This window comes from Somniosus microcephalus, chromosome 3, assembly GCF_052327205.1.
Source record: "Somniosus microcephalus isolate GS21.2 chromosome 3, FLI_Smic_1.0, whole genome shotgun sequence".
In the NCBI taxonomy this organism is placed as follows: Eukaryota; Metazoa; Chordata; class Chondrichthyes; order Squaliformes; family Somniosidae; genus Somniosus; species Somniosus microcephalus.
In genome coordinates, this window is record NC_140989.1 from 113,398,341 (window position 1) to 113,542,519 (window position 144,179).

The following is a 144,179-nucleotide window of genomic DNA, read 5'->3' on the forward strand; positions in this document are numbered from 1 at the left end:
ATTGCCTCCAGCTCCCCTGTTTTATTACAGACATTGTGTGCATTGCTGTACAGACAGTTTAACTCATTTTAATAATAGTTTCTTTCACTTTATTTTTAACTATCTTTTTACACTCCTGTTCTATAATTCCAATTATTTCCTGGCCAGCAATGTCCTCCCTTACTTTATTCTTTCCTATGTTCTCCTTTTCTGTTTTACATAGAAACATAGAAGATAGGAGCAGGAGTAGGCCATTCGGCCCTTCGAGCCTGCTCCGCCATTCAATGAGATCTTGGCTGATCATCCAAATTCAGTACCCTGTCCCTGCCTTCTCCCCATATCCCTTGATCCCTTTAGCCTTAAGAAATATATCCAACTCTTTCTTGAATATATTTAATGAACTGGCCTCCACCGCCCTCTATGGCAGAGAATTCCACAGGTTCACCACTCTCTGGGTGAAGAAATTCCTCCTCATTTCAGTCCTAAATGGCTTACCCCTTATCCTTAGACTATGACCCCTGGTTCTGGACTCCCCGGCCATCAGAAACATCCTTCCTGCATCTAGTCTGTCCAGGCCTGACAGAATTTTATAGGTTTCGATGAGATCCCCTCTCAATCTTCTAAACTCCAGTGAGTATAAGCCCAATCGACCCAATTGCTCCTCATACGTCATTCCTGCCATCCCAGGTATCAGCCTGGTGAATCTTCGCTGCACTCCTTCCATGGCAAGAACATCCTTCCTCAGATAAGGCGACCAAAACTGCACACAATACTCAAGGTGCGGTCTTACCAAGGCCCTGTACAACTGTAGCAAGACATCCTTGTTCCTGTACTCGAACCCTTTTGCTACGAAGGCCAACATATCATTTGCCTTCTTAACCGCCTGCTGCACCTGCATGCTTACCTTCAGCGACTGGTGCACAAGAACACCCAGGTCTCTTTGCACTTCCCCTTCTCCCAACCTATTGCCATTCAAATAATAATCTGCCTTCCTGTTTTTGCCACCAAAGTGGATAACCTCACATTTATCCACATCATAGTGCATTTGCCATGTTTCTGCCCAATCACCCAACCTGTCCAAATCGTACTGGAGTTCCACGACATCCTCCTCACAGCATAGCCTCCCACCCAGCTTTGTGTCGTCTGCAAATTTGGAGATATTACATCCAATTCCCTCGTCCAGATCATTAATATATATTGTGAACAGCTGGGGTCCTAGGACCGATCCTTGCGGTACCCCACTAGTCACTGTCTGCCACTCGGAAAATGACCCGTTTATTCCAACTCTTTGCTTTCTGTCCGCCAACCAGTTCTCTATCCAAGTCAATACCTTGCCCCCAATCCCATGTGCCTTAATTTTGCACGCTAATCTCTTATGCGGGACCTTATCGAAAGCCTTCTGAAAGTCCAAATACACCACATCCACTGGTGTTCCCTTATCTATTTTACCAGTTACATCCTCAAAAAATTCCAGTAGATTAGTCAAGCATGATTTAGCTTTTGTAAATCCATGTTGACTTTGTCCGATCCTGTCACTGCTTTCCAAGTGCTCTGCTATTACATCTTTTATAATGGACTCTAGCATTTTCCCCACTACCGATGTCAGGCTTACCGGTCTATAATTCCCCGCTTTTTCTCTACCACCTTTTTTGAATAGTGGGGTAACATTAGCTACCCTCCAATCCATGGGTACTGTTCCAGAGTCTATCGAGTTCTGGAAGATGACCAGCAATGCATCTACTATTTCTAGGGCCACTTCCTTAAGTACCCTGGGATGTAGATTATCGAGCCCTGGGGATTTATTGGCCTTCAGTCCCATCAATTTTCCTAACGCCATTTCCCTACAAATACTGATTTCTTTCAGTTCCACCCTTTCATCAGACCCTATGTTCCCCGGCATCTCTGGGAGGTTACTTGTGTCCTCCTTTGTGAAGACAGAACCAAAATATGTATTTAGTTGGTCTTCCATTTCTTTGTTCCCCATTATAAATTCCCCTGATTCTGACTGCAAGGGACCTACGCTTGACTTCACCAATCTTTTTCTCTTCACATCTATAAAAGCTTTTACAGTCAGTTTTTATGTTCTCTGCAAGCTTACTCTCATATTCTATTTTCCCTTTCTTAATTAATCCCTCTGTCCTCCTTTGTTGAATCCTAAACTGCTCCCAATCCTCAGGATTATTGCTTTTTCTGGCCAATTTATATGTCCTCTCTTTGGATCTTATGCTATCCCTAATTTCCCTTGTTAGCCACGGTTGAGTCACCTTTTTTGTTTTATTTTTATGCCAAACTGGGATGAACAAATTCTATAGCTCATCCATTCGGTCTTTGAATGTTTGCCATTGCCTATCCACCGTCAACCCTTTGAGTGCCATTCCCCAATCAATCCTACCCAACTCGCTCCTCAGACCATCGTAGTTTCCTTTATTTAAATTGAGGACCCTAGTCTCTGATTCAACTACTTCATTCTCCATCTTAATGAAGAATTCGATCATAGTATGATCGCTCCGACCCAAGGGGCCTCGTACAACAAGATTGCTAATTAATCCTTTCTCGTTACATAATACCCAGTCTAAGATGACCTGATCTCTGGTTGGTTCCTCGACATATTGGTCCAAGAAACCGTCCCGTAAACACTCCAGGAATTCCTCCTCCACAGTATTGTTACTAATTGTTTATATTTAAACGAAGGGTCATCGACCTGAAACGTTAACGCTGTTTCTCTTTCCACAGATGCTGCCTGACCTGCTGAGTATTTCCAGCATTTTCTGTTTTTATTTCAGATTTCCAGCATCCGCAGTATTTTGCTTTTGTATTATTGTTTATATTTATGCTGGTTTCATTTGTTGTAGATCCCTCCCCCCATCTTACTAGTTTAAAGCCTTTGCCACCTCTCTATTTACCCTTTCCGCTAGGACACGGGTCCCATCCTGGTTTAGATGGAGCCCGTCCTTTCGGTCCAGCTCCTTCCTGTTCCAGTACTGGTGCCAGTGTCTCATGAAATGGAACCCCTGTTTCCCACACCAGCACTTTAGACACATGCTAATTCCCCTGATCTGACTGCTTCTATGCCAATTTGCATGTGGCTCGGGCAATAATCCAGAGATTATTACCCTCGAGGTCCTGCTTTTTAATTTAGCTCCTAACTCCTGATACTCCCTCGGCAGGACCTCCTCCCTCTCCCTCAGCAGGACCTCCTCCCTGTTCCTACCCATGTTGTTTATTCTGACATGTACCCTCCCTTTCCAAATTTGTGTTGACTAGGAAGAATGCCAGTCTTCACGATGAGTCTATCCCCTGCAGCTCACAAACTGGGCTGGATGATCATTCAACAGCTGTACCCTGGTGTATTATGGATTTGCCTTGCTCAGGTATTGGATTACTGAGTCATCCATAGATGGATGAATAACCAGGGGAAGCTCATCAGTCCTCTGTTCTAGTAAGCTATGTAGTTTTAGCTGGTTCACCTCCAGAGCTACCCCTACACATATTTTGGGGTCCCAATGTTAACCTACAGTATGTGGGAGTTTGTGGCAGTGACACTGTCCCGAGCAAACACACCTGCAGTAGATGCCTCCATTTCGAATCTCTCCGGCTCAGAGTCATTGAGTTGGATTGCGAGTTGGATCGAGAGTCCCACATGGTATGTTGCCTACCTGGTGCCAGTGTGAGAGACATCTCGAACTGGCTTGAAAGGATATTGGAGAGGGAGGGGGAGGATCCAGTTGTTGTGGTCCATGTTGGGACCAACAACACAGGGAAGAGTAGGCAAGAGGTCCTGTTTGGAGAGTACCAGGAACTACGAGCTAAATTTAAAAAACAGGACCTCAAAGATTATAATCACTGGATTATTACCGGAGCCACACGTAATTTGGCGTAGGGATAAGCAGGTTAGGGAGGTGAGCATGTGGCTGAGAAAATGGTGTGAGAAAGAGGCGTTTTATTTCATGGGACACTGGCACCAGTATTGGGACAGGAAGGAACTGTACCTTTGGGATGGACTCCACCTGAACTGGGCTGGGACTGGAAAGGATAAATAGGGCAGTCACAAGGACTTTAAACTAGTAAATGGGGGGGAGGACTCAAGTTTAAAATGTAGTATAAATGTAGTTCAAAAACAAACGAAAGGGAATAGAATAGAGTATCAGTCAGAAATTGTGCTTTAGGCACTACAGGTAAAGGGAAAACTAAAAGATGTAATGTGATTAAACCAGGAGAGAGAAATAAAAAAGTGTGAGTAAAACATTAGAGCTGAAGGACAGGTTAGGGTGTGTGGCCCAAATAAGCATTTTTTATACAAACGCACAAGAGTATAAGGAACAAATTGAATGAACTGCAGGCGCAATTCAACTAGGAGGGTATGGCATGGCAGCCATTACTGAGACATGAGCCTCGATTTTAATGGAGTAAAAACACCAGCCCCCCGGTTAGCGATGCCTCCCTTCCGGAGGAGATTAATAACTTCTACGCTCGCTTTGACAGGGACAACAGGGAGCCGGCTACCAAAGCCCTGCCACCCCCGGAAGACCAGGTGCTCACTCTGTCGACCTCCGACGTAAGGGGTGTTCTACGCGGAGTGAACACACGTAAGGCTGCTGGACCTGATAGCATCCCTGGACGGGTACTCAAGGAATGTGCTGATCAGCTGGCTGATGTCTTCACCGCCATCTTCAATCTGTCATTGGCCCAGGCAGTAGTCCCTACATGCTTCAAGACCGCTACCATTATTCCTGTGCCAAAGCAAACGGCTGTGACGTGTCTGAACGACTGTCGACCTGTCGCACTCACACCCATCATAATGAAGTGTTTCGAGAGACTGGTCCTGGCTCACATCAAAGCCAGTGTTCCCGCCTCTCTTGACCAACACCAGTTTGCCTATCGTGCAAACAGATCAACGGAGGATGCAATCACAACTGCTCTACACTCTGCATTGAATCACTTAGATGGTAAAGAGACCTACATCAGAATGCTGTTCATAGACTACAGCTCAGCATTCAACACTATCGTCCCCAACAAGCTGGCCACCAAACTCCACACTCTTGGCCTGAACACTTCCCTTTGCAACTGGACCCTGGACTTCCTAATAAACAGACCCCAGTCTGTCAAATTAGGTAACCACACCTCCCCCCACTGACCTTGAACACGGGGGCCCCACAAGGATGTGTGCTGAGCCCCCTCCTCTACTCCCTCTTCACCCACGACTGTGTGGCTGTTCATGGTTCCAACACCATCATCAAGTTTGCGGATGATACCACGGTGGTAGGTCAGGTCTCCAACAACGATGAGTCAGCCTACAGGGAGGAGGTCCAGCATCTCCTGAAGTGGTGCGCCGATAACAACCTGGCCCTTAACATCAAGAAAACCATGGAAATCATTGTGGACTTCAGGAAGTCTAAAGGCGGAAGTCACACCCCCATCCACATCCATGGGGCTGTGGTGGAAAGGGTGGACAGCTTTAAGTTCCTCGGAGTCCACATCACGGAAGACCTCTCCTGGTCCCTCAAATCCTCCTCTTTGGTGAAGAAGGCCCAGCAGCGCCTATATTTCCTAAGGAGGCTGAAGGGATGTAACCTGTCACCCCTGATCCTCTCTAACTTTTACCGCTGCACAATAGAGAGCATCCTGACGAACTGTATCACAGTATGGTATGGCAGCTGTAGCTCCTATGACCGGAAAGCCCTGCAGCGGGTGGGTCATTCTACAGAAACGGTGGCATTCCTGTCTCTCGCCTTTGCAGCAAGCAAAATACTTTAAATGAACTTAATGATCACATGTAATATATATTTTTGATAAATATACACTGTTTTAATAATAAAACATATTTGAGTCATGTAATGAGCAATGCTTGTTTTTTATAATTTATATAAAATACCAAGTGCAAGCAATTTGCTTGTCACTCAGATCATGTATGGAAGTTTAGAGACATATTCTGAGTTTAAAAATATATTTTTCTCCTACTTTAAATGTCATTAAGTAAACACAAATGTCACATTTATGGAATGGAAACCTAAAAAAACTAAAATACCAACTAAATATTATAATTAATATAACGGTAATAGCGGTAATCCCATGTTATGTCATTGGTGTTACTGCTTCACAAAACACACTATTTTGAAAAAATGCAATGACTTTTGGAAGTACTTCCTGGTTCAAGAGGTCATTGGAGGAAGTGCGACCAACAGAGGCACCTGGTGAGTCTGCTGTCTCTCTTCATTTGTTATAAATTTGATGATTTAGTTGATAATTTAATGCGAGGCTTTTAAGTATGTCATTGGTGTTAGTCATTTCATAGGAAGGGAAATGAGAAATTGATCATAGAAATTGATTAAATTAGATATTTGAATGATTTTAATATGATTGAAGACGTGGTCTGAGGTAAGGTGGCGTCCATTTTGTAAAAAAAAATTCTGCAAATTGTCATTGGTGTTACCGTCATTGGTGTTACTACTCCTCCTGGTAACACCAATGACAATCAGTAACACCAGTGACGTTTTTGTGTAAATGAGCTTTTATAAAAGCTTCAACAAAAGTTATCAGCAGACTGACCACAGGAAAGAAGAACACAATCACTCTCCAGAAGGTGAAGAAACAGAGGAGGTTACTCTGTGACTCCCTGCTCAACCTCCACAAGAGATTTGTTGCTGAGCATGGAGAACAGATTTCTTATGCCTTCTTCTGCAGGCAGAGACCCTTTTGGGTTGTGACACCAAATGATTGGGACAGAGAAACATGTCAGTGCAAGACTCATGAAAATCTTCAGTTTATGGCAGATACACTGTACAAACTTGAGCTCTCAGAGTGTAAAAACCTGGATGAAATGGCTGACAGCACCGTCTGCAACAACTCAAAGTCATGTGCCTATGGTGAATGCCAAGAATGTGAACGCACCACATATCCCCTCACCGAATCAACATCAAATACACTGGTAACTTTAACCCAGTGGTGTCTGGAGAAGATTGACCATTCCAAACCAGGTGAAGAGTCTGAGAAGAGAAGAACAATCACTGTCAAGAAAGATGTGCCAATAACAGAGGATGAGCTTGCTACCCATTTTCAAGATAGGCTCTAAGTTCCGCAGACACATCTTCAACATCCGTTGGCAGTACAATGCTTACAGAAATCTAAGAGAGAACCTGACCTCCAAGGACTGCCTTATACACATAGATTTTAGTGAAAACTACACTTGCAAGTATGCAAATGAAATCCAGTCTGTGCACTTTGGGGGGTCACATCAACAAGTGACCCTCCACACTGGTGTTCTCTATGTGCAGGACCAGCCCCCCATGCCCTTTAGTACGATCTCCCCAAGTAGAAGGCAAGACCCAGTGGCTATATCAAATCAAATCAAATCAACTTTTATTGTCATTGTTAGTGCACAAGTGCAGTACAACGAAATGTAGGCTTGCGGCTCCCGAGAGTGTACAATTTGGATTAGGACACTTAAACATTTCAACATACATTTGTACATATATATTAGCATAAATATGACCATAATAAAGTGCATCGGCAGATGTGCAGGCTTTAGTGTTTATTTGTGGAGTTCAGTAGGATGACAGCCCTGGGAAAGAAGCTGTTCCTAAATCTGGTTGTACGGGTGCGAATGCATCTGTAGCGTCTTCCAGATGGTAGGAGGGCGAACAGACTGTGGCTGGGGTGGGTAGGGTCTTTGATGATGGACCGTGCCCTCCGTAGGCAGCGTTTCTGATATATATGTTCTATGGTCGGTAGCCGGGTGCCGGTAATGCGTTGGGCAGTTTTGACTACCCGCTGCAGGGCTTTCCGGTCATGGGAGCTACAGCTGCCGTACCATACCGTGATACAGTTTGTCAGGATGCTCTCTATAGTGCAGCGGTAGAAGTTAGAGAGGATCGGGGGTGACAGATTACATCCCTTCAGCCTCCTCAAGAAATATAGGCGCTGCTGGGCCTTCTTCACCAGAGAGGAGGTGTTGAGGGACCAGGAGAGGTCTTCCGTGATGTGGACTCCGAGGAACTTAAAGCTGGCCACCCTTTCCACCTCCGCCCCATTGATGTGGATGGGGGTGTGACTTCCGCCTTTGGACTTCCTGAAGTCCACGATTATTTCCTTTGTTTTCTTGGTGTTAAGGGCCAGGTTGTTGTCGGCGCACCACTTCACGAGATGCTGGACCTCCTCCCTGTAGGCTGACTCATCTTGACCCCATCCTGGAGATGGTGAAAAATCGGTGCCCTGAAGTCCAGAACCTTCATTTCTTCAGCGATGGCCCTGCCACCCAATACAAGCAGAAGGGCAATTTCTACATGATTTGCTCAGAACCTCACCAGAAGAGCTTCCCCAAAACCACTTGGAACTTCTTCGAGGCAAGCCATGGGAAGGGTGCTCCGGATGGGGTGGGGGGTGCATTAAAGAGGTCAGCCAACATCTTGGTCCGTCAGGGAAGGGATATCCCAGATGCACTCTCTTTCTTCCAGGAGTTAAAGGACTCTGGAACGCAGGTGAAACTGTTCTATGTAAGCGAGGAAGATGTTGAGACTAAAGCACATAAAATGCTGGAGGTGCCTCTTGTGGCAATAAAGGGGACCATGAAAATGCATCAAGTTTTGAGCATCACACCTGGCATCCTCAAATACAGAGACATCAGTTGTTTCTGCCACGCAGCAGAGGGTGTGTGGGATTGCCCATGTTACAGTCTCCAAGAAATCATTGTAGGAGCTGTGCCGCCTACAGGATGTGACCACTCTGCTCCACAACAACCACACCGACCTGATGTCATTGAGACTCACCATAGCGGGCAGTGGTGTATTGTGAGGTATGATGACCAGCCATACCCTGGCATTATACTGGAGGTGGAAGAGCACAACATAAAAGTCAAGTGCATGCACAGGAATGGCGTGAACAGGTTTTTCTGGCCAAGCCCAAGAGATGACGTAAACTGGTATGGGGACGACCAGATAATGTGTTTCATGCCAGAGCCAGTTCCTGTGAACAAACGATCAGTTCAGGTTGACCAGAAGATCTGGACATATTTGAAGGGGCAGTTGGATGTGTGACCACAAGTCAAAAACCAGTTGCTGGAAGCCTAAAGTTGATGTAAAGACAGATTACTTTGTTTACTTGTGTTCTAATGAGTATGTTTTATATCTGGCTCAATCAGGATAGAACTAGGCTACATGTTTCATGAGTTTCTATGAAAATGGTGATGTTGACTACGATGTTGATGACAATGTTCAGACACAATCATTCTTGGTCTTGGTCTTAATGTGCTCTCTTTAATGTGCTCCTCTTTGGTCTTAAAGTGCTTTGGCTAAGTTTTGTTATGTTATTACTCAAATTATATGAATCTCTCAGTGCTGTAAATGAGTTAACTGAAAAAAATGGCACATTAGTTAGATGAAATGTAATAAATTCATTGAGTTGTTTGAAATAGTCTGGGGTCAAGTCATTGGTGTATTGTGTCACTGGTGTTACTACATGTTTTTTTCAGTGATATGATAGCAAAGGGGTCATTTTTGACTTTATAATAATTTTGTGTTTGTTGATTGTTGCTTTATTCATGAGTTAGCAGTTTACAGATAGTATCATTCAATTTTGATGACTGTCCTTCAGTTATTGTTGATATTATAGCAAAAACATGATGGTGCAAATGAAAAAATGTCACTCAATGTAACTTTACACATACCTGATTATAATAAATAAATAAATAATCAAAACTTTTCTTTAAATTATTATCAACCTACTCTGTCTTTCAGTATATGTGCAGATTGAATTGAGAAATAGCATTCTGATAAGTCTTTAATTTTGTTTAAGGTATAAGTAACACCAATGACAAAAAGATGGCACAAGCATTCTTTGAGTGAATGTATAAAAATAATTAAAATACATTAAGCTTTCATTTTTGTGGATTGATAAAGTTAAGAGGTTAATTAATATTGTACAATAAGTTTTGATTATGTAAAATGAAATACATTTCAAGACATCTTGCAATTCCAAATGCCACTGTTTCTGTAGAACGACCCGGGTAGTCAAAACTGCCCAATGCATTACTGGCACCCGGCTACCGACCATAGAGAACATCTACCAGAAATGCTGTTTACGGAGGTCACTGACCATCATCAAAGACCCTACCCACCCCAGCCACAGTCTGTTCGCCCCCCTGCCATCTGGGAGATGCTACAGATGCATTCGCACCCGAATGACCAGATTTAGGAACAGCTTCTTTCCCAGGGCTGTCATCCTTCTGAACTCCACAAATAAACTCTAAAGCCTGCACATCTGCCAATGCACTTTATTATGTTTATGTTAATGTATTACAAGCCAAATGAATGTTGAATGTTTAAATGTCTTAATCTAGATGTACACTCTCGGGAGCTGCAAGCCTACATTTCGTTGTACTGCACTTGTGCACTAACAATGACAATAAAGTTGATTATGATTATGGGATGGAGTCGGGTTGCCTGGTGGACGGGTTTCGGACCCGCTGCCAGTTTCAGCCGCTCCCGGTGTCCCATTTTGATTTAATTGGACCAATTAGTCCTGTCGTGCGCGCTGCCTGCTGCAATGAGTTGGAGCGGGTCTGTTGGTCTGCAGTGATGAAGTCTTTGCTGCACTTGTTTTTAAGGGCTCCATGTAGCCTCAGCCTCTCATTTCTCGTTGCTGCTGCTGCTGGAAAGGGCCAGGATTACCATGAATACTGCCACAGGCAAGAAGGCTACTCCTAGATTCAGTGACGACTTCCTGTAAGCTCTTGTGGAGGGAGTAAGAGGGCGCAGGGACATTCTTTTCCCTGCCGATGGCCACAGGAAGCCTCCTCAACAGACGAAGGCAGCCTGGCTGAAGATGGCTGAGGAGGTCAGCTCAAGGTTGCAGTGTGGACGCACCTGACTCCAGTGCCGCAAACGCTTCAATGATCTTGTCCGAACATCAAAAGTGAGTATCACATCACACTTACCTTCACTCTGCTTCCCTTCTCTTCTCATCACCAACACTCTGCTTTGTAAGGCTGCTCCTCCACATCCCACTTTACCCTTACTTCCCTTGCACCCTTACCTTTCTATCTCTCTGTACTGAATCACTTCACCATCCTGCTATGCAGTAATCATACTCGCTCTCACTGTTATGCAATGACAACAACTAACAACACACAGGAAGGCTCCTTCCTCTTGCCACCTCACTTCATCCTGGCCTCCCTCTAAGATTCTACCTTATGGATTCTTCACACTCACTCCATCACTCTCGCTAAAACTCCACTTGTGTCCCTCCTTGCAGGAAAAGATAAACCACAATAAGAGGGAGAGAGCCAAGACAGGAGGCGGCACACCATCACTTGCCACATTAACTCGCGCTGAGGAGGCTGCTCGCGACATCATGGGAAGTGGCGAGGAGTTGGAAGTGGGGGACAGAGATGCACGCACTAGAGGAAGCTGGTGACAGAATGCATTTTCATCCCTCGCATTTACAATTCATGATTGAGTGCAATGGCATATGTTGCTCATAGAGATTGACTTCTGATCATCTGCACAATAGGATGTGTCTGCTACCTTCAAATCTGATGTCTAACCCATGCCTTTACTGTCCCACAGGACCATCGAGAGCCCCACTCCCCACTGTCCAGGAGGAAGAGCCAGACGAATCCTCAGAGGAACCTGGAGCCTCTGAGAGAGCAGCGTCACCAGAATTCAGCGCACCCAACACCAGCGCAGATACGCACACCTTGGGGGGTCCTTTGCAACGTGGAGTAGTGTTGTCACCTGGTGTATCACAGCTCACAAGTGAGCATCAGCAGATGCTGGAGACCGCGACAGCAGTGGAGATTCCTCGTTGGAGGTCGCAGGACTCTCCTAGCTCAGCTCAGCTGCATGTAGACGCTGTGCCTCTGGGGACATCCAGAAAGAGAGCGATGCTGGAACTCCAGGAACAAGTGCAGGAGTCTCTGACAGGTTTTGCATCCATGGTAACTGCGAGTGTGAGAGAATGGAGGAGTCCATCTCCAACATGAGCACTGCCTTTGTGGAGGCAATGGTGCATGAACATGCCTCCATGGAGAGGGTGGCAACCTCCTTGGAGGACATGGTGACTCTTCTAAATAGATGGTCTGCTATGGAGTATAGATGGGCATCTATTGAGGAGAGACACCAGAGGTACATAGACGTCCCTGTTATGAGGACTGTCAGTACTGAGACAGGTCTTCATGGCCCCACTGAGGTGCAGCAGGTTGCTCTCCAGCCACTTGCTAGCAGTGAAGTGCAGGTGTCCCATGAGAGGGATGTTGGTGGCAGACAACAAGGAAGTGTGGGCTTCTCGCCAAGCGTTCACACGACTAGGCCACTGCGGAGTCCTTGGCCAGAGCCCCAGGTTCCTCACCCTACTGAGATGGCCGTCTCAGCCCCTGCAAAGCCGCAGGAAGAGCAAACTGTGGAGAAGCCCTCACAGGCTCCTAAACCCAGAGGACGCCCGCCAAAGGCATCTAAGCAGGCACAGCAGCAAAGTGAGGAAGGTGCCTCTACATCTGCTGAAGCCACAGGGGAAGCACCACGTAAGAGCATATGTAAGAGGAAGTTAAAACACAAATAGTCACATGGGTAGTCACTTGGGTGTTTTATAGTATCCAACACTGCCTTCAGTGTGCCAGTGCAGCCTTCGGTCATCTGAGGAAAAGAATGAAGACCAGGACCTCAAACCCAGCACCAAGCTCATGGTCTACGGAGCAGTAGTGATACCTGCCCTCCTGTATGCTTCAGAGACATGGACCATGTACAGCAGGCACCTCAAAGCACTGGAGAGGTACCACCAACGCTGTCTCCGCAAGATCCTGCAAATCCCTTGGCAGGATAGGTGCACCAACATCAGTGTTCTTGCTCAGGCCAACATCCCCAGCATCGAAGCTTTGACCACGCTCGATCAGCTCCGATGGACGGGCCACATCGTCCGCATGCCCAAAACAAGCGCTCTACTCGGAACTCTGACACGACAAGAGAGCCCCAGGTGGGCAGAGGAAACGCTTCAAGGACACCCTCAAAGCCTCCTTGAAAAAGTGCAACATCCCCACCGACACCTGGGAATCCCTGTCCCAAGACCGGACAAATTGGAGGAGAAGCATCTGGGAATGTGCCGAAGCAAGCGGAAGCCAAGCGCAAACAGCGGAAGGAGCGCACGTCAACCCAAGCACCCTACCCACCCACCCCTTCAACCACTGTCTGCCCCACCTGTGACAGAGACTGTAGGTCCTGCATTGGACTCATCAGTCACCTGAGAACTCATTTTTAATGTGGAATCAAGTCATCCTCGGTTCCCGAGGGACTGCCTAAGAAGAAGAAGAGTGTTGTTAAATATCGAATGTCATCCTTTTATAATGTAATTAAACAAAAGTGATGGCAAAGAGTTGAGGTTCTGGCCCATGTGTTCTGGGAAATGGAAGTTCAATAGTGAGGGCTCAGGGCTAATTCAATTTATAATGATGGTGGTGAGAGTGAGTGGAAACCACCGTTTATTGGACATATGATGCATGAGGTCCATCTGCCAGCCACCTATGTTTGAAGCATAAGCTTATACGAATCTGGCATGGATGAGTGCTTCCCTTGCCAGACTGCCAGCAATGTGGTCGCATGCGGCTGCATTGACTACATCCGGCCCTGCAACGCGTGGCTCCCCGTTCTCCTCATGCTCCTCCTCATCCTCCTCGTCCTCTTCCTTGTCCTCCTCTTCTGAGGAGGAGTGTGTGTGCTGAGCCACTTGTTCGTCTGACAGCACTAAGTTGCGCTTCTGTGCGATGTTGTGCATGGCACAGCAGACCACGATGATTCTGGACACCCTGGCTGGTGCATACTGCAGGGCTCCACCAGATTTGTCCAGGCATTGGAAGCGCATTTTGAGCAAGCCAATGGTTTGTTCGATGATGCTTCTGGTGGATAAGTGACTCAGATTGTAGCGCTCCTCAGCCTCGTTTGTTTGCCTCCTCATCAGTCTCATAAGCCACTTGTTCAGGGGATAGCTGTTGTCGCCAAGCAGCCATCCGGAAAGTTGGGTTGGCGGATGGAAGAGCTGAGGCACAGTAGACTGGCGCAGGATGAAGGAGTCATGGTAACTGCCAGTGTACTTAGCACAAACATGCATGATGATCTTCCTGTGGTTACACACCAGTTGGACATTTAGGGAGTGGAATCCCTTGTGGTTGACAAATGCAGCTGGCTTGTGATAGGGGGCCCTAATGGCTACATGTGTGTAGTCTGTGATGCCCTGCATCATTGGCAAGCCTGCCATATTGGCAAAGCCAACCGCACACGCAGTCACACTTGGGCCATCTGTGGAGAAGTGGATGTAATTGTGCGCCTTTGCAAAGAGGGCATCGGTGACCTGCGTGATGCAGCTGTGTGCGGCTGACTGGGAGATGCCGCTGATGTCTGCAGCTGATCCCTGGAAGGAGCCCGAAGCAAAGAAGTTAAGTGCGGTGGTGACTTTGACAGCTACTGGTAAGGGGTGTCTGACGTAAGAAAACTACTAGGCACTTGGTCTAAGCGTTAAACAAAGCTTTAATTAACTGTTTTACAACATGGAGATCTAGTGTCCTTCACTAGTTCCTGTAAAAGAATGTCCTGAGCAAGCTGGGCCCATGCCCGAGTATTTATACTCTCCATGGACAGCGCCACCAGAAGGCCGCCCAGTATTATTTCCTAAGTCATTTCCACATGAATGACAAGATTCATGTCAGTGTCCACACACTCCTCTGGGCTCCAGGTGTTGGTGCAGCATTGCGCAGATGTCAGCGACTACGTCTCTCGAAAGTCTCAGCCTTCTTTGGCACTGCTGCTCAGTCATGCTGAGGAAGCTGATCCTCTGCCTGTAAACCCTATATTGGGGGTATCTCCTGTGGTGAGGTGCAGCCCTGCACTGACTCCCTCTGCCCTGCATCGTATCAGGTGGGTGAGGAGGAGGTTGGCACTCCTGGTGCTGGTGCTGCTTTTGTGGCTGGTTGTGGTGCTGTCGCGGCTGCTCTTCCTCCGAATCTGACGACCAGAATGAGAGGATATAAATGATTCCCATATCGTTGCTATAGGTTTCAGTTGAATCAAGAAGCTTGCAAGCGCACAGTTAAAGTGGCCTGAGATTATTCCAATCGGGTCACACTGCAGCTGGCGGTCAGCTTGAACAGTCGCAAGGTCAGGAGAGTTGCAAAATTTTATCTCAAACCTCCAACAACAAAGTTGTGGCATTTGAAGGTCAGCCATGTTGCAGGAGCACTTTTAAGCAGCTGCAGCAATTGACAACAAATCATGTCCTCGAGAAACCCAACTAATTTCTGCTGGCGTGTTTCTCGGAAGACGGGAAACAGGAGCCAAAAGCAACAAAATCGGAATCGCATAATTAAATAGGATTAGCAAGGCAGTTAACAGGCTGTTAACAGGCTCTTAACTGCCTGTCCCATCGTTTGGTGTTGGGTCAGTTCGGGAGCGGCTGACCCAACACTTAAAAAATTAGCGTGGGGGCGGGTTTGCAGCCAACCGACAATTTTTTCGATTTTCGCTGCTGACCCGCCTCCAAACCCTCCCTCTGAGGTCCATTAAAATCGAGCTCATGGCTGCAAGACGGTCAGGACTGGGAACTAAATATACCAGGTTATAAGGTCTACAGGAAAGATAGGGAAAATGGTAGAGGGGGAGGAGTAGCTTTAGTGATTAAGGAGGAAATCACTTCAACGATAAGAGAGGATATAACGAGAGGTAAGCAGGCTGTGGAGACTTTGAGTAGAATTAAGAAATTGGAAAAAATTTAAGACTGTAGTGGGAGTTTTGCATAGGCCTCCTGGTAGCAGCTGTAAAGTGGTAGATTGTATAAATGCAGAAATTAGACAAGAATGTAGTAAAGGAAGAGTGGTTTTAATGGGGGATTTTAACTTTCATATAGATTTTAATAAGCAGACTAGCACATGTCAGAATGGTAATTAATTTCTTGAGTGTGTCCTGAATAGTTTTCTGCAACAATATTTCCTTGAACCAACAAGGGGGCAAGCCATATTAGATTCAGTAATGAACAATGAACCAGATTTAGTGCAAGGACATTTATCTAATACCAATCATAACATGATCAAGTTCAAAGTAGTGTTTGAGAGGGAGAAATGCGAAACAGCTACGAAGGGGGCGATTTTGCCAATGGGGGCACGTTGGAAGCGGGACTGCTGCTTGTCGGGTCATTGTCCCGCCTCCATTGATTTGTGGCCAACCCGCGCTTTTTTCCCTTGATTGACCTTGTTAAGCCTGCCCAGCGGGTTTAGCAGGCCAATTAAGGGAAAGCCGGTTACAGAGAACGTCAGCGTATGACATTTCATCTGTCAAAGATTTTTGACAAATGAATCGTCATCATTTGACAGTTGTGCGAAGCTGTCAAACACTGACATTCTCTGTAGTTTGATGAGTTCTTGAATTCAAGACTCATCAAACCTCTTTCTTTTGCAGAAATTAGATGGTTGTTGCATTGGAGAATGCAACAGTCATCTGTCATCTCTGCCGCAGAGGGGCAAGACTCTCCACATACCCAACTCTTGAAGCCTGCAGGAAGAAACAAAGGTAAGTAAACTTTTTCTAACACTTTCCACTTACCTCATATACTCACCTCTCCACACTTGCACCCCATCACTTAACTTCACAGCGCACTTTTACACCCTGCAGACCCACTACTCGCCTCGGTGACCCTGGCGGGGTTCGCAGCCTTCAGGAAGCCCGCACTTGTGTGGGTAAAATGGGGATAATCCTCTTATCTGCCTATTAACTACCTGTTAACAGGCAGTTAAGTGGCTGTAATCTCCTTCTCACCTCCAAGGAGACAGGACCCGGTGCGGGGTCGGCTACCTGCCTCCTGGCAAGATGGCACAGAGGCGTGTTGGGGGCGGGTTGGGCACCCGCCTCCAAATTCTGCCATTTTCCCGGCAGTCCCGCCTCCATACCCACCTCCCCAGGGCTGGCAAGATCGCGCCCGAAGAGTCTACATTTTGGTACGGCTGACTTCAATGCGATGAGATAGAGACTGTCCACGATAAACTGGGTGTGGTAAACCACTGTTAACCTGTACATGCCTGTGTGGTAAACCACTGTTAACCCTGTACAAGTCCAGGCATGTCTCAGCCCCTGGCTCCACCCCGAAGCCCGGGTATAAAGTCGACTCACCACCCTTCCCCCGGGAGCTCTTAGGATGGATTCACTAGCAGAGGCATGCTCTAGTTCTTAGTCAATAAAAGCCTACTTCATATAAGTCCATCTCGTAGTCTTTGGTATTGTTGATAGCGCATCAATTTTATTGACTAATTTTCAACATGGAGCAAATCTTGAAGCCGGAACGTTTAGACCTGGATCCTCAAGCAGCAGATGCAGCCAATAACTTTGAACACTGGCTGAGCTGTTTCGAAGCCTTCCTGGAGGCCTCCAGCACTACTGTCACTACAGATGATGCGAAACGGCTTGTCTTGAACTCACGGGTGAGCCACCGAGTCTACTCGATCATCCGAGACGCCACTACTTACGCGGCCGCCATCGCGACGCTAAAGGAACAATACGTGAGGCCTGTTAACGAGGTCTACGCCAGACACCTCCTGGCTACCCGAAAACAGCGCCCCGGGGAATCGGGCGCTGAATATTTACTGGCACTGAGAGTCCTCGGCCGGGACTGTAATTGCAAAGCGGTGACGGCCAAGGAATGCACGGAAGACCTGATCCGAGACGCCTACGTAGCCGGCATCAGGTCCAACTATACTCGGCAGAGGCTGCTGGAACAGAGGGGGCTCGACCTGCAGAAGACGGTGGCCCTCGCTAACTCGTTAGACGTGGCTCTCCAGAACATGGACGCCTACCCCCCTGACCGGATGGCCATGTGGATGCCACGGGAGCAGCCATCTTGGGACCCGGTAAGGCCACAAGCCGCCAGCAGCCCAACTACAGCTGCAATGACCAGAGGCCAGAAATGCTACTTCTGCGGCCAGGCCAAGCACCCCAGACAGCAATGCCCAGCAAAGGACGCGACCTGCTCCAAATGCGGCAAGAAAGGCCACTACGCGAGAGTGTGCAAGGCGAAATCGACCCCCAATTCCAGCAGCGCCGCGTGTGAACCGTACAGGCCGCCATTTTGGACCCCACCAACCACGTGTGAGCCGTGCGGGCCGCCATTTTGGACACCACCAGCCGAGGGGGAGCCGCCATCTTGGACACCATCTCGGGACCAGGCCCTCGGCGCGGGCGAATACTACAGCGACCCACCGACCTCGACGATGGCCTCCATCACCCTGGACCAATCTAGGCCCCATCAGCTAGCCAGGTCCATGATGAACGTAAAGGTAAATGGCCATGCCACAAATTGCCTTTTCGACTGCGGAAGCACGGAGAGCTTCATCCACCCCGACACGGTGCGACGCTACTCCCTATCAGTTATACGCACACGCCACCAGGTCTTTATGGCCTCAAAGTCCCATACGGCGGACGTCGGCGGCTACTGTGTAGCGACTCTGACAGTGAACGGCGTGGAGTACAGAGAGTTTAAATTCCTCGTCCTGCCACAGCTCTGCGCTCCCGTACTGCTAGGATTAGACTTCCAGTGCCATCTGGAGAGCGTCACGATGGCATATGGCAGGCCCCTGCCCCCACTTACAGTCTGCAGCCAGCAGAATTTAAACACGGCGCCGCGCAAAGTATGCAGCCTGTCCACCCTGAAGGTCAAACCCCCCCCGTTGTTCGCTAACCTCGCCAAAGACTGCAAGCCAATTGCTACTAAAAGCAGGCGGTACAGTGCCGGGGATAGGAGCTTTATTAAATCAGAAGTACAAAGACTCCTGAGGGAAGGCATTATCGAGGACAGCACCAGCCCATGGCGAGCCCAAGTGGTGGTAGTAAAGACCGGCGAAAAACAGCGCCTGGTTATTGATTACAGCCAGACGATCAATCGATACACGCAATTAGACGCATACCCACTTCCCCGCATATCTGACATGGTCAACCAGATAGCACAATACCGGGTATTCTCGACGATTGATCTGAAGTCGGCATACCACCAGCTCCCCATCAGGCCTGAGGACCGCCAGTACACGATCTTCGAGGCTGACGGTCACCTCTACCACTTCCTCCGAGTCCCCTTCGGCGTCACCAACGGGGTCTCGGTCTTCCAAAGGGAGATGGACCGGATGGTTGACCAGAACGCGCTGCAGGCCACCTTCCCCTATCTAGACAACGTCACCATCTGCGGCCATGACCGGCAGGACCATGACGCCAGCCTAGAAAAATTCCTCCGTACGGCCCAACGGCTGAATCTGACATACAACAGAGAAAAATGTATGTTCCGCACCGCGCGCCTCGCTATTCTTGGCTGCGTGGTGGAAAACGGAGTCATCGGCCCCGACCCCGACCGAATGCGCCCCCTCCTGGAACTACCCCCCTGCCTAAAAGCCCTGAAGAGATGCCTAGGGTTCTTCTCTTACTACGCCCAGTGGGTGCCCAACTATGTGGACAAAGCCCGGCCCCTCATCAAGTCAACCTCCTTCCCCCTGACGGCAGAGGCCCGTGCGGCCTTCACCCTCATAAAAGAGGACATTGCGAAGGCCACAATGCACGCAGTGGATGAGTCCATCCCTTTCCAAGTGGAGAGCGATGCATCCGACTTCGCCCTAGCCGCAACCCTTAACCAGGCGGGGAGACCCGTGGCCTTCTTTTCATGGACCCTCCAGGGCCCCGAAATTCGACACTCCTCAGTCGAGAAGGAGGCCCAGGCGATAGTGGAGGCTGTACGGCACTGGAGACATTACCTGGCCGGTAAACGTTTCACCCTGCTCACTGACCAACGGTCAGTAGCATTTATGTTTAACAACAGACAAAGGGGGAAAATCAAAAATGATAAGATATTGCAGTGGAGGATCGAGTTATCCACCTACAACTACGATATCTTATACCGGCCCGGGAAACTTAATGAGCCCCCAGACGCCCTATCCCGTGGGACATGTGCCAATGCACAAGTCGATAGGCTACGGACCCTCCACAATGATCTCTGCCACCCGGGGGTCACCAGGTTCTTCCACTTTATTAAAGCTCGCAACCTGCCTTACTCCATCGAGGAGGTCAGGACCATGACCAGGAACTGCCAGGTCTGCGCCGAATGCAAACCGCATTTTTATAGGCCAGACAGGGCACACCTGATTAAAGCCACCCGCCCCTTCGAACGTCTCAGCGTCGATTTCAAGGGGCCCCTTCCCTCCTCTGACCGCAACACGTACTTCCTCAATATTATTGACGAGTACTCCCGTTTCCCCTTCGCCATCCCCTGCCCGGACATGACCAGCGCCACAGTCATCAGGTGCCTCCACGACCTGTTCGCCATATTTGGCTTCCCCAATTACATCCACAGCGACGGGCTCGTCGTTCATGAGCGACGAGCTGCGCCAGTACCTGCTCGAGAAGGGCATAGCCATGAGCAGGACTACCAGCTACAACCCCCGGGGTAACGGACAGGTAGAGAGGGAGAACGCAACGGTGTGGAAGACCGCCATGCTCGCCCTAAAATCCAAGGGCCTCCCAATCTCCCGCTGGCAAGATGTCCTCCCCGATGCGCTCCACTCCATACGATCACTGCTCTGTACTGCCACAAACGCCACCCCTCACGAGAAGATGTTCGTCTTCCCCAGGAAATCCACCTCGGGGACATCACTACCACCATGGCTGACTTCTCCGGGACCCGTCCTGCTCAGGAAACACGTGAGGAGCCATAAGACGGACCCCCTGGTTGAAAAGGTTCACTTCCTCCACGCCAACCCACAGTACGCCTACGTGGCATATCCTGACGGGCGGGAGGACACAGTCTCAATTCGAGACCTCGCACCCTCAGGTACCACCCGAAACACCATCGATCACCATCCACTACCTCCACCCACCACCACTACCCACGACGCACCACCGGGGTGTCTACCACGAACTGACGACATGCCGATGCCATCCCTACCCCGAGAGGACGACACGCCAGTGCTCCGTCCCACGCGAGAAGCGGCCGTGGGCAAAGAACCGCCGCAACCGGCACCACGAAGATCATTACGGCAGACAAGACCCCCGGAGAGACTTTCGTATACGAACTTTTGAAACACTTCACCCCGCCGGACTCTTTTTTAAACAAGGGGTGAATGTGGTAAACCACTGTTAACCTGTACATGCCTGTGTGGTAAACCACTGTTAACCTGTACATGCCTGTGTGGTAAACCACTGTTAACCTGTACATGCCTGTGTGGTAAACCACTGTTAACCCTGTACAAGTCCAGGCATGTCTCAGCCCCTGGTTCCACCCCTAAGCCCGGGTATAAAGGTGACTCACCACCCTTCCCCCGGGAGCTCTTAGGATGGATTCACTAGCAGAGGCATGCTCTAGTTCTTAGTCAATAAAAGCCTACTTCATATAAGTCCATCTCGTAGTCTTTGGTATTGTTGATAGCGCATCACTGGGCAAATCTGTTAATGGGTAAAATGACAGAAGATCAGTGTGAGGTGTTGAAAAAAGAATTTAATGTGATACAGCACCAGCTTGTACCCCAAAGGGCCAAGAGCTCTACTTGCCAAAAAAAAGCCCTGGATGACTAAAGAGGTAAGAGACAACATAAAACTAAAAGAAAAAGCATACAAATTGCAAAAAATAGCATAGATCCTGGCGAATGGGAAAGATACAAAGAACAGCAAAGGGTGACAAAATAGATAATAAGAGCTACAAAAAGGGATTATGAAAAGAAACTTGCAAGGGATATCAAAATCAACAATTCTTTTTATAATTATATTAGGATAAAGAGGGTGGTCAGGAACAATGTTGGCCCCTTGAAAACTGATAATGATATTGTCAATGAAAATAAGGAAATGGTGGACATGTTGAATAATTACTTTACATCAGTATTTACAGTAGAGGAAGAGGTCAGCATGCTGGAAATCCCAAGGAAACTAATATTGAGCCAGGGACAGGGACTCACCAAAATTAACGTAAGCAAAATAACAGCAATGAAGAAAATAATGGCACTAAAGAGTGACAAATCCCCAAGGCCAGATGGTTTCCATCCCAGGGTTTAAAGGAAGTAGGTGAGAACTATAATCTTCCAAAGTTCTCTTGATTCAGGTACCGTTCCTTTAGCTTGGAAAATTGCACGTCATTCCGTTATTTAAGAATGGTGAGAGAGGGAAACCTGGGAATTATAGATCAGTTAGCCTAACTATTGTCTGGAAATTACTAGAGTCTATAATTAAAGATAGGGTGACTGAACACCTTGAAAATTTTCAGCTGATCAGAGAGAGCCAGCATGAATTTGTAAAGGGTAGGTCATGCCTGACGAACCTGATTGAATTTTTGAAGAGGTGACTAAAGTAGTGGACAGGGGAATGTCTATGGATGTTATTTATATGGACTTCCAGAAGACATTCGATAAAGACCCTCATAACAGACTGTTAACTAAAGTTGAAGCCCATGGAATTGAAGGCAAATTATTGACCTGGTTAGGCAATTGGCTGAGCGACAGGAGACAGAGAGTAGGGATAATGGGCAGGTGCTCTAATTGGCAGGATGTGGCTAGTGGTGCCCTGCAAGGATCTGTGTTGCGGCCTCAACTATTCACCATATTCATTAACAACTTAGATGATGGGATAGTAAGCCACATATCTAAATTTGCCAATGACACAAAGATAGGCGACATAGTAAGCAGTGTTGATGGAAGCATAAAATTACAAAGAGCTATGGATAGATTAAATGAATGAGCATAACTGTGGCAAATGGATTTCAATGTAGGCAAATGTGAGGTCATCCACTTTGGATCTAAAAAGGACAGAACAGGGTACTTTCTAAATGGTGAAAAATTAAAAACAGTGGAGGTCTAAAGCGACTGCGGGGGGGTGGGTTCCAGGTACATAGATCATTAAAATGTCATGAATAGGTACACACAATATTCAAAAAATCTAATGGAATGCTGCCCTTTATATCTAGAGGACTATAATACAAGGGGGAGAAGTCATGCTTTAGTTATGCAAAGTTCTGGTTAGACCACACATGGAGTACTGTGAGCAGTTCTAGGCACCACACCTTAGAAATGATATATTGGCTTTGGAGGGAGTGCAGTGTTGATTTACCAGAATAATACCTGGACACCAGGGTTAGATTACACAAACTAGGGTTGTATTCCCTGGAATTTAAAAGGTTAAGGGGTGATTTGATAAGGGGAACAGATAGGGTAGATAGAGAGAAACTACTTCCACTGGTTGATGAGTTTAGGACTAGGGGGCATAGTCTAAAATTAGAGCCAAACCTTTCAGAAGTGAAGGCCAAAATTTTCCTCCTCTCGGCAGGTCTGGTGCGGCCGGGGTCGGTGGCGGGTTGCGTCCCTGCTGCTACCTCTATCCCGCTCTGGAAAATTAATTTCCGTTGATGGGGCTTGTTCAGCCCACCCAGCGCGTTTCCCGACCCAATTGGAGGAAGTGTGTCTGGTGACATCATTCATTACACATCATCAGCTGGCTCCCTTTAAGGGAACATGGCCAACTTTCTTTTGACATTTGTGCTGTCAGTGTTCTACAGCATTGAAGTGCTGCAAACACTGATGATCACTGCACAGAGGTGCAGGGCTGCACCCAGGTTCTCCCATGATTCCCTCCATATGCTTACGGAGGGAGTCAGAGCACGCAGGGAGGTCCTCCTCCCTTCCAATGGGTGGTAGAGACCTCCCCAGGAGACCAACACAGCCTGGTTGCACATTGCAGAGGACGGCACAAGCAGGGATGTCATCAGGAGGACCTGGGTGCAGTGGCACATGCGTTTCAATAACCTCATTAGATCACGAAACATTAGCACAAAGCCACACTCGCCATCCTCCTGTGCCTCTCATTACATCCTCATCACTCTGCCTTCCCTACCCCACTCCTGCACATCCTTACTCACACCAACTTACCGTGGACCTCTACCCATCCCTCTCTATCTACATTATCACAACGCTATCTAACTAACCACCCCTCACACTCACCCTCATGCTAGTGCAATCATACCAACTAACAACACACAAACCATGGTGAGGCACTTGGATGTTTTATCCAATGTTCATGTAAAGTTACTGCTAATGTGCTGTCAAACATTGAAACCTTTATTTTCAACACTTTACGTTCTTGGACCGATTTGTGTGCACCTTTGGAAGTGGCTTAGTGAGTTGCAGTGAATGGTGAGACATAACGGTACCCCCCTGAACGGTGGTCTGTGTGAAAGGAATGGCTTGGACATTGCAGTGATGCTTTATAGTGTTAGTGTGGGGTGGTGCCATCCTGGCACATCATGTGGCAGCCAGGGTGTACAGTGTCAAGTGAAGCAATTCTGGCCATAGTGAAGCCATCCTGGCCTCCTGGGCAACAATGTGCTCGGCTGCTGATGCCCTGTGCAGCATCAATGATTGCGGAGAATGTTGGTGTTGCTGTTGGTGCTGCTGGTGTGCTCGGTTGCTGATGCCCTGTGCAGCATTAGGTGATTACGGAGAAGGTTGGTGTTGTTGTTGGTGCTGCTGGTGTGCCTGGTGCTGCTGGTGATGAGGCTGATCGTGGTCGGATTCTGAGGACCAAGGTGAGACAGTATAAAGGGCACCCATGTTGATGGAATAGATGGTAGGCGAAGTAGAGATGACAAGAAGCATTGTGTAAGAAGTCACACAACACCAGGTTATAGTCCAACAGCTTTATTTGAAATCACAAGCTTTCGGAGCGCTGCTCCTTCTTCAGGTGAAGTGGAGAAATGCATAAAGACACAGCTTATATAGTCAGAGAATCATGTCAGATGTTTACAGGTAACCTTTCCAACTGCCATTTATCACACCTCGGCAGAGAGATAATCACAGCAGTCAAAGGTGTGAATGGTGTCCAAGCAGGTCAGTCAGGGAAACATTACATCAAAGAACAATGAGGTGGGGTCACAAGGGGTCAAATATTGCAGATGCTGGGGTCTGTATGAAAAACAAAAAAACAGACAAAAAACATTTTTTTTGGCTGGAAATCACAGCAGGTCCGGCCGCATCTGTGTAGAGAGAACAAGCCAATGTCGACTCGAGTCTGGATGACCCTGCGTCAGGTGGGGTTACATGTAGCGTGACATGAACCCAAGATCTCGGTTGAGGCCGTCCTCATGGGTGCGGAACTTGGCTATCAGTTTCTGCTCGACGATTTTGCGTTGTCGTGTGTCTCGAAGGCCGCCTTGGAGAATGCTTACCCGAAGATCGGAGGCTGAATGTCCTTGACTGCTGAAGTGTTCCCCGACTGGGAGGGAACACTCCTGCCTGGTGATTGTTGCGCGGTGTCCGTTCATCCGGAGAAACTACACCATGTTCTTCGCAGCCTTCAACATGTCATCGATGACGACGAACACCTCGCTAAGGCCATCCCCACGCCTCCACTACTCGCTTTCAAACAGCCGCCTAACCTCAAACAGACCATCGTTCGCAGCAAATTACCCAGCTTTCAGGAGAACAGTGACCACGACACCACACAACCCTGCCACAGTAACCTCTGCAAGACATGCCAGATCATCAACACAGATACCATCATCACACGTGAGGACACCACCCACCAGGTACATGGTACATACTCATGTGACTCGGCCAACGTTGTCTACCTCATACGTTGCAGGAAAGGATGCCCCGGAGCATGGTACATCGGCGAGACCATGCAGACACTGCGACAACGGATGAACGGACACCGCACAACAATCACCAGGCAGGAGTGTTCCCTCCCAGTCGGGGAACACTTCAGCAGTCAAGGACATTCAGCCTCCGATCTTCGGGTAAGCATTCTCCAAGGCGGCCTTCAAGACACACGACAACGCAAAATCGTCGAGCAGAAACTGATAGCCAAGTTCCGCACCCATGAGGACGGCCTCAACCGAGATCTTGGGTTCATGTCACACTACATGTAACCCCACCTGACGCAGGGTCATCCAGACTCGAGTCGACATTGGCTTGTTCTCTCTACACAGATGCGGCCGGACCTGCTGTGATTTCCAGCCAAAAAAAATGTTTTTTGTCTTTTTTTGTTTTTCATACAGACCCCAGCATCTGCAATATTTGACCCCTTGTGACCACACCTCATTGTTCTTTGATGTAATGTTTCCCTGACTGACCTGTTTGGACACCATTCACACCTTTGACTGCTGTGATTATCTCTCTGCCGAGGTGTGATAAATGGCAGTTGGAAAGGTCACCTGTAAACATCTGACATGATTCTCTGACTATATAAGCTGTGTCTTTATGCATTTCTCCACTTCACCTGAAGAAGGAGCAGCGCTCCGAAAGCTTGTGATTTCAAATAAAGCTGTTGGACTATAACCTGGTGTTGTGTGACTTCTTACATTTGTCCGCCCCAGTCCAACTCCGGCATCTCCACGCCAAGAAGCATTGTGTCAATGGTGAGAGAGTTCTTCCAATGAGGTAAGAGTGGATGAAGAGTGGAAAGTGGAAAGCCTGCAGATTCTGTGCTGGAAATGGACTGAGAAACAGCTTGTGCCTGAGGAAAGTGATCATCTGTCAGGTAGGAGCTTTTACTGTACATTTGAAGCTGTCAAGTAATCAGCTGGAGCAATGGCCACAGAACTCCCACCTCAGGTTGACAGCCGTGGTCCCCGAACAATGTGGTTCCCGTGGTCATGCAGTTAAAGTCAAAAGGTAAGTTAAAAAATCCTGTTAATTATGTGTCAACTAGATGCTAATGAGTTTAATTGGGTCGCCTGCTGCTGCCTGTCGGGTCTGCTCAGCGCTGATAGACCCGACATTGGGAAAGGCGGGTTGACAGTGGGTTCCCGACCCGCTGTCAAAAGAACCCATTTTCCCACCCGACCCACCACCGATCCCGCCCGCTACACACAAAGGGTGGTAGAAGTATGAAACTCTCTTCTACAAACGGCAATTGATGCTCGATCAATTGTTAATTTTAAATCTGAGATTGATAGATTTTTGTTAACCAAAGGTATTCAGGGATATGGAGCAAAGGTGGATGTGTGGAGTTAGGTCGCAAATCAGCCATGATCACATTGAATGGCAGAACAGGCTCGGGGGCTAAATGTTCCTATGTACTCTATTCCCATCTCCTTTTGTCAGAAGTGTCATTTTGAAGCTAATTCAACTCCAAAGAGTGAAGTCCTTACAATATACATTATGATATGGAAACTTTATCAGGTTGAAGATGGTGAGACATCTGTCATTGTTTCAATTGCCTGATATATCAGCTAATATACAAAAAAGTCACAATTTTAAAATCAGTGTGCACCAATATGTTGCAGTTCATAATAACATATATACCTGTTTATTTTTACATCTATAGATTATTATAATGGAACGGAAGAAAATCAAAAACCATTATCTGAAAACTTGGTTTATTGTGGATCTGATTAGCATCATGCCTGTTGATTATGTATTTCTGTGTGCAAAAGTAAGTCATAAATACTTGTAAAAAAAATGCTTTGTCCTACAAATTTGAGGTATTCTAGATTTACTTGAGTTGTTTTTCACCTTGATCCTATAAGTAATTTTCTGGCCTCCACTTTGCACCTCACCCTGATGCAGGTTGGTACTTTTTGCTGAACTGCAAAACCAGAAAGGACAGAGGATGGGCTCATAGCTTGATATTTGCTTTCTGATGAAAATTCATTGCAACTCTTGGTAACCTTTTAACAATTGATGTCTCACCATAAGATCCAAGTAATTAGGGAAATATTTGACTTTATTTTAAAAATTGTACTCTTAGTCTGTGATTTACAATTTCAAAATCTGCAGACATTTCAAAAGCCCAACATTAGATGAATGGTAATCACGCCCTGAAGGACTAGCTGAAATCAGCAGTATGCCTTTTAGGGAAATCATGGGTACAGATCCATATCTGGCAGTATACTTGTACTCTGGGAGCATTTCTGAGGTGGTGCCATGGAAATGCTACTTCAGAAAGAGCAATTAATGTAAGAGTAGATGTGTACTCAGGAGTTTTGCCTGATTTTAGTTTTGAAGAATTTTTCCTCCAGAAATTTCCTCAGGAATCAGTGACCTGGGGAAGGAGCAAGCTGGATGGTATCTTCCTATTCCATGCTTTCTCCTGAATCATTTGATTGCATATTGGTCAAAACTGAGAACTTTCTAATGGTGATCAGAATAAAAGGTTTCCCTTCTATTTTGAATAACATTGTGCAAGTTACACCAATTTCACATTTGCAAATCACTGGATTAGAAATAGATTTCCACATTAAATTAAACAAAACATCGTATATTACAGTAAGAGTTTTGAATGAACATAAATGTTTCATGTAACTTTGTAGCCCGTTGCTCTGAGCCAGTAACTTTCAGTATTTCCATGTCAGAAGTGAAATTGCAGAATAAATGCCATCACTGCTCAGGGTATCCATGAGTTAACTTTAGGGAATAGTGTACTGGGAAGAATTTACTACCCTTTGATCCCCCATTGGACGTGGCACACAATAATCCTGCACTTCCTGAGATCCTGGACAACAAAACTCTGTTTTTCTGATCACTCTTTAGAAAACAGCATTTTGTCCTTTTGATGGATGAATGGTTGCTCTGCTCATGCACTGTGTAAGCATTCAATTTTTTTTATTCGTTCAAGGGATGTGGGCATCGCTGCCAAGGCCAGCATTTATTATCCATCCCTAATTGTCCTTGAGAAGGTGATGGTGAGCCGCCTTCTGGAACCGCTGCAGTCCATGTGGTGAAGGTACTCCCATAGTGCTGTTAGGTAGGGATGGTCCAGGATTTTGACCCAAGGATGATGAAGGAACGCCAATATATCTCCAAGTCAGGATATGTGTCACTTGGAGGGGAACTGGCAGGTGATGGTGTTCCCATGCGCCTGCTGCCTTTGTCCTTCTAGGCTGTATCCCGTGCACTCAGCCGTTTCTTGATATCACATTGAAATTTTGAATCCTTGGCTCTGTAGTAGTTGCTGCAGACCACCGGAGTGGATGAGGGCTGGGCCCAGGAACTCCTGCTCAAGGTCTGCAAAGCCATTCAGATCAGTCATGATTGCTAGTTTGTATCAGCAACTGCACTGATGGTGGAACAAAAGTGTAATTCGGAAGATTACAGGTCAGAAAGAAGAAATTTAAAAGCTGGAGGATTTGGAACAGTTACAAATCAAATTAATGACTTGCAGGCTTGTTGTGAAGAGTAGAACTGAAGATTTTTGGGAACAGTGAGATCCAGACAAACTGGTGTTGTGTTATAAGTAGTGGTTGCATAATGCTGCAGATTCCACTGCTATCATCATAATGAGAGGAAGTTGTCTTGCGACTTAAGTTCTTCTCAAGCTGCAGTCACGGCCCCACCTGCACTAGAGTGAAGTATTTTTGAAAAATAGTTCTCCGTTCATCGACTCATGCAGAGCGATTGAGCACTTTAGTCCTATGTGCAAGTTGGCATGTGGGGGAAGGGGGTTCATTTCTGGTTATACATGTAAAACAGTAGGAGTCTCCTGCCTTGCATAAAGCCTGCCTTGTTGTATTGAATTAAATCTACAATATATTAAACTTGTCATGTATGCTGTACACTCCTTAGTTAAGTATGAATATTCTGTCAAACCTCTGTCAGGCTACCTGTTGCACAGTCACATCGGCAGCTGCACACTTGTCACTAGATGGAGCGCATGAAGCTGCAGAGCCCCGTACATATACCTATATAATAATAATAACATCACTAATGCACTCAGTAGGAAATTTGCTTTGTCCTGACCTCCACGGAGGTCACTATTGGTATAAGTACAGGCAGCTTGCATTTTATTCTACACTTTCTGCATAATGTAATGAACTCCAGTCTTCACTATTGAAGGATGTTTTAATTCATTGTTTTAGAGGCTTATCAAATTGAGTTGAATCTTGTGTGCTTCCCATTTTATCGTTACACTTCTATGGTTTGATTAAGAGACCTACTACAACAAAAGAAAACCTACTGATAGAAACTTGAAAAATTGGTTCCAAAACAGAAAGAAGTATATGGGCAATCTCTACCAATTAATCTTCATGGCTAATTTAGCTTCCTAGATAAAGACAAGCCATCAAATAATAAAGTCAAGACCTCATGGAGTGTTGGCATTAATTAACTTTGAATCACAGGAAGGTAGGTCTGAGAAATTATTTTTCTCCACACTGGCAATTGGTATATTACTACAGCTCATGGGAATGTGGGAATGCTTTCAAAGTAGCTCAGCATTTGAATGCATTGAATGGCGTGAAGCTGCTGTATTTCTATGTATACGAACTCACCGCAGAAAGTTATGTCTTGTCCATTCCAGTCTAAGTACCCCTTTAACGATGTGGTAAGTGTTAATTACTGCCAAACAACCTCCCTGGCACTGAAAATTAACTATTACTTGTGTGGTGTCTCATTCTTCAGGTTTTAATTGTTGGAGAGTTTAAAAATATAACATTTAATTTTTTTTTTACATTTCCTTTTTTTCCCCTCTCTCTCTTAATCCAGTCTTTCTTTCCCTCTCTCTATTTCTCTTTCTGTACCTGATTTGACATTGAATTCACCCACTCTAATTTACACTACCTTTTCAGACCTTGCACTGTTGTCACAATCCTTCAATCTGATTGGTTAAGGTGACACACAGTTGCTTGTCCTGTTCACTCAGGTCCCAGATGTCCGGTTTCCCTCACTGCAATGCTATTAACTCGCACTTGCAGCAACATGCCATGCAAAATATTAAAAAACCTAAAGGTGCAAGGGCATGTCTAACTAATGACAGCTGCTACAGCAACTTATGGCCCAATATATTCTTTGTACATTACATATGTAACATTCCATGACATTGTCATAAGATTTATTAACATTTTCTAAAAACAAAGTTTGTGTTGTTTTGAGTATTAAAATGTCCCTGTCTTGAAAGTATGCAGGTGGTGTTGATGTCTCTCCTGTAGGATATGCTACTTCTCGATTAGTCCGCCTCATTAAACTAACTAGAATAATGAGCTTACTACGTTTATTGCGTTTCTCAAGCCTTATGCGATACGTGCAGTACTGGAAAGAGGTAAGTGTTATTTTATATTAAATGGTTCAAATAGCTTCTTCCATGTACCCATAGCAATGTCTAGCTAGTGTTTTTTTTCACATGTATGTGTTATTAGGCTACATGGAAATATATGTAATTTTTCAGTGAGGAAAAATAAATTTTCGCCACAGTTTTGTTACTAATTTCCCATTTTTGTGGCCCAGTTATTTCACCATAATCGGTTATGCATCAAGTCAGCAGTTGTGTTTACCGTGCAATTGATCACTAATGTGTGTCTGTGAGACTTGACAATGCTTGATTCAATCAGTGACTACATTAACATCATAAATGCTCATGATACTCTCCATAATATGACTGATATATTAGCAAGGCATTTGAAATAGAACTATACAAGTTTACAGCACAGAAGGAGGTCTGTGTCACTAGAGCAATTCAAAACGAATGCCATTGACCTAAGCTCTCCCTATACCCCTGTGTCTTACTATGCTGCAAATATTTATCCGATTTTCCCTTAAAGAAGCCAGTGCCACCAACTCGACTAATCACTGCAGCTCTGTAACTCAAATCAAACCATATTCCATCAACCCTCTGCATAGATTTCTCCTAACTTGTCTCCTCGCTCTGTCCATGATGATTGTAAATTGATGACCCCTTGTCATTATGTAAAAATCACTCCACAGTGAATTATTTTTGGATTGCACATAAATGTCGGTTGAGGGATAAATGTTGCCGGGGAACGGAGAATTCCTTGCTCTACTTTGAGTACAGCCATAGGATCTTTAAAGCTCAATGAAACCAAAACAGTCAGACATGGCCTTGGTGTAATAGCTCTCATTTGAAGGATGAAATTTGATAGTGCAAAGCTCCCTCAGTACAATGTTGGAGTGGGGCTTCAACTTCTGACCTGAAAGTGAGAGTACTACCAACTGAGTCAAGAATCTAGGAAGAAATAGCAGATAACAGGCAGCACCTGTGCAGTGCACATTTATTTTACAACAAAACAAGGCATGAGAGCTAGACACTTAATTAGGTTAATCAAGACCTAGTTTAGCATTTTTTTCCTTTCCTTTATAATGCTCACCCCTCCAAGAAATACAAGATCGTCATAATGCTCTTGGCAGTCAGTTCCTGATAGAGGTACTGGTCTATTGTTTTCCTCATTGCTCTCAGTACAGTCAAGTCTGTTTACACAGACCTCTGGATTCTTGTAGTAAGATTTATTTGGGCTAAGCCCATATCCACTACTATGATTTCTCAGCCAAGCAGCCATACAAGTTTTTTAAAATTCATTTATGGGATGTGGGTGTCGCTGGCAAGGCCAGCATTTATTGCCCATCCCTAATTGCCCTTGAGAAGGTGGTGGTGAGCCGCCTTCTTGAACCGCTGCAGTCCGTATGGTGAAGGTACTCCCAAGGTGCTATTAGGTAGGGAGTTCCAGGATTTTGACCTAGCGACGATGAAGGATCGACGATATACTTCTAAGTCAGGATGGTGTGTGACTTGGAGGGGAACTTGGAGGTGGTGGAGTTCCCATGCACCTGCTGCCCTTGTCCTTCTAGGTGGAAGAGGTCGCGGGTTTGGGAGGTGCTGCCGAAGAAGCCTTGGTGAGTTGCTGCAGTGCATCTTGTAGATGGTACACAATGCAGCCACGGTACGCCGGTGGTGGAGGGAGTGAATGTTTAAGGTGGTGGATGGGGTGCCAATCAAGCGGGCTGCTTTGTCCTGGATGGTGTCAAGCTTCTTGAGTGTTGTTGGAGCTGCACTCATCCAGGCAAGTGGAGAGTATTCCATCACACTCCATAATTGTGCCTTGTAGATGGTGGAAAGGCTTTGGGGAGTCAGGAGGTGAGACACTCGCCGCAGAATACCTAGCCTTTGATCTGCTCTTGTTGCCACAGTATTTATGTGGCTGGTCCAGTTAAGTTTCTGGTCAATGGTGACCCCCACGATGTTGATGGTGGGGGATTTGGCGATGGTAATGCCGTTGAATGTCAAGGGGCGGTGGTTAGACTCTCGCTTGTTGGAGATAGTCATTGCCTGGCACTTCTGTGGCGCAGATGTTACCTGCCACTTATCAGCCCAAGTCTGAACGTCGTCCAGGTCTTGTTGCAATCGGGCATTGGCTGCTTCATTATCTGTGGAGTTGTGAATGGCACCGAATACTGTGCAGTCATCAGTGAACATCCCCATTTCTGACCTTATATTGAAGGGAAGGTCATTGATGAAGCAGCTGAAGGTGGCTGGGCCTTGGACACTGCCCTGAGGAACTCCTGCAGCGATGTCCTGGAGCTGTGATGATTGACCTTCAACCACCACAACCATCTTCCTTTGTACTCGGTCTGTCACCAGCCAGTGGAGAGTTTTCCCCCCCCCCGATTCCCATTGACTTCAGTTTTACTAGGGCTCCTTGATGCTACACTTGGTCAAATGCAGCCTTGATGTCTAGGGCAGTCACTGTCACCTCACCTCTGGAATTCAGCTCCTTTTGTCCATGTTTGGACCAAGGCTGTAATGAGGTCGGGAGCCGAGTGGTCTTGGCGAAATCCAAACTGGGCATCAGTGAGCAGGTTATTGGTGAGTAAGTGCCGCTTGATAGCACTATCGATGACACCTTCCATCACTTTGCTGATGATTGAGAGTAGACTAATGGGACGGTAATTGGCCGGATTGGATTTGTCCTGCTTTTTGTGGACAGGACATACCTGGGCTGTTTTCCACATTGTCTGATAGATGCCAGTGTTGTAGCTGTACTGGAACAGCTTGGCTAGAGGTGTGGCTAGTTCTGGAGCACAAGTCTTCAGCACGACAGCCGGAATTTTGTCGGGGCCCATAGCCTTTGCTTTATCTAGTTCACTCAGCTGTTTCTTGATATCACGTGGAGTGAATCAAATTGGCTGAAGACTGGCTTCTGTGATGGTGACTACCTCGGGAGGAGGCTGATATGGATCATCCATTCGGCACTTCTTGCCACTTGGAGAGGCAAGGATTAATCAAGGATAGTCAGCATGGCTTTGTCAGGAGGCGATCATGTCTAACCAATTTGATTGAATTTTTCGAGGGGGTGACTAGGTGTGTGGATGAGGGTAGTGCAGTTGATGTAGTCTACATGGACTTCAGTAAGGCTTTTGACAAAGTCCCGCATGGGAGACTGGTCAAGAAGGTAAGAGCCCATGGGATCCAGGGCAATTTGGCATATTGGATCCAAAATTGGCTTAGTGGCATGAGGCAGAGGATGATGGTTGAAGGTTGTTTTTGTGACTGGGAAGCCTGTGTCCAGTGGTGTACCACAGGGATCGGTGCTGGGTCTTTTGCTGTTTGTAGTGTACATTAATGATTTAGATATGAATGTAGGAGGTATGATCAGTAAGTTCGCAGATGACACGAAAATTGGTGGAGTGGTAAATAGAGAGGAGGGAAGCCTCAGGCTACAGGACGATATAGACGGCTTGGTCAGATGGGCAGAACAGTGGCAAATGGAATTTAACCCTGAAAAGTGTGAGGTGATGCATTTTGGGAGGACTAACAAGCAAGGCAATACACAATGAATGGTAGGACCCTAGGAAGGACAGAGGATCAGAGGGACCTTGGTGTGCATGTACATAGATCCCTGAAGGCAGCAGGACAGGTAGATAAGGTGGTTAAGAAGGCATATGGGATACTTGCCTTCATCAGCCAAGGCATAGAATATAAGAGCATGGAGGTTATGATGGAGCTGTACAAAATGCTAGTTAGGCCACAGCTGGAATACTGTGTGCAGTTCTGGTCGCGACACTATAGGAAGGATGTGATTGCATTGGAGAGGGTGCAGAGGAGAGTTACCTGGGCTGGAGTGCTTCAGCTATGAAGAGAGACTGGACAGGCTGGGGTTGTTTTCCTTAGAGCAGAGAAGGCTGAGGGGGGACCTGATTGAGGTGTACAAAATTATGAGGGGCATAGATAGGGTAGATAGAAAGGAACTTTTCCCCTTAGTAGAGGGGCCAATAACCAGGGGGCATAGTTTCAAGGTAAGGGGCAGGAGGTTTAGAGGGGATTTGAGGAAAAACTTTTTCACCCAGAGGGTGGTTGAAATCTGGAACTCACTGCCTGAAAGGGTGGTAGAGGCAGGAACCCTCACAACATTCAAGAAGCATTTAGATGAGCACTTGAAACGCCATAGCATACAAGGCTACGGACCAAGTGCTGGAAAATGGGATTAGAATAGACAGGGCTTGATGGCCAGCGCAGACACGATGGGCCGAAGGGCCTCTTTCTGTGCTGTATAACTCTATGAGGTCGATTTTCTGCCAGCCGTCGGGCAGCTTTCCAGGTGGCCGGGGGCCGAAAATCGCCGAAAAAGCGGGTCGCGACCCCCCCGCCTGATTCCCCGCCCCGTCCAACTTTCGGACTGCCGTTTCTCCGTGACCCGCTTCAGTCCCGGCCGCCGCTGGCGGGACTCGTCGTCGGAACACTAATGACCAATTATTACCTTGTTGAAGTAGATTTTCCGGGGCCGTTGCAATTTTGGGGCTTTCCCCACCTGAAACACGCCTGCGGGGAACCCCGCTGATGAGACCTGGCGTGAAAACAGTTGGCTTGCTTGCTTGCAGCTGCAGGTCAATCGGAGAAGCTGCGATTTAAAGGGACAGCACTTGTATGTTGAAGGACCTTGTTGCAGGTTCGGGGCTACTTCTTCAAGGCTTAGGCACAGCTGTGGAAAGTTGGAGCCTCACACACTTCTCCAATGCGATCTCCTGGGAAGCCCCTCTCGCCACCCTCACTCAGCGCTTCCTCAGCGGAGGCATCTACGAGAAGCATGGGACGCCTTTTTTTCCTTCCCTTCTTGCCATTAGAGGATCTCCAGCAGCAGAGGCGGCAGCCGCAGAACCAGGAACAGCAGGATCAGCAACAGGAGCACCAGGCTGCTGCTCACTCACCTGAAGCTGCACAGGCCAGAAGGGGCCAGTGCTTGGAAGTGGCTTGAGAGCACCTTGCTGCGCTTTAGGGGGCCAGGGGGACCCGTTTCTGCACTGGCAGTCCTACTCAGAAGGACTTCCATGAAGATCTGGTTTCTCTGTTCAACAGATGGCCAACGCTCCTCAAGAGATGTCATTCTCTTATGAGCACTCACCATGTTTTCCGTACCCTGGCGAGTTATCTCCTCCATGGAGGTTGCCAACCTTTCCATGGTGATGCATTCATGCGCCAATGACTCCACAAAGGCTCTGCTCATGGTCGCTATGCACTCCTCCATTCGCTCCACACTCGCAGCGACCCTGGAGACAAAACCTGCCAGAGACTCCTGCATCTGTGCATGGAGATCCATCACCTCTTCTCTTGCGGATGGACCCAGAGGCAGAGGGTCGACATGCAGCGCAGCTGAGCTGAGCTGGCAGAGTCCTGCGCCCTCCGACGAGGACTCTCCGCTGCTGTCCCTGTCTCCAGAATCTGCTGAGGCTCACTTGTGAGCTGTGAAACACCAGGTGACAACACTACTCTATGTCCCGAAGGACCCCCCGAGGTGTGAGTGTCTGCGCTGGTGCTGGGTGCACTTACTTCTGCTGACGCTGCGCCCTCAGAGGTTGGAGCTTCCTCTGAGAAGTCTGGCTGCACAGCCTCTTCCTCCTCCACAGTGAGGACAGGGGCTCTGGATGGTACTGTGGGGGAGTACAGGAAGGAGTTAGAGATGTAATGCCAAGGTTCTTCTGGTGACTCAAAGCGAGTTGGCATCTGCTGACACCTGCATCCATGCAGCCTTGGTCTCAGTGGGAGGCCTCTTCCTCCCTGACCTAGGGAAGAGGACCTCCCTGTGGGCCCTAACCCCATCCAATAATGCCTGCAGTGAAGCCTCGTCGAATTTGGAGGCAGCTCGGGGTCTGGCACTGGCCACAGCTGCTGCAGGCTCCTCTGCCATCCTGTATGGATCGTTTGGAAGCCTTCAGAGGATGCAGTGCTTGCTATGGACCTTGAAAGCACCACGAATGATGACATCATACTGTGGGGATTTCTGACTCGAATTGGACAATTAGCAAGGCTTCCCACATGCTGGGAATTAATTGGCCACTTGAGGGAAAATTGCGTGGAGCTGGCTGACACTTTTTTATTTGTGTCAGAAACCCCACATTCGGGAAAACCCGACCATTTCCCACACAAGCCGAAAATCGGGGCCTATGACTCTATGGCTGAAGATCGTTGCAAATGTCTTTTGCACTCACGTGCTGGGCTCCACCATCATTGAGGATGGGGATATTCATGGAGCCTCCACCTCCCATTAGTTGTTTAATGGTCCACCACCATTCAAAACTGGATGTGGCAAGACTGCAGAGCTTTGATCTGATCCGTTGATTGTGGGATCGCTTAGCCCTGTCTATAACATGCTGCTTCCGCTTTTAAGCATGCAGGTAGTCCTGTGTTGCAGCTTTCCCAGGTTGGCACCTCATTTTTTTTAGGAACGCCTGGTGCTGCTCCTATACACTCCTTATTGAACCAGGGTTGGTCCCCTGACTTGATGGTAATGGTAGAGTGCGGGATATGCCAGGCCATGAGGTTACAGATTGTGGTGGAATACAATTCTGCTGCAGCTGATGGCTCATAGCGCCTCATGGATGCCCAGTTTTAAGCTGCTAGATCTGTTCTGAATCTATCCTATTTAGCACGGTGTTAGTGCCACACAACACGATGGAGGGTGTCCTCGGTGTGAAGACGGGACTTTATCTCCACAATGACTGTGCGGTGGTTACTGCTCCCGATACTGTCATGGACAGATGCATCTGCGACAGGTAGATTGGTGAGGACGAGGTCAAGTAGGTCTTTCCCACACTGGCAGCTATGTCCTTCAGGACTCAGCCAGCTCGGTTAATAGTGGTGCTACCAAGCCACTCTTGCTGATGGACATTGAAGACCCCCACCCAGAGTACATTCTGTACCCTTGCTACTCTCAGTACTTCTTCCAGTGGTGTTCAACGTGGAGGAGTACTGATTTAGCTGAGGGAGGGTGGTAGGTGGTAATCAGCAGGAGGTTTCCTTGCCCATGCTTGACCTGAAGCCATGAGACGTCATGGGGTCCAGAGTCAATGTTGAGGACTCCCAGGGCCACTCCTTCCTGACTGTGAGTCTGGCCTGCCGGTGGGATAGGACATACCCAGGGATGGTGATGGAGGAGTTTGGGGCATTGGCTGAAAGGTATGATTCTAAGTATGACAATTTTGGCACAAGTCCCCAGATGTTGGTGAGGAGGACTTTACAGGGTCAACTCGGCTGGGTGTGCCATTGACGTGTCGGTGCCGAGGTCGATGTCGGGTGGTCCGTCCAGTTTCATTCTTATTATTGTGTTTCAGAGCAGTTTGTTACAACTGAGTTGCTTGCTAGGCCATTTGAGAGGGCAGTTAAGAGTCAATCACGTTCTGTGGGTCTGGAGTCACATATAGGCCAGACCAGGTAAGGACGGCAGATTTCCTTCCCTAAAGGACATTGGTGAACCAGATGGGTTTTTACGACAATCCGATAGTTTCATGGTTACCATTACTGATGTTCACTTTTTTATTCCAGATTTATTTAATTGAATTTAAATTCCCCAGCTGCTGTGGTGAGATTTGAACTCACGTCTCTGGATCATTAGTCCAATCCTCTGAATTACTAGCACAGTGACACTACCACTATGCTACCGTACCCACTAAGTTACAGTCAAAGGCCTAGAATTTGATTTTCAACCAGCAGCAGCCACAACCGCTGTGACAAAAAAGAGAACCATGAAAAATTGGTGCTCTTGTGTCATCAGGATATGACTCGTGAGCTGGGGATGCTAGTTAGGTCTTGAGGTAGTGCACCGGTCATGAAGAGGAGGAAAATTGGTTGGTAGGATTGCTAGCACTGGGCCCACAGTAAGTCCAGAAGACGGAGCCGGTCAGGAGGAGGGTGAATGGTGGTCTACAGTTTCAACATGGAGTCAGGAGCAGCACAAAGGACGAGTACACCCTCAGATTTAGACATTGTGGGGGAGAAATTGGGGGCGCAATTATCGGCTGGGCGCAAAGTTTAGCGCCTGGCACTAATTATCGCCTCCGACTGCAAACTTGGCTTCTATTGCCCCTGGAGGTGATTGGAGTGCTAAATCAGGCGCTACACACCACCCTTAAGGTGCTAACGCTGAGGAAACATAGAAACATAGAAGATAGGAGCAGGAGTAGGCCATTCGGCCCCTCGAGCCTGCTCCGCCATTTAATGAGATCATGGCTGATCAGCCAAATTCAGTACCCTGTCCCTGCTTTCTCCCCATATCCCTTGATCCCTTTAGCCTTAAGAAATATATCTAACTCCTTCTTGAGTATATTTCATGAATTGGCCTCAACTGCCTTCTGCGGTAGAGAATTCCACAGGTTCACCACTCTCTGGGTGAAGAAATTCCTCCTAATCTCTGTCCTAAATGGCTTATCCCTTATCTTTAGACTGTGACCCCTGGTTCTGGACTCCCCCGCCATCGGGAACATCCTTCCTGCATCTAGTCTGTCTAGTTCTGTTAGAATTTTATAAGTTTCAATGAGATCCCCTCTCATTCTTCTAAACTTCAGCGAGTATAAGCCCAATCGACCCAATCTCTCCTCATACGTCATTCCTGCCATCCCAGGTATCAGTCTGGTGAATCTTCGCTGCACTCCCTCCATGGCAAGAACATCCTTCCTCAGATAAGGCGACTAAAACTGCACACAATACTCAAGGTGTGGTCTCACCAAGGCCCTGTACAACTGCAGCAAGACATCCTTGTTCCTGTACTCGAATGCTCTCGCTATGAAGGCCAACATACCATTTGCCTTCTTAACTGCCTGCTGCACCTGCATGCTTACCTTCAGCGACTGGTACGCAAGGACACCCAGGTCTCGTTGCACTTCCCCTTCTCCCAATCTATGGCCATTCAGATAATAATCTGCCTTCCTGTTTTTGCCACCAAAGTGGATAACTTCGCATTTATCCACATTGGGCAGATGCATGGCAAATGCAGTATAATCACCCAACCTGTCCAAATCATACTGGAGTTTCTCAGCATCCTCCTCACAGCACACACGCCCACCCAGCTTTGTGTCATCTGCAAACTTGCAGATATTACGTCTAGTTCCCTCGTCTAGATCATTAATATATATTGTGAATAGCTGGTGTCCTAGCCCCGATCCCTGCGGTCACTGCCTGCCACTCGGAAAAAGACCCGTTTATTCCAACTCTTTGCTTCCTGTCTGCCAACCAGTTCTCTATCCAAGTCAGTACCTTGCCCCAATCCCATGTGCTTTAACTTTACACGCTAATCTCTTATGCGGGACCTTATCGAAAGCCTTCTGAAAGTCCAAATACACCACATCCACTGGTTCTGCCTTATCTATTCTACCAGTTACATCCTCAAAAAATTCCAGCAGACTAGTCAAGCACGATTTATTTTTTGTTAATCCATGTTGACTTTGTCCGATCCTGTCACTGTTTTCCAAGTGCTCTGCTATTACATTTTTTATAATGGACTCTAGCATTTTCCCCACTACCGATGTCAGGATTATCGGTCTATAATTCCCCGTTTTCTCTCCACCACCTTTCCTGAATAGTGGGGTAACATTAGCTACCCTCCAATCCATGGGAACTGTTCCAGAGTCGATAGAATTTTAGAAGATGACCAGCAATGCATCTACTATTTCTCAAGCCACTTCCTTAAGTACCCTAGGATGATTTATCGGCCTTCAATCCCGTCAATTTCCCTAAAACCATTTCCCTACAAATACTGATTTCATTCAGTCCCTCCCTCTCATTAGACCCTATGTTCCCCGACATCTCTGGGAGATTATATCTATCCTCCTTTGTGAAGACAGAACCAAAGTATGTATTTAATTAGTCTGCCATTTCTTTGTTCCCCATTATAAATTCCCCTGATTCTGACTGCAAGGGACCTACGCTTGACTTCACCAATCTTTTTCTCTTCACATATCTATAGAAGCTTTTACAGTCAGTTTTTATGTTCCCTGCAAGCTTACTCTCATACTCTATTTTCCCCCTCTTAATTAATCCCTTTGTCCTCCTTTGCTGAATCCTAAACTGCTCCCAATCCTCAAGTTTACTGCTTTTTCTGGCCAATTTAAATGTCCTCTCCTTGGATCTTATGCTATCCCTAATTTCCCTTGTTAGCCACGGTTGAGTAACCTTTTTTGTTTTATTTTTATGCCAAACAGGGATGAACAAATTCTGTAGTTCATCCATGCGATCTTTAAATGTTTGCCATTGCCTATCCACCGTCAACCCTTTAAGTAACATTCCCCAGTCCATCCTACCCAACTCGCGCCTCATACCATCATAGTTTCCTTTATTTAAATTCAGGATCCTAGTCTCTGAGTCAAATACTTCACTCTCCATCTTAATGAAGAATTCTATCATATTATGATCGCTCCGCCCCAAGGGGCCTCGCACAACAAGATTGCTAATTAATCCTTTCTCATTACATAATACCCAGTCTAAGATGGCCTGATCTCCAGTTGATTCCTCGACATATTGGCCCAGGAAACCATTCCGTATACACTCCAGGAATTCCTCCTCCACAGTATTGTTACTAATTTGGTTAGCCCAATCTATATGTAGATTAAAGTCACCCATGATAACTGCTGTGCCCTTATTGCACGCATCTCTAATTTCCAATTTAATGCCATCCCCAACCTCAGCATTATTGTTTGGGGGTCTGTATACAACTCCCACTAACGTTTTCTGCCCCTTGGTATTTCTCAGCTCTACCCATACAGATTCCACATCATCAGAGCTAATATCCTTCCTTACAATTGTGTTAATCTCCTCTTTAAGCTGCAATGCTACCCCACCTCCTTTTCCTTTTTGCCTGTCTTTCCTGAATATTGAATACCCCTGAAGGTTGAGTTCCCAGCCTCGGTCACCCTGGAGCCATGTTTCCGTAATCCCAATCATATCATATCCGTTTACATCTATTTGCGCAGCTAATTCATCCACCTTATTACGAATGCTCCTTGCATTAAGACACAACGCCTTCAGGCTTGTTTTTTTAACACTCTTAGACCTTTTAGAATTATTATTTACTGTGGCAATATTTGATTTAAACCCTTGATTTCTCTGACTGCCACTTTTGCTTTTCTCCTTCCTGTCTTTTGCTTCGATCCTTGTTTCCCTTTCCTCTGTCTCCCTGCACAGGTTCCCAACCCCCTGCCATTTTAGTTTAAACCCTCCCCTACAGCACTAGCAAACACTCCCCCTAGGACATCGGTCCCAGTCCTGCCCAGATGCAAACTGTCCAGTTTGTACTGGTCCCACCTCCCCTAGAACCGGTTCCAATGTCCCAGGAATTTGAATCCCTCCCCCTTGCACCATTCCTCTAGCCACGTATTCAGCTGAAATATCCTTCTATTTCTACTCTGACTAACACGTGGCACAGGTAGCAATCCTGAGATTACTACCTTTGAGGTCCTATTTTTTAATTTACCTCCTAACTCCCTATATACAGCTTTTAGGACCTCATCCCGGTTTTTACCTGTATCGTTGGTACCTATATGCACCACGACAACTGGCTGTTCACCCTCCCCCTCCAGAATGCTCTGCAGCTGCTCCGAGACATCCTTGACCCTTGCACCAGGGAGGCAACATACCATCCTGGAGTCTCATTTGCAGCCGCAGAAACGCCTATCTATTCCCCTTACAATAGAATCCCCTATTACTATAGCTCTCCCACTCTTTTTCCTCCCATCCTGTGCAGCAGAACCACCCACGGTGCCAGAAAGTTGGCTGCTGCTGTCTTCCCCTGATAAGCCATCTCCCTCAACAATATCCAAAGCAGTATATCTGTTTGAGAGGGGGATGGCCACAGGCAACCCCGCACTACCTTCCTGCGCCTACTACTCTGCCTGGCAGTCACCCATTCCTTTCCTGCCTGTGCAGCCTTTACCTGCGGTGTGATCAACCAATTAAATGTGATATCCACAACGTCCTCAGCATCGCGAATGCTCCAGTATGTATCCATTCGCAGCTCCAGCGCCGCAATGCGGTCTGCCAGTAGCTGCAGCTGGACACACTTCCTGCACACATGGTCGTCAGGGACACAGGAAGTGTCCCTGATTTCCCACATAATGCAGGAGGAGCATGCCACAGGGCCGAGCATGCCACAGGGCCGAGCTGTGCTGTCATGACTTACCCTTCAATTAATTTAAATTAACTTAAATCAAATCAATACCACCAATTACACTACAATTAAATGATATACTCAAGGGCCCTTGGTTACTAGCACTCCTCGATACACAACAGAGACCTTAGAAACTATAACCACAAAAATTAAGACCTTCTAAACTTTATAAACTATTAGCCTTAACTGTCAAACTATAGAGTAGTATAAATACTCACCTGGCCGTACTCACCCAATCAGCTGCTTCCTGTTGCCCGCGTCACTTTTGGAATCGTGGCATGGCTCTGGAACACCGCCGCCGGTCTGCGAGATTGACCGGCCTTTGAGAAAAAGCCCGCGAAAGTGAGTTTAAAAACTCACTACTCTCCTGCTGCTTCTGACACCCTCTTTTTAAATCAGCCTCTCCCGCTCTCGGCTCTGTTTAAATCAGCCTCTCCCGCTCTCGGTGCTCTGTTTAAATTAGCCTCTCTCGCTCTCGGAGCTCTGTTTAAATCAGCCTCTCTCGCTCTCGTCTCTGTTTAAATCAGCCTCTCCTGCTCTCGGAGCTCTGTTTAAATCAGCCTCTCCCGCTCTCGGCTCTGTTTAAATCAGCCTCTCCCGCTCTTGGTGCTCTGTTCAAATCAGCCTCTCCCGCTCTCGGCTCTGTTTAAATCAGCCTCTCCCGCTCTCGGCTCTGTTTAATTAAGCCACTCCCGCTCTCGGCTCTGTTTAAATCAGCCGCTCCCACTCTTGACTTTCTTTAAATCAGCCTCTCCCGCTCTCGGCTCTGTTTAAATCAGCCTCTCCCGCTCTTGGCTCTGTTTAATTAAGCCACTCCCGCTTTCGGCTCTGTTTAAATCAGCCGCTCCCGCTCTTGACTTTCTTTAAATCAGCCTCTCCCGCCCTCGGCTCTGTTTAGATCAGCCTCTCCCGCTCTCTGCTCTGTTTAAATCAGCCTCTCCCACTCTCGTCTCTGTTTAAAAGAGCGAGGCGCTACCTCAGAGCGCTGGCGAAGCTCATGTGATGTCAGTCAGCAATGGAACACAGACACACTGCCGCTGGCCAGTTCTTAAAGGGGAGGGTCGATCTTGCTCTCCATCCACACCCTGCTCATTGCAGCCTTGAATCTCAGCCTGGAGAGACCTGTACATCAAATCTGCTGGAAAAAACAATGGATAGGCCTAGGGAAAGAGCTCAGAGTGCAACCCCCGTAGTCTCTTCTAAATCGATGCAAGGAAGGTCAAATCAAAATGCTGCTCAGTACCCAAAACTCCTGCACACAGCGTTGAATCTCTCCAGAAATCTCTCTCTCTCAGAATGTGTGGTGCAAAAATGTTGCCGACAAAAGAAGGCAGGAAGTGGTCGCCTTTAAATAGCGCTCCCCCAATCCCTTCCCGACTGCAAAACGCTCCTCTCAACCTGTCATTGTTAACAGCAGGCGGCAAGGCAGGGGACGCCACACAATATCCAGTCCGGGGCGCTACCGGGGCGTTGCACACTTGTAGTGTATGTACCTTGAAGAAGGAACTATATTCTGCAGCCCCTGTATACTGCAGTACCAGTAGTGACCACCCCTGTATATAAGTCTGTGTAGTAACTTTGTATAGTAGTTCCAGTTTTGTTTCCATTCAGTAAACACCTGTTATAACCAACTTCTGGAGTCCGTGTCTCAATTACACACGGACATTACATTGGCGACGAACAGATCCGAACTTACCTACAGTTCTGCACCACCTCACGGGGATCTAACCCTGAAGCGAAGTTATTAGAGGTCGAAGCCAGAAGGAAGAAAAAAAACAAACAGAAGAAACGGGCGTCGACCGTGGGCAACCGCCCTCTGATTCATCGAATTCGAAGATTTGCAGGAGAGGCTGTCGAGAGCTGGGCTTGGTTATCCAGTCTATGGTGTTCCAGCTAATCGGGCTGGTGGCAGGTAGTACACTGATCCTTCCTGGACTGCGGCGGGCTAGAGCTCGATCGGGTGGCTTTTCAACGGGGCCGAGCAGCGTTGTTGGGAAGAGGAGAGAGAGAGAGAGGGTGGAGCACACAGGGCGCGGCCAGTGCTATGAAGCCGGGCAGCGTACAGACTCGAGAAGAGGGAGGGAAGTGTCCCATAGGGTCGGCTCTGATGACGGGAACAGTAATTAAAATAAAAGAAAAAGAAATTAGAAGCGCAGAAAGCCGCGAGGAGCTGCAGTTTGCCATGGGGACCGCGGAGAGCAGCGTTGGCAGCAGCGCGGGGGGAAGCGCGCGAAGACCATAGGGTGTCGCCATCAAGGCATAAAGACGCCAGCAACAGCGCTGGCAGCAGCGGAAAAAGGCAGAACGCGTGGGAGGCGCCATCTTAATCCAACGGGGAAGAAGGCAAAGCGCGGGAGGCGCCATTTTGTTCAATCGGGGAAGAAGGCAAAATGCGGGAGGCGCCATCTTAGATCTCCAAGATGCCGAAGACTGGCAATATCACTGCCTTCGATAATGCAATAGAAGACTGGACCACGTATGTGGAAAGAGTCGAAGTATATTGCAAGGCAAATGAAGTAGCCGATGAGAAAAAGGCATCGGTACTACTAAACTTAATGGGCGCAAGAACGTACGGCCTATTGCGGAACCTGATCACTCCAGTCAAACCGATGGCGAAGAGTTTTAACAAAATTGTTGATGTCCTACAGGAACACCTAAATCCTACACCGCTGCTGACAGCAGAAAGATTTAAATTCCACAAGAGAAATCAGCATAAAGATGAGAGCAATGCTGATTACCTTACGGAACTACGCAAGCTATCAAAGCACTGCCAGTTCGGAGCAGGACTGGCAGATACCCTACGGGACAAATTTGTCTGTGGACTCCTGAGTGAAGGAACCCAGAAGAGGTTACTCTCAGAGAAAGAGCTGACGCTAGATAAGGCTTTCAGTGTGGCAGTTTCGTATGAAGCAGCAGCAAGGGGAGCTGCGGAAATACAGCAAAAGCCACAGGAATACGGCACCCATGAAATGACATGGGGATTTGAAAAATGTTATCGCTGCAGCAGAACAACCCATGACCAGAAGGACTGCTGGTCCAAGGACAAAACATGCAGGCAATGCAGAAAGATGGGACACATTGCATGAGTTTGCAGGTCCGGGAAGAAGACTAACGACAACAAAAAGACTACTAAGGAACAATACAGGAAAGTACAAAAGATGACGGACAGTAGTTCCGAAGACCAGAAGAGCGATAGTGAATGGACCACAGTTTGTGTCTGAAGAGTTCCGGAGGTTCTTAAAGAACAATGGTGTTAAGCACTACACATCCGCCCCATATCATCCAGCCACCAATGGATTGGCTGAGAGGTTCGTTCAAACATTCAAGAAGGCTATCAAGGCAATGTGTAATGAAGACATACCCCTACAACACAAGGTGGATAACTTCTTGTTTGCCTACCGGAATGCGACACATGCGGTTACCAACCAAACTCCAGCCATGATGTTCTTCAATCGAAGACTAAGATGCCGCTTGGATTTGGTTAAGCCAAACATCAGAAGAGATGTGGAGAACAGGCAGTTTCAGAATATGAATGAAAGGCCGACCAGGAGTTTCAAGATAGGTCAACCAGTTTTGGCCTGGGACTACCGCACAGAGAAATGGCAGCCAGGAACGATCTGCACACGGCAAGGACCTCTAATGTATACTGTGGACGTTGGAGAGAGCATTGTAAGACGCCATGCTGACCAGATTCTAGTCACTGGAAAACGTCAAATCTACACCACGATCCTATACACCTGGTGATGAAACCGAAGTACCAATTGCATCTACCTCAGAATCGGTGATATTGGAAACAGACAAACCAAACAACGACGTTGATCCCGAATCAACTTTGCCAGAAGAACCTGATACCCCAAAGAGGCGTTATCCAGACAGAATCAGGAAGCCTCCTCAAAGACTGAATTTATAATTGATTAACTTCAGCTAATGTATATAGCAACTGTAATTGTAAATATGTTATTTAATTATTAATCGAATGTTATGTACTGTTTAGCTAAAAGGGGAGGAATTGTAGTGTATGTACCTTGAAGAAGGAACAATATTCTGCAGCCCCTGTATACTGCAGTACCAGTAGTGACCACCCCTGTATATAAGCCTGTGCAGTAACTTTGTATAGTAGTTCCAGTTTTGTCTCCATTCAGTAAACACCTGTTATAACCAACTTCTGCAGCCCGTGTCTCAATTACACATGGACATTACAACACTCAACTGACATCACTATCTGTGGGTGCAGGAGATCGTGGTGGTAGTGTTTAGTGGCGCTGCAAAATGTCTGGTCAATTTTGCCAGGTGCTAGTTGCTTTGCGCCCCATTAGCGTCCTCTTATGGTGCTAACGGGAGGCGCAACGCAACTGAATTTTTCCCCCTGTGCCTTTTGGGTTACACAGATTTGGCAGTCGTCCCACCTCAGTGATCAGTGCTTCTGAGGTTGGTGCTGAGACACTGCAGAGGAACACAGGCTTTTGCTAAGGCATTCAGCAAGGACTGAAGGCTATCTACTAATATCAGTGGCCGTGCCCCTCCATATGTTATGATCATTCTGTGTAGGAGTGGAGTTGTCTATAGGTCTCTAGCTGTCTTCAGCTTTACAGGTAAACTTCAGTCCTATTGTACGACTTGTGTTTTTATGTGGGCTCTCATAATGCTGTATTCTTCGTAGTATGTTTTAATAAAATGTTAATTATAACCAGTTTCCTGTTCCTTTTGATTTAACTGATGTTTGCAGTGGTTTGAAACATAATTTATTGTCTTGGGTGCATGTAAATGATGTGTGATACAACAGTCCTGTCAAGTTGATCAATTATTTTGCATAATTTATTATTTAATTTAAAAAAATCATTGCATACACATTGCATTCACCTGGCGGTTTGCAGCACCGCTAGTCTTCAGGAGAAATGTGTTTCCTTTCTTTAGGGTGCATTTTGAAAATTTTTAAATGGTGCAATTGATCAGCCCTGCACTCTTAGAGTGCTTGGTGCTGATCGTCGAAGATCCTGGCTGCCGTTGGCGACGAGGCAGATGAACAGCAATGGCCCTTCCCCTTAAGGGAGGGAAGTAGCCCTTGGATCTGCAGAGGTCATTGTGCAGCGCTGCACCTCTACCGCCCCCCCCCCCCCCCCGCTTAGTTTAGTGCTCCAGAAGGGAAGTAGTAGCGCTTGATTTAGTGCTCCACTTCCTTCCTGGAGCGCTAACACTGAACTTACTGAAAGTGCCTGGTGCTAATTTTTCCAGCTTTCAAAATTTAGCGTCCCAAATGGGGCGATACCAAATTTCTCCCCCAAGATGTCCTGTTCTCTTGTTGGTTCAAGAACATATTGTTCTGGAAAACTGTCCCAAAGACACTCAAGAAATGTTTTGCCTTTGGGACTCGAGCTGTTCTTCCCTCAGTCTATGTCAAAATCAAAGTCTCCTAATACAACTACTCTGATCTCTGCGTTTAAGCATCTCACTACTTTATCACTGCTATCTGGAGGTCAGTAAACAACTCCCATGAAAGCCTTACATCCTTTTCTATTCCTCAGTTCTACCTATAGAATGTCTACTGCCTGCTCACCCTTACTGATATCCCCTCTTTCTAATGTTGTAATAGTGCCCCTTGCCAATATTACTGCTCATCCTCCTTTTCCAATTTATCTGTCCTTTCTAAAGACCTTATAAGATGGAATATTTATCTCGCAGTCATGGCCATGTTGTAGCCAGGTCTCAGTGATGGCCACTATGTCATACCCTTTTAAAGCTGAATTTGCACTTCTAATTCACTTTTTTTATTTCTTATGCTACATGCATTAGTGTATAGAACTCTTATTTGGGCAGCAGACTCTGTCCTGCCCTAATGCCCTGATGTTGTTTTTAACACACATTAATTTATCACACGCCTTGTTTTCTTATCAATTCTGTTGTATTTTTATCAGTTACTTTGATCACATGGACTTAGCTCTCATCCCTTTTTTTAATCTTTAGGCTATTTTTATTTTTATTTCTGCCTGAGCTCTCCGCCTCCCCCACCTCCAGCCCCCCACTTTATTGGTTTAAAGACCTTTCAGCTAGGACCTTGGTCCCAGCCCGGTGAGAGTGACTGCCCTTGACATCAAGGCAGCATTTGATCGAGTGTGGCATCAAGGAGCCCTAGCAAAACTGAAGTCAATGGGAATCAAGGGGAAAACTCTCCATTGGTTGGAATCATGCCGAGCACAAAGGAAGTTGGCTGCGGTTGTTGGAGGTCATTCATCTCAATCACATGACATCACTGCAGGAGTTCCTCAGGGAAGTGTCCTAGGCCCAACCATCTTCAGCTGTTTCATCAATGACCTTCCCTCCATCATAAGGTCAGAAGTGGGGATGTTCGCTGATGATTGCACACTGTTCAGCACCATTCGAGACTCGTCAGATACTGACACAGTCCGTGTCCATATGCAGCAAGACCTGGACAACATTCAGACTTGGGCTGACAAGGGGCAAGTAACATTCGCACCACACAAGTGCCAGGCAATGACCATCTCCAACAAGCGAGACTCTAACCACCTCCCCTTGACATTCAATGGCATTACCATCACTGAATCCCCCACTATCAACATCCTGGGGGTTACCATTGATCAGAAACTGAACTGGACCAGCCATATAAATACTGTGGCTACAAGAGCAGGCCAGAGGCTGGGAATTCTGCGGCGAGTGTCTCACCTCCTGACTCCCCAAAGCCTTTCCACCATCTACAAGGCACAAGTCAGGAGTGTGATGGAATACTCTCCACTTGCCTGGATGAGTGCAGCTCCAACAACACTCAAGAAGCTCGACACCATTCAGGATAAAGCAGCCCGCTTGATTGGCACTCCATCCACCACCTTCAACATTCACTCCCTCCACCACCGGCGCACTGTGACTGCAGTGTGTACCATCTACAAGATGCACTGCAGCAACTCGCCAAAGCTCCTTCAACAGCACCTTCCAAACCCGCGACCTCTACCACTTAGAAGGACAAGGGCAGCAGACGCATGGGAACATCACCACCTACAAGTTCCGCTCCAAGCCACACACCATCCTGATTTGGACCTGTATCGCCGTTCCTTCACTGTCGCTGGGCCAAAATCCTGGAACTCCCTTCCTAACAGCATTGTGGGTGTACCTACACCATATGGACTGCAGCGGTTCAAGAAGGCGGCTCACCACCATCTTCTCAAGGGCAATTTGGGATGGGCACTAAATGCAGGCCTAGCCAGCGACGCCCACATCCCATCAATGAATTAAAAAAAAAGATGAAGCCCGTCCCAGCAGCAATGTTCCCCCTAAGGTGCACGGTCAATTCTTTAGCCATGTGTTAACTTTCCTAATCTATTTGTCCCTATGTCAATTTGCGCGTGGCTTGGGTAATAATCCTGAGATTATTACCATCGAGGTCCTGCCTTTTAATTTAGCTCCTATCTCCTAGTACTCCCTCAGCAGGACTGCCTTCCTGCTCTTTCGTTATCCTGACATGGATCACAACTACTGGATTTCCAAATTCCTTTCCAGCCACATCAAGATATCCCTTACCATGGTACAGGTAGGCAACACACCTTTCCAGATTCTTGATCCTGGCTGCAAAGGATGCTATCTATCCCCCTAATTATTGAATCCCCTATAACTACTACGTTTCTATTCTGCTCTCCCCCCCCCCCCCCCCTTTGGACAGCCCTCTGCTCCACAGTGCCTAGGTAAGCATTGTAATTGTCCTCCCCACAGTCTTTCTCCTTATCCTCGCAGGTATCAAGTATGTTGTACCTGTTGGACAGGAATAGTGTCTTTGGGACCTCTTCCTCTATCTCCCTTTGGTTCCCTCTACCCTGCTGACTGATGATCACATCCTCACCTTCCTGTACTTGTTCTTTCCTCTTGTGTGTGACTGTACTCTGAAGTAAACTATCCTGAAATTCCTTCTCCCTTATGTGTCGAAGTGTCTCCAACTCGCACTCCAGCTTAACGACTCTGAGCTGGAGAGTCTCAGGTAGAGACATTGCCTGCAGATGTGGCAGTCCGGGATAATCTCGCTGTCCACAAACTCTCACATACTGCAATCCCGACACATTACCTGTGTTGCCACTTCTAGTTTTTATTTATTTATCTGTTAGTAGTAATTTAATTCTAGATATAAAAGAATAACTTGAAATCTAAATGGCATTTCCGGCAGGGTGGGTAAGAATGGAGGGAAAGCTTTGGTGCTTGGGGTAGCAATCCTCTATTGGAACACCATGCTGGTTGGGTGGTCTACATTTTTTAGTGTCAATCTTCCTTTTTCCTCTAGGCTCCTGGGCCAGTTATTTGTGGTTTCATTTCTATCAGCCTCATCTCCCACCTGATCAGCTATTCACATATGTGTCTCATAAATGCCTTTATTTTTTTGATTTTTCTCATTTTTCATTGCCTTCTATTGCCTTATGGTAATATCACTTTTACCATTTAACCGTCTCCTGTTTTCTACTTAAACACTTTGCACATTTTTCTACTTATTTTGTGTGTATGTGTGTTTTCCTCCCCCTTCCCTTTGTTCTGTTCATCTGTAGTTTATTCCAGTTTTAGGTGTGGACCCTTTATCAAAAAATTAGCTCCCCTGTTCTCTCCACAAGATGCGGCTTGCTCTGTTGAGTGTGTCTAAAATTTTCTGTGTTGTTTCAGATTTCCATCATGTGCTTTTTGTTTATATTGTTTAATAATATAATTGGTTAACCCTGTGTTGCAAGAAACAATAAGTGATGGTAATGTTAATTGTCACTGAAAAGGCACTTAAGGAGAACGTGAATTTTCCAGATTTTTATTTCATTTCTGCTCCCTTAACCTTACTTGGAATGTGTAACCTTCATTTAAAGTCCAATAATCATAAATTTTCAAAGGGAGTCAGATTGCCTCAGTTGATAGCACTTACCTGAGTTAGCACCACTCCAGAACTTAACCATATAATTTAGGCTGACAGTTCAGTGCAATATTAAAAAAGTGATGTATTATTGGAGCTACCATCCTTTTGATGAGATGTTAAACTGAGGCCTTGTCTACCAGTGAGATCCCATAGCATTATTTGAAAAAGAGCAGGTGTTATCCCGGCGTTCTGGCTAATGTTGCTTCCTCAATGAGCAAAAAAATAAGCTGGTCGGTCACCTCATTCTTGTTTGAGGCACCAGCATGGATTTGTGAAAGGTAGATTATGGCTGACTAATCCAGTTGAATATTTTGAGGAGGTGGATAGGGAAGTGTCTATGGATGTTGTCTATATGGACTTCCAGAAGGCATTTGATAAGGCTCCACACAAGAGATTATTAGAAAAAATAAATAGGAGGTAACCTTGTAAAATGGGTTGGTTATTGCTGGGAGATAGGAGACAAAGAGTAAGGATAAAGGGAATGCTGTGATTGTCAGGATGAGACAAGTCGTGTTCTGCAGGAACCTGTACTGGGGTCTCAGCTTTTCAGCATATATATATTGATGACTTTGGCGAATGAATAGAGAATTATGTATCCAAGTTTGCAGATGACACAGTTAAGGGTCACAGTAAATTATGTAGATGGGAGCAGGAATTTACAAGGGTATATTGATAGATTAAGTGTGTGGGGAAAGCTGGCAAATGGAGTTCAATGGGGGGAAAGTGTGAGGTCATCCAAGGAAGACAAATCAGAATATTTTCTTAATGGTAAGAGACTAGGGGGTAAAAATCTGGTCGGTTAGCACCTCCGGGGGGCGCTAACGGGGCGTTAGGAACTTAGCGCCCGAGCGCGACAATTTTAGTGCCGCTCGTGAAATTGACCAGTCATTTTGTGGCGGTGCTAAACACTACCGCTACGATCTCCTACGTCCGCAAATCATGATGTCAGTCAAGCGTGTAGCATCCCGGACTGGATATTGAGTCACGCCCCCTGCCTTAGCACCTGCCGCTAGGAACGACAGATAGAGCGGAATGTTTTCAAGTCGGGAAGGGGCTGGGGGAGCACTATTTAAAGGCGGACGCTTCCTGCCTTTTCTTGTCGGCAAAATTTTTAGTTTTAACGCTGTCCTACGGAATTTTGGCCCTTAGCACCACTTCTGAGGTTCCTAAGCGTCGAGCTCTTTCCCAGGGCCTATCCATTAGTGCTTCCAACACAACTGCTTTTGAGGTCTCTCCAGGCTGAGATTCAAGGCTGCAATGAGTAGAGTGTGACTGGCCAGCAAGATGGCCCCTCCCCTTTAAGAACTGGATGCGCCAGTCTGTCTGGCTTCCATGGTAATTGGCATCACCTGAGCTTTGGTAGCGTTCTGAGGTAACGCCTCGCTCCCTGATATTTGCGTCTTAAGAGAGGTGTGTAGCGCCTGATTTAGCGCTCAAATCACCTCCAGGGGGGCGATAGAGATGAATTTTGCAGTCAGAGGCGATAATTAGCGGCGGGTGCTAAACTTTGTGTCCAGCCGATATTAGCGCCCCAAAATGGGCGATGCCAAATTTTTCCCCCTAGGAGCTGTGGAGGAGCAAAGGGATTTAGCTGTCCATGCGCACAAATCATTAAAAGCTAGTGCATAGGTACATAAGTAATCAAAAGTGCTAATGGAATGTTGGCCTTCATCTCAAGGGGATTTGGATATAAAAGTAAGGAAAGAGATGCTTCAGTTATAGAGTACTGCATTCAGTTTTTGGGCACCGCATCTCAGGAAAGACATATTGGCCTTGCAAGGGGTACAGCGCAGAGTCACCAAAATTATACCAAGGCTTAAAGCGTTAAATTATGAGGGCACGTTGCATAAACTTGGCTTATAATCTTTTGAGTTTAGAAGGTTGAGGGGTCTAATCGAGGGATTCAGTAGGGTAGATACAGAGGAACTATTTCCTCTGGTGGGGGAATCCAGAACAAGGGGGCATAATCTTAAAATTGCAGCTAGGCCTTTTGGGAGTGAAATCAGGAAGCACTTTTTCACACAAAGGGTAGTGGAAATCTGGAACTCGCCCCCAAAATGCTATGGATGCTGGGTCATTTGAAATTTTCAAGACTGAGCTTGATAGACTTTTATTAGGTAAGGGTATCAAGTAATATGGAACAAAGGTGGGTAAATAGAGTTGAGTTACAGGTCACCAGAGATCTAATAGAGTGGCGGAACAGGCTTGATGGGCTGAATTGCCTGCTCCTGTTCTTATTTTACTATGTTCCATGTGTGCAAAATGGCTGTCGCTTTGGTACATAACTAATCTATCGGATATAAAATGCTTTGGGAAGTCCTGAGTGATGTGATAAAGCACTATATAAATGCAAGTTTATTCTTTCTAATCACTTTATTACTTCTTCCACAGATACACGAGTGGGATGTGGGTATGACAAAAGTCTTGCATTTAATATACTGGTTTGCGGTTGCTGTGCTGTTCTGTCACTGGAATGCCTGTTTACAGTTTCTAATTGTGATGATACAGGGATTTCCTGAAAATAGCTGGGTGTCTATTCAAGGTCTTGTGGTGAGATATGCATTGTTCTCTTATAATCCATCTTGATTTTTCACATCTTTGGTTGCCTTTTAGACTTTTTGATTTTATCTTTCACAGTGCAAAAACTTTTGTTAATCTAGTAGAAGTACAAAAGAGTGTTATTAGAAACCAATATCTACATCCAGTCATGTTTTAAAGTGAAAATCTTCCAAAAATATAGTGAACTTGATTGAAAATTAAGTGTTCACGTTTAAAAACAAGGGCCTAGAAATTCAGTATAGCCACTTTTGGGGCGGTAAAGTCGGGCGGCCGCTAAAGTTTGCGCCCGGCGCAAAGTGGAGGCCACTTCGCCGATATTCAGTAGCTTTGGCCAAGGAGTTTGCTCGAGCGCTAAAACTGGCGATGCACGGCTATCTTTAGGCGCTAAGCCGGCGGTGCAGAGTGATACCGCCGAGGCCGGGCGCAGCGCAGGTGTGGTCATTTCTTGATTGACAGCAGACACCCTGGCGCCGGCCAGCTCTTAAAGGGGGAAGGGTCGAGTTCGTCTGCTGCCACGCCCTGGATACTGCAGCCCTCCAGCTAGGCCTAAACACTGCTGCTGGAGAGAAATTGCGCCAGGAAGGATGCAGAGGGCCCGTGAGCGAGCGCAGCGCTTCTCTGCCCATGATTTAAAGGTGCTGGTTAGGGCTTTGGAGAGGAGACGCCATATCTTGTTCCCGGACAGTGGCAAGAAGCCTGCCACCAGGGTGTACAGGAAAGCCTGGAGGGATGTCGCCCAGAGGGTCACAGCCACCTGCGATGTCCCCAGGACTGGTGTCCAATGCCGGAAAAAGTTTAACGACCTCACTCGGATTGTCAGGGTGAGTACCCTTTCCAGTGTCCTCCTCATCCTTGCATGTGCACCTCACATTATGGGCAAAGGGACCTCAAAGCCCTAATGGCCAGCCCTCATCCAGCAGCTATGGCACTGGCATGAACATCAATTGCACTTTCTGCACTTTACACACTGGCCAAGCTATTCGACCATGGGAGGCAGTGCATACAGCAACAGGGCACCACACTGGCCAAGCTATTCGACCATGGGAGGCAGTGCATACAGCAACAGGGCACCACACTGGCCAAGCTATTCGACCATGGGAGGCAGTGCATACAACAACAGGGCACCACACTGGCCAAGCTATTCGACCATGGGAGGCAGTGCACACAACAACAGGGCACCACACTGTACTTAGAGGCCGTCCTTTCTCTTGCAGGCCAAGCTGGCCCAGAATCTGAGGAGCCGGACTGACACTGGGGGAGGCCGTCCCCAGTTCCAGCAGCTCAGTGACCTGGAGGAGCGCGTGGGTCGACTCATGGGTGGCCGGCTGATTGGCCCCGTTGCATGTGGAGATGCCGACCCTGTGCTGGGCCCCAATGGTAAGGACATCACCTTTTGGACCTCTCTCGTTCCCCTTGCACTTCAGATCTACATCCTTTGCCACTGTCCGACCAATGCGCTGAATGCCACCACTCATGCCTCCCTCGCTGACGCCCTGTCCTCACTCTAAAGCTACTCTTGTGCCTTCCTGCTTTCAGCTGGTGAGGAGGAGGTCCCTGAAGCTGCCAGTGACAGTCCCTCGGAAGAGGAGGACGAGGAGGAGCAAGAGGAAGGCGGCCCATCGGGGGAACCCTCATCCGCGCCAGGGGATGGCAATGGAGGGGACACGTCTTCCCTGGAGGAGAGCCAGGGGGAAGTGTCGGAGGGGGGTGTAGCTCCTGTGCCCAGTGACGTCCAGCAACGCAGGAAGGGTCGGCCAGCTCGGCGGCCTTCTCCCCAGAGGGGGGAAGTGTTGCAGGGGAGTGTAGTTGCTGGGCCCAGTGGCGTCCAGCCACGCGGGAAGGGTCGGGCAGCTCGGCGGCCTTCTCCCCAGAGGGAGAGTCCGGCCTCCAGTCCGGAGACGGTCCTCGCCCAGGAGGTGCGCCTCCTCGATCAAATGTCCGCGGACTCGGATCGCCGGCACACCGAGTTCATGGGGGTTGTGGCACGGTTGCCTGAGGCCATCGAGTCCCTGGCTCATAGTGTGTCCGATTTCGGGGCCTCACAGGCCAGGGGTTTCGACCAACTCGGGGCAGCACAGGCCAGGGGTTTCGAGCAATTCGGGGCAGCACAGGACGCGAGTCGGGCCGAATTCAGGGCAGCACAGGACGCGAGTCGGGACGACTTCAGGGCAGCACAGGCAGCGAGTGGCCAGTTGATCAGTGGTGCCGTGCAGTCACTGGCTGGTCTGATGCGGGCACAGACCAGGGCAGTACGGGCACTCACTGCTGCCACACTCGCTGTGTCAGCCAGGCATCGCCAGGGCACCCGCCGCGCTGCAGCAGCACAGCGGTCTGGCCTTCAGCAGATTGCTGCGCATGCTGCAGTGCCAGCCCGGCCAAGTGCCAGTGTCTCAGGCGAGCAGCGAGCACCTGGCATCAGCCAGCTTGCCCCCATTGCTGCAGCCGCCACTGCCACTCCCCCAGTGAAGCTGCCACGAGCTGCTGGAGAGACTGATGCTGCCCAGCCACAGCTGCAGCAGTCAGCAGCCGGCCCCTCGAGGGCCAGAGCTCGTCTAGGCCGACCCCCAAGGGCATCTGCCGTCACGCCATGTGCCCCTCAGGAGCCTTCCCCCAGCCTTGCAGCACCCACAGGGCCCAGGTTGAGGCGGAGCAGCAGGTCGGCCAGGGGCCGGAAAAGGCTGGACAAGGACTCGCCCTCTCGGCACACAAAGTAGAGGGTGTTGCCAAATGTTTTTTTATATGGGGGTGGTTGTGTTGTCTATGGGGGTGGTTGTTTTGGTAAGGCCGAGGATGAAGGCCATTTGGATGGAAAAGTTTTGTTATTCCTCCCCAGGTTGTGGGAGTGAGTCATGTGTTTGACTGTTTTTTGGGGGTGTTGTCTGTTTTTGGGTTTCATGTGGGAAGGGCCCTGAGTTTGTTCAATAAAGCTTTTTCTTTATTCAGCTTGTCCATGTTTGATGTTTGAAGTGGTTGTTGCATTAACCGGCTGAGGGCTTGCGGAGCGGCTGCATTCACGTCCCTTCATTGCCACAAGCCATTCCCTGACAGGGGGCCTAGAAGTGTCGTTCAATAAGCCGCCGACGGACGGCCCTTGGACCTTGTGGCTCCCTCCTGGGCTGGTACTCCTCCTCCTCCTCCTCCTCATGGTCCTCCTGCTCCTCCTCCTGAGGTGGTGGTCCAACGTGAGGTGGCAGTGCCTGAGTCCTGCGGATAGCCAGGTTGTGCAGCATGCAGCAAACGACGACGAACTGGGAGACTCTATCCGGCGAATACTGCAGAGATCCGCCGGAGCGATCCAGGCAGCGGAACCGTTGCTTGAGGACGCCAATCGTTTGCTCTATGATGTTCCTTGTGGCTTGATGGCTTTCGTTGTATGCCTCCTCAGCAGGGGTCCTGGGCCATGTACACAAAGGATAGCCTTTGTCCCCGATAAGCCATTCTCTTGGGGGAGGCTGTGCCTGGAACATGTCAGCCACAGTAGTCTGGCGCAGGATAAATGCATCGTGGCTGCTGCCTGGAAAGCGGGCATTGACAGCTAGGATGCGCTGCCTGTTGTCACACACCAGCTGTACATTGAGGGAATGGTAGCCCTTCCGGTTGCGGTAATCCTCGGCATTGTCGATAGGTGCCCGCAAAGCCACATGCGTGCAGTCAATGGCGCCCTGCACCATGGGGAAGTCCGCGATCCTCGCAAATCCGACTGCACGCTGCTCCTGCCTCTCCAGGGTCATGGGGAAGGAGATGAATTGGTGTCTCCTTGTGAAAAGGGCATCGGTGACCTGCCGGATGCAGCGATGCACGGCGAACTGGGATATGTTAGCTATGTCCCCAGCAGCGGCTTGGAAGGAGCCGCTTGCATAAAAGTTCAGAGCCACCGTGACCTTCACTTCCACCGACGGAGACGTCCTGCACATCAGCTGTGGACGCAGATCTCTGTGAAGCAGCTGGCAGATCTCTGCAACCACCTCCCTTCTGAAGCGCAGCCTCTTAACACACTGCGCGGCAGTCATGGTGAGATAGGACACCTGCTGGCGGTATCCCCTGAGTGGGTAAGGCCTACGTTGCCGACGCCTGATGCCCCCTCTGCGTCTAGGCATGGCTGCCCCTCTCACACAGCGTCTGCGAGCCCTTCGCACATAATGCTGGAACTGAGGGTTGGCACCCCATGCAGCCCCCATAATATACTGGCAAACAATGAAATCACAATGAGGCAAATTGCCAAGCTCTGGCCAGAAGCCAAAAATACCTCTCCTATGTTGGGCCAAATCAGTAAGGTCTCTTCCTTGGTCTCTGTCCAGAAATCCGTTGCACAAAAGTCATTGCAGCAAAATGGCTGGCCTTTATAGTTCAGTGTAAGTGCCCTTTAACTAGCGCTCCCCGAGGCCCGCAGGGCCTCTGCTGCGTTCCACTTCACAGTTCTTAGCACCGCCACGCCCACATTGGGCGGGCGCGACTGAAGTTCCGGTTTGGGGCGCACAAAGGGCGTTGCACGACGAAATGACGTCATAAGCTGCGCGCGCAGCTGAGCGTGCGCAAACACTTTGCGCCGGCGCTAAATGTCTACTGAAGTTGGGCGTAGGCGCAGATCGCGCTGCGCCCGGCTGCTAAGTGCCTAGTGCTCAAAGTCTACTCCTCTTAAGGCGCTAACGGCTGGCGCACGCAACTGAATTTCTAGGCCAAGGAGTCCTAGTTTATTTAGCATATATTATGTTCATAAGACCTCTCGCTTAAAGATGCTTCAGTTGAACCACATTCTGGATTGGCTTGTTTGCCTGAGGAATAGATATCTAGAGTCCCTTGGTCCCACACAACATTCTCTGGTATTGCGTACAAATTGGCCCAAACTTTAGGTTTTACCTCCAGTCATTCTTTGTTTGACTAATATCCAGGCAATAACATGGCTCCCATTGACATAACTCCAGGAATTTCCAAAGTAGTCATTACCTGTAGCAGTATCAATTTGAGCTGTAGTCCTGAACATAGTACTCCTCCTAAAAAAGTGCATGTGTTAGGCACCCTGCTTCCTGTAAAGACTCCATCCCTTTCTTCCGATTTTACTGTCTCTCTAATTATGTGGGTTGCACATTTCTGATGCAGCTAACCAGCCACTTAACTAACAAAAATTGCTAACTTTCTTGAATCTAGTGAATGAAAGAGGAAAACTGGAGCAGTAATTATAATTCTGCAAGTCTGAGTAAATACCTTTAACCCCTACTCTCTGTTTTCTGTTTTGTAGCCAGCTTACTATCTATTGTTTTACTTGTCCCCTGACTCCATATGCCCTGACCTTATCAATGGCCTTTTGAAAATCTAAGTATATTACAGCTACTACATTACTCTTATCTACTCTTTTTGTTGCTTCTTCAAATAATTAAATAAGGCTGGTCTAGCATGACCTTCCCTTTAAAAATCCATGGTGACTACGCTTTATTGTATTTTTGGTTTTTAGATGTTTTTTCTATTACATTGTTGAGTAAAGATTCCATTATTTTTCCTACCTCTGACATTAAGACACCTGGGCCTAGAAATTCAGTATAGCCACTCTTGGGGCGGTAAAGTCGGGCGGCCGCTGAAGTTTGCGCCCAGCGCAAAGTCGAGGCCACTTCGCCAATATTCAGTAGCATCGCCCTAAGAGGTTGCTGCAGCGCTAAAACTGGCGATGCACGACTATCTTTAGGCGCTAAGCCGGCGGTGCTGAGCTATACCGCCAAGGCCGGGCGCAGCGCAGGTGCGGTGATTTCTTCATTGACGGCAGACACGCTGGCGCCGGCCATCTCTTAAAGGGGGAAGGGTCGATTTGTTTGGCTGCCACGCCCTGGACACTGCAGCCATCCACCTAGGCCTGAGCACTGCTGCTGCAACTCTTTACCACCCAGGACGATGCAGAAGGCCCGGGAGAGAGCACTGCGCTTTAGCGAAGGTGACCTGAGGCTGCTGGTTAGCGCAGTGGAGCGAAGACGCCATGTTTTGTTCCCTGACAGTGGCAAGAAGCCGGTGCCCAGCGTCTACCGCAAAGCCTGGAGGGAGGTCTCCAACAGGGTGACATCCAACAGTGTGGTTGCCAGGAATCCTGTACAATGCAGGAAAAAGTTCAACGACTTCACTCGGATTGTCAGGGTGAGTACCCTTTCTAGTGTCCTCCTCATCCTTGCATGTGCACCTCACATTATGGACAAAGGGACCTGAAAGCCCTAATGGCCAGCCCTCATCCAGCAGCTATGGGACTGGCATGAACATCAATTGCACATTCTGCACTTTACACACTGTCCAAGCTATTCGACCATGGGAGGCAGTGCAGACAAGATCAGGGCTACACAATGGCCAAGCTATTCGACCATGGGAGGCAGTGCAGACAAGATCAGGGCTACACAATGGCCAAGCTATTCGACCATGGGAGGCAGTGCAGACAAGATCAGGGCTACACACCGTACTTAGAGGCCGTCCTTTCTCTTGCAGGCCAAGTTGGCTAACAACAGGCGTAGCCAGATTGCGACCGGTGGAGGCTGGCCTCAGCACCAGGAGCTCACCGACCTCGACCAGCGTGTGGAGCGCATTATGGGAGTCCGTGTGATTGGCCCCGTTGCCACTGGAGATGCCGACCCTGTTCTGGGCACCAATAGTAAGGACATCACCTTTTGGACCTCTCTCGTTCCACTTGCGCATCAGATCAACATCCTTTGCCACTGTCCGACCAATGCGGTGAATGGCACCACTCATGCCTCCCTCGCTGATGCCCTGTCCTCACTCTAAAGCTACTCTTGTGCCTTCCTGCTTTCAGATGGTGAATCGCCAGGTGAGGAGGCGGGCCCTCAAGCTGCCAGTGACAGCCCCTCGGAAGAGGAGGAGGAGGAGGAGGAAGAGGTAGCCGGCCCATCAGTGGCACCCTCAGCCGCGGCAGCCCATGGCGATGTAGGGGACACGTCTTCCCTGGAGGGGAGCCTGGGGGAAGGGTCGCAGGAGAGTGAAGTTCCTGGGCCCAGCGGCCTGCAGCAACGCGGGAGGGGTGGGGAAGCTCGGCGGCCTTCTCCCCAGAGGGTGAGTGCGGCCTCCAGTCCTGCGACGGTCAGCGCAGAGGAGGTGCGCCTCCTAGAGGAAATGGCCGTCGACTCGGAGCGCAGGCACACGGAGCTCATGGGGGTAGTGGCACGGATGCCTGACTCCATACAGTCACTGGCTCAGAGTGTGGAGGAATTCGGGGCAGCACAGGCCAGGAGTCTGCAGGAATTCGGGGCAGCACAGTCAGCGAGTACCCAAGTGCTCACCCGTGCCGTCCAGTCACTGGCTGGGAGTGTGGAGGAATTCGGGGCAGCACAGTCGGCGAGTACCCAAGTGCTCACTCGTGCCGTCCAGTCACTGCCTGGGAGTGTGGAGGAATTCGGGGCAGCACAGTCGGCGAGTACCCAAGTGCTCAGTCGTGCCGTCCAGTCACTGGCTGGTCTTATGCGGTCACAGACCAGGGCAACACAGGCACTAACTGGTGCCACACTGGCTGCATCAGCCAGGCATCGCCAGGGCACCCGCCACCCTGCAGCAGCCCAGCGGGCTGTCCTTCAGCAGTTTGCTGCGCATGCTGCAGTGCTGGCCCGGGCGACTGCCACTGTATCAGGCGACCAGCGAGCGCCTGCCATCAGCCAGCTTGCCCCCATTCCTGCAGCCGACACTGCCACTCCACCAGTGCAGCTGCCACCAGCTGCTGGACACACTGATGCCGCCCAGCCACAGCTGCAGCAGTCACCAGCCGGCCCCTCGAGGGCCAGAGCTCGTGCAGGCCGACCCCCAAGGGCATCTGCCGTCTCGCCATGTGCCCCTCAGGAGCCTTCCCTCAGCCTTGCTGCAGCCACTGGGCTCCAATTGAGGAGGAGCAGCAGGGCGGGCAGGGGCCGCACAAGTATGCGCAAGGCATCGCCCTCGCGGGACAAAAAGTAGGAGGTGTGGGCAAATGTGTTGTTTTTTGAAGGCCGAGGATGTTGTGTTTGTTTTTATGAAGCCCGAGGATGTTGTGTTTGTTTTTATGAAGGCCGAGGATGACGGTCATTTTTGTTTCACTGTTTTGTTAATCCTCTCCAGGTTGTGGGAGCGAGTTATGTGTCTGACTGTTTTTGTTTTTTTTTTTCTGTTTTTGTTTGTCATGTGGGAAGGGCACAGAGTTTGTGGAATAAACAATTTTCTTGAATCAGATTGTCCATGTTTGAACTTTGAAGTTTTTGTTGCCTTGACCGGCTGAGGGCTTGCGGAGCGGCTGCATTCATGTTCTTTCATTGGCACAAGCCATTCCCTGAGAGGGGGCCTAGAACCTACGTTCAATAAGCCGCCGACGGGCGGCCCTTGGACCTTGTGCCTCCCTCCTGTGCTGGTCCTCCTCCTCCTGCTCCTCCTGCTCCTCCTCCTGAGGTGGTGCTCCAATCTGTGGTGGCAATGCCTGAGTCCTGCGGATAGCCAGGTTGTGCAGCATGCAGCAAACGACCACGAAATGGGAGACTCGCTCCGGAGCATACTGCAGGGCTCCGCCGGAACGATCCAGGCAGCGGAACCGTTGCTTCAGGACGCCGATTGTTTGTTCGATGATGTTCCTGGTCGCTTGATGGCTCTCGTTGTATGCCTCTTCAGCAGGGGTCCTGGGCGCGCAGAGCGGGGTCATGAGCCAGGTACACAAAGGATAGCCTTTGTCCCCGATAAGCCATCCTCGTGGGTGAGGCTGTGCCTGGAACATGTCAGCCACAGTAGTCTGTCGCAGGATGAAGGCATCATGGCTGCTGCCTGGAAAGCGGGCATTGACAGCTAGGATGAGCTGCCTGTGGTCACACACCAGCTGCACATTCAGCGAATGGTAGCCCTTCCGGTTGCGGTATTCCTCGGCATTCTCCACAGGTGCCCACAAAGCCACATGCGTGCAGTCAATGGCGCCCTGCACCATGGGGAAGCGCGCTATTCTTCCAAATCCCATTGCACGCTGTTGCTGCTTGTCCAGGGTCATGGGGAAGGAGATGAACTGACGTCTCCTTCTGAAAAGGGCATTGGTCACCTGGCGGATGCAGCAATGCACGGCAAACTGGGAGATGTTAGCAATGTCCCCAGCAGCGGATTGGAAGGAGCCGGTGGCATAGAAGTTGAGAGCCACCGTCACCTTCACTGCCACCGACAGAGACATCCTGCACCTCAGCTGTGGCTGCAGATCTCTCCGAAGCAGCTGGCAGATCTCTGTGACCACCTCCCTTCGGAATCGCAGCCTCCTAACACACTGGTCATCAGACATGTTGAGATAGGAGAACTGCTGGCGGTAGACCCTGGGTGGGTAAGGCCTCCCTTGGCGACGCCTGTTGCCCCCTCTCCGTCTAGCCAGGGCTCGCACTCTCTCACGGCGTCTGTGAGCCCTTTGGATGTAATTGTGAAAGCCAGCATTGACACCCATTGCAGCCCCCATAATATGCTGGCAAACAATGAGATATGAATGAAGGCAAAGACAATTGCAAAGCTGTGGCCTGAAGCCAGAAGTACCTGTCCTAGTGTTGGGCCAAAGCAGTAAGCTCTCTACCTTGGTCTCTCTCCAAAGATCCGTTTCACAAGAATGAGTGCTGCAAAATGGCAGCCTTTTATAGTGCAGGTGAAGTGCCCTTTAATTTGCGCTCCCCGCGGCCCGCATCGGCTGAGCACCGTTCCACTCAACAGTCGCTAGGGACGCCAGGCGCACAATGGGCCGGCGCGACTGAAGTTCCGGTTGGGGGCGCACAAAGGGCATTGCACGAGGAAATGACGTCATGATCTGCGCGTGCAGCTGAGCGCGCGCAAAGACTTTGCGCCGGCGCTAAATGTCTACTGAAGTTGGGGCGAGGCACAGATCGCGCTGCGCCCGGGCGCTAAGCGCCTAGCGCTCGACATCTACTCCTCCTAAGGCGCTAACGGCTGGCGCAACCAACTGAATTTCTAGCCCCTGGTCTATAGTTCCCTGGACTTGTCATATCTCTCTGTTTACATATAAGAATAACATTGATTGTGAGCCAGTCCTCTGGCACTATTCCCTTTTCTAATGAATTTTTGAAAATGTATAATAGTGCCTTTGCTATCTCTTCCCTAGCTTCTTTTATTATGCGCAGTTTATTAATTATCTCTCTCCTTTCTATCTTAAATGTCTTGATAAGTTCTGAACAGTTTGTCTGGCCTGGAACCGCTTTAACGATCAAGAGCATACTGTGCCATAAAATGTGACCTAGCAATAGAACTGTGGCTTGCTAATTAAGCAAATTTGGACCAAGTCCCTGGCTCTTCATTTCATTGCTAAGCAAATGTGTACTTATCCAAATTGAGTTTCATTGATCCATCAGCTCAACCCCTAGCAGAACAAGGTGGAGAACAACTTCAGCATGGGAAAGATTGAGCCCCACCAAAAACCCTCCACTCAGTGAATCATTTCTATTTTCAAGAAATGGGGCAAAATGGAGATGGACTGTGACGTAAGAAAACTGCTAGGCACTTGGTCTAAGCGTTAAATAAAGCTTTAATCAACTGTTTTACAACATGGAGGTCTAGTTGTGTCCTTCACTAGTTCCTGTTAAGAATGTCCTGCGCAAGCTGGGCCCGTGCCCGAGTAGTTATACTCTCCCTGGACAGCGCCACCCGCAGGCCGCTCAGTTGATTCATGTCAGACTGTATGGCTATTTATAAAACAAGAGACAACTAGAGTTCTTCAGATTTCAGGAACACAAGGCACTTTCCCTGGACAGCCTATTGAACCCTTGCAGGGGAAGTTCCTGCACTTCTTGCTTCTTGATGTCATAGATCATTCATAAGATTCAGGAGTAGACAACTGTGTTATTTAGTGATCTTGTATTTATCCAGGATGGACCTACTTCTCAGATCGGTCTTGGTGCATACATCAGGATTCCATCAGGGAAGGTCTGTTGGATTCAGGTCAACGGTCTGATCTGGCACATTGATTCCCAGAGCTTCCATTTGACATCATAGTTTTTTGAAGGAGCTGGTTTAGAGGAGCCAGGGTTCCACTAATGTTACATTTTATTGAGTTTTATTCCTATCCTATAATTGAATAACAATTTAACACTAAATATATTTTTTTATTCCTACATAGAACGAATCTATAAGAGTGCAATATGCGTTTGCTATTTTCAGGGCTCTTTGTCACATGATGTGTCTTGATTATGGAGCTCTCCAATTGCCTGAAGGTAAAAGTCCGTATTTTTAAATCCTTATATATTAATGATCAAGAATAAAAACAGGTGAACCTTTTACAGTAATTTAAAAAAATCTTTTGGCTATGATAAACATGCACACATAACCTATCCAAAGAACAATTCTAACAAATAATGTCTAAAGGAGACTAAAAAAAGTGGGCTAGAAATTCATTATGGCCCAGGAATGGGCGGTAAAATTAGAAAAGTTGGAGAATTAGCACCAGACGCTAATGCTTTAGACTGCATGCAAAATTCATGCTCACTGCTCAAAGAAATAATTGGAGCGCTAATTCAAGTCTTTAAGCCCAAGCTCATTGGCATTACACTCAAAGGGTGGACCAATATCAGGTGCAGTCTAATCGCAAGTCATGATTGCCACAAATCATCCTTCTCGACCTGTCTGCAATCTTTGAGACGGTTGACCACACCATCCTCCAGCGCCTCTCCACCGTCGTCCAACTGAGTGGGACTGCACTCGCCTGGTTCCATTATTATCTATCTAATCGTAGTCAGAGAATCACCTGCAATGGCTTTTCTTCCCGCTCCCACACCGTTATCTCTGGTGTACCCCAAGGAACTATCCTTGGGCCCCTCCTATATCTCACCTACATGCACCTCCAAAACCCACGACCTCTACCACCTAGAAGGTCGAGGGCAGCAGGCACATGAAAACAGCACCACCTGCAAGTTCACCTCCAAGTCACACACCATTATGACTTGTAAATATATCACCGATCCTTCATTGTCACTGGGTCAAAATCCTGGAACTTCCTCCCTAACAGCACTATGGGAGTACCTTCAACACACGGACTGCAGTGGTTCAAGAAGGCAGCTCACCACCACCTTCTCAAGGTTCAATTAGGGATGGGCAATAAATGCTGGCCTTGCCGGCGACGCCCATATTCCATGAATGAATTAAAAAAAAAAAATTATCAGCCAGCCACATGACATACAACACTCAATCATGTTGTTTTGATGTCAACAGCCACTGAAATATAATTACGTGCATAATGATAATGTCAAGCACTCTAAAATCCATTTTCCACAATTTTTCCCACAAAAGCAAGGAAGTTATGCTAAGCCTTTATAGATCATTGGCTTAGACCTTAGCTGGAGCATTGTGTCCAGTTTTGGGCACCACACTTTAGGAAGGATGTCTAGGCCTTGAAGAGGGTGCAGAGAAGATTTACTAGAATGGTAACAGATATGAGGGACTTCTGTTACATAGAGAGACTGGAGAAGCTGGGATTGTTCTCCTTCGAAATGTTAAGAGATTTAATAGAAGGTTTCAAAATTATGACGGGTTTTAATAGGGTAGATGGTGAAAAAGCATTTCCACTAGCAGGAGGATCTGTAACCATAGGCCACAGATTAAAAACAATTGGCAAAAAAGCCAGGGGGAAGATGTGTGTGTCAATTATCTAACAATCAAATACTGACTATTCTCCTTTGTGAGTTTGAGGTGTTTCCAGAATGACATGGCAGGTGATGAAGGTTCAGAATCAAATCAACCCAATGATAGACTTGGTAATCTGATACCTGAACTAGACATTTCCACAATACTCCGCACCGTTGCTAATTGACTAGCCAGCCTGGCTTACTAATGGAACCTAGAGAGGTAGATTTGTGGGCTGGAATTCTTCTCACTTGGCTTCAGATAATTCTGTAAGCCAATGCCCTAATGGACACAAGAATCCTAGCTGGACAAGCAGTGAGAAGCATTTCATTGCTGTGTTGTGGTAAGGAATGTGATTTTAGCTGGTTAAACTCTAGCAGTACTTCTGCACACATTTAAAGAACCCGTGGGGGAAAAATTTGGTTGTTTGCGCCACCCATTAGCGCCTAAAGAGGCCGACAAGTGGGGCGCTAACCAACTAGCGCCCGGGCGCAGCGAACCCTGCGCCTCTCCCTATATTGAGTGGACATTTAGCGCCCGCTCACCGGCGCACACAGATCATGGTGTCATTTCAGTGTGCAACGCCTTTGGGGCGCCCTGGACCGGAAATTCAGTGGCGCCCACCTCCGTTCCGCCTGGCGCTAATAAGGACAGCTTACCTGGAACGTTTCCCAGTCGCTGTCGGGCTGGGGGGGGGCGTTCTTTAAAGGGGACTGTTGTGGCATAAAAGCAGCAGCCATTTTTGGACCACAACTTCTTAGAGAGATACAGAGAGTTGCTCAGCTGCACACAGAGAGCCCTTTCTACACTGAGCCAGCGCTGGCAGAAGAACTTCAGCCTTCTGACCATCACCTTGCTGCTGGTGAGCACCTCAAACGGGATAACTTTCTGTGCGCACTTAATATGGGGGCTGCATTGGATGGGAACGTCCTGCTGCTGAATCATCTTGACAGGGCACAGAGATGCAGGGATAGAGGGGCAGGCATGGCCAGACGGAGGAGGGCCAACAGACGTCGCCACACGAGACCTTACGCTGCCAGAGTTTTCCGACAGCAATTTTCATATATGAACATGTCGGAGGAGCAGTGTTTCCGAAGGTTGCGCTTTAGTAGGGAGGTGGTGACTGAGCTGTGCCACCTGCTTCAGCCAGATCTGCAGCCTCAGCTAAGGTGCAGGACATCTCTGTCGGTGGCTGTGAAGATCACTGTTGCCCTTAACTTCTATGCAAGCGGCTCCTTTCAGGCCGCAACTGGGGACATAGCCAACAACTCGCAGTTCGCGGTGCATTGCTGCATCCGTCAAGTGACTGATACCCTCTTTAGAAGGAGGCGGCAGTACACCTCCTTCCCAATGACCCCGGACAAGCAGCGGGAGCACGCAGAGGGCTTCGCAAGAATAGCGGACCTCCCCATGGTGCAGGGCGCCATTGACTGCACGCATGTGGCTTTGCGGGCGCCTGTAGAGAATGCGGAGGAGTTCCGCAACCGCAAGGGGTTCCATTCCTTGAATGTACAGCTGGTCTGTGACCACCGACAGCTGATCCTCGCTGTGAATGCCCAGTTTCCAGGCAGCAGCCACGACGCCTTCATCCTGCGTCAGACTTCTGTGGCAGACGTTTTCGAGGCCCTGGCTCACCCAGGAGGCTGGCTTCTCGGGGACAAGGGCTATCCTCTGTGCCCGTGGCTGATGACCCCTCTCCATTCGCCCAGCATCCCTGCTGAAGAACGCTACAATGCGAGCCATCAAGCGACCAGGAACATTATTGAGCACACAATCGGCGTGCTTAAGCAACAGTTCCGCTGTCTGGACAATTCCGGAGGAGCCCTTCAGTACTCACCTGAGCGAGTCTCCCACTTCGTGGTTGTGTGTTGCATGCTGCATAACCTCGCAATCCTGAGGACGCAGCCAATGCCACCAGACATTGAAGCACCAGCAGAGGAGGAGGAGGAGGAGGAGGACCAAGACGGGAGGGAGGCACAAACTGGAAGGGCCGTCCGTCAGAGGCTTATCAGAAGTCACTTCTAGGCCCCTCTCAGGGAATGCTTGCTGCCATTCCAAGAACAGGAATGGAACCGTTCTGATACCCCAAAGCCTGTGAAGGGCAAAATGTATGTAAAGAGCAGACATGGCCATTGTAAATAAAGAAAGTTGTTTATTTTACAAAATGTGCTTCCTTCCCGCATGACAAAGCAATGGCAACAAAAAGCAAAACAAACAGACTGCCACATAAGTGCCTTGCACACCTGGGAGACTGTCCAAAACATAACTAACATTCAGACCAGCATCCTCGGCCTTGAATTCTACAAATAACAGGTATCAGCAGCACCTTTTACTTTTTTCCCCTCGATGGTGATCTGCTTTGTTTGCGAGATTGGCCCCTTCCCTCCCTGCAGCTCCTCCGTAATGGGACCCCAGTGGCTGCAGCAAGGCTGGGGGAGGCCTGCTGACTATCCGAAAGCGCAGATGCCCCTGAGGGACGGCCTGGACGAGCTCTGGGCCTGGAGGGCCAGGCTGCTGACTGCTCCAACTCTGCATGGGTGGAAGCAGTCTGTCCTACAGGTGGTGGCAGCTGCAGTGGAGACGTGCCAGTGGTGGCATCAGGAATGCTGTGATCCTGAGAGCAGACAGCAGCTCCCTGGTTGGCCGACACACTGGCACTCTGACGGGGCAGCATCGCAGCATGCGCAGCAATCGGCTGGTCCACAGATTGCTGGCCTGCTGTGGTGCTGCAAGGGCCCCGGGTAATCCTGCCCGATCCAGTGAGGGTGGCAGCAGTCAGTGCTCGCGTGGCCTCAATCTGCGTCTGCATGAGACCAGCGAGTGACTGCGTGGCAGCACTCAGCTCTTGCGTGGCATGTGCCAGTGCTTCGGTGAAGCCCTGGACAATCCTTTCCAGTGCTGTCCCGAAGTCCTGCGCACTCCTTGCCAGTGCTGTCCCGAAGTCCTGCGCACTCCTTGCCTGTGCTGCGCCAAAGTCTTGGACACTCCTTGCAAGTGTCTCGATGGATTTAGGCATCCTTGCCACTGCAGCCATGAGCTCAGTGTGCCTCAGCCCAGCCTGGGTGCTCATTTCTGCGAGGGCACGCACCTCTTCTGCGCTCTGTGCAGCAGCACTCGCGGCCCGACTCGCCCTCCGGGGAGATGGCCCCCGAGCTTCCCTACCCCCCTCGCGTTGCTGCAGGCTGCTGGTTCCTGGAGCTGGATCCTCCTCAGAGCATTCCCCCCCCACTCCCCTCCAGGGAAGTAGTATCCCCAGTCTGCAGATGGGCTGGCTCGCCTGATGATGGTACGGATGGTCCGGCTTCCTCCTGCTCGCTGCCTCCGGAGTCAGTGGCAGTGGCAGCTTGAGGGCCCGGCTCCCGAGCTGGTGATGCAGCATCTGAAAGCAGGGAGGTTGAAGAGTGGCTTTAGCGAAAGGACAGGGTGGCAGCAAGGGATGCATGAGTGCTGCAATGCTCTGACTTGGGTCCAGAGTGAAAAAGCATGCTGGTGGGGGGAACAAGTGGAAGGAGAGAGTTCAAAAAGGTGATGACCTTACCATCGCTGTGCACAATGGGGTCGGCAGCTCTAGAGGCGACGGGACCCCTCATTCGGCTTGCAACGATCTGGTGGACTCGCTCCTCCAGGTCTGTAAGGGTCTGCAGGTGAGGCGGACCTCCTCCAGTACGAAGCTGCTGCCTGCGGTTCCTCGCCAGCTTGGCCTGCCAGAGAAAGGACGGGGTGTGATGAAACATGCTGCCCTGAGCTGACATCACATGCCTCCCATGGTAGAATAGCCCTTACATTATGCACTGAGCTGAATGTGCGTGTGTGTTTCCAGAAAGGGCCATGAGTGCTGGATGACAGCTGGCCATTGGGGCTTTGCGCACCCTCTGGCCATAAAGTGAGGTGCAAATGGAGGGATGAAGATAAATCTGAAAAAGGCACTCACCCTAACGACCCGAGTGAGGTCATTGAACTTCTTCCTGCATTGCACAGGAATCCTGGGCACCATGCTGCTGGAGGTCACTCTTTGGGAAACCTCCCTCCAAGCTCTGCGGTATTCGGTCTGATTAGGCCTCCTGCCATTCTCCGGGTACAGCACAGATCGCCGGCGCTCCACCGCGCCAACCAGAACATCCAATGCCCCCTCGCTGAAGCGCTGTGCTCTCTCCCTGACCCTCTCCATGTCCTTGAAGTTTTGGCCGCCGCAGGTAGGTCACCGTCGATTTTGAGGCCTACAAGGCGCAGAGTGTGGCTGCAGATGAGAATCGATCCGCCCCTTTAACAGCGTGTCTAGGTCAAATCGATTATTGACAGCACCTGCACTGCGCCCGCCCGCGGAGAAATTGCGTTGTGCCGCCGGGTTAGCGCCTTAAGACTACCGTGCAGCGCCTGATTTAGCACCGCGATCACCTTCAGGGGCGCTGCAACCCAATATCGCTCGAGGTGGTGAGAACCTGCGCCTGGCGCTAAACTTTGCGCACCGCCAATACTAACACCCCAAACGGGGCGATACCGAATTTTTCCCCCCTAAGCTTTTGCTTCACTAACCAGCACCTGAGCTGTCCGGCCTTGGTTAGTGGCGTATGCTCCTAAAACGAGAAAGCATGTTCTGCACATCAGACAAACTGTACCGGTGTAGAATTGTTAGTAGAATTGTTTGGTGCTGAGTGTCCATGCGATTCACATTCTTGACCGATCAAAGAACTTTGGGTTCAATGTGCAATAGTGTATGTACCAATGTGTGTTATTAATTGGCCTGGCATGATTAGTGTGTAATTACATTTGAGTTTTCTTTAAATTTTCTGTATTTAGGAGTTACTGAAATCTGGATTCTGAACATCAGCATGCTAACTGGGTCTATCATGTATGCTTTACTGTTAGCTCAGGTCACAGCAATGGTTGCCACTTCTGATTCAAGCAGACGTGTTTACAGAGAAAAGGTACTATTTTTGATTCAAAATCATATTAAAGCATTTTTACATAAATTTAAATTCAAGTTAAGGATACTTAATAGATAGCTGGTACTCTTCTATATATATTATTATGTATGTATATCTATTATATATATATATAATGTGTGTGTATATATATATATTATGTGTATATATATATATAGATATATGCAGTTGTTCTTTTCTTATAAAATTACAAAATACTGAAGCTGACTTTTTTTCAATTCCAAATTAATACACAATGAATGGAAAGACCCTAGGCAAGACGGAGGGTCAGAGGGATCTGGGTGTGCAAGTACACAGATCCCTGAAGGCGGCGGAACAGGTGGATAAGGTGGTAAAAAAGGCATATGGGATACTTGCCTTCATTAGCCGAGGCATTGAATATAAGAGCAAGGAGGTTATGATGGAGCTGTATAGAACACTGGTTAGGCCACAGCTGGAATACTGTGTGCAGTTCTGGTCGCCACACTACAGGAAGGATGTGATCGTGTTAGAGAGGGTGCAGAGGAGGTTCACCAGGATGTTACCAGGGCTGGAGCGCTTCAGCTATGAAGAGAGACTGGGCAGATTGGGTTTGTTTTCCTTGGAGCAGAGGAGGCTGAGGGGGGACATGATTGAGGTGTACAAAATTATGAGGGGCATAGATAGGATGGATGCTGAGGAGCTTTTTCCCTTAGTAGAGGGGTCAATAACTAGGGGGCATAGATTCAAGGTAAAGGGCCGGAGGTTTAGAGGGGATTTGAGAAAGAACTTTTTCACCCAGAGGGTGGTTGGAGTCTGGAACTCACTGCCTGAAAGGGTAGTGGAGGCAGAAACCCTCACAACATTTAAGAAGCATTTGGATGTGCACTTGAAATGCCATAGCATACAAGGCTACGGGCCAAATGCTGGAATATGGGATTAGATTAGACAGGGCTTGATGGCCGGCGCGGACACGATGGGCCGAAGGGCCTCTAGCCGTGCTGTATTACTCTATGACTCTATGACTCTAATTAAGTCCTCCCCAAAATTGCTGGAGCTTCTTGGATTTGAATAAGTGTCAGCTAAATATTAAAGGAGATGCCAGTCATGAACAAAGCTGCATAAATCACACAGTTGTTCATGGTTGAATTATATGGCTTGGGTCCTCACTCAAGCTGTCTCCTCACAGACCTAACTGATTAGTAGTCCTTGCAACATTGTATTGAATTGTGCTGGATGCATTGTGGCTAAATTGTAGGAACTCACAGCCAAGCTAAAACCTCATCCTTGAGGCTTACAGTTTCTATGGAAGGACTTCCACAGTTTTGTGGACCATTAGAGGGTGACAGCATCTAATACCTAGGTTGTTAATGGACTACATTTGAGCTATCCCCATGTTTCATTAAGAGGATTTGCAAATTCAGAGGTGTGTGTGCTCCATTGAGTTGAATTGAGAGCATGAGAGCAATGTTGTTGCAGGAGGAGGATTTTCTGGTAAACTTGAATCCCAACTGGAGTCTTTGTGGGACCTGATGTTTCTCAGCAGCGAGTTCCTAATCACCCTGGGGCAATCTCTTTACCAAAAAATACTTCTTAACTCTGCAAAGACATTATTGCATTCTCTTGTTATGTTGGAAAGCAACTGAAGAACAAGTTCTCGGCCTTTTGGCTGTGGCTATAGTGGTAATTAATCGAGCAAGACTCAACTGATATGTGACATATAAAAAATATGAATGAAGACAGGTCACCTTCATTTTTGAAATGTTAGCCTCTTTCACATACCACTCACTGAAATACAAGCCTTACTGTTCCTTTGTTGAAAGTTGCATATTAATACTACTGTTATTCGAAATTGCTTTCATCCTGATGGTTGTTTCAATTCTCTTGGGGAAGAATGACTGCAACCAAGAGTGGTGTGCCATTGTTCAACATGACCAATGGTCACATGACTGATGGCATGACCTAACTTTCAAAACAGTTTAAAGGGATGTTGATTGTGCATTGGTCCCTATTGTTAACCTTGATTTAATTCTTGTGACGGGGAAGAATCTTTCCATTCAAAGATTAAAGACTACCCTACTTGATAGGTAATTATTTTTTATCCCATTTGGAATCTAATTTGCATTTCAACTGGTTTTGGATTTCTCAGGATTAACCAAAGAACAATTTCACACGTTCAACATTGTCGTGCTCTCGATTCCTTTCTGTAACATTTTGTTCTTACTGTGTATATGTGGTCATTACTGAGCTAATGTCTACTTTGTTTATTATTTAATACTGGAAGTCATTGATGATTTTTTTTTAAATTGCTAATTCAGAAATATAAATAGTTTGTAATCTTTTATATTTAGAAAGTGAGAGAATAGAAATGCTCATGTAGTTCTTGTTACTGTTTCAGCCTGGCATTCTGAGTTAAGCATCATCGTGAAAGTTTAAAGCTTGGTGGCTTTTTCATTTCTGTACCACTAATGTTGGGGTGCACCCCATTGAACAAATTTTTATTATTCAATAGTATCTAATTTGCATAATTTATTCATATGTGGGTGCTTAGCCTGTTAAACACCAAAAGTATCCTAAACAACGGCTTAGAAATTTGTGGCCGCCACCAGAGTTGCCGGAGTCACCGGCAACTCGGTTTAACGGCCGCTGAAAATGGATGCAGCGATACCTGAGAAAAATTTGCACTGGGGGCTAAAGATTTTTAGCCCAGCGTTAACTTACTGTGTAACGCCTCCTGGTGGTGTTAGTGCAGGCCTGGAAGTCGAAGTTCCCATCCTGAAATGGCGTTCCAACTTCTCACAGCCTCTGGGAGCGAGGCTCTAGAGTTTGCAAGGCATTGTGGGCAATTAAAAGGGCTATGAATTAAAGGGGCAATTAGTTCAGAACTAATAAAAATTAAAAGTGAAAAAATGCAACCCTTACTGCCTTTTCAAAAAAAATTAGCATTAAAAAGGAGTCCCAAATGGGAGTTTTTAGCACTTAAAGCTGAATTCCCTACTGAGCCTCAAAAAATGGGGAAAATGCTTCAGCACTAACACAAATGGCTCAGCAAGGCAGGGAAGGGGTGCGCACCCAGGGTCTTGCATGCAGCACTCCAGCTTTTTGCAGGGGTCAACACTGCAAGAGAGGTCCTCTACCCACAGGGGCCAGAGACCCTCCAGAAAGAATGATGTGGGACCACAACACCGAGGCCGTCACTGCCAGCAGTGTCGCCCCTACCACCGTGTTATTAAAACTATTGATATACAGTAATTATGAATAGTTTTCAAACCATTATTGTACTGTCAGAAATCTTATTGGCATCTTGAATTCAGAATAAGAATGCTTACAAATCTTTCTACTGATGAAGACATTTGTTTCAGAATTTGGTTTCAGCAGAGCTGGACAATTAAATTGGGCCAGTCAAAAGGTATCTTGGGCTTTCAATGCATCTCATTTTAGGAAAAAGTAATTGAGAGCACCAGCTCATCTACATAAAGAAGACTGCAGGGCCCTTTTTGGAAGATAATGAAGAAAAATGAGAACAGAAATGAAAAGTAAATTTACAAAATCTGTTCCAGTAGTTAGTGTTTTTATTGATGTTTATAGAAGTAGTATATGCAGAATTCTCACTCCGTAGTATTACAAAGTATTTAAAGCATGGAAACAGGCCATTTGGCCCAATAGGTCCATGCCAGTGTTTATGCTCCACACGATCCCCCTCCCACATTTCTTCATCTAACCCTATTAACATATCCATCTATTCCTTTCTCCCTCATGTGTTTATCTAGTTTCTACTTAAATGCATCTATGCTAGTCGCCTCAACTAATCCTTGTGGTAGCAACTTCCACATTTGAACCACTCTCTGGGTAAAGAAGTTCCGACTGAATTCCCTATTGGATTTTTTAGTGACTATCTTGTATTTACGGCCCCTAGTTCTGGTCTCGCCTGCAAGTGGAAACATCTTCTCTAAGTCTACCCTATCAAACCCTTTCATAATCTTAAAGACCTCTATCAGGTCACCCCCTCAGCCTTCTCTTTTCTAGAGAAAAGAGCCCCAGCCTGTTCAATCTTTCCTGATAGGTATAACCTCTCAGTTCTGGAATAATTCTAGTAAATTTTTTTGCACCTTCTCCAGTGCCTTTATACCCTTTTTCTAATATGGAGACGGGGCTAGAAATTCGTTATTGCAAAGGAATGGACGGTGTTTAGAATAAAAATGGTTATGTAGCGCCATTTGAAAATCGTCTAGACCGTACTCAAAATTCGTCCTCACTCATTAAAATGATTGCAGCCATGATTCTCGTCTAAAAACCCAAGCTCATTGGGGTTACACTGAAAAGAAGTACCAATATCGGGTGTAGTCTAATCGCAAGTAATGAGTGCCATCAGCTATTTTTCTCTACTTAAAGGGGAGGTTCATTGATGCTGCAGCACCTCATTCTCAGCATTATTGGGTGTGAAGCTGCCTCAACAACCATAAGGAGAAGGAGCACTTATTTACAAATCCTGATGGCAGATCACCACCCCAGGGAGAGAGCCCGGAGGTTTTCCGAGGAAGCTTTGGAGGCATTGGTTTTAACGGTGGACGGTCCTGCACCCCCCAACTGGCAGGAGGCTCTCGCCACAAGACTGCCAGTCTATGTGGAGGGAGGTGGCACACCACGTCACGGGCAGCACTGTGAGCCCCATGACCCACATACAGTGAAGGAGGAAATTTAATGAGCTCTCATGGATGGTCAGGGTGAGTGATGGCTTCAACAAATGCTACATACCACCATCTGTACCACAAGCTTCACACACTTCTTAATGCACCACACCCCCAACAATCTCTACCTAACAACATTCACACCCATATCTCACACCTTGCGCACAATGATAACTATTTAACTATGGCAGGCACAAGGATCATTAGTTATTCAAATTTGTGTGATATGTTTATAGATACATTTATTAAGTGTGTTTGGAATATTTTGTGGTCTCTGTCATTTCACCTTTGTGCCCAGGAGGACACTGTGATATGGCTTGAGACAAGGATTGTGTGATGAGGATGTGGTGAGCTCCGGGGATCTGGGGTTTCATTCATGTAAATCAGAGTCTGATGAGCCGGACATGGACAACCCGTCCAGTAGGCCGATTGTCTTGCTGCCTCCGCCCTCCCTCTTGTTTCTCCTCATCCTCATCCTCCTCCTCGTCCTCTACTTCCTCTTCCTCCTCGCCCTCATCCGCATCCTCCTCTGCCTCGTCCGCTTCCTCCTCATCCTCTACCTCCTCATTCTCTTCCTCCTCATTCTCCTCATCATCCTCCTCTGCCTTGTCCTCTTCCTCCTCGACCTCCTCCTCGTCCTCCTCATCATCCTCTGCCTCTTCCTCCTCGACCTCTTCCTCCTCTGCCTCGTCCTCTTCCTCCTCGCCCTCTTTCTCCTCCTCATCCTCTTCTTCCTCATCCTCCTCTGCTTCGTCGTCTTCCTGAGGTAATCCCGCAATCACGCAGCCCCCATGACTGTGAGGAACTGCTTTGAGCAGAAGCCTTGAACAAATAATGGCCCAGGAATTCCGTTCCAAACGCGTGAGTACGGTCGGGGTACTCACGCGTCTGGCCGGAGGAAATGCCGGTTTTCAGCATGCACAGCGCATGCAGAGAAAACCGGCATTTCCTGTCCTCTCGCGTCTGGCCGGAGGAAATGCCGGTTTTCAGCATGCACAGCGCATGCGGAGAAAACCGGCATTTCCTGTCCTCTGAACAAAGGGGTTCAGAGGCACAGCGCGTGCGACTGCACAGGCAGCGCGTGCGCGGTGAACTTCGTCGATTTCATTCATGGATTCAGTGAGGTTAAGTCCTTACAACTTACACATGAAAAAAGCATGTGTAAAGTTGCTCCAGAGGCTGCGGAGGAAGATATATTTTATCGTGGAGCTTCTGAAAGGCAATATTTTTGTTTGGGAAAGGGAGGAAAGTTATTTTAAGAAATGAAGAGGTAAGTTTTAAAGTTTAATTTTTTTTTTTTAAACAGGTTTTCAGTACTGTAGGTAGAAGGAGCAATTGTGGCTGTGTGAATTAAATTTGCTGTGTTTATTAAATGTGAAAATGACTGTTCTAAAATGAGTAATGTAACATTTCCAACATTTTTAAGAAAGAAACTTTTCATCAGTAATATATTCTTTTAAGTAATTATGTATGTATGTCCGTATATATTCCTTTACGTATATGTATATATTCCTTTACTTATGTGTATGAATGTATGTATTTAATTATGATTTTCCAATAAGTTACTTTCTCTGAAAGTCATAATTAAATACATACATTCATACACATAAGTAAAGGAATATATACATACATATACGCAAAGGAATATATACAGACATACATACATAATTACTTAAAAGAATATATTACTGATGAAAAGTTTCTTTCTTAAAAATGTTGGAGTCATTTTCACATTGAATAAACACAGCAAATTCAATTCACATAGCCACAATTGCTCCTACTACCTACAGTACTGAAAACCCGTTTTAAAAAACAAAAATAAACTTTAAAACTTACCTCAGCATTTCTTAAAATAACTTTCCTCCCTTTCCCAAACAAAAATATTGCCTTTCAGAAGCTCCACGATAAAATATATCTTCCTCCGCAGCCTCTGGAGCAACTGTACTCATGCTTTTTTCATGTGTAAGTTGTAAGGACTTAACCTCACTGAAAGCATGAATGAAACCGGCGAATTTTACTGCGCACGCGCTGTCTGTGCAGTCGCACGCGTTCTGCCTCTGAACCCCTTCGTTCAGAGGACAGGAAATGCCGGTTTTCCCCGCATGCGCTGTGCATGCTGAAAACCGGCATTTCCTCCGGCCAGACGTGTGAGTACTCCGACCGTACTCACGCGTTTGGAACGGAATTACCGGGCCAACATTTTACATGTCAATAAAATGAAAAATTTAACAATTGCACGATTTGCCCCCTCGCATCTGCGACTGAGGGTCCAAGGAGGTGCATTGCGCAAGAGGTCATCGTCGTACATATCCTCACACTGTTCCCTTCGGGAACTGTATGAAGTGGTGGAAGGATTTCTGGCCACGTTAACGCTCCTTCCGTGACCATAACCATCTTCATACCAGCCATTAGGGTGGTTAGTCCTATGGCATGAGGGTTTTACGGGCTCCCACAACCCATCTGAGGGGGGGGGGTCCACCCACACCCGCGGACGCAAGTATCCCGCTGGATGTCCACCCAGAATTTATAGTTGGAGCTCCGACTTGCCGGGACTGTCTGGAGCGGGGTTCGAAACCCTACTCCTTCTGGCCCAGCGGCGGGGATGCTTACTGTTACGCAAAAGGCCCACTCCGCGCAAAAGGTGACACCCATATGTTTCCTGCGCCTTTTCCCTCCCCGTGACTGGAGCCCTATGCTGCCACTTGAAAGACCAAGCTATCATCTGTCCTTTTTGTGGCGCCTTTGACTTCTCATTACCAATGATGAGCAGGCGCTGCGCCTCCACCTCGTTGAGGAGATTGCTGAGGTCATCATCAGTTCAATTGTGAGTTCTTTTAATGCCGTGAATTGTGCTCATTCCAGCCATTTCACGTTGCTAATCGGAGTGGGCCTTTGGCGTAGCAGTAGGATCCCCGCCGCTGGGCCAGACGGGGTAGGGTTTCGAACCCCGCTCCAGACAGTCCCGGCAAGTGGAGTCGGAGCTCCGGCTCTAAATTCTGGGTTGACATCCAGTGGGATATTTGCGTCCGTGGGTGTGGGTGGCCCCCGCTCCTCGTATAGCTTGTGGGAGCCCGTAAAACCCTCCCGCCATAGGACTAACCACCCTAATGGCTGGTTCAAGATGGTTACGGTCACGGAATGAGCGTTAATCACGGCCATAAATCCTTCCACCACTTCATACAGTTCCCCAAAGGGCTTTTAAAAGTCTTTAAATTGCTTTAATTCTGTTTAAAACTACTTCAGATTCTTCAAAATAATGTAAACGTTTTTAAAAGTTTATAAAAGTTACCAAAAGCTTCATAAAAATACCAAAAACCTATTTGAAATGCTGCTCTGCATGTAAAAATGCTTTTCAGCTTGTGAGAAACATTGGGGGCGTGTCCTATTAAACTGAGACCTCAAGGGGCGTGTCTCACTTGCACTGCGCGCTACAGGCTTCGCGCTGGCTGCACTCCTGGGCGGCATGACGTCAGACGCTGCCCGGGATTCTTCTCTTTCAAACAGGAATTCCAGGCATCCCTGGAGGTGAACGGCAGGCGCGTCGGGTAAGTGCAGATCGGGGGCTTGCACGCGCAGCAAGCCCCCGACCCGAATTTCTGCCCCAATGAGTGACTTCTGCACTTGAATCAACACTCCCTGCCACCAAAAAAACTTGAAATAACTAAAGAAAGCTGTTTCAGTTGCAGGAAGTAGCAAACAGGCACTGAAACTGCAGAACCATGTTATTTGCAGCTGAAATAACAACAGAAAACGCTGGAAAAACTCAGCAGGCCAGGCAACATCCGTGGAGAGAGAAACAGAGTCAACGTTTCGGGTCGAAACCCTGCTACATAACTGAGAAAAAAAGGCAGGAAATGAAAAGATTAAAAGGCAGTTTGGGGGCTGGGAAATGGGGGAGGGGATGAAAGAAGAGACATTGGAGGAAAAATTCAGTTGGTAGCGCTACCCGTTAGTGCCTTAAGAGGGCGCTAAGTGGGGCGCAAACCAACTAGTGCCCGGGCGCGGCGATATCTGCGCCTCTCGCGAAATTGACCGGACATTTTGCGGCGGTGCTAAACACTACTGCCACGATCTCCTGCGCCGGCAGATCGTGACGTCAGTCGAGTGCGCAACGCCCCGGTAGCACCCCGGACTGGAAATTAAGCGGCGCCCCCTGCCTTAACGCCTGCCGCTAGCAACGACAGGTTGAGGGGAGCGTTTTGCAGTCGGGAAGGGACTGGGGGAGCGCTATTTAAAGGCGACTGCTTCCTGCCTTTTTTTGTTGGTGACATTTTTGCACCATGCATTCTGAGAGAGAGAGAGAGAGGCTTCTGGAGAGATTCTACACTGTGTGAAGAAGTTTTGCATACTGAGCAGCACTTTGCAGGTTCATTTTGATTTGCCCTTCCTTGTATCTATTTAGAAGAGACTGTGGGGGCTGCACTCAGCTCTTTCCCTGGGTCTCTCCATTGTTCTTTCCAGCAGATTTGATGTACAGGTCTCTCCAGGCCGAGACTCAAGGCTGCAATGAACAGGATGTAGATGGCGACCAAGATAAACCCTCCCCTTTAAGATAAAAACAGAAAATGCTGGAGAAACGCAGCAGGTCAAGCAGCATCTGTGAAGAGAGAAACAGAGTTAACGTTTCAGGTCGATGACCATTCATCAGAACTCCCCTTTAAGAATTGGCCAGTGCCAGTGTGTCTGTGTTCCATTGCTGACTGACATCACATGAGCTTCGCCAGCGCTGTGAGTTAGTGCCTCGCTCCTTGGCCTTTGCGCCTTAAGACAGATGTGAAGCACCTGATTTAGCGCTCCAATCACCTCCAGGGGCGATAAAAGCCAAGTTTGCAGTCAGAGGCGATAATTAGCACCAGGCACTAATCTTTGCGCCCGGCCGGTAATTGCACCCCAAATGGGGCGATACTGAATTTCTCCCCCATTAAGAGATATTCAAGGTGAGACGAGATAGTAATAGGACAGGTAAAGAAACAAACAGTGGCTCACAAACCAAAAGTGTGGATAAAAAATATAATAGGGGCCGAGGTTATGATCTGAAATTGTTGAACTCGATATTGAGTCCGGAAGGCTGTTAAGTGCCTAATCGGAAGATGAGGTGCTGTTCCTCGAGTTTACGCTGAGCTTCCGTGGAGCAATGCAAGAGGCCGCAGACGGTGAGGTCTAAATGGGAATGGAACGGTGAATTGAAATGACAGGCGACCGGAAGCTCGGAGTCACCCTTACGGACTGAACAGAGGTGTTCCGCAAAACGGTCACCCAATCTGCGTTTTTTTGCAGCTGATTGGGGATGGTACCTTTAAATATCGCTGCTCCAGCCTGCTTCCTGCTGGTAGACGCCATCTCTCCCTGTCATTGTTCTGCACTGCTGTTAAGGTAAGTGACTATAATGAAGTTGGGAGATTGGACGTCCAGTGAGCGTTGCACACTCACTGACATCACGATCTCCATGATGGCGAGGTCCCTGGTGATCGCGTTCAGCGGCAGCGCTACCAGCAACACCGATATGGTGTGCGGCACTGGAACTGGGATCAGCTTTCGTTATGGCGCTAACATGTGGCACAAACCACATGAATTTCTCCCCCCACCCCCAGAACTGTTCACAGTGCTCTAAGTGTGGTCTAACCAAGGTTCTATAAAAGTACTAAGTAATTAATAACATTAATTTATATATCTGATATTTTAGAAATAAGACAGAATGACAATTGACACAGTATTCACTGCTTTCGATGTCCCAGATATCTACTATTCTATGGCAGAAAAAATCTTCTAATATCCAATCTCACTTGTGACTAGCCAATTTGTTCCTGCAGCTTCCAATTCTGGAGTCACTGTTTAGATAACCTGCTTATACTTGTATCATCTATACTTTATACCCTACATTTTCTCAATCTTCTTTCCAATGAAATTAAGTTCAATATATATGACACTTTTGTCATTGCTTAAGGTTTAATGGCCTAGAAATTGGATAGGGCCCGAAAACAGGCGGTGTCATGGTCCAGCGCTATTTGCCTGCGCACGTTCAAAATGGTGCAGAGAGCACGCACAATTCGCTCCCTTTCCCAAAGCTACTCGTGCGTGAGGGGGACTGCTAGTAGAGCCTCCATGACTGTGAGCAAGTGGTGTGTGCAGAAGCCATTAAATGAGAATCAAGGCATTCTCCACTTGCAGCCTCGCTACCCCCTCCGTAAGGCAATCTCCGACCATTTCCTTATATCACTCTCTACCCATATTCCCCTTCCCCCTCCTAAACCCACTTTTTGTATCCGCCTCGGAAAAAACTCTCCTTCAAGTCCCTTACCACTGCACTTTCTAATTCCCATCTACCTAGCCTTTGGCCTACAATTCTTCATGACATCGCTGCAGCTAGTGACTCACTAAACCTCTCCACCACTTTTGATGTCCTTGTCCCCACTAAAATCATTACACTCTCTCATTCTAGCTGTGCCCCCGGTATACCCCTCATCTCCGCTCCCTTTAGTCCAAAGGACACAGACTTGAATGTCTTTGGCGGACAACTGGTCTAATCATTCATCACCAGATTTGGCTAGATCATATAAAGCACTACCAGGTCCTGCTCTCCATCACTAAAACTGCCCACTATTCTAAGATCATCCAGGATAGCAAAAATAACACCAGGCGTCTCTTCACCACTAACCGTCTTCTCAAACCACCCTCCCCTGCCTCCTCCTCCCTCACCTTCAACAATAAATGTGAGGGGCTCATGGACTTCTTTGTTAAAAAGATTGACAACATTCGTTCAACTGCTGCTTTCAATTCTCTCCCTTCCCCTAGCCCACTGGACATCATCCAGCAACACAACGGGGAAAAAAATGGCGGCCGCTGCACTTTCATCCGCTGCTGGCGTGTCCTCCCTAATTACTCTAGCAAAACCCCTTATAATTTTGAACACCTCTATAGATTGTTCCCTTAACCTTCTCTCATCTAAGGAGAAGAATCCCAGCTTCTCTAGTCCCTCCACATAACTGAAGTCCCTTATCCCTGGTACAATTCTAGTAAATCTCTGCACTCTCTCCAAAGCCTTGACATCAAGATGTTGGACACAAAGAGGGGAATTTTAATGTGGGTGAGCATGTGGGTTTGACTGCGGGTGGTGGGGGGGTGTTAAATCCTGGAAAAATGCGAGCGCATCAAGAAGTTGGCTCCAACCCGCCGATTTCCGCATTTCCCTCCAGTGTGTTAGGCTGTGTGCGTGCAACCCTCTCGGGAGAGGCAGGTTGTCAATTTCAATACGTTAATTGCTGAATTAGAGCGATATTGACATCAGATTTGCAATTTAACTTTGGGTCCATGGGTTTCTCAGGATTCCTGGAACACACCAGCGAAATCAAAGTGAGAACACAGCAGCAGTTGAGGGGGATGAAGACATGACAGAGAACTATGCCAATAAGTACTCAGCACTCAAAGCTGCTTCCCTACCTGCTTGTGTGAAAGGGTTTGTTCACAGTACTTGTGCTGAGAGGTGATTTTACGCATTTTGGAGGTTTCTTCAACACTTTGGAGGTGTCATCTACACTTTGGAGGTTCGGAGGTCTGATCTGCACTTTGGAGGTCTGATCTATCAGATTAGCATGGGTGCCGCATACGCTGTGTTACTTTGGAGCTCAGTTGAGGACCAAGCATGCTGCTCACAGACCTGCAGGAGAGAGGGGATCAGTAAAGTGATGCAGCTCGCAGGAGGCCATACCTGGTACACAGGATCTACAGGCAAAGGATAAGCTTCCTCGACATGTCGGAACACCAGTGTCTGAGGAGGCTCAGGATGTCGCGTCAGGTGGTGACAGATATTTGCAGCCTGCTGGAACAGGCTCTGCTGCCAACTGGACCTGGTGGCCACGCTGTACCAGTGACTGTCAAAGTCACCACCGCCCTCAACTTTTTTGTCTCTGGATCCTTCCACGGCTCTGCAGGGGACATTTGCAGGATTTCGCAGTTGGTGGCACACGAATGCATAAGACAGGTGACTGATTCTTTACCAGGGCCAGCAATTACGTCAACTTTTCCTGCGATTACGCTAGTCAGAATGAGCCAGCGCTCAGGTTTGTGGCTCTGGCTGGCTTCCCACAGGTGGAGAGCGTCATCAACTGCGCACGTGACAATCAAGGCACCCATAGATCACCCAGGAGTATTCGTAAACTGCAAGGGCTTCCACTTCATCAATGTGCAGCTGGCGTGCAACCACAAAAAGATCTTTATGCAGTTGTGCACACGATTCCTGGGCAGCTGCCATTATGCTTTTGTTTTGTGGCAGTCCGCCCTCCCTTATCTCTTCAAAGCAGAGTTACCGGTTGGCTGCTAGGGGACAAGGGATACTCACTTAAAACATAGCTCAGGACACCTCTCAGAAACCCGAGGAATAAGGCCCAGGAGCGATACAATGAATGCCATATGACCACCAGGTGTGTTATCAAACAAGGCATTGGCATGCTGAAGATGCAATTCAAGTGCATGGACAGATCTGGAGGTGCCCTTCAGTATGCACCAACCAGGGTCTCCAGAATGGTTGTGGTGTGCTGTACTCTGCACAACATTGTGCATCAGCGAGGATTGGACCTACACGAGGAGCAAGGTGCAGAGCACAGAGCCTCTTTGGATGATTCCTATGAGGAGGAGGAGGGAGAGGAGGACGAAGTGGAAGGTGATATGGGCAATGCGCCACCAGTGGTGCATATTGCTGTCCGCGCTGCCTTCATTATTGTGAAGTTCACTTAGTCTCCACCAGTACACCCATCTAGCAAACAGATCTGCAAAAGCCACATTTGTACCCCCGCCCAGGCCTGCCCCCCCTCCCCCGGCCCCCAATGCCACTAACACAAAGCAATCCTACAAACAACCAAGCCTCCCTTTCACAGCCTCCCATTGCTTGGCGTCAATTCATGTCATCATCACACAATTGAAAAGGCCACTTGCCAGCCAGCAACCAATATTGGGCAAGACAGAAAAGATGTGCAAAATAATAGTATTTAAGTGCCTCAAATATAAAATAGAAACTTAGCATTCTAATAATGTGTAACACACCCATGTTTATACCTTTGTGCAACTACAAATCTTTACTCTTCCTTTTCACAGCACTTCTCCGTGGTGCAACCCCTATGGCTTTAGCAGAGGTAGAGGCAGGCTGCTTAGATCCCTGCACTGACTGCTGAGCTGCTCTTGGCCGACATCCTCTGGGTTTTGGAGTCCGTGTGGGCCCTGCCAAAGACTGCGCCACCTGCACTTGTGCAGGAGCAGACTCTGCCATCGGGACTCAAGGCAGCAGATGGGGTACTGACTGGGGGCGGGGTGGGGGGGAAACTGGTGAGAAGTGGAAGTGCTTTGAGCCGAGTCCCCACTTCCATGTTCTCTTTCACCATTATCCCTCTCATGGCCCAGCCGCACTTCGCTGTTAGCAGTGTGCTGGAGAACACCTTGATGCAGATCAGTGGGGCGATGAACAGCCAAGGCTAAGGTATCATTCATCCTACTTTAGGTGGCATTGATAGAGTGCAAGCCATTGGTGAAAGTCTGCATGTACTTGTGTAATTGCCACGTTTGATGTGCCACGTTTGATGTACCATGCAGTTGGCCACTCTTTCCATGGACAAAGACATCATTGCAAAGGCCTGTGATATCATGCCACTCATGCTTGAGTTGGACTCCTGCAATCTCTCTGCAAGTGTGTACAGAGTGGCTGGAACGCCTGCCAGTACATTGCATATTCGCTGCTGCTGCTCCAGAAGTATCCTGTTCATCAATGGCCCCGAGGAACATCTGCTGTTGCTCACTTGTGAAGTGCGAGTCACCATGTGAAACCCCAACTATCTCTCTCCGTTCTTCCATCAAATTGCGAGTATCTGCGCTGGTGTGAGGTCTGCATGAGTCCTGTGACGGTGTACCCTCAGAGAAAGTGAGCTCCTCTGAAGAGTTGTCATCGTCATGGGCGACCTGGACCACCTCCTCCTGGATGCGTGAAGGCCCTGTGGGAGATAAAAAACATTCTTGTGAAAGCAAGAATGCTTGAAGTTATCATTATGCACAAGATCATATTTCAGTGGCTGTTGACATCAAGACAACATGACTGAGTGTTGTATGCCATGTGGCTGGCTGATAATGATTTTTTTTAAATTTGTTCATGGGATGTGGGCATCGCTGGTAAGGCCAGCATTTATTGCCCATTCCTAATTGCCCTTGAGAAGGTGGTGGTGAGCCACCTTCTTGAACTGCTGAAGTCCGTGTGGTGCAGGTACTCCCACAGTGCTGTTAGGCAGGGAGTTCCAGGATATTGACCCAGCAACGATGAAGGAATGAAGATATATTGGGATCTTGGAGGTGATGGTGTTCTCATGCACCTGTTGTCCTTGTGTCCTTCTAGGTGGTAGAGGTCGTGGGTTTTGGAGGTGCTGTCGAAGAAGCCTTGGCGAGTCGCTGCAGTGCATCTTGTAGATGGTACACGCTACAGCCACAGTGCGGCCGTGGTGGAGGGAATGAATGTTTAAGGTGGTGGATGCGGTGCCAAACAAGCAGAATGCTTTGTCCTGGATGGTGTCGAGCTTGTTGAGTGTTGTTGGAGCAGCACTCATCCAGGCAAGTGGAGAATTTTCCACCACGCTGCTGACTTGTGCCATGTAGATGGTGGAAAGGCTTTGGGGAGTCAGGAGGTGAGACACTTGCAGCAGAATACCCAGCCTTTGACCTGCTTTTGTTGCCACAGTATTTATGTGGCTGGTCCCATTAAGTTTCTGGTTAATGGTGACCCCCAGGATGTTGATAATGGAGGATTTGACAATGGTAATGCCATTGAATGTCAAGGGGCAGTGGTTAGACTCTCGCTTGTTGGAGATAGTCATTGCCTGGCACTTCTTTGGCGCGAATGTTACCTGCCACTTATCAGCCCAAGCCTGAACGTCGTCCAGGTCTTGTTGCATGCAGGCATGGACTTCTTCATTATCTGTGGATGATTGACCGTAGACTGATGGGGCGATAATTGGCCAGGTTGGATTTGTCCTGCATTTTGTGGACAAGTCATACCTGGGCAATTTTTCACATTGTTGGGTAGATGCCAGTGTTGTAGTTGTACTGGAATAGCTTGCCTAGAGGCACGGCTAGTTCTGGAGCACAGGTCTTCAGCACCACAGCCGGGATGTTGTCAGGGCCCATAGTCTTTGCTGTATCCAGTGCGCTCAGCCATTTCTTGATGTCAATTTTGTCACCAGGTAGCTAGCAGGGCCCCATCTCCAACAGCCAGGCACGCCGAAACTTTGCTGATCTCCAGCGCCTCCTCCTCTGCAGTTGTCAATTGCGAGATGACTAGAGGGCCACCTCCGGTTCTCTGTCTCTCCCTGGTGTTCTTTGCTCTCTTCTCCTGCAAGGAGTGAAGGAAGAGACCTATACGTGATAGTAATGGGAATTGTTCACCCAATGGATGGAGAGCATTTGTTGAGGGTGACTATTGGGATTGGCATAACATTGCATAAGGATGAGTGTGAGTCTCAGTGGTGGCTGGATAGATGGGGATGTGAGTAAGTGCATAGACAGAGATGGATGGGTTTACCTGCAAGGTAAGTTGGTGTGAGGAGTGATGTGTTGGAGTAGGCTTGAGAAGGCAGAGTGAGGGGATTAGGGTGATGCACACATTGGGATGTAGGTAAATGTGGCACCATACTCACCTTTCCTGCCCTGCTTCGGTCATTGAATCGCTTTTTGAATTGATTCCAGGAAGGTGGCACCACGCTCATGCTGCTGACCTCCTGGCAACCTCCAACCGCGGCATCTTTGTGTAACCTGCAAGCTTCTTCCTCCCATCAGTAGGGTAGAGTATCTCCCTCCGGGTCCTTACAGCTCCCAACAGCACATTCAGGGAGGCATCACTGAACTGGGATGCAGCCTTTGACCTTCTACCTTCCAAGGCAACACTTCTTTCTCTCCTTCCCACCGCCAGCTGTTTCAACTTAAATGTTTGGAGTGTTCCTTTAAGCAGTGGAGCTTAAATCGTACCATACGGGCCATCATCACGCCCGTTGACACTAATTGGTTGGGAAACCCAGAAATGATATGTTAATGTAGTGGCTGTGTTAAAAAGCCACTGACAGATGAGCCTCATATACTTCCGGGTTTCCCATCCATTATTGGGCACACCCCCCACGTGCTGCCAGCACGTTTGCACATTAATATCTAGGCCAATATTCCACCTGAGATCTAACCAGTGATTTATAAAGGTTTAGCATAACTTGCTTTTTTACTGTATACCTCTATTTTAAAGCCAAGGATCCTGTACATTTTTTTAACAGTATCATCAACTTGTTCTGCCACCTTCAAACATTTGTGTATGTGAATCCCCAGGTCTCTCATTTCCTGCACTCCCTTTAAACTTGTACCATTTAGTTTACTTTGCCTCTCCTTAGGCATCACTTCACGCTTCTCTGCATTAAATTTTTTCTGCTATGTGTCTGTTCATTTCACCAGTCTGTCTATGTCCTCCTGAAGTCTGCTGCTATTCTCCTCACTGTTTATTACATTTCCGAGTTTCGTGTCATCTGCAAACTTTGAAATTATGTCCTGTATACCCAAATCCAGCTCATTAATATATATCAAAAAGAGCAGTGGTCCTAATACCGACCACTGGGGGAACACTATTATATACTTCCTTCCAGTCTGAAAAACAACCACTCACCACTACTCTCTACTTTCTTTTCCTTAGCCAATTTCATATCCACGCTGCCACAGCCCCTTTAATCCCATGAACTTTAATTTTGCTAACAAGTCTATTATGTAGAACTTTATCAAGCGCCTTTTGAAAGTCCATAAACAAAACATTAACTGCACTACCCTCATCATCCTTCTCTGTTACTTCATCAAAGAACTCAATCAAATTTGTCAGACAAGATTTGCTTTTAACAAATCCATGCTAGCTTTCATTCATCAACCCACGGTTTTCCAAGTGACAATTAATTTTGTCCCGGATTATTGTCTCTAACTGACGTTAGGCTGACTGGCCTAAAGTTACTGGGTTTATCCCTCTCCCCTTTTTTGAACAGGGGTGTAACATCTGCAACTCTCCAGTCCTCTGGCACCACTCCCATATCCAAGGAGGATACAGCCTCTATTATTTCCACCCTTATTTCCCTCAGCAACTTGGGATATATTCCATATGGACCAGGTGACTTTTCTACTTTGAGCACTGCCAACCTTTTAAGTACCTCCTCTTTATCCATTTTTATCCTATCCAATTTCTCTACTACCTCCTCCTTTACTATGGCAGCATCCTCTTCTTTTGTGAACAGATGTAAAGTACTCATTTAGTACCTCAGCCATTCCCTCCGACTCCACAAGAAGATTTCCTTTTTGTTTCCACTCGGCCCCACCCTTCCTTGGACTACCCTTTACTATTTTTATTATGTTTATAAAAGACTTCAGTGTTCCATTTTATGTTACCCACTAATCTATTCTCATACATTTTTTGCCCCTCTTCCTTTTTCAGTTCTCCTCTGCACTTCCTGTATTTTGTTTGATTCTCTACTGTATCATTAATCTGATGTTTATCATAAGTGTCCTTTTTCTGTTTCAATTTAATCTTTATACCATTAGTCATCCAGGAAGCCCTATCTTTGGATTCCCTTTTTTTTCCCCTGATGGGAATGTGTCTAGTCTGTACCTGATCTATCACCTCTTTGCTCAATTACTGTTTTAGCTGCCAATCTTTGTCCCAATCCACCTGGGCCAGATCCTTTTTCAACTCACTGAAATTAGCCCTCTTCCAGTTGAGTATTTTCATTTTTGATTGTTCCTTGTCCCTTTCCATAACTACTAAGCCTAATGATATTGTGATCATTATTTCCCAAATGTTCTCCCACTGAAACATGCCCCATTTCATTCCCCAGAACTAGATCCAGCAGTTTCTTTCCTCATTGGGCTGGAAACTTACTGATCAAGAAAGTTGTCCTGTACACATTTCAGAAATTCCTCCCCCTCCTTGTCCTTTACACTTTTTTTCAAGTCTATATTAGGATAATTGAAGTCCTCCATTATCACTATTGTTTTTACATCTTTCTGAAATTTGCTTGTTGATTTGCTCCTCCATCTCCTTCCTACTATTTGGTGGCATATAGTAAACACCCAGCAGTGTAACACCTAATATTCTGCTCCTTAAATCGAGCCAAATAGATTCTGCCTTTGAATCCACAAGCACATCATCCCGTAACAGTGGCCCCGATATTTACAAGGAGATGGGGAGGGAATGGGGGCACGTGTTTGCAGGGGGGGTGGGGGGCAACCCAGGAACGCCGAAGTGCTGCTTAATTTAGCGACAGAATCTCATTATCATTTTTTTTACTGGTTAGACTGGAGAAGCTGAGGTTTTTCTCCTTAGAGCAGACAAGTCTAACAGGAGATTTGATAGAGGTGTTTAAAATCCTGAATCGTTTAGATAGAGTAACTAAAGAGAAACTGTTTCCAATGGCTGAAGGGCCGATAACCAGAGGGCACAGATTTAAGGTGATAGGCAAAAGAACCAGAGGCGACATGAGGAAAAACCTTTTTATGCAATGAGTGGTTAGGATTTGGAATGTACTGCCTAATAGGGTGTATAAGGTTTTTAGTTCTTTTGGCCCGGCTTAAATTGATGACACGATCACTGATTTTATGACAAGTCGGAAAAGTTTATTAAACATATAAATATATATGCATATCTTAACAAAACTAGGCAGCAATTAACTAGTTCAAACAGGCTTTACTTCCTGTATATAACTTTGGACGGCAGAGCGCGCTGATTCGACTTGGGTGCACAGTGATGATTCCCTGTTCTTTCCAGCTCCCTATTCCTTGCTTCTTTTCTTCTCCGCTGTGACTGTTCAGCACACGGCTGGCTTCTTTTGTTCAGTCTTTGGAGCACGAGTTCCTTGTACACAATCCTGTTGAGCCCGGTGATTGGTTCCCAAGCTGCATGACCACCCTCCGATTGGTTATCCTTGCTCCAGCACCGGCCTCATCCAATGAAATTCCTTCCAGCGGGAATTTCAACGGCAAGCTCACCTCCTTTGTTCGAACCATGCTGTCTCCAGCACAAATTCCTTCCGCAGTCAAAGGTCACAGTTCACAAGTTCATATCAGTGAGCCCGTCTATCCTCATACATACATCCCTAAACATTAATTCATCAGCAATTTTCTACACATAAACATTAATTCAATAATAAATTCCTACACAAATTTATTAGTTCCTGTGATGAAATATGTCATTCATCAGACTCTGTATTTAACTACATATATTGTATTGCCTGCTCCTGTGTTTTTACCTTGTATTGTATATAGTGCACCGCTCCCTTTCTCCCCATTGGGTGTGTCGGCTCTGCCCATACCTGGCCCTACTTAAGACAAGCCCAGGCTTGTCTTGCAGCAGAACAGCAGAATGCTAGGTGAAGACACAGGCATCTTTCTTTGCTAATAAAAACCTTGTTTTATCCAGTTAACTTTGAGCCTTGAAGTTATTGAGGCGCATCAATTTTATTAGCAAACTTTCAACGATGGATCAACTTTTGAAACCGGAACGCTTGGATTTGGACCCGCATGCTTCGGATGCATCGGCACGGTTTGGACACTGGTTCCAGTGCTTGGAATTTTTTATGGCCAACTCCGAAGCCGTCACAGCCTCTAAAGCCACCGGAGATGTGAAACTCGGGCTTCTGCAGAATCGGGTAAGCCACCGGGTTTTTCCACTCATCCAAGACGCCGCCACCTACCTGGATGCCTGCAACATTCTAAAGGCCCACTATCAGCGGCCTACCAACGAGGTGTACGCCAGGCATCTGCTTGCTACCTGCACACAGCGACCCGGAGAGTCGCTAGAGGACTTTCTAGTCACCCTAAAAGTGCTTGGCAAAGACTGCAAATGCAAAGACGTGAAGGCCACGGTATACACAGACGAGCTTATTTGGGATGCCTTTATCGCAGGCCTTAGCTCTAATTACATCCGGCAGAGACTGCAAGAGAAAACAGGCCTAGATCTGACACAGCGCGATCGCTGGATGTGGCTCAGAAGAACTCTGACTCCTACTCTTCAGGCCGCGTGGCCCACGCCGCCTCGTACGCACCAAGGGCGCCGCCATGTTGGAAGACATCTTCCCCGTCCGGTAGCCCAACACCGTCGGGGCCCTGCTCTCCCCCCAGAAGCCCTACAACCGCCGCGACGCATCGGGGCCCCAAATGCTACTTCTGCAGGCAGCCGAAGCACACCAGGAACCTGTGCCCGGCGAAAGGCACCACCTGCTGTAAGTGCGGTAAGAAGGGGCACTTTGGGAAGGTGTGCAGAGGGAACCCCGCAGGCAAACCCGCCACCGCCGCGTGCGCGCCGTGGGAGCGGCCATCTTGGACGCCATCTTGTCTGACCTCGTGGGGTCCGCCACCTCGCGAGCAGACATCGTGGACGCCATCTTACCCGGCCTCGTGTGGCCCACCAGCTTGTCCCGATCAGGGCCGTCCAGTGGCGTCGATCACAGTGGACCAGTCCAGACCGCACCCACTATCCAAATCGATGGTGGACATCGAGGTAAACGGGTGCAAGGTTAAATGTTTAATTGACAGCGGGAGCACAGAGAGCTTCATTCACCCTGGTCTGGTACAATGACTCTCTTTAACTATAGTCCCTACTCAGGGCACAATCTCTATGGCCGACAAAACCCAGATATCGACTATTGCGGGTTACTGCGCGGTACGATTGTCCGTTAAAGGCACTGTATATAATAATTTTAAACTTAATTATGAAGGATTTATGTGTGAGCGTGATCTTGGGCCTGGATTTTCAGTGCCACCACCAAAGCATCACGCTCAATTTTGGTGGGTCCCAGCCGCCCCTCACAGTGTGCGGTCTGGCTACCCTGAAGGTAAAGCCGCCTTCGCTATTCGCGAACCTTACCCCTAACTGCCAGCCAATAGCGACCAAAAGCAGGAGGTACAGCTGGGAGGACAGGCGGTTTATCGCGACCGAGGTAGACAGGCTCCTGAGGGAGTGCATTATTGAACGCAGCAACAGCCCGTGGCGCGCCCAAGTGGTGGTGGTGAGGGGTAGCGAGAAGAAGCGGATGGTGATTGACTATAGTCAAACAGTCAACATCTATACCCAACTAGACGCCTACCCGCTACCCCGCATATCCGAGATGGTGAACCAAATTGCCCAATACCGGGTGTTCTCCACTATCGACCTCAAGTCAGCGTACCACCAGCTCCCTATCAGACCAGAGGACCGTTCGTACACCGCCTTCGAGGCAAACGGACGCCTCTACCAGTTCCTCAGAGTCCCCTTTGGGGTGACGAATGGGGTCTCGATCTTTCAGAGGGAGATGGACCGCATGGTCGATGACCAGCACTTGCAGGCAACCTTCCCCTATCTCGACAACGTCACCATCTGCGGCCACAACCAACAGGACCACGACTCAAACCTCGCGAGGTTTCTGAAAACCGCACAAAAACTCAACCTCACTTACAACGAGGACAAGTGCGTTTTCAACACCACGCGCCTCTGCATACTAGGCAGCGTGGTGGAGAATGGGGAAATCGGACCAGACCCCGACCGATTGCGCCCCCTATGGGAGCTGCCCCTGCCCAACACTCCCAAAGCCCTGAAAAGGTGCCTGGGGTTATTCTCGTATTATGCCCAATGGGTCCCTAACTACTCCGATAAAGCCCGCCCCCTCTTGAAAGCATCCTCTTTCCTGCTCTCTGCTGAGGCCCATGCTGCCTTCAAAAGCATTAAGCAGGATATTGAGCGGGCCACGCTACAGGCAGTGGACGAGAACACTCCCTTTCAAGTGGAAAGTGATGCGTCTGACTTTGCCTTGGCGGCCACCCTCAACCAGGCGGGGCGGCCCGTAGCTTTCTTCTCGAGGACCCTCCAGGGGCCCGAGATCAGACACTCCTCTGTGGAAAAGGAGGCCCAAGCCATCGTGGAGGCAGTGCGCCACTGGCGGCACTACCTAGCCGGCAAACGCTTCACCCTACTTACCGACCAGCGGTCGGTAGCGTTTATGTTCAATAATAAACAGAGGGGGAAGATTAAAAATGATAAGATTCTTAGGTGGCGGTTCGAGCTCTCCACCTTCGAGTATGACATCATATACCGGCCGAGGGCCCTTAACGAATCCCCCGACGCCCTCTCATGAGGGATGTGTGCCAACGCCACCGGGGATCGGCTACAGACCCTCCACAACGACCTCTGCCACCCAGGGGTCACACGGCTGTTCCACTTCATAAAGTCCCGCAACTTACCCTACTCGATTGAGGAAGTTCGGTCTCTGACCAGGAACTGCCGCACTTGCGCTGAGTGCAAGCCTCGGTTCTACCGCCCTGGTAGAGCCCACCTAATCAAAGCTACACGGCCCTTTGAGCGGCTTAGCTTAGATTTCAAGGGCCCCCTCCCGTCCGTCGACCGCAATGTTTACTTCCTGAACATTGTGGACGAATACTCCCGTTTCCCATTCGCCTTCCCCTGCCCAGACATGACCAGCGCCACGGTCATTAAATGCCTCAACAGCCTGTTCTGCCTGTTCGGTATGCCAAGCTATATCCACACGGATAGGGGGGCGTCCTTCATGAGTGAAGAGCTACGCCAGTACATGCTGTCCAAGGGGATTGCCACGAGCCGTACCACCAGCTACAACCCCCGGGGTAACGGTCAGGTGGAGCGAGAGAACGGGACAGTATGGAGGGCAGTCACTCTAACTCTAAGGACCAAGGGCCTCCCTATCTCCCGCTGGCAGGAAGTCCTCCCAGATGTGCTCCACTCAATACGGTCACTATTGTGTACCGCCACTAATGCCACGCCTCATGAGCTAATGTTTGTGTTTCACCGGAAATCCACCTCAGGCGTATCGATACCGTCATGGCTCTCCACCCCAGGTCCGGTACTTTTGCGGAAGCATGTGAGGGGCCACAAGACGGACCCTCTCGTGGAGCCAGTGCACCTGCTCCACGCCAACCCACAATATGCGTATGTCCGGCACGCCAACGGACGGGAGGACACTGTGTCCATAAAAGACCTCGCCCCAGCCGGTAACAACAGCAACAACGACGACTACAACAACAACAGCAACAACGACAACAACCAAAACAACTATTACCCACCCACTCCACCCACTATTCTTTCATCACCCCCGGAAGAACACCAGCCAATGGTACCCCCACCACCTGCTCCTTCAACAGCCCCGGTGGTGCCCCCGGCAGAGACCCAGGAGGTCACCTGGGACACCCAGCCGGCACCCGCGGCACCGCAACCATTATGTCGGTCACAGAGGACTATCACACCCCCGGACAGACTAAATCTGTAGAAGGGGTGAATGTGATGAAATATGTCATTCATCAGACTCTGTATTTAACTACATATATTGTATTGCCTGCTCCTGTGTTTTTACCTTGTATTGTATATAGTGCACCGGCCCCTTTCTCCCCATTGGGTGTGTTGGCTCCGCCCATACCTGGCCCTACTTAAGACAAGCCCAGGCTTGTCTTGCAGCAGAACAGCAGAATGCTAGGTGAAGACACAGGCATCTTTCTTTGCTAATAAAAGCCTTGTTTTATCCAGTTAACTTTGAGCCTTGAAGTTATTGAGGCGCATCAGTTCCTAACCACACTCTCACAGGTGGTGGATACCGATTCAATAGTAGCCTTCAAAGGGGAATTGGATAAATACTTGAAGGAGAATAAATTGCAGGGATATGGGGAAAGAGCAGGGGAGTGGGACTAACTGAATTGCTGTTTGAAAGGGCCCGCACAGACTTGATGGGCCAAATGGCCTTCTTTACTGCACTGTTCTATGATTCTACTCTGTTTTCCGCTTGTCAGCCAAACGGATTGAGAGGCTGGCTGGTTGCCTGATGCCAGGAGGGAAAGCCAGTGGTAGAAGGCCGCAGCCGGAGACTGTTGGGGGTAGAAAATATCAGGTCATGGTGGGGATGGCTCGGAGAGCGGCAGCGAGGAGGGAGGAAAGGAAAGGATTGGGGTATATTGGGGGGGGCGGGGGGAATCGGCAGGTGGCTCAGTAGATCATGGTAGAAATTTGCTTGAGGAGCCGAGGGGATGCATTCCAGCCCCTCCTGGCCCACAAGCAGTGTTTTAAAAAACACTTACCTGCTTGATCCGGGTGCTCCTTGCTTTACCTACCCGGTTTCTCAATCCCTGGGCAACCTGCTCATCCAGCGTAAAATTTAAATGGCTGCCAAAATTTGAGGAACGGATCCTCATTGATATATTACAATCACGGACCCACCTCTCAAGAGTGGGTTACTCGGATACCCACAAACCCACTGCAGTTAAACCAGAAGTAGGCGTGTTTGCAGCGGGTTAGAAACAGGTTTCACATATTTACCAATTTAACCCCCCGACCCTCTCTCACCTGTTGTGCATGGGTTAAAATTGCTCCCAGTACCCTTGATCAATGTTGCCACCCCACCCTCCTTTTTTCTTTCCCTATTCCTCCTGAATATATTGAAGCCAGAAATATTAAGTTCCCATTCCAACCTTGGTTAAGTTACATCCCTGTAATTGCTATTATATCATCATAACTAATATAAACCCCCTTATTTTTTTTTGGTGCACGGCCCCTTTAAGGGGTTGCCCGAGCCATTTACAGTGCGTGAAACCTAATATTAGAAAAAGCAGTCCCAGGCTGTGTGGAACTGGCAGAGAGCTGTACAGCTGCGTGGCCGCGCGACCATGCAGCTTAGAGGGAATGTTGATCATAACCCCTTGTGACAACTTATGCCTAAAGCTCATCAACCGTATTGATCACGCTTTGTGCATTTACGCACCTGCACACCAACCCTGCCTTAGTCTGCTTTGCATTTCTCCCATGTCTGGCTCCTCTTTCTGGATTACTCTTTATTCTAATGCTGTTTGTCTTCCCAATCCTCTGTGCACCTTGTTTCTCCTCTCTGATGCTTCATCCTGGTTCCTTTCCCCCTGCTAAATTAGTTTAAACCCTAATTAACAAATATATAAGATGGTGTTTTGACACTGAAGATCAGTCTTCAGTTCTCAATCATTAATCCTTAATTTTTTTAGTAGTCTTTGTAGTAGAAAATGCAAGAGTTTTTGTCTTGCATATACAGTAGGGTATCTCTGTAAAATTGGAAAGTGCATCTCTGTGCGATAAAGAGAAAACTTACAGAAGTTAAGATTGTACAGCTATAACAGTCAGATACTGGCAGATATAAATGTGTCACTTAGATATACAAGTTTCCCTGATATCAAGGGAGGGGAAATTTATGCAAGCTAGCACAGATACAGCTAACAGCGTGGAAGGTGTATTTACCCAGGAGCAGAGAATCCAGAAGGAATGGATAGCACCTCTATAGATGGAGGTTTATCAATCTGGCATCTCAGAGGGCTAAACTATCCTCCGAGAGGAAGGTGACACAACCAGTTATCCATGTCAGCTCATAAGGACGAGGCCGTATAAGTTGCATTTCTCAAACTGGGGTCCGTGGACCCCAGGGGTCTGCAGAGAATTTCCAGAGGGTCCACGACCAGAGGCAATTTCAAGCCTGCTAATTCAACCAAGCAGGTGGTCCACTATGGCAGAATTCTCAATATTTTCACCAGAAGATCAGTATGCCAGACAGCACCAATCTTGAGGGTTTTCTGAAAGCCATTTTCAATGAAGGTGATTAGGGCAAGTACTTGGTCACAGCTTGGTCTGAGCTCAGCGCACCAGCGACTTCTAGAGATACACGATGGAGGACATGTCGCTTGAGCATCTTATAACAAAGATTTGAGGAAGATATGGTCAGTAGTTTGCTATTAACACTCAATGTAGAAATGCTTATAGATAGGACAGGGGGCAATCACAGTCAAACTCAATGCTGTTGTCCTTCAGTGTTCACACATACTCTCCAGCAGGTGTTGCTAAATAACGAACACAGCATGAGTGTCCAATTTTTCTTGCCTCTCTAGCCCAGTGTGCTGGGGCTAATAATGTATTCCATTTGAATTTGGCTAACCCACTATAGGTTAGGGTTTAGAGCTTGAACCTTCCTGTCCTATATAGCTCAGTGCATGCCACATTTACCCACTGAGTCCACAGGGAGCTAATAAACTAATTTTAAATTCTCCCAAACTGTGATTGTAACACATAATATAGTGTCTAATATAATATACATATATACAACTGTACACTGGGGATGAGCATCATACCAAAGTAAAATGAAACTCCCTGATTTGTGGTTACCTTGGCTGGAGTGTCAGTAGAGTAGCTGCATGTTAGCTCAATGCTTCTGACTTAGGCAGGAGGAAAATCAGCCAGGGTTCCCTGGTTCTGATGTAACGTTCTTTATGTGTGCAGTTTTGTGAGGGCAGACTGGTGCTCAACTGATGGCCCTCCATGTTTGACTTGTATTATTGATACACGTTTCTGCGGCTGTAGACGTGACTCCAGGATGGTATGTTGCCTCCCTGGAGCCAGGGTCAAGGATGTCACTGAGCGGCCGCAGGACACTCTGAGGGGGGAGGGTGAACAGCCAGAGGTCGTTGTCCATATCGGTACCAACGACATAGGCAGAAAGAGGGATGAGATCCTGCAGGCAAAGTTTAGGGAGCTAGGAGAGAGATTGAAAAGCAGGACCTCAAAGTTAGTAATCTCTGGATTACTCCCGGTGCCATGTGCTAGTGAGTACAGGAATAGGAGAATAGAGCAGATGAATGCGTGGCTGGAGAGATGGTGCAGGAGGGAGGGCTTTAGATTCCTGAGGCATTGGGACCGTTTCTGGGGAAGGTGGGACCTGTACAAGCCGGAACCAATATTCTCACGGGGAGACTTGTTAGTGTTGTTGGGGAGGGTTTAAACTAACTTGGCAGGGGGATGGGCACCAGCATATTGGAGTAGAAAAGAGGAATAAGGTGCATAAAAGAGTGAGTGTGTTGGATAGTACTAGAGACAGAAGTAGTACCATATTAGATAGGAGCAGACTAAGAAAAATTCAAAAATGGGTTTAGAATGCATGTACGTAAACAATCAAACTGTGGTGAATAAGGTTGGTGAGCTACAAGCACAGTTAGCTGTGTGGCGATACAAAGTTGTTTTTTTCTTCTTTTTTTTTATGGGATGTGGGCGTCGCTGGCAAGGCCAACATTTATTGCCCATCCCTAATTGCCCTTGAGAAGGTGGTAGTGAGCCGCTTTCTTGAACCGCTGCAGTCCGTGTGGTGAAGGTACTCCAACATTGCTGTTAGATAGGGAGTTCCAGGATTTTGACCCAGCAACGATGAAGGATCGACGATATACTTCTATGTCAGGACGGTGTGTGACTTGGAGGAGAACTTGAAGGTGGTGGTGGTGGTACCATGCAACTACTGCCCTTGTCCTTCTAGGTGGAAGAGGTCGTGGGTTTGGGAGGTGCTGCTGAAGAAGCCGTGCCAAGTTGCTGCAGTGCATCTTGTAGATGGTACACACTGCAGCCACGGTACGCTGGTGGTGGAGGGAGTGAATGTTTAAGGTGGTAGATGGGGTGCCAATCAAGCGGGCTGCTTTGTCCTGGATGGTGTCGAGCTTCTTGATTGTTGTTGGAGCTACACTCATCTAGGCAAGTGGAGAGTATTCCATCACACTCCTTACTTGTGCCTTGTAGATGGTAGAAAGGCTTTGGGGAGTCAGGGGGTATGACACTCGCCGCAGAATACCTAGCCTCCGACCTGCTCTTGTTGCCACAGTAGCAGGTCCAGTTAAGTTTCTGGTCAATGGTGACCCCTAGGGTGTTGATGGTGGGGGATTCAGCGCTGGTAATGCCATTGAATGTCAAGGGGCAGTGGTTATTCTCTTGCTTGTTGGAGATAGTCATTGCCTGGCACTTCTGTGGCGCAAATGTTACCTGCCACTTATCAGCCCAGGTCTTGTTGCATGCGGGCATGGACTGCTTCATTATCTGGGGAGTTGTGAATGGCGCTAAACACTGTGCAGTCATCCGCGAACATCCCCATTTCTGACCTTATGTTGGAGGGAAGGTCATTGATGAAATATGGTTGGGCCTAGGACACTGCCCTGAGGAACTCCTGCAGCAATGTCCTGGGGCTGTGATGATTGACCTTCATTCACCACAACCATCTTCCTTTGTGCTAGGTATGACTCCAACCAGTGGAGCATTTTCCCCCTGGTTCCTATTGACTTCAGTTTTACTAGGGCTCCTTCATGCCACACTCGGTCAAATGCTACCTTGATGTCAAGGGCAGTCACTCTCACTTCTCCTCTGGAATTCAGCTCCTTTGTCCATGTTTGGACCAAGGCTGTAATGAGGTCGGGAGCTGAGTGATCTTGGTGTTCTACCAAGTGTGTTCAACATGGCGGAGTACTGATTCATCAGCAGAGGAAGGGCGGTAGGTGGTAATCAGCAGGAGGTTTCCTTGCCCATGCTTGACCTGAAGCCATGAAACTTCATGGGGCCCGGAGTCAATGTTGAGGACTCCCAGGGCCACTCCTTCCTGACTGTATACCACTGAACACCAGTTGGTGGGCACTGTGACCACGTTGATCCCCTTGGGGACAACAACGGTATGTTCATCCCTACTCCTTCTTCAGCTCAGAGGCCAGCTCCACGGAGGGCGAGTTCGTGCGTGAGGTCACCGGCTTCTCTCTGGTGATGGGGAAGGAAATGTAGTTCCTTCTCCTACTGTAGAGAGCCTCTGTGACCTCCTGGATGCAGCGATTGATGGTGAACTGCGAGATGTTAGCTATGTCTCCTGTTACAGATTGGAATGATCTGCTGGTGAAGAAATTGAGGGCGACGGTGACCTTGACTGCCACTGAAAGAGCCGTGGTGGCCCTGATCTGATTGCAGGAGGTGGCAGAGTTCTGTGACCACCTCCTTGGTGAAGCGGAGCCTTCTAATACACTGCTCCTCACTTAATTGGAGGTAGGAGAAGTGCTCTCGGAATACCCTTGGAGGGTAAGGCCTCCTGTTGAGAGCCCTGATGGCCCTCCTCCTCCCTCTGGCCACGTGTTCCATTCTTTCTCGCAGCCTCCGCTCCCTCTGCCGTAGATCCTGGAGGGTGAGGTCGACTGCCAGTACAGCCCCCATTAATGTAATCAAGTGTAGCAGTTTGATTTTTTAAAGAATAAATGTAGCTACTTTTTAGTTGCCACAACACTCCCAATACTAAATTACCTTGAAATTATGTAATGAGACTGTTGCACTATGTGAAACTGACAAGAAAACACTGAAACTCCACTAACCTACAGCTGCGACTCATTACTGATGATCCCTTTAAATAATGTCCCTGGAACCAGCTTCCTGTTGCTTCATGCCAGTTCTCCCTCGCTGTTTCCTCCAGGCGCTAAGGTAGGTAGCAACAATCACTTCGCAGATCGGGCAGCCTGTGAGCGTTGCACATTCACTGACATCACGATCCAAAAGTGTTGAGGCTCACAGAGATAACTGTTACCGGGATTGGGGGTTGGAGCTGGATTTGCTGTGCGGCATTGGATTCGCCTTGCCCTGGCGGTAATGCTCTAGCGCCCCGTTAGCACCATCTGCTGGTGCTAACACGAAGTGCTAAGTTACCAAATTTTTCCCCCATAGAATATACAGCACAGAAACAGGCCATTCAGCCCAACCAGTCCATGCCTATGTTTATGCTCCACTTGAGCTTCCTCCCAACTTTTCTCATCTAACTCTATCAGCATAACCCTCTATTCCCTTCTCCCTCTTATCTAGCCTCCCTTTAAATGCATCTATGCTATTCACCTCAACCACTCCCTGTGTTAGCGAGTTCCACATTGTCACCACACTCTGGGTAAAGAGGTTTGTTCTCCCTATTTGATTTATTGGCGACCACATGTAATATTGCTGACCTCCAGCTTTGCTCTTCCCCACAAGTGGAAACAATCTCTGTGTCGACTTTATCAAAACCTTTCATAATTTTAAAGACCTCTATTAGGTCACCTCTCAGCCTTCTCTTTTCAAGAGAAAGGGATCTAACCTGTTCATCCTTTCCTGATATGTATAACCTTGCATTTTTGGTATCATCCTTGTAAATCTTTTTTGCACCCTGTACAGTTCCTCTATATCCTTTTTATAATATGGTGACCAGTATTCCAAGTGCGGTCTAACCAAGGTTCGATATAAGTTAAGGAGAAGGAATTTCTTCTCTCAGAGGATCGTGAATCTTTGAAATTCTCTTCCCCAGAGAGCTGTGGAGGCTGGGTCATTGAATATATTTAAGGTGGAGATAGACAGATTTTTGAACGATAAGGGTGTCAAGGATTATGGGGAGCGGGCAGGGAAGTGGAGTTGAGGCCAAGATCAGATCAGCCTTGATCCTATTGAATGGCAGAGCAGGCTTGAGGGGCCAAATGACCTACTCCTGCTCCTACGTCTTATGTTCTTATGTAAAGGGAAATTGCCTTCTGAAATGAAAAAAATAAAAATCATGTAAAAATAGGCATTTTTTAGCCCTTACAGCTCAGCTGCCTTCTGAAAAAAAATTAACATTAAAAAGAATTGCCACCTAAAAAAAATGGGAAAATGCTTCAGCACTAACGCAAATGGCTCAGCAATCCAGGGAAGTGGCATCCTGGGTCTCGCATGCAGCACTCCAGCTTTGTGCAGGGGGCCAACACTGCAAGAGAGGTCATCTACCCACAGGGGCCAGGAGGCCCTCCAGAAAGAACGTTGTGGGACCAGATCACCGAGGCCGTCACTGTCAGCAGTGTTGCCCCCCCCCACGACTTACCCAAAGAAGTTTCATGACCTCAGACCAGTGGTCAAGATCAATGAATGCATCTTCAAAAGCCATCTCCTACAACTGCACCAATAGCCTCACTTATTTATAAATGCATGACTTTCACTCCCCCCCCCCCCCCCCTCGGCCCCCCACATCACTCGCGTACCAACTATCTGTATCAAACACAAGGCACACACCTCCCATTCCTAGCTTCACCTCACCCCATTGTAGCAGACAGTGCTGGCCATTCTTGGCAGGGGCATGACTGAGCCATTGGCCAGCACTGGGACTGAAAGGATGCAAGATGCTGGTATCCTCATACATTATGCTCCTTCTGACATGCACCTCTTGCTTTCCCGCCCTCCCGTCACCACAACACCACTCTTGTGCCTTCCTCATTTCACACATGCAAGAAATGCAGCCTGCCCAGCCAGTTGTTGACCAAGAAGAGGGAGAGGAGAGTGAAGAAGATGAAACATCGTCACTCGATTTTATTATGTCCGTGTATAATTGAGACACGGACTGCAGGAGTTGGTTATAACAGGTCTTTACTGAGTGGAGACAACCTGGAACTACTATGCAAAAGTTACTACACAGGCTTATATACAGGGGTGGTCACTACTGGTACTGCAGTATAAAGGGGCTGCAGAATATAGTTCCTTCTGCAAAGTACATACACTACAATTCCTCCCCTTTTAGCTAAACAGTACATAACATTCGATTAATAATTAAATAGCATATTTACAATTACAGTTGCTGGATACATTAGTTGAAGTTGAGCAATTATAAGTTCAGTCTTTGAGGAGGCTTCCTGATTCTGTCTGGATAACGCCTCTTTGGGGTATCAGGTTCTTCTGGCAAAGTTGATTCGGGATCAACGTCGTTGTTTGGTTCGTCTGCTTCCAATATCACCGATTCTGAGGTAGATGCAATTGGTACTTCGGTTTCATCACCAGGTGTATCGGATCGTGGTGTGGAATTGACGTTTTCCAGTGACTCTAGAATCTGTTCAGCATGGCGTCTTACAATGCTCTCTCCAATGTCCACGGTATACATTAGAGGTCCTTGCCGTGTACAGATCGTTCCTGGCTGCCATTTCTCTGTGCGGTAGTCCCGGGCCAAAACTGGCTGACCTATCTTAAAACTCCTGGTCGGCCTTTCATTCATATTCTGAAACTGCCTGTTCTCCACATCTCTTCTGATGTTTGGCTTAACCAAATCCAAGCGGCATCGTAGTCTTCGATTGAAGAACATCATGGCTGGAGTTTGGTTAGTAACCGCATGTGTCGCATTCCGGTAGGCAAACAAGAAGTTATCCACCTTGTGTTGTAGGGGTATGTCTTCATTACACATTGCCTTGATAGCCTTCTTGAATGTTTGAACGAACCTCTCAGCCAATCCATTGGTGGCTGGATGATATGGGGTGGATGTGTAATGCTTAACACCATTGTTTTTTAAGAACCTCCGGAACTCTTCAGACACAAACTGTGGTCCATTGTCAGAGCAAATCTGTCCAGGCAGCCCATTTCTAGCGAATATGGTTCGTAAGACTGTGATAGTTTTTTCTGTGGTGGTTGAAGACATTTTTATTACCTCTGGCCACTTTGAATGTGCATCCACTGCAATTAAAAACATCGAGTCCATAAATGGACCAGCATAATCAATGTGCACCCTTTGCCATGGAGATGAGGGCCACTCCCATGGATGTAGAGGGGCTTGTGGTGGGGCGTTTTGGACCTTCTGGCATCCTGCACAGCTCTTGGTCATCTCTTCGATTTCTCTATCGATTCCCGGCCACCACACAAACGCTCTGGCTAAGTTCTTCATTTTTACCCCTCCCAGATGACCCTCATGAAGCTCATTGAGCACTCTATCCTTCAATTTGGGTGGAATTTCAACTCTGGATCCACACATCAAGGTTCCTCTGCACACTGATAGCTGTTCTCTTCTCGGCGAGAATGCTGGCAGCAGTGGTTTGCCATGTGCTGGCCATCCCTTCACCGTTAAATCATAGACCCAGGAGAGTGTCGGGTCATTTCGTGTTTCCTTTTCTATGTTTGCATTCGTCACAGGGAGACATTCGACTATGGTCGAGTGGAATATCTCCACTGGATCCACTGCAGGTGCTTCTTCCACCGTCGGCAACGGTAGGCGCGACAATCCATCAGCATTCCCATGCTGTTTAGTTCCTTTGTACTCGATGTCATATTGGTGTGCCCCTAGGAAAAGGGACCACCTCTGTAGCCGTTGTGCCGTCATTATCGGTACGCCCTTCTGAGGGTTGAAAATGGAGACAAGAGGTTGATGATCAGTAAGTGGAGTAAATTTCTGACCGTGCAGGTAGTGATTGAACTTCTTCACCCCCCACACCAGGCTGAGGGCCTCTGTCAATCTGGGCGTAGTTACGCTCGGCTGAAGTTAACGAGCGTGACGCAAAAGCTATTGGCCTCTCTGAACCATCAAGAAATTTACGTGACAGTACCGCTCCAATGCCGTAGGGAGACGCATCACACGCCAGTCTTATCGGTAGTGATGGGTTGTAGTGAGCCAATACTTCTCTTGAAGTGATTAGGTCCTTCCTCTTCTGAAAGGCCCGCTTACATTCATCGCTCCATTTCCATGCTACTCCAGTTTGTAGTAGGGCGTTCAGTGGGTGCAGAATTGTGGACAAATTCGGCAAAAACTTATGGTAGTAATTCACCAATCCGAGGAATGACCTTAGTTGCGACACATTTTCAGGCGCTGGAGCCTTAACTACCGCTTCAATTTTGTCAGGGGACTTATGTAACCCCTCTTCATCAATCACGTGGCCACAATACGATATCTGTTTCTTAAAAAACTCGCACTTGGGGCGATTGGCCCGTAGCCCATGTTCTCTTAGTCTAGTGAGCACCTGCTCTAGGTTGGCAACGTGTTCACTGTCATCTTCACCTGTCACTAGGATGTCATCCAAGTAACACTGAGTCCCCGGAATCCCTTGCAGGACTTGTTCCATCGCTCTTTGCCATATCGCCAGAGCTGATGCTACTCCGAATACCAGTCGATTATACTGGTAAAGACCTTTGTGAGTGTTTATCGTGAGATACTTCCTAGAGGATTCTTCAACCTCCATCTGCAAATATGCTTGTGCTAGGTCAATTTTTGTAAAACGCTTCCCTCCAGATAGTGAGGCGAAAATATCTTCTATCCTCGGAAGAGGATATTGTACTGTGTGAAGGACTGGGTTCACCATCACCTTGAAGTCCCCACAGATGCGAACCTTCCTTGGCTCCTCAGACTTATTGTTTACCGTTTTCTTCATGACAGGAACGATGGGTGTCACCCACTCGCTCCAGTCTACCTTAGATAACATGCCTGCATTCTCCAGATTCTCCAGCTCTGCCTCGACGGCTGGGCGAATTGCATATGGTACCGGTCTTGCTTTGAAAAACTTGGGAATTGCATTCTCTTCTATTTTTATCGAGGCGGTTACGCCTTTAAGAGTTCCCAGTTGTTGTTGAAATACCTCTTTGGCGTTAGCTAAGATTGTTGACAATCGTCCAGGTGTGACGTCGTCATCCTTTTTACCAGCCACCGTCAGTGCCTGAATGGAGTGCCAGTCTAAACTTATCTTTCTGATCCATTCACGTCCCAATAACGGTGGTCCACCATCTTGCAGTATGTACAGATACAATTTCTGTATTTCCTTGCCGCTGTATTCGACAGGCACCCTTATTTTTCCTCTGGGGTATACTTTTTGCCCCGTATACGTCTTCAAGACAATGGATGTCTCTTTCAAGGGTATGTGTGAGAATAGCCGCTCGTAGTCTCGTCGATTCATGACGGTCAGAGCTGATCCTGTATCCAATTCCATTTTGACTTGGGACCCTGCTATCGTGAGGGTGACCCAAATGGTTCGGTGATCCTCTTTTGCGATTACATTGTGAAGTTTGAGACAGCTTAGTCTCTTGTTCCCGGATTCACTATCGCTCATCTGGTCTTCGGAACTACTGTCCGTCATCTTTTGTACTTTCCTGTACTGTTCCTTCGTAGCCTTTTTGTTGTTGTTAGTCTTCTTCCTAGACCTGCAAACTCGTGCAATGTGTCCCATCTTTCCGCATTGCCTGCATATTTTGTCCTTGGACCAGCAGTCCTTTTGGTCATGGGTTGTTCTGCCGCAGCGATAACATTTTTCAAATCCCCATGTCATTTCGTGGGTGCCGTATTCCTGTGGCTTTTGCTGTATTTCCGCAGCTCCCCTTGCTGCTGCTTCGTATGATACTGCCACGCTGAAAGCCTTATCTAGCGTCAGCTCTTTCTCTGAGAGTAACCTCTTCTGGGTTCCTTCACTCAGGAGTCCACAGACAAATTTGTCCCGTAGGGTATCTGCCAGTCCTGCTCTGAACTGGCAGTGCTTTGATAGATTGCGTAGTTCCGTAAGGTAATCAGCAATGCTCTCTTTATGCTGATTTCTCCTGTGGAATTTAAATCTTTCTGCTATCAGCAGCGGTGTAGGATTTAGGTGTTCCTGTGGGATATCAACAATTTCGTTAAAACTCTTCGCCCTCGGTTTGGCTGGAGTAATCAGGTTCCGCAATAGGCCGTACGTTCTTGCGCCCATTAAGTTTAGTAGTACCAATGCCTTTTTCTCATCGGCTACTTCGTTTGCCTCGCAATATACCTCGACTCTTTCCACATACGTGGTCCAGTCTTCTATTTCATTATCGAGGGCAGTGATATTGCCAGTCTTCGGCATCTTGGAAATCTAAGATGGCGCCTCCCGCGCTTTGCCTTCTTCCCCGATTTAACAAAATGGCGCCTCCCGCGCTTTGCCTTCTTCCCCGCTGGATTAAGATGGCGCATCCCGCGCTTTCTGTCTTCTCCGCTGCTGCTAGCGTTGTTGCTGGCATTTTATGCCTTGATGGCGACGCCCTATGGTCTTTGCGCACTTCCCCCTGCGCTGCTGCTAACGCCGCTCTCCGCGGTTCCCGTGGCAAACTGCAGCTCCTCGCGGCTTTCTGCGCTTCTAATTTTTATTATTTCCCCATTGTCGGAGCAACCCTGCGGGACACTTGCCTCCGTCTTCTCGGGTCTGTACACTGCCCGGCTTCGTAGCACCGGCCGCGCCCTGTGTGCTCCACCCTCTCTCTCTCCCCTCTTCCCGACAACGCTGCTCGGCCCCGTTGAAAAGCCACCCGATCAAGCTCTAGACCGCCGCAGCCCAGGAAGGATCAGTGTACTACCTGCCACCAGCCCGATTAGCTGAAACACCAGCGACAGGATAACCAAGCCCCGCTCTCGACAGCCTCTCCTGCAAATCTTCAACTCCGATGAATCAGAGGCGGATGCCCATGGTCGACGCCCGTTTCTTCTGTTGTTTTATTTTTATTTTTTTTCTTTCTTCTGGCCTCCACCTGTGATAACTTCGCTTCAGGGATGGATCCCCATGAGGTGGTGCAGACTGTAGGTAAGTTCGGATCTGCTCGTCGCCAGTATTATGTCCGTGTATAATTGAGACATGGACTGCAGGAGTTGGTTATAACAGGTCTTTACTGAGTGGAGACAACCTGGAACTACTATGCAAAAGTTACTACACAGGCTTATATACAGGGGTGGTCACTACTGGTACTGCAGTATACAGGGGCTGCAGAATATAGTTCCTTCTGCAAAGTACATACACTACAGATTTGATACCCCAGCCACCAGCTTCTCAAGGTCGACCAGCAAGGCCACTTGCAGTGTCTCCCACTGAAAGTCAGCAGCCTTCCACCAGCTCTGCTGCAGCCACTGGGGTAGCACTGTGTGACATCAGTACAATAGGCAAAGGCACACACAAGACAGTCACTAAGGAAATGCATAAGGGTGATGAGTTGATTTTTTGATATCATGTTGGATGGATAGGTGTTTCAAGTTGGATTGGAAAGTTTGCTTTGTGGTGGCTTTTATTTCAACATTGTGGCCAAGAGGACGCTGTGATGGTCAGTAACAGAGGGATGGTAAGATGTAGGACAAATGTTGAAAGGGGAATTGGGGTTGTGGTCACTGGTGCCATAGGCAAATTATTCCATCCCGAATATCCTGGCCAGAAAGGGGCTGTCTGGGTTGCATCCTTCCTTCTGTTTCCTCCTCTTCTGCTTCCTCCACTTCCGTCTGCGAGTGGATGCTATAAGTTTGAAATAAATGCTGGAAATACTCAGCACGTCAGGTAGCATCTCGACCTGAGACATGAACTCTGTTTCTCTCTAGGCGGATGCTGCCTGACCTGCTGAGTATTTCCAGCATTTTCTGTCTTCTCCTCTGAGGCTTTGAATGCATCCAGCAGCACAACCAGCACTCCCTATACACTTAAAAAACTTTAACATGTATTGCACCAAGCCACTTCTTAAATAAAATATAAAAAATCTAGTCCAGAAGCTTAAATGCAAACTTACCTGAAAGATGTGTGTGTCCCTTTAAGAAGCATCTGAAGGTCTGCTGCCTGCTCGCTTTTCAGAGCAAGCTTAGGGCCCAGCAATAAACTTAGCGCTTAGGTCTAAGTTCGCAGAGTGTGACATCACGTCCTCCACACTTGCATCTCCAGGGCCAGCACTGCTATCGGCAGCGCTAAGGCCCTCACCAAAATGGCAGCTGACGAGTCCCATTGCAGAGAAGGGCGCTGGAGTGACGGCTGCCATTTTTTGTCAGGATTGCGGCGCTAACTTGTGGCGTTAAGGTAGGGAATTTCTGGGCCAATGAGGTTGGTCGAGCAAGAGTTTCCCTTTTGAAACCCATGCTGACTAGTCATTATTATATTTTTGGTTTCTAGATGTTTTTCTATTTTCTGCTTTAGTAGGGATTCCATTATTTTTACTACCACCAATGTTAAGCTGATTGGTCTATAGTTCCCTGGACATGCTCTACCTCCCTTAAATTTAGTACAACATTAGCTATCCGCCAGTCCTCTGACATTACACCTTTGCCAGTGAATTATTAAATATGTGTAATAGTGCCTTTGCTATCGCTTCTCTAGATTCTTTTAAAATGCGTGGATGCAATCCGTCCTGACTAGGGGTTTTATCCCATTTGAGTTTGATTCGTTTTTTTTTTAATTGTTCCTCTTTTTATTTTAAATGTGGTTATATAATTTCATAATTTCATCTTCCAATGTCACATCCACCTGATCTGTCTCCCTAGTAAATACTGAAGCAAAATAATTATTTAATATTTCTGCCATTTCGCTATCGCTGCCTGTGATTTTATCCTGTCCATCCCTTAGTGGCCCTATTCCCATCCCGACTTTCCATTTTTTATTTATGTGCCTGTAGAATATTTTACTATTTTGTTTTATGTTCCTACCACGTAACTAAATATCCACCGCCAGCGCAGTATGGTTGTAGTTTGTACCATCTATAGGATGCACTGCAGCAAGTCATCAAGTTTACTTTGACAGTATCTCCCAGTTTGGAGGCTTTGATTGATCAGAGTGGTGACAGAATTAAGAAACATATTGCAGAAGGACTTGCAGCCGAACAGTAAACCAGGCATAGTCCTGCCATTGACAGTGAAGGTTGTGTTGAACATTTTTACCTTTAGTTTTTCCAGGATGCCAGTCAGTCTGCAGTGCATCGTTGTATAAGGCAGGCGATCTGTTAAATTTCTTGCTCTGGCACACAATGCATCATTTTCTCCTGGGGCAGAACAGAGCAACAGAGATAGCCCTAGGATTTTTTCAGTGGCCAGATTCCCAAAATCCAGGGTGTTATTGATGGCATGCACATTAGTCTACATGTTCCTACAAACAGCAGTGCCCTATCCATGAACGGCATGCTTCTGTTGAGAGTGTTTAGTTAGTGTGTGACCACCTTCATAGAATAATGCATGTTAATGCACACTTCTATGTAACAGTAATAATGCATTTATTTTATGACAGCCCTCTGTGCTCTCATCATTTGCTGGTGTTCAGAAAGTTAAGGGTTGGATGTTGGGAGACCAGGATTAGCCACTTCAGTCTTAGCTCATGCCCTGATTGGATACCAAGGGAGCACCAATCCAATGCATGACATGCAAGTGCATGAATCCACCAGATCATGCCTATGGAGCACAGAAGAGGCATGTTGAAGTAATGATTTTGCTGCCTTGATAGGGCTTGATAAAAGTTTCATGACCTTAGACCAGTGGTCAAGCTCAGCGAATGCATCTTCAAAATCCGTCTCCTACTAATTGCATCACTGCCTCACACACTTCTCAATGCAGGACACTCCCCCGACAGCCCCAATCACTCACCTACCAACAATCTGTACCAATCACGAGGCACACCTCCAATTCCTAGCTTCACCTCACCCCATTGGAGGAAATGGTGCTGAACTTTCTTGGCAGGGGCATGGCTGAGCCTTTAGCCAATGGCAGGGCTGAAAGTATACAGGATGCTGGTGTCCTCATACGTTATCCTGCTTTCACATGCACCTCTTGTTTTCCCGCCCTTCCCTCACCATAACTCCACCCTTGTGCCTTCCTCATTTCACACACCCAAGAAATACAGCTTGCCCAGCCAGTAGTTGACCAAGAAGAGGGAGAGGAGAGTAAAGAGGAAGAAGAAGCAGAAGAAACACGGTCACTCGATTTGACACTCCCAGCCACTAGCTCCTCAAGGTCGACCAGCAAGGCAATTTGCAGTGAGCCCCACTGAAACTCAGCAGCCTTTCACCAGCCGTGCTGCAGCCGTGTGTGTCACATCAGTAGGATAGGCAAAGGCACACACACAAGACAGTCATCAAGGGAATGTATAAGGGTGATGAGTTGATTTCTTGATATCATATTGGATAGATAGATGTATAAAGTTGCATTGGAAAGCACTGTCTACACACTTAAAAAACTTTTAACATCTATTGCAGCAAGTCACTACTTCAAAAAATCAAAAAACCCAGTCCAAGGTTTACCTGAAAGATGAGTCTGTCTCTTTAAGAGGTGCTGACACCTCTATCAGTCTGCTACATGCTAGGTTTACATGGCGAGTTTAGGACCCAGCGCTGAACTCAGTGCAAAGGTCTGGGCCTACCTGTCTTGCCTCTAGACCTACCTGCCTCGCCTCTAGGCCTACCTGTCTTGCCTCTAGACCTACCTGCCTCGCCTCTAGGTCTACCTGTCTTGCCTCTAGACCTACCTGCCTTGCCTCTGGGCCTACCTGCCTCGCCTCTGGGCCAACCTGCCTCGCCTCTAGACCTACCTGTCTCACCTCTGGGCCTACCTGCCTCGCCTATGGGCTTACCTGCCTCGAATATAGGCATACCTGCCTCACAGCCGCCGCCTCATCTACCACGGGACCGCTGCTGCTGCCGTCGCCACTCTGGGCCTATCTGCCTCGCCGCCGCTTTTATCATCGCCGCCGCTCGACCGCCTCGTCTCCCGCAGGTTCGCTGTTGCTTTTTATTTATTATTATGTGTATCCTGAGCGCGAAAGTGGTTATTATATATAGTCGCCAAACACTCTTGGAATTACGGAACATTCCAGTGGTTTTTTACAGAAATACAGACATCACAACAAGAAACTTAACAAAAGACTTTCCTGTGGAGGTGCTGAGGGACAATGGAAAGCAGCGGGGGCAGGGGAGTCCACCCCTCGACCAGAACCATCAGGCCCCGGGGAGCAGGTGCAGACGAGCCCACAGGTGGGGGTCGCGGGCAGGCCTGCTAGTTAGATCACGCAGACAGGGGTGGAAACCAGCTTTGCCCAGCATTCTCCTTGCCAATGTTCAATCTCTGGCAAATAAGATTGACGAGTTGAATTGCCGTATCGCCTCACAGCGGGACACTAGGGAGTGCTGTGCCATGTTCCTAACAGAGTCGTGGCTAACCTCCATGATACCTGATGAGGCGGTGCAGCCCCAGGGATTCCTTCTGTTTTGGGCCAACAGAACAGCTGATTCAACGGGGAAGAACAGAGGTGGGGGTGTCTGCTGCCTGATCAACAACAACTGGTGTACGGATGTCCAGGTACTTTCACAACACTGTTCACCTAATTTAGAACTACTAACAATTAAGTGTCGCCCTTTTTATTTACCAAGGGAAATCTCTGCTATTCTCATGGCAGCAGTCTACATTCAGCCACAAGCTGATGCAAACGCTGCACTGAGTAAACTTTACAGCGAGGTCAGTAAACTTCAGAACCGGTATCCCGAGGCAGTTCCTATCATTGCGGGAGACTTCAACCATTGTAGTTTAAAGAAAGTATTGCCGAAATACTTTCAACACATCTCCTGTCCGACAAGAAATGGAAAAACTCTAGATCACTGCTATACAACAATAAAGCACGCCTACCGTGCCATTGCTCGGCCGGGCTTCGGCAAATCAGACCACATTTCTGTACTCCTACTTCCTGATTACAAACAGAAGTTAAAGAGCACACCCAAAGCAGTAAAAACGGTGCGAAGCTGGACAGCGGACACAGAACTACAACTGCAGGGCGGGTTGGAAATAACGGACTGGAGTGTTTTCAAGAACCCAGACCTGGATGTGTACGCAGGCCATGTTACTGGATACATTAACAGACTGGTGGATGAATGCATTCCTACCAAGACTGTCCGTTTATTTCCTAACTGCAAACCATGGATGAACTCAGACATCCACAACAAACTAAGAGAACGGCGTACCGCTTTCAAATCAGGGGACACCGAACTGTACAAGAAGGCCAAGTATGACCTCAGAAAGGCTATCAAAGCAGCAAAAAGAGACTATAAGAACAAACTAGAGTCTCAGTACGGCAGGGGCTCTGACGCCAGACGCATGTGGCAGGGACTAAGGGCCATCACCAACTACAAGGGGAGCTCAGCGGGAGTCACCAACACCGATCCCTCCCTACCAGACGAACTGAATACTTTTTATGCTCGCTTTGAGAGGGAGAACACTGAGCCGGCCATCAAAACCCCCAGCCACCCAAAGGATTACACATTACAGCTGACTGAATCCGAGGTCCGGAGAACCTTCAGGAGGGTGAAAGCACGGAAGGCAGCCGGCCCAGATGGGGTTTCACCCCGTGTCTTCAAGACCTGCGCAGACCAGCTGGCTCCTGTGTTCACGGACATTTTTAACATCTCATTGCAGCAGTCTGTTGTACCAGTGTGCTTCAAGGAGACAACCATTGTGCTGTTACCTAAGAAGACCAAGGTAACAGGCCTCAATGACTATCGACCCGTGGCTCTAACACCTATAGCCATGAAGTGCCTGGAAAAGCTGGTCATGACACACATAAGCAGCATCATCCCCGACTCCTCGGACCCGTTCCAGTTCGCATACAGGGCGAACAGGTCTGTAGACGATGCCATCTCCCTAACACTACACACTGCCCTGGAACACCTAGACAGGAGGGACACTTACGTCAGACTGTTGTTCATTGACTACAGCTCTGCATTTAATACTATTATTCCCTCCAAGCTGGTCCTGAAACTGAGGGAGCTAGGACTGGGCACCCCCATCTGCAATTGGATTCTGGATTTCCTGACTGGTAGGCCTCAAGTGGTGAAAATAGGGAACAACACCTCATCCACTCTGGTCCTCAACACCGGAGCGCCACAAGGCTGCTGCCTCAGTCCTTGGCTGTACTCTCTGTTTACACATGACTGTACAGCCATACACAGCAACAACCGGATTATCAAGTTTGCCGACGACACCACAGTAATTGGCCTGATAAGCAACGATGACGAGATGGAGTACAGAGATGAGATAGTCCAGCTGATGAGATGGTGCAATGACAACAACCTTGCCCTGAACGTTGGCAAGACTAAGGAGCTCATCGTGGACTTCAGAAGCCACCGAGGGAACCATCGCCCCATCAGCATAGACGGGACACCAGTGGAAGTCGTCAGTTGCCTCCGATTCCTGGGACTGCAGATCTCTGATGACCTGGCCTGGAACCATAATAACTGAGGCTATGCTGAAGAAGGCACACCAGCGCCTCTACCCTCTACGGTGCCTGAGGAAATGCGGCATAAGCACACAGTGGCTTGTGAACTTTTACCGCGGCACCATAGAGAGTGTTCTGATGAGTGGTGTCAGTGTGTGGTATGGTAACACCACTGCACAGAACAAGAAAGCCATCCAGAGAGTTGTGAATACGGCAGAAAAGATCATCGGGTGTGCACTTCCGTCCATCGAGGAGATCTTCCAGACCAGGTGCCGGAACAAGGCCCGTTCCATCATCCAGGACCCCAATCACCCTGGGCACAAACTGTTCTCCCTCCTGCGGTCCGGACGTCGGTACCGCAGCATCCGAACCAGGACCAGCAAGTTTAAGAACAGTTTCTATCCACAGGCAGTGCGCCTACTGAACTGCTAACCGCACTGCCCCATATATTATAGTTATATGTTTATGTAAATATATATATTATACTTATATTACCATATATTTATCATATTACATTACTATTATTTCCAGTGGTAATTGAAGCTTTTTTGCACTATTCATCATATCCTGCAACTTGGACTGTTATTGCTATACTTTCTGCTTATTTGCTTATTGTTTTTATTTATACTTGTTTTTATTTTTTGCTTTTATATTTATATGCTTGTATTGTGGGAGTGAATGGGGAGTAAGCATTCCTTGTACTAGTTACATATGGCAATAAAATGATCTTGAATCTTGAGGTTCACCGTGGCGACGTCACCTCTCCTTCATTTTAATTTGCAGGGCAATGGATCTTACCAGCAGTGCTGCCGGGCCTGGGAAATGGAGGATGCTGTGGGACCCGCCATCAGCTGACGAAAGAGCAACCGCCGCCCTCATTTTTGCTATTTTTCTCCAGTAACGGTGGCATAAAGCCCCTGAATTTTTAACCCAAAGAAGTTCGACTGTCAAGCCTTAACTCCGCAAGATGTCCAACATACATCTCTCCAGGACGTCCAACAGAGTGCAGCTCCAACAACACTCAAGAAGCTCGACACCATCCAGGACAAAGCAGCCCGCTTCATTGGCACTCCATCCACCACTTTAAACATTCACTCCCTCCACCACCGGCGCACCATGGTTGCAGTGTGTACCATTTACAAGATACACTGCATCAGCATCTCTAGGCATCTTCAACAGCACCTCCCAAACCCATGACCTCTACCACCTAGAAGGACAAGGGCTGCAGACGCATGCCAACACTATTACCTCCAAGTCACGCAATATCCTGACTTGGAAATATATCGCCGTTCCTTCATCGCTGCTGCGTCAAAATCTTTGAACTCCCTCCATAACAGCACTATGGGAGTCCCTTCACCACACGAACTGCAGCGATTCAAGAAGGTGGCTCAACACCACCTTCTCAAGGGCAATTAGGGATGGGCAATAAATGCTGGCCTTGCCAGCGATGCTCACATCCCATGAATGATTAAAAAAAACAGTTCAAGAGACAAATAGATGTGTTTCTAATGTAAGAGTTAATAGATGGATATAGTAACAAGGCATGAAGATGTGGTTGAATCTATTAAGATGGGGCAGCATTAGTGGGCTGAATAGCCTGCATTTGTTATTAAAATTTCCTGTCTGCATTATCTATTAATATACAGACCCTACTGACTGAGTTACTATTGCTGTCTGGTAGAGGACGCCGTAACTGGTTTCATTAGATAACACGGAACCATGAGGGTAATTCCTGACCTTAATGCAAAAAGCAAAGCCCCAAAGCATAACTACCAACAAGGATTTAACAAGAACAACTTCTTTTCAGATGATATCAATGTTGCCTAAAATTCCATGAACCCTGTGCGTAGATACCAGCAGTTGCCACCTCTGTAGCTCTAGCCAAGCGAAACCAGCAACTCAGTCTCCTGGGAAATGAAAATAATATTAGGTTAATTTAGGAAATTAAGGTTAGTATTGGAGACATAAAACTGGGAAACTAAACTTCCTGTGGCACTGAGTTTCCATGTGTGGGGACTAATTCCAAGGCTATGCAATCGTACTCAGTGGAAAGCACAGGTGTACAAAATAGGTGCAAACGTCAGGGCAGGATGCAGAGGCTGCTACCAGTGTCCTGAGATCGTAGTTGCCACTGCTAACACCATCCAATTGATTGCCCATGATGGTTCATTTTTGCTCGTGGGTGTGTGGGCAACGTTGGCAAAGCTATATATATTGCCTATCCCTTGTTGCCTTGAGAAAGTGCTGGTGGGCCACCTTTTTGAACAGCTTCAGTCTTTGATGATGGTGTTCTCACAATTATATTAGGTAGAGCATTTCAGGATTATGAGGCAGCAACAATGAAAGAATGGCGATATATGTCTTAAGTCCGGATGATAGTTCCGATATTACTTGTGGCAGGATATCCCACTTGTAGGATATCCCACAAGTGGCAGTGGGTGATGAGGGCTGCTAGACCTAAAGGTGAGTTAACTACCTTGTGCAGATCGGTTTAATTTAACCTTGTTCTTGAATATGCTGACATCTTGCCAACAGTCTGGCAATGTATTAATGATAGATGCTTAATGAAGTTTATAGCAGCTGTCTAGTGCAGAACATTCATTAATTTTGTGGCATTTCTAATAGTTTAACTAATTAATCTTAGCATTTGGAATTTGAAAGGAAGAATGTCTCTGATTGCTATATATAATGACATTGTAAGTATGTTCATAAAGTTATGTTGCTGGATATATTGACCAAAGTCTTCATGAATGCTTTATGACATCTCTACATATTGTGACCAGAGCAGGTTCTCCTAAAGTGAGATTGTTAAATTGCAGCAATATCCATTTGTTCTGTATACCTCTTCACATTTGTTTTTCATATCATTATTTATCAGGTCAAGAAGATTGACTCAGTTTTACAAGAAATAGGGTTGTAACAAATTTGGAATGCACTACTAAGTAAATAAATATATACTGTGCTTATGCTGGAGCATTACAATGATCAAATCATTAAATATCGCGCTTTCTGGTTTGATGGCTGATATGAGGTGGAAGTACACTGTGAAAGCCTCATTTTAAATATCCATGTATTTCATGAGCAATGACAGAGTTCTGTGTGCAAACTTTTTCATGATTAACTTCATCTTTTAAAATTATTTTTGTCAGCTCCATGAGTATAAGGAATTCCTGCGCCACCATCAACTACCCAAGAAACTTCGGTTGAGAGTCTTAAATCAGCTGGCCCAGCAATTTAAAGGGAAATGGTTTGATGAAACAGTTATCCTAGGGGAACTTTCAGAGTCACTTAAACAGGTAATTGATGAGTTGTAAAAACATTTACATGGTTCTTCATGGGCCAACTTTTCCTGAGTTCACGACATATGCTATTATTAATGTGTAAATCGGCCAGCAAGTTCAGGAGAAGATGATATATGGCGTGAGTTGCGATTCTTCAGAACTTGCTGGTCGATTTACGCTACTCTGCCATTTGCCTCGAACATACAGCATCTCACCCTTAGCCTCCTAATTATTTTTAAGAACTTGCTCGATTTGCACACTAATTGCCTGGAATTCCATCCTTAAACCTAAACACCTCTCTACCTCGGCTCCTTTAACTCGCTCCTTAAAACCTACCTCTTTGACCAAGCTTTTGGCTATCTGTCCTAATATCTCTTTGTGGCTTGGTGTCAAATGTTGTCTGATAATGCTCCTGTGAAATGCCTTGGGATGTTTTTCTACGTTAAAGGCGCTTATATAAATGCAAGTTGTTGTTGTTGTTGATTATTTATGCTCTATGAAGTGACTTAGCAAACCATCTTATAGACACTATCTTCTCAGGTCAACAGTGGATGGCCAATAAATGCAGCCTTCCCAGTACCACATACATCCTGAGAACAAACAAAAATAAACTATGTTTTACAGGCAATAAAATAATTGTTCTTGTTGTGTACTCTAGGAAGTAATCCATCATAACTGCAGCAGTCTAGTGGCCAACGCCCCCTTTTTTAAGGATTGTGATCAGAACTTCATGATTGCATTGCTCAGTAAACTGAAATTTCAAGTTGCTCAAAGTGGTGAGGTCCTCTTTCATGAAGGTGCAGTTGGCAACTATATGTTATTTATTGAGAGAGGTACGATGCTTATGGAGGGACTAGATTTTTCAAAGAAGTTGACTGATGGAGCATTCTTGGGAGGTAGGTCAGAACACTTCTAAAACATTTTACACTATACTGGCTGCATGTGACCTCATCTGTAACAATTAAGAATGAATTAGAATTATAAGCGAAGTAAATCTAATTGCTTAGCACTGGTAAATATTCCGCCGTTGCCTACAGTGAGATTCTATCATTTCATCATTTATAGTCCATGCTACATGAATTTACTTAATTATATTTGTGATTCACATTGGCCCAGAATTTGCGGTGGGTAATGACGGTGAACTACCAGCGTTTGCCGTCATTAACCCTCTGAAACTGACCACAATGTCAGGGTTTAGTGCATGTGCATCTAAACGCAGAAATCCTGAAGTTGCGGTCAGTCATTCAGTGCTCTGATACTGGCTGAGCTGTGGATCCCCCGCTCGCCTCCCCCCTCCCCCCCCCCCCCACCGCCCCGCATAGCCGGAAATCAGTGAAACTGATGAAAACTTGAGCTTTTCCACAGTAATATCGCTGTTAAATACCCCTTTAAATTGTTAAGCCTTATTGGAATAGGTGTAACTGGGGTTTTAATAGTGTATTGACTGCTAAGCAAACGTTCTGGCCTGAAAAACTAAGTTTTATATTTGTGGAGTGTCAAATTTTTCCATTATAATAAAAATTACAATTTTTTAAAAACTTAATTTTTAAAAAGTTTGTTCATGATATTTCAGCTTCTATCTTATCCCCAAGTGAGTGTCCAACCTTTATTTTGGTGTGTAACATTTTTAAAATGTCTGAATAAAAGCAGTTTCTCATTTCCTGGTTTCCTGTCTGAGAATTCTGCTGCTTAGACAGCTTGTTGACGTCACTGCAGCATTGCCATAGGAATTCCCATTACACTGTGCTGCAATCAATTGAACGTCGAAAAAGGCAAATTTCTCGGCATATAGATCGTGAGATCTTTGTGGGCAACTTTCTTTGGCTCCAGCGGTGAGCGCCTTTGCTTCGCCGCTGACTGCCAATTACAAGCCATAGTATTTTACAGTATAGAATAGGGAACCGTCCAATATACATATCTTATTATATCATAAATTATACATGTCTTTTCCAAAATTGGTATTATTAGAATAATCCCTATTATTCATCGCACTGAAATATATTTTCATTATGCAATAAACTATGACAAAAACGTGTAGTTCATAAACTGGTGGAAAAAAATCTGTTCTTAAATTCACCTATCATCACCTATAAGTGATTTGTACTGATACGTAAATAACAAAAGCACAGAAAACAATTATGGGCTTGTTAACTGCTAGTTTATGGAGATTAATTTCCTTCTTCTATTATATTGTCATAACTTTGGTGGAAGTTCGTCTGAAACCCTGGTTCATTGACATTGCCCTATCCACTATTTTAATGGAGGATGTTAACCTGTTTATTTTAACTTTACCCTGTAATGTATTCCAGTCCATATAACTACTTTTAAATTCATACTTATAATATTTCTAAACCTTCCTGGAGAACATAGGAACAAGAGTAGGCCATTCAGCCCCTCAAGCCTGTTCTGCTATTCAATTGGATCATGGCTGATCTGTATCTTAAATCCATCTACCCACCTTGGTTCTGTAACCCTTAATACCCTTGCCTAACAAAAATCTATCAATCACAGTTTAGAAATTTTCAATTGACCTAGCCTTAACAGCTTTTTGGGGGAGGGTGTTCCAGATGTCCACTACCCTTTGTGTGAAGAAGTACTTCCTGACATCACCCTTGAACGGCCTAGCTCTAATTTTAAGGTTATGTCCTCTTGTTCTGGACCCCCTCCCCCTGCAGAGGAAATAGTTTCTCTCAATCTACTCTATCAACTGCGTTCATTATTTTAAACACCTCAATTAGATTACCTCTTAATCTTCTAATCAAGAGAATACAAGCTTAGTCTATGCAACCTGTCATTGTAATTGAACCCTTTTAGCCCTGGTAGCATTCTGCTGAATCTGCACTTCACCCTCTCCAAGGCCAATATATCCTTCCTGAGGTGCGGTGCCCAGAGCTGAACACAGTACTGTAAATGGGATCAAACCAGGCCTTTATATAACTGTAACGTAACTTCTACTCCTTTGTATTTAGCTCCCTCAAGATAAAGGCCAACATTCCATTAGCACTTGTAATGGTTTTTTGTACCTGTCCACTAGCTTTGTGATTTATGTACTCGGACCCCTAAATCTCTTTGCTCCTTCAAAGTTCCTAGCTTCTCACCATTTAGAAAATACTATGATCTGTCTTTCTTAGGTCCAAAGTGGATGACCTCACACTTCCCCACATTGAACACCATCTGTCTTAGTTTTGCCTACTCACTTAATCTATCAATGTCCCTTTCCAATTTTCTGCTCCCATCTATACCATTTACTTTACCACCTAACCTGGTGTCATCAGCAAACTTGGATATATAGCTCCCTGTTCCTTCATCTAAGTTATTTACAAATATAGTGAAAAGCTGAGTCCCTAGCACTCATCCCTGGGGGACACAACTAGTCACATTCTGACAATGTGAGTACATACCCATTATCCTTACTCTCCATCTCCTACCTCCTAACCAATTCCCTACCCATTTTAATAGGTTACCGCCAATTCCACGTGTCCTCATTTTTGTTAACAGTCTCTTATATGAAACCTTATCGAAATTAATGGCCCAGAAATTCGGGTCCCCATGGGTGAGTACGCGCAGGGTACTCACGCGTAGGCCCAACGAAAGTGCCGGTTTCGTGCATGCACTGCACATGCGCGAGAAACAGGAACTTCCATTCCCTTAAAGGAAGGGGTTCACAGGTCGAACGTGTGCGCCGGAGAGGCAGCGCGTGCGTCTGGAACTTCCGTTTTTTTTGCAGGTTTCTCCGGGAAGGTAAGTCTCCAGGAGTTGCACTTTTAAAAAGCAATCGCAAGGCCTGGTTTTAACAAGGTAAGTGGTGAATTAAGTAAAATTAAAATATTTTTTCCACAGGTTTATTATTTTTAAATACTTTAAAGAAAGGTAAGATTATTTTTAGCCCCGTTAGAAACTGTAATTAATTTTTTCAAAAATTTAAATTATTGTTTAAAATAGTTATTTTATGTAATTTATAGTTATTTTAAAAGTGTGATTTAAAAAAAATTTATTTGAAGTTTTGGTTATGTTTTGGGGCTGATTTGTATTTATAGTTTTGACAGCTCTTCCTGTCAAATTTATGAATGGGCATTCCCTGCTACCATTGGCTCTCCATGGCCCACGTGATCCCAGGGGACGCTTCGAACTAACTGCGCCCCTGGGATACGCAAGCACCGCGATCCGGCAGTTGGAGGTGGCCCAGGATCGGAATCTCACGTGGGCCCACAGCACAACGGCCGGCGCGTTAGGTAAGGGCAGGTCAGAGGCTTGCACCCGCGGGAAGCCTCCGACCTGAATTTCTGGGCCCATATGAATAACATCCATATACACTCCCTTATCTACCACATTAATTATGTCCTGAAAAATTCAACTAGGTTTGTTATACATGACTTACCCATTACAAATCCACATTGGTTCTCTCTGAGAAGCTACTGTTGGTTTGAAAGGCAGAGGCCCGATATTAACGTGGAGACGGGAACAGAACAGGGGGGACTGACAGCGGTCAACAAACGCGCAACATCATGGGACGCGTGGGAATGTCCAATTTCAACAGGGATACCTCATTATCGTTTTTATTCCATGTTTCGCGTCTCCACTGCGCATGAGTGGGCGTAGAGCATTTTAATGACAACCTTATCAGCAAAGGTGAGCAAAGTTGCAGATTCACCTTCATCCTCTAGTGCACCCCCATCTCTTTGTCTTGTCAAGCGTACTCCATTCACATCACTCCTCACGCCGACTTAACCTTCAGCAGCACCAATTGTTCCATTTCAGTGCACATCCTCATCTCCCCCTTTCTCCATCCACCACTGCTACTCACCCCAATCTTCATGTAATCTGACACCACCTCAAGTCAGCTCCCCTGATTCTCAGCTCACATCCTCAAACGGCACTGTCAACACGTTCCTCAAATGTATGCCAGTGCCACTCGTGATGCATCTGCCTGATTGTCACCCTCACCGAATGCACTGCATCCATTAGGTGCACACATGCTTTACAGCCACTCGTAGGTCTGTTGCATCTCCCTTGCAGGAGAAGGGAGCACAGAATACAAGGGAGAGAGCAAGGACTGGAGATGGACCCCCACAGATCTTGGAGCTCACCACAGCGGGAGAGGAGGCCTTAGAGATAAGCGACATCTCTGCCTCCTTCAACATCGGAGATGGCGAGAATGGTAGTGAGTTTCTGCAGGGTGACAGCATTAATCTCTCAGACCCACATTACCAGACAAAGTCACCTTGAGTTGACTTCAACACTTTATCAAATATGATCATTTTAATAATGTGCATTTCAACATTTGTACAGTCCCATGATTAAATCATATCCATCTCTTCTCTCCTCCAGGGCCATCACCGAGGAACAGGAGCCCCTGCCCAGAGATGATGATGATACCTCAGAGGAGCTCATTCCTGCTGAGGGTGCACCATCACAGGACACATATGTGGCAGGCACCAGCGCAGATACGAGCACATCGATGGGACCGCTTACACAGTTAGGTGGGATGTCACCAGGTGAATCGCACGTTACAAGTGAGCATGACCAGAGTGGTGGCAGGGACAGCTGTGGCGAGTCCACGTTGGAGAGGGCCATCCTCTCCAAGCTCTGCTCAGCTGGACCGAGATCCTGAACCCGGGGAGGGGGCCATCAATTAAAATGAGAATGATAGAGGGTCAGCAGCAATTGTGTGAGATACTGGCAGCCCTACGAGGCACACTCTCCACAATGTCCCAGAGGATGGAGGAATCCAGCTCAAACATTTATGGAGTGACGTCACAGGCCCTTGTGAAGATACAATCTTCCACTGAGAAACTGGCATCCTCTATGGAAGTTGAATCATGGTGGACTAATGAGTCCGTGCAGGCCCAGACGACAGCCTTGCAAACTCTGAACGCCAACATGTCTACTGGTTTACATAGGCTGACAGCTGGATTAGATGTGGGCTTCCAAGGCATCACTGATCCCCTCCAAGCTGCTTTTCCACAGAGAGGCAGGCATGATGTTCTGTTGGCCCAAGAGAGGGAGGATGGCGATAAGGGAGATGATAGTGCATACTACTCTCAAAGCGTTTGCCCGTCTCACCCATTGCCCCACCTCAACCCAACATGCTGCCTCCTCTCCCGCTGGCCCAGTCTACCCCTGTGCAGATGGAGCAGTCATTTGCAGGGCCCTCACAAGCTCCAACACCCAGAAGTCGTCAGCCGTGTGTTATGTATTGTGTGTTCTCCTCCCACCTGTGGTGGCGCTGTCACAGCAAATAAATGGTTGGGTGTTCTCTTGGTTAAGTTTAGCTCTCTTGTCCAAATACAGACATTTTGCTTCCATGCTTCCCAGCTCTGTCTGTTCTTTTTTTTAACCTCTACAGCGCGTTCAATGTGACCCTTTTTGCCACAATTTTGGCATTCCAGCTCCGTACACCAGCAGTCATTAGCGTGATGGCCCGTTTTCCCACAATGGTAACATGTGCCGTTCCGCGCACCTTTAGGCTCAGACAACACCTTGTGAACTCTCCTTGTTGAACTCAACTGGCGAGCCTCCTTTTCCGCCATCTCCATGGAGACACTAACTTCAATGGCCTTTTCAAGAGTAAGGTTGTCCTCAGTAAGAAGGCGCTTCTGTGTGGCTGCACTTTGCAGACCACACACAAGTCTGTCTCTAATGGTGTCATTCAGCACCTCCTTGAACTGGCAGTGTTCCGACAACCTTTTTAAAGCAGCAGTAAACATCGTCACTGATTCCCCCTCCTCTTGATTCCGTTTGTGAAATCTAAATCTCTCAGCAATAACCAGAGGTTTTGGTGAAAAATGTGCTCCAAGAATTTCCACTAGTTGCTTATATGTTTTAGTTCCTGGCTTATCTGGCTGCACAAGGCTACGAAGTAAATTGAATGTCTTCAGCCCCATTACACTCAAAAAGGTAGGCACGACCTTTTCGTTTGCCACCGCATTCGCCAAGACAAAATAGTCAAAACATTCCGTATAAGCGCTCCATTGCTCCACATTTTCATCAAAATCACCGATGTTTCCTAATATAGTAGCCATCTCACGTTTCAAATTTAAATTTCTGTTTACTCACTGCACCCGTAACGTACGCAGATTCATCCGCTCCTCGTCATCACTTTGTTGTGTCGGTACCTTTTTTACCGAGGCACGATTAGAACTCAGAGATTCAAACATGAAGTGCTTTATTCGAAGGGAAAGGGAAGTTCTGGAGAGTTCCGAACAAAGAGAGCTAAACTTAACCAAGAGAACACCCAACCATTTATCTGCTGTGACAGCGCCACCACAGGTGGGAGGAGAACACACAATACATAACAGCTTTTGCCGAAGCAAAGAAAGCATTGCTGAAATCGGAGGTCCTGACACACTTCGACCCAAAGCTACCCGTGCAGCTAGCATGTGATGCATCACCATATGGTGTGGGAGCAGTCATATCCCACATCATGCCTTCGGGTGAAGAGAAACCTATCGCCTTCGCATCACGCACCTTGAACAAGGCCGAGAGTAACTATGCGCAGATCGAGCGCGAGGCCTTGGGAATCGTTTTTGGAATTCGAAAATTTCATCAGTACCTGTTTGGGAGAAGGTTCACACTCCTGATGGACCACCGTCCATTGACTTCAATCTTCGGGCCCCACACCGGAATTCCATCTCTCGCTGCAAGCAGGATGCAAAGGTGGGCTTTACTGTTGTCAGGACACACATACGACATCAAATATCGCAAATCAGACTTGCACGGCAACGCAGACGGTCTCTCGAGGCTACCTTTGCCTGTTACTCCCCCAGAGCCTCGTCAGATAGACATCTTCTACTTTAGACAAGTGGAGGGAGCACCTGTCACTGCAGTTCAGGTGCGAAGGTACACCCGCAATGATCCAGTCCTGTCTGAGGTAATGGACGATGTTATTCGAGGGAGAGCTATAGGAGATTCTCCTAGTTTGAAACCTTACATTTCAAAAAGAAATGAGCTCTCCGTCCAGGCAGGTTGTCTTCTTTGGGGACGCCGTGTCATCATTCCGCCACCTCTGAGGGAACCTATACTGCAACAACTTCATACAGGCCACAGTGGGATGGTTCGGATGAAGGAAATGGCAAGAAGCTACTTCTGGTGGCCAAGTCTCGATGGGAATATTGAGGACAAAGCCAAAACATGTTCCCCATGTCAAAGGGTCCGGAATGTTCCACAGCTGGCAACCTTACACCCCTGGGATTGGCCTGCAGAAGTGTGGCAGCGAGTACATGTGGACTTCGCCGGTCCTTTAGAAGAGAAGATGTTTATGGTGGTTGTGGACGCTCGTAGCAAGTGGCCGGAGGTCGCTGTGATGAGGTCTACCACGGCAGAGAAAACAATTGAGAAACTTGGTGAGATGTTCAGCCGTTATGGCTCACCGGAACAACTCGTAAGTGACAACGGTCCACAATTTGTATCACAGGAGTTTGCAACCTTCCTGCATGTGAATGGTGTCCAACACATCAGGTCTGTGCCCTATCATCCCTCTAGTAACGGCCAGGCAGAAAGGTTCGTATAAACTTTGAAGCACGCCTTGAAGGCATCGCAAGGTCAGGGCTCAATCCACCAATGTCTGAACAGCTTCCTGTTGTCCTACAGGAACGAGCCGCATGCCACAACCAAAACTTCTCCCGCTTCGCTCATGATGAAGAGGCAGTTGCGGACAAGTTTTGACTTACTCAAACCTCCAAGGGCAGAGCAGGTTGTCCATCGTCAACAACAAGCTCAAGTTGAAAAGAGAGAGAAAAGAGCCAAGGAGAGACGGTTTCATCCGGGAGAGCACGTCCTAGCTCGAAACTACAACACTGGACCGAAATGGGTTCCTGCTACGGTGATCGCGCAGACGGGCCCTGTGTCTTACACGTTTGAGACGGCTGAGGACGTCATCTGGAGAAGACACACAGATCAACTGTTGCTAGGAGCAGAGCCAGCCACAGAGGCTCCAATGGCTGGTTGGCCTGAACTGTTTCCGGATGATACCGCAAACTAGCATCCTTTGCCACAGTGCTCTTCTCCAACACAGGAAGTCAAAGAGACTGTTCCACCTGTGCAAACTCCTGACTTTCGACTGACACAGGCACCTTCTCCATCTAGGCCTGTGTCAATGCCTACTGCTGTGGAAGCCAGCGATGACCGCCGGTATCCTGTCAGAGAACGGCGGCCTCCAAGACGCTTGGATCTGTAGGCTTAGCGACTTACCCACAAGACTGGGGCAGAATAAACCCCAGGGTAAATTCAGGGGTTGAGGCAGTCTACCTCTACCCGAGGTTAGTTGAGTGCATTGAAAGTAACTTACCTGTTGAGGAATAATGTGGACCTTCCATTTAAGAGGGAAGGAATATGGTATGTATTGTGTGTTCTCCTACCTGTGGTGGCGCTGTCACAGCAGATAAATGGTTGGGTGTTCTCTTGGTTAAGTTTAGCTCTCTTTGTTCGGAACTCTCCAGAACTTCCCTTTCCCTTCGAATAAAGCACTTCATGTTTGAATCTCTGAGTTCTGAGATCTAATTGTGCCTAGGTAAAAAAGGTACCGACACAACACCGTGAACACTTCAAAAGTCAGAGCAAGGATCAGAGCAGCCTGCTACTACCTCTTCTGATGCCACAGGGATTGCACCAAGTAGAAGTGCCAAAGACAGAAAAAGAAAAGCTTTATATTTCACCAAGGGTATGCAAATGGGTGTTTTTGAATATTTGTTAATTTCATTAATTTCTTATATCACATTAAATTTAGTACTTTGCACCACTTTCCCTTGTTCCCCATTCTTGAATGGCGAGTGACAACTCTGCTTTTCATTTGTTTGGTGCTGAATGTGAAGACATGAATTAACTGACACCAATTAGCGGATGTGGAAAGAGTGGATGATGGGTACAGGACTGCTTGTGTAAGTGGTAGTGGTGGTGTCGGGGTGGGGTTCATTATAGTTACTTTAGTCCAGTGTGAGTGACTAACTGAATCTTTGAGCTATTAGGACATCCCTGGAATCTCGAGCAGCAATGTAATTGGCTGGTCTAGCGTTGTGTGCCCCATCTTTCTCCTCTTCCTCACCATTGCAATCCTCATCAGATGAGGAGTACTGAGCGGCTTGTTCCTCCTGCACCTCTAGTCCTGTTCAAAAAAGGTGGTAGAGAGAAAAGGGGGAATTACAGATTGGTAAGCCTGACATTGGTAGTGGGGAAAATGCTAGAGTCCATTATAAAAGATGTAATAGCAGAGCACTTGGAAAACAGTGACCGGATCGGACAAAGTCAACATGGATTTACAAAAGGTAAATCATGCTTGACTAATCTACTGGAATTTTTTGAGGATGTAACTGGTAAAATAGATAAGGGAGATGTGGTGTGTTTGGACTTTCAAAAGGCTTTCGATAAGGTCCCGCATAAGAGATTAGCGTGTAAAGTTAAGGCACATGGGATTGGGGGCAAGGTATTGACTTGGATAGAGAACTGGTTGGCAGACAGAAAGCAAAGAGTTGGGATAAATGGCTCTTTTTCCGAGTGGCAGGCAGTGACTAGTGGGGCACCGCAGGGATCGGTCCTTGGACCCCAGCTATTCACAATATATATTAATGATCTGGACGAGGGAACTAGATGTAATATCTCCAAGTTTGCAGACGACACAAAGCTGGGTGGGCGTGTGTGCTGTGAGGAGGATGCCGAGAAACTCCAGTATGATTTGGACAGGTTGGGTGATTGGGCAGAAGCATGGCAGATGCAATATAACGTGGATAAATGCGAGGTTATCCACTTTGGTGTCAAAAACAGGAAGGTAGATTATTATCTGAATGGCAGTAGATTGGGAGAAGTGGAAGTGCAACGAGACCTGGGCGTCCTTGTGCACCAGTCGCTGAAGGTAAGCATGCAGGTGCAGCAGGTGGTTAAGAAGGCAAATGGTATGTTGGCCTTCGTAGCGAGAGGGTTTGAGTACAGGAACAAGGATGTCTTGCTGCAGTTGTACAGGGCCTTGGTGAGACCACATCTTGAGTATTGTGTGCAGTTTTGGTTGCCTTTTCTGAGGAAGGATGTTCTTGCCATGGAAGGAGTGCAGCGAAGATTCACCAGGCTGATAACTGGGATGGCAGGAATGACATATGAGGAGAGATTGGGTCGATTGGGCTTGTACTCGCTGAAGTTTAGAAGAATGAGAGGGGATCTCATTGCAACTTATAAAATTCTAACAGGACTAGACAGACTAGATGCAGGAAGGATGTTCCCGAAGTTCGGGGAGTCCAGAACCAGGGGTCACTGTCCAAGGATAAGGGGTAAGCCATTTAGGACTGATGAGGAGGAATTTCTTCACCCAGAGAGTGGTGAACCTGTGGAATTCTCTACCACAGAAGGCAGTAGTTGGAGTTGGATATATTTCTTAAGGCTAAAGGGATCAAGGGATATGGGGAGAAAGCAGGGACAGGGTACTGAATTTGGATGATCAGCCATGATCGCATTGAATGGCGGAGCAGGCTCGAGGGGCTGAATGGCCTACTCCTGCTCCTATCTTCTATGTTTCTATGTCCTCATTGCTGTTGAGTGCCTGCTCAATGTGGCTATTGTCATCACAGGGGTTAACTGTTGAAGCCTTCCCCCAAAACTTCTCCCGCCTGTCATGGGGGGATTACTGTTGAGTCTGTGGTTTCAATTGCAGTTATACTGAATAACTGGACACAGACTACAGAAGTAAGTAAACAGGTCTTTCGTGATTGAGGGTCAGGGCTGAACTGGGATACACTTTGCTCTGCAGGGTTTATATACCGGTGTGGTCACCACCGGTACTACAATGTACAGGAGCCATCAAAAAGTAGTCCATCACCTTAAGGTATCCTCTTAAGGTGGTACAGGTTACATACACTACAATTCCTCCCCTTTTAGTTTAACAGTGTACACCCCAAATTAAACATTACATGGATAACATATATACAATTTACACACAAAACTGTTCAAAGATTCAGTCTCTGAGGAGGCCTCCTGATCCGGGCCGGATAACGCCTTTCAGGGGTCTCTGGTTCTCGTTGCTGGGGTGACTCATCCACTTGATCTCCTATGGATTGAACATCATCAGGTACATTCGAGTCTGAGGTAGATGCTACAGGCTCAATAAGTTCTTCAACTGGTGTCTCTGCCGTAGACATGGGGTCGACCCTTGTTCTCGATTCCACAAGTTGGTCAGCATGACGTCGTATTACGTTCTCTCCAACGTCTACCATGTACATCAAGGGTCCTTGTCGTGCACAAATTGTTCCAGGTTGCCATTTATCATCCCTATAGTCCCTGGCCAACACTGGTTGTCCTATTTCGAAACTACGAGTGGCCTTGTTATTTACATGCTGGAATTGCTTGTTTTCGACTTCCCTTTGCACATTGGGTTTTAACAAATCCAACCGGGACCGCAACCTTCTGTTATAGAACATTATGGCAGGGCTTTGATTCGTCACTGAATGCGTGGAGTTTTGATATGCCATCAGGAAATTGTCCACCTTGTGTTGTAGTGGAATATGGCCTTCACTCATGGCCTTTATCGCCTTTTTGAACGTTTGTACAAATCTCTCGGCCAACCCATTTGTAGCCGGATGATATGGGGCAGATGTATAGTGTTTCACCCCATTCTTTTTCATGAATTTCTGGAATTCTTCTGACACGAACTGTGGTCCGTTGTCTGAACATATTTGCTCTGGCAACCCATTCCTTGCAAATATGGTTCTTAGAACAGCGATCGTCTTCTCAGAGGTAGTGGTCGACACCTTAATCACTTCTGGCCATTTAGAATGTGCGTCTACTGCTATCAAAAACATGGAATCCATGAATGGACCTGCAAAGTCGATATGCACACGTTGCCATGGGGCTGAAGGCCATTCCCACGGATGCAGCGGTGCAATTGGAGGTGCATTTTGAACTTTTTGGCACCCTGAACAGCTTTTAGTCAGATCCTCTATTTGTTTGTCGATACCTGGCCACCACACATAAGCCCTAGCAAGGCTTTTCATCTTGACTCCCCCCAGATGACCTTCATGCAATTCTTTCAGAACTCTCTCTCTTAATTTCGGAGGAATAATCACCCTTGTTCCATACATCAATGTTCCTTGACATACGGACAGCTGTTCTCGTCTGGCTGAGAATGCTGGTAACAGTGGTTCGCCATGTGCTGGCCATCCCTTCACTGGCAAGTCGTAGACCCGAGACAGTGTCGGGTCATTTCGGGTCTCTCTCTCAATACCCGCATTGGTGACTGGTAAGCATTCGATGATGGTCGAGTGAAATATCTCTACAGGGTCAACCGCTGTAGGTAGTGGCAGGCGCGACAGCCCATCAGCATTACCATGTTGTTTTGTACCTTTGAATTCAATATCATATTGATGTGCCCCTAGGAAAAGGGACCATCTCTGAAGCCTCTGCGCCGTCATTACCGGAACACCCTTCTTAGGGTTGAAAATGGAAACCAACGGCTGGTGATCTGTCAGCAGCGTAAACTTTTGGCCTTGCAGGTAATGGGTAAATTTCTTAACTCCCCACACGAGGCTGAGAGCCTCCCTATCTATCTGAGCATAGTTGCGCTCAGCGGAGGTCAATGATCTGGATGCGAAAGCGACTGGCCTTTCCGAGCCATCTGTAAACTTATGTGAGAGCACTGCCCCGATACCATATGGAGAAGCATCACAAGCTAAGCGAATAGGCAGCGTTGGGTTAAAGTGAGCCAACACTTCCTTAGAGGTGATCAGTGCTTTGCTCTTTTGAAAAGCCCGCTTACAATCATCGCTCCACTTCCATGGTATTCCCATTTGCAAAAGAGTGTTTAGTGGGTGTAACGCCGTGGATAAATTTGGAAGAAACTTATGGTAATAGTTAACCAACCCGAGGAACGACCTCAACAGGGATACATTCTCCGGTGCAGGAGCTTTTACAACAGCTTCGATCTTGTCAGGTGACTTATGGAGCCCCTCCCGGTCAATGACGTGGCCGCAGTACGAGAATCGCTTTTGAAAGAACTCGCATTTCTGGCGATTAACTCTGAGCCCATATTCTTTCAATCTGATGAGCACCTACTCCAAATTCGCGAGGTGATCGTTATCGTTATCTCCTGTAATCAGGATGTCATCCAGGTAGCATTGTGTGCCTGGAATTCCCTGCAATACCTGCTCCATGGCCCTTTGCCAAATCGCTGGAGCCGATGCCACTCCAAAAGCCAGTCTATTATACCGATATAAGCCCTTATGCGTGTTGATCGTGAGATACTGACGTGGCGCTTCATCAACTTCCATCTGTAGGTACGCCTGCGCCAGGTCTATCTTAGTGAAGTGTTTCCCGCCAGACAGCGAAGCGAAGATATCTTCAATCTGCGGAAGCAGATATTGCACCGTGTGAAGAACCGGATTAACAGTGATCTTGAAATCGCCACAGATGCGAACCTTCCCAGGTTCCCCCGGCTTGTTGCTCAACGAACGCTTCATGACAGGAACAATGGGTGTAGCCCATTCACTCCAGTTCACCTTGGACAGTACCCCTGAACGTTCTAGCCCTTCCAGCTCTGCTTTCACAGCAGGTCGTATCGCATAAGGCACCGGTCTGGCTTTGAAAAATTTTGGGTTTGCATGTTCTTCAACCTTGATGGTTGCCGTAATTCCTTTCAGTGTTCCAAGTCCCTGTTGGAACACCTCCTTAGCATTGTCTAAGATTTTGGACAGTCGTTTAGGTTTGACGTCGTCCTCCTTACAGGCATCTACAGTCAGTGCTTGTATGGAATGCCAGTCCACATTTATTCTCCGGATCCATTCCCGTCCCAGTAGTGGCGGACCTCCATCAGGTAACACATACAAGTCCATTTTCTGACTTTCTTTACCATTGTAGACCACATTTACTTTTATCTTTCCTTTGGGGTATACTATTTGCCCTGTGTATGTTTTCAATACAATCTCCGTATCCCTCAGGGGAATGTGCGAGAATAACCTTTTGTAATCTTGCTTATTCATGACCGTTAATGCCGACCCAGTGTCCAATTCCATCTTCACTTGGACTCCTGCTATCCGAAGCGTGACCCAGATAGTTTGGTGGTCTGCTGTGTTACCCACATTATGTATTTTCAGACAACCCAGTAGCTTACTGCTGGAGTCTGAATCCGTCTTCTGTTCATCCGAACTGTTCTCTGTCACCTTGTGTACTTTTTTGTACTTCTCCTGCGGTGACTTTTTGCTGCTGGTCTTCTTTCCTGACCGGCATACTCTTGCTATGTGACCAAGTTTGCCACATTGCCTGCATTCTTTATCTTTGAACCAGCACTGGTTCTGGTCATGCGTTGTCCTTCCACAACGATAGCACTTTACTGTGCCCAATGCCATTTCATTGGTGCTGAATTCCAATGGCCTTTGCTGTATCTCTGCAGTGCCTCGTGCTGCTGCCTCGTGGGATGCTGCAATGCTGAAAGCTTTGTCCAGTGTAAGGTCCTTTTCCTCCAGCAGTCGCTTCTGGGTTCCTTCCCTTAGGAGCCCACACACAAACTTATCTCTCAGTGCGTCTGCTAGTCCTGTTCCGAACTGGCAGTACTTTGATAACTTGCGCAGTTCTGTTAGGAATTCAGCGTTGCTTTCTTCTTTAAGTTGAATTCTTTTGTAGAATTTAAATCATTCCGCTATCAGCAGCGGTGTGGGGTTTAAATGCTCCTGCAGGATAGTAACAATATCCGCGAAACTCTTCCCTACCAGTTTGTCTGGTGTTACAATGTTCCTTAATAACCCGTACGTCTTCGCACCCATTGAGTTTAATAGGGTTAGTGCTTTCTTATCCTCCGGTACCTCATTCGTTGTACAGTAAACTTCGATGCGTTCCACATAAGTGGCCCAATCTTCCACATCGTTATCAAAAGCAGTGATGTTACCCGTTTTTGGCATCCTTGCTGAGTTTCTCCTTCCCCTTTGGATATTATTAATTTTTTAATTTATTTTTTCAAAATGGCAGCTTTTCCCGTGCTTGGCGGCTTTTCCCGCGCTTGTCTTCTTCCCCCGCCGACTCAAAATGGCGATTTATGCGCTGTTGCCGTCCACGCCTTCCAGCGGTCCTTTATTTTCCCCTGCATTGCTGCTCTTGTTCCCCCGCTGCTCCCGCGGTCCCTGTGGCCATAAACGCTTTTCTGGCTGCTGCACATCTCTGCCCGATTGCAGTCCGGCCCCTGACACCGGCTGCGGTCGTGTTCTCCGCCCTTTTTGTCGTTTCTCTCCCCTTCTCCCACTGACAACTCGGCCGACTTCCCCCCCGTGCCGCTCGATCGGGCTTACCCGCCGCTGTCGTAGAAGGGATGCTCACTGATGCTTGACTTCGTGGTCAGCAAACCAACCCGGGTTTCCGATGGCCTCCCATGCGATGCAGGATGTTGAGGGCGGATGCCCTTTTTCGACGTCCGTGTCTGAGGACGAAGCTTCCTTTGATGCAAAACTGCCGCAAGGTAAGATCAGACTCGTCGCCACTGTTGAGTCTGTGGTTTCAATTGCAGTTATACTGAATAACTGGACACAGACTACAGAAGTAAGTAAACAGGTCTTTCGTGATTGAGGGTCAGGGCTGAACTGGGATACACTTTGCTCTGCAGGGTTTATATACCGGTGTGGCCACCACCGGTACTACAATGTACAGGAGCCATCAAAAAGTAGTCCATCACCTTAAGGTATCCTCTTAAGGTGGTATAGGTTACATACACTACAATTACTATCGAGGCCAGAATTTCAGTAGGCTCCAAAATGCCATAAAATTTGTAAATAAAGTCAAAACTCAAAACCTTCTGGACAACATGTCCCCCAGATCTCAGGCGAGCAGGGGTTAAAATGAGGGCAGTGACTTACCCCTTCCAACCCCGCTGCCTTCCCGCGAGATATAAATTTAACCTGCTGATTTGATCAAGTGATTGGAACACCCGCCGGAAGGCAGCAGGATTCATCTTTAAAAATGCATCGTCATGGGGCTGACTACAATTTTAATCCTAGGCCTGTGTGTGGAAGTCATCGTGGCTTCCCTGCCAGACAAAACTGGTGGCAAATGGATCCTGGGCCAGAGGAGGACCCAGAGAAGTAAGTTATTTAACATTTCTTTGCGGGAATTTGGGTGGTTTGCCTCCCATCTTAGCTCCCAACACACACAACTCTCACTGGGAGTTAAAATCTAGAATTAAAAATCTCATCCTATCAGTAATCACATCCTCCTTCTGTTTCTAAATTTACCGCTGCTCTAAAGTGTGGTTTTGTGCACTTCATGAATTTTCTCCCCTCCAATAAAAGTATTCTAGGTATACCTGCAGCTTAAGTTATAAGCTGCCTAAGACCCACTGTACTTTCAATGCAATCAGTCATTTTCACATGTCATAAGGCCTATATTCAGGCCTGTTTTTGAGAGGTGTCAGCCTTGGCTCTGTGATAACACTCTTGCCTCTGAGCCAGAAGGTTGTGGTTTCAAGCACCACTCTAGAGTCTTGAGCACATAATCTAGGCTGACATTTCAGTGCAGTGCTGAGGGACTTCTCCACCATCAGAAATACCATATTTCAGATGAGACATTAAACTGAGGCTCCATCTGCCTTCTCAGTGGACATAAAAGATCCCATAGCACTATTCGAAGAAGCGCTGGGGAGCCTACTGGCTTTATTGCTTGCTGCGCAGCATTAATTGGACATGTTCAGCATCGAGTCTACAAAAGGATGAAAGAAATGTAACACCTTTCACAACCTCAGGATTTCTCAAAGCACTTTACAATCAATTACTTTTGAAGTGTAGTCACTGTTGTAATTTTTTTTTATTCGTTCATGGGATGTGGGTGTTGCTGGCAAGGCCAGCATTTATTGCCCATCCCTAATTACCCTTGAGAAGGAGGTGGTGAGCCGCCTTCTTGAACCGCTGCAGTCCGTATGGTGAAGTTACTCCCACTGTTAGGGAAGGAGTTTCAGGATTTTGACCCAGCGACGATGAAGGAACGGCAATTTATTCCCAAGTCAGGATGGTGTGTAACTTGGAGGGGAATGCGGAGGTGCTGGTGTTCCCATGCACCTGCTGCTCTTGTCCTTCTAGGTGGTAGAGTTGGCGGGTTTGGGAGGTGCTGTCAAAGAAGCCTTGGTGAGTTGCTGCAGTGCACCTTGTAGATGGTACACACTGCAGCCACAGTACGCCGGTGGTGGAGGGGGTGAATGTTTAAGGTGGTGGATGCGGTGCCAATCAAGCGGGCTGCTTTGTCCTGGATGGTGTCGAGCTTGTTGAGTGTTGTTGGAGCTACACTTATCCAAGTAAGTGGAGAGTATTCCATCACACTCCTGATTTGTACCTTGTAGATGGTGGAAATGCTTTGGGGAGTCAGGAGGTGAGATACTTACCACAGAAAACCCAGCCTCTGACCTGCTCTTGTAGCCATAGCATTTATATCCACTTAAGTTTCTGGTCAATGATGACCCCCAGCATGTTGTTGATGGGGGATTCGGCAATGGTAATGCCGTTGAATGTCAAAGGGTGGAGGTTAGTCTCTTGATGTAGGAAATGCAGCAGCCAATTTGCCCACAACCAAGTCACACAAACAGCAATGTGATAATGACCAGATAATATGTTTTTAGTGGTGTTGGTTGAGGGATAAATATTGGCCAGGGCACCAGGGAAAATTCCCCAGCTCTTCTCCAAAGTAGTGCCATGGGATGTCTACCTAAAAGGGCAGACGGGGCCTCGATTTACCATCTCATTCGAAAGGCGGCACCACCGACAGTGCAGCGCTCCCTCAGTACTGCATTGGAGTGTCAGCATAGATCTTGTGCTCAGGTCTCTGGAGTGGGACTCAAACCCACAGCCTTCTGACTCAGAGGTGAGAGTGCTACCACTGAGCCACGGCTGACGAAGACTCCCAGGACTCTTTCAGTTTCATAATTAGCTATTTCAACACTTTTCATGAAGTACATGTGTCATCAACTTTTTCTTTCTATGTGTAGCACTTCCCATCTGTCTGCATTAATTTTTTTATTTAAATGAGGCCCTGCTGTTAAGATCAGCAGGGCTTCCAAGTCCCTGGCTTTGCCAGGTTCTTCACCCGTTACCGGGCTCCCCCGTCGCACCCCCCAGGTTAGTATCACGGCTATAATATCTGTATTAAAACTCTGATTGAAACCTTGACTTCTTTTGCTATTCTGGCATATTTTATCTTCACAGTTCAATGACGTAGTAAATGGTTTTCTCCAGGGGTGTACCTAGCAGTTTTAAGTTTGTATACCCTTTGACCATGTATTCTTGGGATTCCAGCACAGACACCAATCTTGTGGTTTTGCTGTGCCATTTCCTATCCTCTGGACAAAAGGCAATAAATGAGCAATGCTCCAAGGTCTTCCCAGTACCACTGAGATGATGCTTTCATAAATTTATATGCAGCTTTGTACACTGCACGTGCCTTCCTACACATACTGAGTTCCTCTCAGTAACTAGCAACTGTGGAAGTAACTTTTGGTCTGAAATATTTTTTCTACTATAGCACATCATTATCAATTGGAAAATGGTGAGTTGCAATCTGTCACTATGTCCTTCATCTAAATTATTATGGACTCACTACCTTACAACTACCAAATATAAGAAGTATGCACAGTACATGGATATCTGTATAATAAGCTTAAGTTTATACATACAAATGTAATCTGGGATTTTGTTATGTCTGCAAAAAGTGCCTCATTGTTGTAATACTTGTTGAATTTAATTTTTCTGTGTGTAATTTTTTTAAACTTTTAACTGCTTTGTTTACTACAAATTCTTTAGGACAGGTGTGGGTGAGGGCACAGAAAGCACATTCTGGAAAAGGGTAAAATATATACCTTCCAGAATCTGGCATGATCTTACAGAGAAGATTAGCTGGGCTATAAAGGATGCTGTGATTATGACAAAATATTTTTGGCACTACCAGAGTTTTTTTCCAAAGCTGAAGCGATTAAATGCGCAGAGAACTGAATCATATTCTAGTTACAGAGAATATATTCTGAAAAAAGGTTAATGAGACGCATGAAAAATGTAGCTTACTGCCACTTAAACTGCGAATAGAATTGGGTCCCTGACCTCATCAGTCAGAATGTGAAAGTAAATGATAACATCTAAATTTATATCAGTACTTGATTTGAAACAAAAATTGAGAATTTTATCATGTGAGCATTGTAGTAGTATAAGAAAAATTGCTGATCTGCCTTCAGTGCCATAGGCACATTTTCATTATAATCTAAGCTCCTAGCTCTTGTAGTGATGCATCGCAGGAAAATCATTTGTGATGCTCCTTGTAAAACAGAATTAGTTAAACACTTTAAAATGGAGGTAGCAATTTCCCTCATTTCTGCTTATTTATGTTAGTTCCTCTTCTGAACCATATGACAAGTGTCCAGCATTACTTGGTGCATCAGAGAAGGTGGAAGAGAATTTGCACAGTGTGGCATCAACTAACTTTAACTAAGTGTAAAGCTTATTTCTGACTCATTTTGGAGATTTTTATTTTCTGTAGCCAACTACTTTAATACCATTTTTTGTGTCATTTGTTGTGGGGCTGCCATTCCATCTCCCCCACTTCTACACAGGGCACAATGACTTTCCCATTGGGAATTCCCCTATATCTTTGCTTTTTGGAAGAAGAGGACGAGCAATGGCGTGATGCCAGGCTGCTACATCTATAAGGTAGATTGCATGGTTGTGGAGCCATTCTCCAGTTCTGACAAAAGGTCATCGACCTGAAACGTTAACTCTGTTTCTCTCTCCACGGATGCTGCCTGACCTGCTGAGTATTTCCAGCATTTTCTGTTTTTACTCCAATGTGGAACCCATCCACATAAAAAGCCATCTGCATCATACTGGCATGGCAATATCAACACAAATGCTTGATTTCACATGTACACTGAAGACACCCAGCTCTACCTCACCACCACCTCTCTTGACTGTTCCACTGCCTATGATTTGTCACGCTGCTTATTCAACATCCAGTATTGGATGAGCAGAAATTTCCTCCAATTAAATATTGGGAAGACCGAAGTCGTTGTCATTGATGCTGCCACAAACACCGCTCCCTAGCCACAGATTTCATCCGCCTTCCTGGCCAATGCGTGAAGCTGAACGTTTGCAACCTTGGTGTCCTATTTGACCCTGTTCTGAGCTTCCGATTCCACATCTTCTCCATCATGAAGATCGCCTACTTCCACCTCCGCAATATTGCCCGTTTCCATCTTTGCCTCAGCCCATCTGAAATCCTCAATGCTACCTTTTTTACCTCCAGAAATGACTATTCCAAAGCCCTACTGGCCCTCTTCCACCCTCAGTGTCAGCTGTGGTTCAGTTGGTATCACTCGCGCCTCTGAGTCAGAAGGTTGTGGGTTTAAGTCCCACTCCAGAGACTTGAGCACAAAATCTAGGCTGACTCTCCAGTGCAGTACTGAGGGAGTGCTGCACTGTCAGAGGTGTCATCTTTCGGATGAGACGTTAAACCGAGGCCCCATCGGCTCTCTCAGGTGGACGTAAATGATCCTATGGCACTATTTCGAGAAAGAGCAGGGGAGTTATCCCCGGTGTCCTCACCAATATTTATCCCGCAATCAACATCTAAAGCAGATTATCTAGTCATTATCACATTGGTGTTTGTGGGAGCTTGCTGTATGCATATTAGCTGCTGTGTTTCCTACAATATGACAGTGACTAAATTGCAAAAAGTACTTCATTGGCTGTAAAGCGCTTTGTCGTGAAAGGCACTATATAAATGCAAGTCTTTCTTTTCTTTCCATAAACTTGAGCTCACCCAAAACTCTGCTGCCCGTAGCCTAATTCCCCTTGTCCCATGACCCCAGTGCTCGCTGACCTACATTGGCTCCGGTCCAGAAATGCTGCAAATTTTAAATTCTCATCCTTTTGTTTATATCCCTCCACGGCTTCACCCCTCTCTATCTCATTAACCTCCTCCAGCCTGTAGGGGGTGGCCTGTGGTGGTGGCGTGTGCGCCCAGTCAGTTATGCCCCTGACTGTTTTGTGAGCGGTTCGAATCGCTCCCACGCCCCTGGGTTCTAGACACCGGACTTAGGTACAAGACGGCGGTACAGAGAAGACTCGAGTAGACAGGTGGTTGGATGTAAACAAAACCAAGATTTTATTGAAGAGGAAAAACTTGATACAATCTCATGAGAAAAATTACTAGTGTACACTTCTACAGGCGAAAATACAAATGCAAAAGAATAATAACTATACTTATACAGGGAATGTGGAACACACGGCACATCGAGGGAAAACAACTATCTTAACAAACCCCTTATTCTTATCCCACCCCTTTATACCTAACTAGATTAGGCTATGAGGGGTCAGAACTTCATGCTCACCAATCAAAAGGTTTGTTAGACTCAAAACAGCAGTTGGGTTCGGGGTTCGCTCTTGGTGCTCTCTGGAGCTTGTCGTCGTCACGTGGCCTCCAGGCGCTGCAAGGGCGTTGTCCAGGTGCGAGTACCCCAAAGTTAAAGCCTCTGTTTGGGTACTTTACCTTGCGGGGATGATTCTTCGTCGACAACCGCCAGATTGAGTTGGTGTGCAGTTATTCGAAGGTCGGCCGAAGCTGAAGGCCCAATAATTCGAAGCCTCTCCTCAGTTGGTCTTTCTCCGGTGGTTTTCCCTCCTCCCCTCGTCGCGTCCCGCCTCGCCTGGCCTGAATTGTCCGTGTCCGCCCGACCCGGTGCCGGGGCTAGTTCCAGATGGTGTGGGAAAAGGGCACGGGCAAAGGCCAGGGGGTAAGCGCGGGATGGGGGAAGAACGGCAGCCACGAGGGCGAGGGGCCGAAGAGCAGCACCAGCACACCAACCAACACGAACACCCGACCGAAAACTTGAACTCCTTGCTACCCGAGGGGGCCTTCAATTATACCTTCGTCGAAAACCCTTATCTGCGCGCCAAATCAGGTTAGTTCTTTGTTTTAATCTTGGCGGGCTATTTTAAATAATGGTAGCAATCCATGCTAACTGGGTTTTGATGGCTAGTAATCGCATCTACCGGCCCGATAATTGACTTGTATTGTCCTGAAAGTTCCTTGATGGGCCTTGTCCGGCCTCGATGGCTTGGTTAATCTGTTTCTGATAATATATGCAGACTGCTAGATGTCCTTAACTATAGGCCTAAACTGAATTTAGATTTGCCTCCAATTCGGTCTACTGCATAATTCAGAGTCCTGTCTGGTTCCAAAATACAAAGTCTCTCTTCACAGAAGCCTACAGCTTGGTTTCGATTTCTCCAAGCTGTCTGCGTTGTAGAGTCCATTTTAAAATCTCACAGGCTTGCTGCCACGAGGCACGGACGCCATTTTGGGTACTCTTTTTGATTTTAAACAGTCCACGCAGGGTCCCATTTATTAATAACAGCCTTCGGGGAAATGCAGAAATTTTGCAAATCTTACAAGCCCTATAACCCTCTGAGAACTCTGCACTCCTTCAATTCTGGCCTCTTGTGCATCCCGGATTGGCCCCACTATTGGAAGCCGTGCCTTCAGCTGTCTAGTACTTCAGCTCTGGAACTCCCTCCCTAAACCTCTCCGCCTCTCTCCTCCTTTAAGACACTCCTTAAAATCTACTTCTTTGACCAAGCTTTTAGTCACCTGTCCTAATATCTCCTTATGTGGCTCGGTGTCACATCTTGGCAGATAATGCTCTTGCTACGTTAAAGGCACTATATAAACGCAAGTTGTTATTGATGCTCTGCAAGCAGTGTTCTTTTAAAAGGTCAGACTCATGAGATCCAGATTGCCAGGCTCTTCAACTGAACGTTTTTCTCCTCGTGTGCCAGCAGCAACTACTTCTCATTTATGCTTTGTGTGTTACCCAGTGCACGCCATCTGGTACACTCTCTGACTTCCCAAGTGTCACTGTCTCCGAGTTGGAGCTTGGAAAGGATACATAATATACATACATTTTCCTGTACAGCAATGTTACATCATTTTTACCACTGACAAATACAAATATTGTTAATCCCCATTTTTCATGTAAGGCTTTACATCATTCTCTAATTTTTGCATAAAATAAACAAAGGTATAAAGCAGGGAACTTAAAGCAAAATATTGCAGACTATGGAAATCTGAATCAAAAGTAAAATGCTGGAAACACTTGTGATCAGGCAGCATCTCGTGGAGAGAACAAACAACATTTCAGTTTTGCACTCTTTATCATGACACCGCTTTATTTACTTTTTTGCTAAAAATAGCGAATAGAGGAAAATGTACCTTTATAATGTCTAATTCAGCATTATTCGATTGCCAAATCTAAAAGACAATTAAGGCACTTATTAGGAGGTGGATTTCATTTACATAAATCAATTGCTTTTTTTTGCAATTTTTGCAGGTAGAAGCATCAAAAATACCCTACTGTCCTGCAATAATGCATAATCACCAATATCTCAATTTCATGGCTAAATATAAATCTGATATTGGTCACATAACTATAGGGCTTCTTCATTAGCTTTCACGTTGATGCAGTAGCAAATAGTTTTAGTTTAATTCGTTGGTGATCTCTGAAACCTAGCAGTATTAAATATAAATTATATAAATTAATTGATTTGACCTTTAGTCTTCTCAGTTCTCTGTGTAGCTAAGGAATGCTTCTAATTTTAAAATAGTTGCTGTGCCAATTAGGAGCAATTTGCCATTGTTTACTGAACGATCACGACTCAGAAATCCCTACAAAAACTAAGGAATGTCTCTGATTCACTGGGAAAACATGGATTGCACCCTCTCATTATTATACTTTGGACAGTAGACAATAGATAGAACAGGAAAAAGTCAAGCTGCTGCAAGAGATTATGGTGTTGGATCCTGCCTTGAGTCCAGATGTTGTACATAGCTTTTGATGTGGGATCTTAGACTCATTGGGGGCGAAAATTAACTCAGTAGTGCCCATTTTTTAGGTTAGCACGCATGTGCGCGCGCACCTAACGTCCACAGGCAGCATGCAGAGCCAGCAGATCCTGACTTGCACGCTGATCTGATGCCAGTGCTGCCATTTTGGAGCTCCATGCTCCAGTCTACACCCTCTCTTAACCTGGCACAGCTGCACACGACGTTACGGAGCATGAAGGACACACCACCAGTGCTATTTAAAGGGATCATCAACTACATACAGGTTAGTTGCTGATTTATTTCTTCTGGCTATTGCTGCAATTCTATGGGGGAAAAATTTGTTCTCGCCCGGAAAGCAGTCGGTATCCTTGCCAACTGCTGGTAACGGCCACCCAAAATGGCCACCACGCTAAATGGGCTAAATTGTTGTGGGGGGCATGGTGATAGGTGGTGCAGCACTAACCTTAGGCACAACACCTGGTGGCATTGCATAAGGGATCCGGAACTAATTTGTTGTGTTGGTGCAGCGTTGCTGCTTCCCCTAGCATCTGTGTACGAGGCTGTGAAGCTCGCATTGCATTGTGGGCAGTGAGGATTTCTGTAATTTAAAGGGCCATGCACATTCAAGCAAGACAAAATAAAATTGCACTGATTCAATACATTTTTCAGCCCTTTCTGCCTTTGAACAAATAATCAATATTTAAAAGAAGTTCCAAATGTCAATGTTCAGCACTTAAAAGCTGAATTACCTTCCTAAACTCAACAAATGGGAAAACTGCCTTAGCACTACCACAAATGGCATAATTTTAAAAAAAATTTCAGAAAGCATTTAACCTGTGCA

At 47.3% G+C, this 144,179-nt stretch overlaps 1 protein-coding gene across 1 annotated transcript; it reads left to right on the top strand.

The window, feature by feature from the left end:
- The first annotated feature begins 27,101 nt into the window (after positions 1-27,101).
- LOC147121271 (potassium/sodium hyperpolarization-activated cyclic nucleotide-gated channel 2-like) lies at positions 27,102-118,955 on the top strand. Its single transcript, XM_085981499.1, has 6 exons — positions 27,102-27,383; positions 30,843-30,983; positions 54,377-54,535; positions 65,628-65,721; positions 71,924-72,051; positions 118,406-118,955. The coding sequence occupies exons 1-6, from the start codon at positions 27,285-27,287 to the stop codon at positions 118,568-118,570; spliced, it is 786 nt and encodes a 261-aa protein (XP_085837625.1). The 5' UTR covers positions 27,102-27,284; the 3' UTR covers positions 118,571-118,955.
- The last annotated feature ends 25,224 nt before the right edge of the window (positions 118,956-144,179 follow it).

Excerpts from the sequence above, each read along its gene's own strand:
- LOC147121271 (XM_085981499.1), top strand. The coding sequence starts at position 27,285 with ATGGAACGGAAGAAAATCAAAAACCATTATCTGAAAACTTGGTTTATT. Across the intron at positions 27,384-30,842 it reads ATGTATTTCTGTGTGCAAAA|TATGCAGGTGGTGTTGATGT; the intron begins GTAAGTCATAAA and ends CTGTCTTGAAAG. Across the intron at positions 54,536-65,627 it reads TGTCTATTCAAGGTCTTGTG|AACGAATCTATAAGAGTGCA; the intron begins GTGAGATATGCA and ends ATTCCTACATAG.